Source organism: Epinephelus lanceolatus, chromosome 12, assembly GCF_041903045.1.
Source record: "Epinephelus lanceolatus isolate andai-2023 chromosome 12, ASM4190304v1, whole genome shotgun sequence".
In the NCBI taxonomy this organism is placed as follows: Eukaryota; Metazoa; Chordata; class Actinopteri; order Perciformes; family Serranidae; genus Epinephelus; species Epinephelus lanceolatus.
In genome coordinates, this window is record NC_135745.1 from 6,898,920 (window position 1) to 7,012,634 (window position 113,715).

Sequence of the window (113,715 nt, forward strand, 5' to 3'; positions counted from 1 at the left end):
TTAGAAACATTAAAGGTTTTGTATTGTATCCGGTTTATTATAAATGATCTCCAGTATACTATACTACATTGTATATTAATGCAGGGTTGTAGTTGTAGTATTTTCTGATTTTTTTTAAATGTTTGTTCCCTTTTATGTCATGAATGTCAGCACAGTATTAATGAACTTGATACAAAAGTCAATTAACATCCAACATACTGATGAAGAAAGTTGTGTAACATTCATATTGTGCAGTGAAATGTGTAACTTAATGTTAACATTAACCAGCAAGGCACGGCACTTGTAGAACTAATTAATTGAAAAATGTAGGTAACAACATTTAAAAAATGTCCTTTCCCTTTATTACTTCATCCACCTCTAGTGATGACCAGCAGGAACTGCAACAACACAGCTCTTGCTTTGGTTCAGCCTCCCACCTCTCATCAACCAGCTGTGACTTTGATGATTGTTCCTGACACAAAACACAACCCTAAACATTTTTTCCTTCACATTGTGTCAAATCTGAACTTGAGCTACAGCAAATCCAAAAACATCTATAATCAGCGAGAAAGAGTTTATTTGTCCTTCCAAACTCTCATTATGGCAGAAACATACATCCTCCCCTCAGCTGGAGGAGGAAGTGAGGCTCAATGAATGCCATTATGTTCTCCCTCTCTGAGTGTGTGTGTGTGTGTGTGAGAGAGAGAGAGAGAGAGAGACACAGAGAGAGAGAAAGAGAGAGAGTGAACGGGCAATTGATGCACTGACTCTCAATGTCATGTTTTTACCATTTGTCTCCCTTGGAAACAGAGAGAGAGAGAGAGAGACTTAAAACCCCAGAGCAAACAGGAGGACATCTGGACCTGTCTGTCTTTCTCTCACCTCCTCCCTCCTTTATTCTCCTCTCCTTCTTCAAACTCTCTGTCTTCCTCCTCTCTTCTTCTCCTCCTCCATGCCTTCCTCATTTCTCTCTCCTCTCTTTTTATCACAGTCTCTCTCTCTCTCTCTCTCTCTCTGTCACTCTCTGGGGGCTATCAATCACAGTTGCCGTGACGGCGGCCGGGCTGTAGGTGGTCATGCTGACGGCAGATGGCTCTTTATCGCTGGAGCCCTGGCCTCTCCATGACAACCGCAGAGAGCAGGAAGTGACACATCCAGCCGAGTGGAGAGAGATTCATCTGGACACGAGAGCACACACACACACACACACACACACACACACACACACACATGGAAGAGTAACAGAGATGAAAGGGTGAGGAGAAGAGGGAGTCTTACAGAGCTTCCATTATATGGCAGATTGAGGCTTATTTAACTTAGGGACTGTTCGCTGATTATGAGAGGGGAGGGGGTGGGGCAAAAAGGCAGAGGCATGTCCAATATTTTTGTAAGCACTGCAGACTTATGTTTTTTATTTGGCTTAGGGGAGGGGCATTCATCTTCAAATGGTTGTATTTTTTTTATTTATTCCACTGACAATTTTTGGAAAAAACATGCCAGAGCAGGTTTGGAAGACAGGTTTTCTTTTAGAATCACCAAAATTACACCATTTATCATAGCTAGAAATGGCTTAAAATTGTGATATTTCATGAATATCACTTTATTCTACATGTTTTTATTTATTTATTTATTTGGCCAAAAACAAACCGTTTACACAAGCTAACCAGCATGCACGTCAAGAGTGAAAAACTAAGGCTTTTTAAACTCCAGGGTTTTGTCTTCAACTTATTATTTTCTAACATCAAAGGATAACTTTTAAAAAAAGTTAAAGCAGTTTAATCCTCAGACAGCACTGATGCCATAATCTCCAATAATACCAAGCCTATTTCCAAAGTGTCATTGCTTTCGCAAGTGTGATAGGAAGTGTTGGCTCAACTGTTTTGTTTAAATTCCAGTCACTTATTTTAGAAATTTCCTGTGGCATACACCTCACCGCTCAGTTGCTGATTGCTCAGGTTGGGTCTGAGGCATTGCTTTGGTTTTATTGGTTGGACCAAACAAAACTTCTTCTTTTATTATAATATGGAATTCATATACCCACTGCTCATGTGCTCCACAGGGTTCATTTTCAGGTCCCATCTTAATTTACTTGTATTTGAGTCCTCAGGGGCCCTTGATGGCCGCTATTATTGGCACAACTATAAATCCCCTTAAACCTCCCATAAAGGCACTATAAAGTGCACCACCACTGCCCCAAAACCTCCGTAAGTTGAGCATCTTCTGTTAGGACAGTCAGCTAGCTACCTGTAACTGTCATACATACAACATTAGGTGTAACCTTTAGCACAACTGTCAGGGCCTTCATGACCTTCTTTGCCTGGGCCCCCCAGAATCTAGGAGCTCCACTGCCTGTTACCTGCATACACATGATTCACTGAGCTCTTGAACAAAGCAAGAATTGAACAAAGCACACCTTACTAAAATTCCTAAAGTGTTAAACATTTGTAAAATGACTAAAGATGTGTTGCTTTAAGTTTAACGCCCTGCTTCTATAAACTGTGCATTATCAGTCATTACATTGTTTATTCACATTAATTAAAGAATGACTTAAACATTAAATCAATTAATAGTCAGTATTTATAACTCCAAGTAGCCTATATCTATTGATACCTTACGAAACAACGAGCCTCTGGATACAAACATGTAAAAGGCTCCCCACCAGTCCTACACCCAGACTGAATGAGATTTTGCATCAACGAATCACAAAGAGATGTGAAATGACTACAGAGAGACTACTGCGCCTGTGCCCAGTAGGCTTTTTCAGCAATCTATCCATGATACTGATGAGCTAGACCAGGGATCTGCAACCTTTGTCATTAAAAGAGCCATTATATCAAGGTAAATAGCCTATTAAGTCTAAATTAGCTTATACTTATGGTCTAAATAAGCATTTGTTAATATGTCTTACCACAAGGTGGCCACTGTGCAGGGCACTATTAATAATTATCTGGTACTTAAATTTTGCAGAGCTGGCAGTGAGAGCAAACAAATTTGTCCACGCACTACTACATTCTCTATTTTATTCAATTTACTTTTTCAGATTTGGCATCCATAGCTAACCAGCCATTGCTATCAAGGTTCAGCAACATTTGGATTCATAGAATGAATTTCCATAGAATTCTTTTCTCAAAGGCTCAAGGAGCCACTGGACAGGGGCTAAAGAGCCACATGTGGCTCCGGAGCCACAGGTTGCCTACCCCTGAGCTAGACTCACAAGTCAGTCTTTAGACGCTTTGTTTAACTAAACACTGATGTCTTTCTCCCTGATTTTGTGTTTAGATGGGGGGATACAATTTCAGAGTTTAAAAAAACTCCCTACGTTGCAGAACCAATAGTAAATCTGCAGGGCGGTCCTTCGGTGGCTCGCTGAACTCTTGTGCTTGTAAACATAGTCCGACTGCGTTAAAAGTTTTAAACAAAGTCGCTGTAAGTCCTTCATTTCCACAATCTTGTGGACTGAGCACACGTTTGATGAAACCGAGTTAAATCTCTCGGCATCCATTTTCAAGCTCTCTCTGTGTTTGTTTCCTTGCGGACGAGAAAAGGGGGAGCGCACATTTCCGGGAGGGCGTGTCCTTTTAAAAAATGCAAGAGGCGTTGCTTTGTTGCTGGCCGTTTTCTCCTATGTGTTAAACACACTTTAGAAAGGAGTGTCCCCAGACTATCAGAAGGCGGAGATCTCTGATTGTCTGGTGGCGAGCGACTGATGAGCCAACTACCAGCTTCTTACTCTGGTAGAGTAGGGTACAATGATGGGGGCCAATCATATTTCAGGGAGGGCCTCTGCCACCCCTGGTCACCTCTCTGGCCCTGCTTCCGCTTCATGTATGCCTCACAAACATTCCGCTGTGAATGTCTCAGCAGTTTTTACTGTTCAGGGCCACTCAACTTTTTGTCCATTTATAAAGCTATGTCAGTCTGACTGAAACTGGCTTCAAATGTAAAGCTAGTGGCTAGTCATGCAAGGGGTATCCAAACCTACCAAGTTCCCAAAATGATCACTACACCATGAACTGGTTGCTTGACACTTTCAGAATTTAGTGACAGTTTTGTATACTTTGTATGACAACAAGCGGCATGCAAAATTCTGTAATTGAAGGCCAACGTTACTGTTTTTAAGAGCCTGTGGCACACACAATTTTTTTAAGCTAGCGCAAAGGTAATGGTATCTTGTAAAACTAGACAACCTAAGGCATCCATTGGTACCATTCATGGTAAGGAAGGGGGCTAAATAACACTCAAATTAAGGCTAAATTTTGGCGAGGGAACAACTGGCATGGCGATTTTAACAAGGGGTCTCTTGAACTCTCACCTCAAGATATCTGAATGAAAATGGGTTCTATAGGTACCTAAAAGTTTTGATAAAGTTTTTTTTTCCATAGAAGTGTTTTGTTCCTTACAATCACTGTATTCTTTCAAATGGAAGCTGTGTATAATTAACTTTTTAAGGAAAGGACAACCAGCCTATTTAAAGAGCAATGAATGGATTGTTGTAAAACTCAGATTGTGACCTGCACTAGTATCAGTATTAGTCTATGCACATCAGATACATAGTAATATCAACTGTGTAATAGGAAACCAAAGTATGTGTGTATGTGGTTCTTTACCTCTCCATATTGACATTTGAAGTCAGCGTGTACACTTTGACAGCATAGAAGAATTCCTGAAATTCGGTTGTGGTTTTTAGTTTTGGTGTGCCACCCCAAGAGTTTCAGCCCCATCTGACCAAACTGACAAAACATTTCTGGGGGCGCCACTGCTGTATAATCCTATCCACAGAGAATTATTTATCAGTCAGTGACTGACAGATGATTGCTTTCTTAAAGATCTCATTCATATAACTACAAAGAGGCTGGTTAGTCAGCTAGTTCAGCAGCATTGTGTCTTGTACAGAGTTCTTTAATATGAAGCTTCAAACACTGGCTCCCACATTTCCCATTGTGCAGCTAATAGCATAATGAGAAATGCTGGCTAGATTGATTAGCTTTAGGAGTTCAGTGTAAAATCAGTGTAAAGATGATGAAGTGCCCTTCAATGTGGATTTTTCTGATTTGGTATCTAGATTTGGAGATCTGGATTATCATCAGCATGATGTTCAGTATGTTGGACAATAAGCCTGGATATTCACTAATCGGGGCAAATTCATTACATGTTAGCTGGCAGAACACAGCCTGGCAAGACGTGCAGCAGTGATATAGATGCAGACAGAGCCACGATGCCAGCAGAGCTGCTTCTGACTGAAGAGCCTTCAGAAACAAAGGCAGGCTTTGTCCCAATATATCACTGTTTAACATGGAGTTTGCTCACTTGCTCTGCATATTAAGATAATTTTTTAAACAATATCAGCAACAATCATGAGTGTAAATTCAGGAAACATTGTCTTGCAGTGGCTTTTGACTAACTGAATTCCAACTTGAAAACAACTATATTATGTTATTTGAAATTAATCAAATTAATTCACCTCAGTTTCAGATATCTTATGTAAAATGACATTTATAATAATGTACAGTGTATAACTTGTATCACTGAACTTGTATTTTTGTGGAATATCTGATCTTGTAATTTCTACATTTTTCCAAGGACCTTCAACACACCACCAGAAATCTTTTAAATGAGACAGTTTTTTTTCTAAATTCCTGGAAGGAGAAATGGGGGTAGAAGACAAGACTACATGCTGAGTCGGTGGTTCAGTGTGTGTGTGTGTGTGTGTGTGTGTGTGTGTGTGTGCGTGTGGTATGGGGCGGCTGGTGGATTTCACGTCCCACTTCCTCCAGCAACACGATTAGGCCAGACGTCTGTCACACACACACACTCCACCTCTCTCTACTTTCTGCTAGAGTAAACACACCCTCGCTCACACACATATATATGCGTTACTATTCATGTGAGGACATTCTATTGACTTCCATTCCGTACGTGTTGCCTATTGCTTTTCAAAGGTGTGGTAGTTTAGTGTGATCACCTAATTATGCTATTAACACTGAGACAATCAATGCCTGGACGGGACAGGGTGTACCAACACTTGAGAAGACTGGCAGCCTTTACACTGGAGTTTACATCAGATGCCACTGGGCTACATTTTAATTATGATATTGCTGGTATTGTTACCGCCAAGTAAAACTTGTTAGGTCATGTTTTTCATTTGGGGAAGGCAGTATACACTTTTGTAAGGTGACTGACAACAAAAGTGAATGTTGCCTAATAGGTTTTAAACAAAACTTCACCAAAAATGATCTATCATAGCCACATCGCCAATTAGCAAGCTAGAACGCTAACAACCCAAACTAAGAACAAAATACAGCATGTTCTCAATCCTCCAGATGACTAAGAGCATTTTAGAAATAAACTTTCTCTACACTATATTTTTTACTCTACCAAAGAAGAAATGTAGCTATGAATCTGTGTGATACCTTAAAGGATAGGTTACTCATTCTACAGTACCACCTTGACGTTGCTTTGCTTTGGGTCAACAACTCAATAAAACCATTCAAATTAGTTGAATTTGGTGTGAGATTTCATTTCAGAAACAACCTCTTGTGAACTGTTTTACAGCAGAAAGTGCTAACAGGCAACACGGACAGATGAAAAGCAGCAGCTTCTTTGAGACTCAGAGAAATTTTGGTTTTGATATTAATGTAGTACCACTCTTGTAAGCTATAAACTTCAAGTCATGTTCTCATATCTTTGGTGTTACTGTTTTTTCAATGATTTATATTAATTTTCACAGCAGGTGAATAGTGGATAGTGTGCAACAAGTAACAGTCTCCAGTTTGTGGAGAAAAGAAGAAGTGGCCCCTTTTTAGCGCTGTTAGTAGCATGACTCCACAGAGGGAAATGACAACAGACATCACAGGTGGAGTTTTGATTTGACAGGTGAAGGGTGCAGCGAGCTAGTACAACAAAACATTACCTTTTTTTCCATCATTTTGGTATGACCACCTCATGAAAGGGATGTTTGTAACAAAAATATTTTACACAGCCAAAATTGATTAAATTGATCATTATATATTCATTCACCCCATAAGTAAAAAAGTACAGAAAAAAAACAACAACAACATCTGCCCTGACATCTGTCCTACACCTCAAAGCAATATAAATATAAAATTTGTACTTATTATAAAACAAGAGCCCGGATGCTTTTAAATACAAGGCTATCATTGACAGAAAATTTAAAAGAAAAATTTCACTCCCTCTTGAAAGAAAGTAGATTTTACTTATGGTCATTTTAAATGGAATGCTGGCATCATTAGGGCCATCACACTGATTAACAAACTTTCCAGTAAAACAATAAAAGTGGCACAATTAAGTAAAATGTATCAAGCGAGGAGTAAAGTGCATTTTTCCATGTTAATATGTAACAAAGTAGGCAATGCAAAATAATTGTTTTTATCTCCTCTATACTTTTAGAGATACAGCGAAAATTTCACTTTAGCCTCATTAAACTCCACTGTAATAGATACTGTTACACAGTGTTGGGCAAGTTACTCTCAAAATGTAATGTATTACACATTACTTGCTGCCTTCATTTGTAAGTACTGTAAGTACTTACATACAGTGTAAGTATATGATTGGAAACATACTGGACATGATAATGCACATGATCACTGGCACTACTATAAGGTAGCATAATGAATAAAATGACAAGACACAACAACCTTTGGGGGATATTTTTTTCCGGTGGTGCACTGGCGGAAGTGGTGCAGTGTGAATCAGTGTGGCTAAATGAAAAATGAAAACGATAAACAGTTTTTTTTTTTTGGGTGGTAACATGTTACGTGATATTGTAAATGTAATAATATTACCTGAAATCCTGTATGTTACTGCTAAAAAGTAATATATTACTGTTACAAGTTACTTTTGTAATGCGTTAGCCCCACTGCTGTCACCACTTTTAAAGGTTTTATACAATTTTTTTAAATTATTACTTTTAGTTATTCTCAATCCCATAATCTACAATTTATCACATAAAAACACTGTTCCAACTTCCATACCTTTCCTGGACTTTAAAAAGTGGAGGGGTGTAATACTGCCTTGTGCAGGGTACACGTCCCCTGGGTCCCCTCCTTAAATTACGCCCCTGATGGACAATATCTTAACTATAGGATGGATTACTATGAAACAACATTGAGGGCTCCCAGAGTGTGTATGTTAATGATTTTTAGTGATCTCATGGCTTTTCCTCTAGCACCACCAGCATGTCTTATCCTGAAAAATATCATAACATGTACTGGATGAATTGGTACAAAAATTTTGTACACATAGTCATCATTCCCAGATAATAAATCCTAAGGACTTAGCTGTTCCCGGGCTTTTTCCTCTTGTCCCATGATCAGAGAAAAATATGAATCCGTCCAATACTTTTGTTTATGAAAAGCTTTCTGCAAACTGATGACATTCACCTCAATAAGCAAATGCTCACCTAAGATGTGAACACAGTAAACAGTATACCTGTTTAACATCAGTACATTAGCATGTCATTGTGAGCATGTTAGCATGCTGACATTAGCATTTAACTCAAAGCATCACTGGCATAGTGACATGACAACAATTTCAGGTGGGAGCAAAGTGAAAGGGTGACCACATGACCTGAACCAACCTATGACAAACTGTGGAGGCAGGCATCCTCTGCTTCCTGCACCAAAGCCAGAATATGCAGTGTCTCTTGTCAATCACCAAGTGGGCACAGTCTGTGTTGACTAGTGAATCTTCAACTTTTTTTCCCTCATTATCAGGAGTGTTTTTTTTTAATTCCTGATGGTTCAACGGATGTTACTGCAATTATACTGAAAATATAAAGCAGTCTTTCATAGACTGATTGACAATTACTTGTGAGCTCCTACATAGATACAAACACACTGTTTATATCTACTGTAGGCCTATGTTTACAGACATCCCACCATGCCTTTGAATGCAACTTACATGAGTTTAAGCTAGTAGTGTCATGGTACAAGAAAAGAACAGCCAAAATCACACAATGTTCAATCCGGTCTCTCTCTCCCTCTCTCTCTCTCTCTCTGTGTCTCTCTGTCTCTGTCTTTGTCTCTCTCTCTCACACACACACACACACACACACACACACAGACAGTGGGGTCTGGCTGTCAGTTTGTGTTTTGTCAGCAGCTCCAGTGGGAGAAAGGCCATTTCTGATGGCTGGCTGGAGTGCACGCACACACATACACACACACACACACACACATATACAAGGCCCGGCCTGGCAATTTCCTGTTCTCTTATTTCACCTCAATTTGACCTGAAATGTAAGTTCAGCTCTCTGTTTTCCTCTGTAATGCTGACACATACTGTATACTGTTTTATGACTGCAACATCTACATCTCTAATCAAAACCTTTGCTTTATTCACGCCAGTCTGTTCTCACTGCTGCGGTCCAGTTACACGTAATGACCACTGAGGCCTCTAGGGGCTGCTACCAGGCCTTTAAGACTCCTGTTACATACAAGCATGAATTTACACTCAATATATGAAAATGTTCTCACAGTGATCCATCCATTCAGAACTTAACACAATTAAATATGCTTTAAGGCCTTTAATAAGTAAATATGTTTTAAAAATCCAGTGTGTAGGATCTAGGGAAATATATTGTCAGAAATGGAATATAATAAGGATGTTTTCTTTAGTGTGTAATCACCTGAAAATAAGAATCATTGTGTTTTTGTTACCCTAGAATAAGGTGGTTATATCTACATAGGTAGCATATCCTCGTCTATGGAGATCACCATGTTGCACCACCATATTTCTACAGAAGCCCAGAACAGACAAACCAAGCACTGGCTCTAAAGAGGGTCATATTTCTTCAGTGTTATCAGTTTAAATCACTGGGTGCGGCTGTTTTGGGAGGAGGAGACACATTCAGTTATCAGAGAAAATAGGTGAGCACACATTAGCAGTGGCCCGTCTGTGATGTGCTAAGCAGCATACCAGAAACTCTGATTTGTAACTTGAAATTATTTTATTCAGTGTTTTTACTGTTTTAAGTCACCTGGTCAGTTTGTTTCAGAGAAAAAGAGACCTTTGCCAATAATTCAGCTCCTGGTAAAAACCTCCTGAACAATGAACACTGAAGGAATCCTAACTCGGAGAAGTCTCATCCTCATCGCTAGATGCCATATCTTATAAACTGGATCTTTAAGACATTAGAAGACTTTGGCAGCAAAGGCAAGGATGATGAAAAAACAACTTAATGTAGGCTAAAAGGTAAGTTTCAGATTCTTTCAAAAAATCTCAATGTTTGTAAGAAACACTGAACGTAAACTTGACTTTGTTAAACTCTACGATACCTTTATCTCCAAGTCCTCTTTTTTTTCAGAGATTTAACCACTTCTCCATCTTCAACAGCCAAATTTGCTTAAGTTGCTTTGGAGTGGACCTTGAGTAATAAGATTATTTTCCCGGTTCATTAATTTTCTCATGATTTTACTCCAGTAGACTAAAGACCATTTAAAGTAACAACAGTGAAGCAAGGTGGAAGTTGATAGAATTCCCTGGAGAGGTGATCAAGGTCCCAGTAGTCCCTGTGTGGAATCGAACAAACCAGCCTGCTCAGTGGGACTGCATCTACTGCACACACACAAAACCCCAGTGTGTTCATAGACAGTAAGAATTATCAGTGAGCTGTGGTTTTAGTTGAGCTGGTTGAAAAAAAAAAAGTGCTTGAATGTGACCTCATCCTGGAATCAAATGAAACACAAAGTGTCATCAGAACATTTTCCTACAAACACATGTGAAGACGAGTGAAGCAAATAATGAGATCCAAGCGGAGGTTTGGTTTCCTAGGCGAATATCATGATTCACTTTTATTAAAAGCATCATAGCTACAATTCATCATACATGATGTCTCCAAAAAAACAAAAAAAAAAAACCAAAAAGACAAACACCAAAAAAAGAGGAAGAAAAAAAAAACATTTACATGGTATGTCTGTAAACTTCAAGGCTAGATAAGAATTTTGAGGTAATGCTCTTCAGCTTGCTGGCTAAAAGTAACAAAAAGTCCATTTTCAAGAAAAGTAGCTAAGTAATAAAGGTACCTGATTATTTTAACTCTTTAACACCAGTGCATCAACAGGAACAGAGTGAGACAAAATTGATTGCAGTACTTATTTGTCATCATTTACAGTTTTAGTTTTGTTTTTCTATTCATACGACACTTGTGGTTATTCATATAGTGTGTGTGTGTGAGTGTGTGTGTGAGTGTGTGTGTGTGTGTGTGTGTGTGTGTGTGTTGGGAGAGTGATGTTGGAACATTCAAAAGCTGCCTTGGTTATTGCTGTCTCAGCATTAGAGAGGAGAACGAGGAAGTCGAAGGGGAAGGTGTCTTCCAAACAGCAAAAACTGATCTCTCCCCTCAGTCCCTGTTGGCTCTCTCTGCGTCTGCTGGGCTGGCTGTGATAGCAAATGTTAATATGACCTGGCCACAGTGTGTGTTTGAATGTACTTTCAAATATTTGAACCACTTGCAGCGCTTGATTTATCTCAAATACTTGAACTGGCCTCAGAGATGGAAACAAATCAAGCACCACCTGCCTCTTCAAGTATTTAAAACTTACTCAGCGACCAGAGTTGAACTTCATATAGAAACTTGTGAATTTCCAACTCCGTTGAAAATGCGTCTCAGTCCTGTTTTGGCCAGGCCTGGTGTCAGTGTGTGTGACTAGAGAAACAGTCTTTTTAAGAGAAGGTCACTAGGAAGCAGCACTTGGTCTGAAACTACCGGGATATGAAGGAAAAAAATACAAATTAAAAAACAAAACAAAACAAAAGGATTTTAATGTGGCAGCGACCGGGAAAATCATCCATCTCATGTGCCCCCTTTAAAGAATAAACCTGAAACATCACATCCCTGTGTGGGCCACCGCTCCAAATCCATTCACAGAAACCTCCAAACTGGGACGGCTGGTTTTGGCTGCATGGAGCGGACCAATCAAAAGGCCTGATTGGTAGCAGACCCAGCCCGCCTGCCACTCCTGAGCAAAAACCAGCCGCCTTGGAGAGAGAGAGAGACAGGATTCAGATGTGGCAGTGGAAAGACTCAAGACTGGTATTCAAACAGTGTGGGACTGGGTTAACAGTATTGGTTCAGTGTGCACGCACACAAGCACACACACACACACATACACTCAAAGGAAAACAGCTGCGGGGAGGAGTCCTCCCAGAAACAGTCACATGACAGAGAGGCTTTAGGGGGTTAGTGTGTGTGTAGCGGCATGTGTGTGCAGCTAATGATCAAGTATGTGTCGGAATATGTGTGTTGTGGTAGTCAGTGTGTGAGACTGAGTTTTAGGCCAGTCTGGTTTCGTTTCCCTCCTCAGAGTCTACCTGGTCTGATATGTGAGAACTAAAAATCTGCTCTGAAACAGAACAGCTCAATCAACTCATTACCCACAATTCCTTATGCAGCAGCAGCAGCTTTGTCAGACAGACAGCTGGGTTAGCTGTAATGCTGTATATTTGAGAACTGATGTCAGAAAAATGCTGCTACAACAAACAGTCCAGGCGGAGAGGGAAGCAAAAATAAAAAATAAAGATTTGAGAGCTGAAAGCAGCAATAATAATAATATTAATAGTACTACTGGAACCTTGTGAAGTCCTGTTTGAAGGATTGTGGGAGAGAAAAGTGTGGGTGCACCGTTCACAGTGCACACAGGCCGTCCAGATAGAAAGGAAGAGTCTTTGAAGAGGAGCCGAGCTCTGAGCGAGTGGCTGTGAGGAGTTTCCCTGACTACACTGTCGATCAGAGAGATTTAACTTAACACACACACACACACCTCGTTCTCTCTGACGCATAGTAAATATACCTGGCCAAAAAATAACAAAGAGTGAGAGAAATCATCAACAACAATGTAAAAGGGGGAAAAAACAGGATTCATAATAGTTTGGATGTCTGTGGTGGAGGCGTGTAAACGTGGCGAGGGGGAGGTCAGAGGTGAGGTAATGTCCAAGGCCAGTCAGTTTTGTGTTTCATTTCAGTCACTCTTGTCCTTCTGTGGAGATGCCGCCACCTCCTCCTCCTCCTCTTCTCCCACCCCTCCATCCTCCAGGGCTGAATCCTCGCCTCTTGTCTCCTCCTCCTCTGCTCCCTCCTCCTTGTCCTCAGCCAAGTCCCTCTCTCCTCCTGCCTTCACCTCCTCCTCCTCTCCTGTAGCTTTCGGCCCCCCCTTCTTCTCCTCCTCGTCTCTCGGAGGGTTTGTGGTCACGGCGTTGCTCCCCAGAGCTCCGGCCATGGCGTTCTGCAGCTCGGCCAGGGTGGAGGCGGTGGGGAAGCCGGGCAGGCTGAGCCCCGCTAGGCCTGGAGGTAGGAACATGGAGGGGTATAGGAGGCCAGGGGCCATGGTGGAGAGGAGGAAGGGGTTGAACGCCAGGGAATTGGCTGACATGCCAGCTGCAGCTAACAGGGCTGCGGCATCGCCGTTGATGGATGCCTCAGCCGTCGAATCAGCAGCTGGGACATGAGGAGCTACGGTGACATCACTGACAGATTTCTCCATTTTCTCTGCTGCTCCCTCACCCTCTTTCTCCTTCTTCTTTGCTCCTTCCTCATTACCATCAGCCTCATCCTCGTCATCGTCTCCCACCTCTTCGTAGTCGTCTCCCTCCTCTTTCTCCTCGCTATCTCTCTTTCTCTTCGTCGTTGCTGTCTCATCGCTCTCCCCTCCCTCTCCCTCTGCTGTTCCGTTGGTGTTCTGTGAAGTGGCAGCGATGGAGTTTGATGCGGCAGCGGCGGCGGCTGCAGCCGTTGCCAGGTTACCACCAAACAGCCCGCCTAGGCTGAACATGTTGGGGAGGGCAGCGGCCATGTTGGGCAGGCCTCCCATGCCGGGCAGCATGAGGGGCAGCATGGAGGCAGCGGCAGCACTGGCAGCGGCCTGTTTGGGGTCGGTGGGGTGAGGGAAGGCCATCAGACCAGCGGCCAACTGAAGAGACTGGAGGCTCTGGAGGGACGACAGGTCCATTCCTCCAAACAGACTGTTCAACAGCAGAGGGTTGATTCCTCCTGCAGACACACACGCGCACACACACACACACACACACACACACACACACACACACACACACACACACACACAGGCAGGGTTAAATGAAGCTCGGTAACCCTTAAATCACAAACACTACCTGCTATGAAGTTGAACGGATCCCAGCTTAACGAGTAGTTCCTTAAGAGACCACTTCACTATCACTGATAAACTGACAACCCGTCAGTAAGGGAGGTATTTTGTAAATATTTCACATTGTATTCAATGCAAAACAATATCAGTACAGAGCAACTGATAAACTGTACAATTAACCCAAATAGTGAACACAAAACTGCAGGAATTATTTTCATTATTCTTGATTTTTTTTTTTTTTTTTTTTAGGAACTTCTTATGTGATTGTATTATGTACATGATATAAATTTTAAACAATCATACATACTTAATAGGCTTCTTTTTTGACAAATTCAGTATTTTCTCCTCTGTGGCGCTTGGCCATTGTATTATTAGCTTTTTGGTTGGTACATGTGGATTTGCATGCGTGATAAAGTAGTTGCTTTAGCAGCAGCTTGTACCTGCAGATGAAGCAGCCGTGGCCAGTGATGCCTGGGCAGCCTGGGCTGCTGCTGCTGCCTGGGCGGCGGCAGCTGCCTTGGCGATCTCAGACTTAGGTCGTCGCCCCCGACGACGGACGCCCTCCTCCCTGACTACAGGGCCAGTCAGAAGGCGGTCAAACATGGCTTCAGGGAGGAAACCCTGTGTGGAGGAGGGTTTTAGGTCAGAAAACAACTTCAGTTTCACAAAGGAACACAATGATGCAACTAGTTTCACTTGAAACCCACAATTTCTAAAGACACATGTAATGAAAACAGTAGGTTTGTTCTTGGTTACTAACAGACTGTTTGACGATATCTGTCCAGTCAGGGGCAATAGAATACTCTGGGTTCTCAAGTAACCATCTGGGAAGCTCCTTCATTGGTGGAGCCATGGCCCCGCCCATCTGAGGAAGAGGAAGATGGAATTAATTTATTATGGAAAATCAATTCATGTAGAGACACGCAGTTTTAACACGCAGACACTAACTTTGCAGGACGCTTGTCCTTGGATATGAACTACTGCACAGTTTTTACTTCCAGCTGTTTTAAATGGAGAATCCAGATATGCTTCAGCTTCAGGTCGACTTACCTTGCGTCCATTGCGTCTGTTGACCACAGGCACTCTCTCTTCCCCAGTCAGGGTGTTGATGTCGATCTTATTGGGGTTTCGACAGCGATGGCGCTTCTGTTTGGGCTTAGAAAACTGAGCCAGCAGTAAATCCTCGCTCTTCTGTTGAAGGGAAACAAAAACAGAAAGGAAAGTGTGAATTATTTGTGGTTTAGAAAAAAGACCACTGAAAAAGAAGGCAGCAAGAATAAACAGGAGAAAACTTCGTTAAGGTACGGGTCCATTATTTACTAATTTTTTGAGGTTTTTATATCATTATGCAGCTTCTCAGTAGTGTTCATAATATATTCAAATAAACACATTTAAATTTGATGTACATATATTTTAGCATAAAATTGTTATTTTTCCAAGCCCTTCTAAAAACGTGCCATGTGACCTGACGTAGGTTTCTGCATGATGATGGTACTACATATTAATTCCCTAACTGGTCAAATGAGCCTCTTTGTGATTGAGGCAAGCCTTCTTTGAGAACTGTGTGTTATTGATCTTCCAAACTGACTTCCTGAATTCCTCTTGACCCCCCAACCTACACAGATGTACTGCTGTGGATGCCATGCTTGTTTGGACCAGAAAGTCACACAATAACACAAACTAAATGAGTTAGACAGCAGTAGACCTGCTGCTGTTTTTGTCAAAGGAGTCTGGCTTTGAAGAGAGCGATATAACGGCTTTGGTTCCCTGTTGGAAAGGGCTGTCTGACAGCAATGTAAGGCAGGGAAAATATTACATTGACTATGGATAAATACTTCTACAACCCAACTTCAAAAACCTTTCTGTTATTATTATTGTCAGCGATTCCCACTCTAACCTACATCACCGCTTTTTGCTAATGGCTGAGTAGGTGTTTCTTATTCTAAAAACCCAGAAAAAATGCAGATGGACCAGTCCTTGAAGATATAATCATGCTTAGGCTTTAATGGTTCACACTAACAAAGGACTTAAGGTGAAGAGGAAGAAAACATATTCAAATATATTTATAAAAGAGGATGACGTACTGGTGTGAATCCAGCCATGTCCATGGTGTATGTTGGGTGCTGCCTCAGCCACTCTCCCAGCTCCTTGTTAGAAACTGCTGCCTCTTCCTCCTCCAGATTGCCAGAAGCAAGAGATCTGGCACTAGAGTTCTGCTCTGGGACGGTGAGGGATCTGTGGGCACGGGCAGCATCCTGAACCCCCTCCACACCTGAAGCCTTTGTCCCATCAGCATCATCCTGAAAGTTCAGAAGGGACACATAAAGTGGGGGAGAAGGAAAGACATATTTAGTAAGACAGTCATACTGTCTTGTCTTGTGTTGCAATGCTGGCAACTTTACTGCCTATTAAAAGACACAAACACTCCATACCCCTCCTGCTCTCTTGTTGCTCATGAACAACAGCTCCAGGCCTTCCACATTTTTCCTGCGGCCCCGCCTCCTCCTCATGATGGGCAGGTCGGCCTCCAGCGAGCCATTGGCTCTGTGTCCTGAGGGCGGGGCTTGCTGCAGCAACTCCATCTGCGCTTTGAGGGAGGGGCTTGTCACCAGGGCGCTAGGGAAGCCGGCCAATGAGGGAGAGGCCTTGTGGTGATGGTGTATCCCCTGAACAACAATTCAAATCACTTTTAGTAAAAACACATGACTCTGTTTCTCAGTAAGAACTACTATGACGTTAAGTTTTTGGTAGTTTGGTTAAGCAGTTCCTAATTAAGAATCATAATAAGGAACTAATTGGACTGTGTGTGAGTTTGTGTGAGCACCTTGGTGAGGTCTATAGCCTGGCTTTGGGACTCTGCAGCAGAGTGGCTCTCTCTCAGCTGAGCGACCATCTCCATCAGGTTACGTCTCTTGGCTGCCCTCTCTGCCTCAATCTCGATCTTCCTCCTCCTCCTTCTCCTCTGGCGAGGCACTGACAGGCTCAGAGCGTCCTCCTGCAGCATCAGGTAAACAGTTACACCTGGGTCAGCCTAACAGCAGAAGCTTACCAAGGGGAGCTTGTCATATGGTTGTTACTGGTACTTCAGCAATAGTTACCACAGATGACATTAACACACAGCGCTAACAGGCTGATTCTAGGGTTTAATATAAACAAATATAATTGCCATTAGCCTGAAATGCTAAAACTATCTCACGCTTAAAACTGGCTGCATTTTGAGATGGATGAAAAACTAAGTTGAAAAATTGACATCAAACATCAAATATCTGAGTGTGAGTGTGTGTGTGTGTGTGTGCACAAACACTCACATGAAGCTGGGGTGATAGTGTTTTATCCTCACTCCCACTGTAAGGTGTATGAATGCCGGCCATTGTCAGCTCAGCTAGACTCCGCCTCTGCAGCGGGCTCTCGGTCACAGTGGCTACAGACGCCGCGGTTACCGTGGAGCCATGCCCTGGCAACAGGTTGCTGGGGAAGTCAAAGATGTGGCGTCTGTTGACAGGCCACTTGCCCTTTAGGATGGCCTCGCAGATGTTATCCATCCGGTTGATCATCACTCGATCCTGAGGGGGGTAGAGAATGGAGAGAGGTGATGACGGACTATTCTAGAAAGTGTAGTCCATTCTCAAACAGTTACAGACTTATAGGCCTGTATTAGAGACATACCATCATTCCAAATTTTCCCTGTTTTTAGAAGTATATTTGATCAAGAAGCAGCCATGTTGATGGATACATTTCCACAGCAATAATACCATTAGTACAACACCAGAGTCATATAATACTCATTCTGCTGCTCTGACTTTCTCTTTTAAAACATTGTTTTTATTCAACAACTAATTCCAGTGGAGTCTACTTTGGCCTTTTTCAAATGCTGTTATGCAGCCGTTGATGAAACTTAACTTCCTGCACAGATGTTCCAAATAAACAGCCTCCAAATGGTTCAATCATTTCTCTCTCTCTTTCTGGAGACACTGAATATAGGGTAGTACGTTTGTTTTCATAATGGATAAATCTGAGTTTTAAATTTTCAGTCTATATGTCTTTTTGTTCTCTTGAAAACCAGATTCCACTGAGAAAAACAGCAATTTAACATCGCCTAACACAGGAGCTGCTGGTCTACTGCTGCCTTCCTTAATCAGTTATTTTCAGTTATTGTCTGACTTTGGAGTTTAAAAGGGTTAGTTTGGTTTTACCATAATCACACGACAAGACAAATTAACTGTTTGAGGAGGCTGCAGACCAGCAGCTGTCTAGCACGCTAAAATTACTGTTTTTGTCAGTGGTGGCTTTTACCAGAGCATAGATGAGGAACTGAAGCTGTCAATGGCTCCCCAGTTGGAAAGGGCTGTCTGCAGCAAGGTAGAGCTGTGAAAATATCCTCAGTATAGCATACACTTAAAATGATATTTCTTGTGGGGCAAATTAATGCTTTGCTGCCTGCCCCCTCCACAGCAGTACATCGCTTAGCTTCTGTGGCGGTTCTCCTGCCTGCCTCTCCAAACTGGAGGCATGCTGACAGACATCTACTGTATGCACTACACTGACTATGGATAAATACCTCATACAATCCCACTTTAAAAAAATCAGGCCTTTCTCTTTAATGACTGTTAGAAAAACTGTTACACTAATTAATTCACAAATCGTTAACACTGTGATTTAATTTGAAATACACAGAATTGCTGAGTTTTATTGACAGGCGATTAAGAGCTAACTAAAGGGAAGTAACTGAAATTACTGAATGATAACTGCATGATTAGTACTCAGCTTTTATTAGCGCATGGCTTTTATTGGTCTGACTGCTAACTGAGACTCACCTTAGGCCAGAATGAGAAGGAGTAGGTGCGGTCCTGTAAGGCCTGCAGTGCAGACGTTTCCGGCAGGTCATCGGGGCAGAACCCGTCTCTGGTTTCGTTTTGAGCCGACGTGCTCAGAGACGCGATACTCTCCTCATCAAAGTTCTTCTGCTCTGACGCAGCACTCGCTGTGGAGGGAGGGAAAGTCACGTTGTCGCTCTTAATTAAAAAGGGTTTCCAAATCGTTATCAAGGGATCCGAATTCATTTTATTCTCTTGCCCCTGGAACTTATTAAAACACTGCCAAGTCACGAGGGGAAAGACCAGAAATAGGCCTGTGACCGAGTGTGGTGTCAGCAATGACGGGAGCTGACAACCAGGGCAAATAAACAGGAGGATTATAATAAACCAGAGTACAGTTAAAGTTAGACATGTGAGACATCAATGTTGTGTAAGAGCTGCATTTAGAACTTCACGTCATCGTCTCTCTGATTACCCAAACCTAAAAGTCTAAACATTGTGCTCACTGAGATCAATGACTCTGACCACCTCCAATGCAATAAACTTTTCACTTACCTTCAGCCTGGGAGGATTTCTCTGATTTGTCATCTTCATCCATCCTCTCTTCCTCTTCCTCCTCTGGGCTTTTCTCTGTGTCAGCGGACTTTGGAGATTTAAGAGCCTCTGGGTTCTCCCTCTCCTCTCCATCTTCCTGCTCTGCAGCCTTGTGGTCCAGTTGTGCTTTAGGAGAGGAGTCAGGATGTTCCGTGAGCGCAGTGGTCTTCTCCATCCGCTCCCTGAGAGAGTCAACATTCTTCTTCTCTTCTGTTAAGTCTTTGTCTTGGTCATCTCCTGGCTTGGAATTCGTCTCTTCTTCTCCACTCTGCTCCACTTTCTGCTCCTCCTGCTCCTCTTTTTCTACTTTTGGCTGGGCCTCCTCTTCCTCTTTCTTCACCTCCTTTCTCGGTGAAGCATTGATTTCCTCTTTCCCTTCTCCAACCTCTCCCTCATTTTCCTTCTGTTCATCAGGAGTTTCAGTCTTGGTACATGGAATGTTGCTGGCATCTCCTTTCTCCGTTTCCATTTCCACCTCCATCTTCACCTCCTTCCCTTCTCCCTCCTCCTCTTTAACTGCATTTTTGGCAGCAGCTGCGGCGCTTGCCAGCTCTGCAGAAGTGAGGAGGGGTGCAGGGGTGCTTTCCACTGCACCCATCCCCGCTTTGGTGATCTCTCCTTGAAGTCCAATGCTGACACCGGCCCCTCGCTGGCTTGTAAAGCGCTGGTGGGCATCAAGAAAGGCCAAGGTAGGGTCGTTTAAAATGTGATAATCTGTGCGGCTTACGCCGTGCTTTGAGGCCCCCAGGAGGAGATCCCGGTCGTGGCGGCCACACTCCCACCACTCCGGGAGGTCTGGGGAGGGCTGACAAAGCTTGAGGCGCTCAGAGAGCAGTGGGTGGGGGAGGACCTGCTCTCGAATGCGGCGGAGCAGCTCAATGCGGTACAGGGTGCGAGAGGCACGCTCCTCTGTGATGGGGTCAATGATCAGGGTTGGGTCTGGGAGTTCTGATGAGATAAAGGACAGACCTTTTTAATAAGAAAATCAAGAAATACCATATTAGACTGTTCTTTCCCCCAGTACTCGCAAACAAACTCTGACACTTAAGTTACACAATACATAACAATGAAAAGGCACCTTAACCCCACACAATTTATGTTTCTTCCTACCTGTTTCAGTCTTGACCTGCATCCTACAGACCCGTTTACACATGGCAATGAATGAATAGTAATATTTCTCCAAGCTCTCATCTGTTTTCTTGTCCAGTCGGGCAAAGGCCCTGAACTGTGCCCAGTCAAATTTCTGACGTTGGGTGTCAAAGACAACTCCAAAGGTGGACACTACACGGTAGAAATCAGCCTCCTCACGACGAGTCCATCTAACAGGACAAAAATTAATGAGTTATTGAAAATATATTCTCCATTACAAAAACTAACATATGATTCTGGTATATTTAAAAGCTGTTTTACATCAATATGTATCCATACACAAGAGTTAAAGAAAACTTGTAACTCTGTGACACTGAATGTAACACTACCTTTGTCTTCTCTCCTTGTAGTACATGGCTCCATCAGTCATCAGGGAGCTGGCAGTCATCACTGGTGACGCCTCTGGCATGAACTGCCCACCTTTGGCAAAGTAAGCACCTCCTTTAGCCAGATACGGGCTTCCTTCTGTCATGAACACCCCTGCTCCATCTTGGATGTAAGTCGCCCCTCCTCCTCCTGTATCGGTAACCATGCCGATGGCAGGCAGGAACTCTCTGCGTCGCCGTCTGCGTCCGTCGGGCCGGTTGAGGGCCTCCTGGCGGAGCTGCTCCCTGCGGTTGGAGCGCTGGTAGGCCGTGATGAGGCGACGCAGACGGGCAGTCAAAGCCGAGGCTGCTGGCCAATACAGTCGCTCATTGGAGCCTGAAGCTCCGCCCACAGCAGCACTTTGACCGTTTTCACCTGATTTCGCTATATGAGAGGTGAGAAGACAGAGAGAGTAGCAGAGTGGCCATTACATCACTTGTTCTACATTTGAAGAAGTTGAAGTTTGAATGTTTAACATGTTCATGTGCTCATATGGCAAAAATCCTGTAGATTTCTCACTGAAAAGCCTATAGCAGTCACCAACACAGTGATTTCTACATGAAATACTTCACTAAGGCATTCAAAACCAACAGTTATGTCATCTTATTTTACTTCAGAGTTTTCCATTTTATTATGGTCAACAGTTTTTGTCAAAACAAACTGATTTAAAATGGGCTGGTAAGATTTTGCTTAGGGTTGTACAGGACTATTGTTGTGGATGTTGTGTAAAGAAGACTGCATGGTCACCTTCTCATCTTTTGCCCATAAAAAGCTTACATTATTAAATTATTCTGCTTTGAGAACACCATTTTCCCTCTCCCTCTGTGGGTGAATTTTAAGTGAATATTAAGTGTACCTTCGGCTTCACCTTCCACAGTGTCATCTTTGTCATCCAGTGGTGAGTTGGTGAAGTCATCCATGTCATCTTTAAAAGGCATTCGCAGTGGCTTGTACTCTGGATCCTCATCCTCACTGTAGAGGTTGGGGAAAAGGCAAGGAATTCAAGATTGTAATTTCATGGAAAAACAGTGAGTTAAATTTCACTGATTGATCATTTTCAGTTTTAATATCTGGAGAACTAACAACACAGCAAAGGGGAAAGGAAAATATTAAAAAGAAGGTGGAAAAAACAACACAACAAAGTATGGCTCCCATTTAACTCAAGGAATTTTCAATCAACATCAAGGTTTTTGGGGAAATACAATCACTTATAATAAGCATGTTTCAGAGGAAGTAAAGACAACCAATTTTAAGTTTAAACAAACAGAAAAGGTACATCAGATGCAGAAACATGTAGGCCTACATCTGTTCTCAGTTACATGTTTGGAGATACTGGATTATTTGGCAATTTGCGTTTTTGTTTTAGATCAAAATCATTTCACCCCAAAATCAAAACAATGTAGTTTATCTCTTACCTGTAGTGCTATTCATTAGTCCACATTGTTTTGGTGTGAGTTGCTGAGAGTTAGAGCTACTGGCCGTAGAGATGTCTGCCTTCTCTTCAATATAATGGATAAGGGTGTAAACCACTTGTTTCATCACCATACAATATTATATTAATTCTTTCACAATAGTATTAATTCGTATTAAATTAGCCTATCAGCTAGAAGACGCCCTCTCCTCAAAGCTTAACAAATTATATGTAACATTATTATTTTTCCTTACTCACCCTTGTTTTAAGTCACTGCATCTCCTGACAGAACAGCTCAGCTGAATATCTGCCTGCATGCACATTTTCTCGTCTACTTCTCGCTCACCTAGCACCACTGAGCTAACGTTACAGCTCACCCGAGGAGGACCCCATTAATGTTTACATCTGTCATGAGAACGTGCCTTTCGTCTATGAGTAGATGCACACTTCCTTCTGTGCAATAATATGGTTGAAATGTGTCGTTTGGAAGAAAAAATAGTTTCTACATGAAACTGCTCACAACAAAGTCGGTGGATGATCTTAAGTAACTGGGTCATGATTTCTAGAGAGACATTGCTGTTGAGTTGTTCAAATGTATTTTTACGGTGCTTTGAGCATCACAAGCAGAGTCCCATTCTTGTTCCTATATACTGGAGAGAAGGCAGACATCTCTACAGCCAATATCTCCAACACTCCGCAACCAAAACTATTTAGACTGATAAATAGCACTACAGGTGAGTAGTAAATATAAATATTTTGATTTTGGTGATTTTTGGTGAACTGTCCCTTTTACATATTCTGAGCTGTGTTAAAGCTCACCAAAGGAGTAGGAAGTGAACAATGAAAGGGAAAGAGACTGGAAAAAGGGATTAAAATGTGATATCACAGACAGAGATAGAAGACTCAAAAACAGAGTAAATAATACTAAAGGGAAGGGGGAGTGAAGCCTGCTCTCTTACCCCTCGGCGCCATCTGCCATCATGTCGGTGCCCCTCTGCTCAGCGGCGATAGCCTTGGCGTCCGGCATGCCCACCCTCTCCAAGAAACACAGGGCGGGGTCAGCTCGCATCGAGTTGTACTTCTCATAGCCTGAAGAGAGTTAGAGAAAAAATACAGAGGCTTGAAATCCATCTCTGGAAATGCAGAGGCTACAAAGTGGACTTTAATCAGGAAGGAGTCGATGTAGTTTCAGAAAGACTTAAAAGTTATTGGTCAACAAACGCACAGCTAGACAAACTCTTAGAAAGAAAGGTGGGAAAAAAGTTGTGCTTTCTAGCTCACTCCTAGACAGACATGATGCTACACAGTCCAACACACACTCCTTTTTAACACATGCACACGCGCACACACAGCATCCAATATTAAATGAAGGAGTAGACAAAAACAGCAGCAGAAGGGCAGACCCCAGGAGCCAGCTGCTGACAAGACAGACAGCTCGTGCGTGTGTATCTGTGCATGTACACTTGCCTCCGTTCTGTTTGTGTGTGTGCTTATCCAAGTGAGCCTGCAGGTGCTCATTTGTGTCAGAGAGAGAAAGAGAGAGAGATAGAGAGGGGGAGAGAATGAAAAGGGGAAAAGTGCGTGTCATGGCGTCTGTGAAAGTGAGCTAGTGGGTGTGAGAAACGGTGCCTGTGTGTGTGTTTGTCCGTTAGGGGCATTCAAGCAGAACAGATTAGAATGTGCAGATCCTACTGAGACACACAGTGAAGAAGAGAGAGAGAGAGAGAGAGAGAGAGAGAGAGAGAGAGAGAGAGAGAGAGAGAGAGAGAGTGGGTGGGTGGGGGAATGGGAGGAATGAGAAGAAAATGCAGAGGAGAAGGTGAGATGAGGGGAAAAAAGGACAGAAGGAAGAAATGAGAGTGGAGAGGACAGGAGGAAGGAGAAGAGGAGCGAGGACGACCACCATGACAGAACCACACTGCCACGCTCTCCTTCAACCTTTCCATCATCCCTCCTTCCTTCTCTCTCTCCATCACATTTCAATTAGGAGAGATGTGACGCATTCTCTCTCTCTCTCTCTCTCTCTCTCTCTCTCTCTCTCTCTCTCTCTCTCTCTCTCTCTCTCTCTCTCTCTCTCTCTCTCTCTCACTCACTCACTCACTCACTCACTCACTCACTCACTCACTCACTCACTCACTCACTCACACTCACACACACTTCTGTGCCCGCAGCCAAACGTTAATCATCGGGGCCTTTACAGGCCATCACTTTTCTGTGTGTGTCTGTGTATATGTGATGCATTGTTTTGTGTGCCTGTGTGTGTCTGCATACAAAGCTCACTGTGTGTGGATGTGTGTGTTAGTCCCCCCCCCCCCACCCAAGGGCCTCCCTAGTGAATGAGGATTATGATTAACTATGGGTGAGCCCTTTTGTATTCCTGTATTCTTGTGTGTGTGTATGTGTGTGTGTGTGTGTGTCCTAATTGAATCATAGAGGGTGGCAATGATGGAAAAATTATGACAATTATGCCAAATTAATATGAATGAGGGTCTCCATCCGCAGCGCACAGACACGACACTCGGCCTCATCGGTCTGTCACTGGGAGTCACATTCAGTCACCACCAAAAGGTGGCTCACTTGGAGATTCACGCAACTTCTCCAAATGACAATGCAAATAACCCGGTTACCAGTTAACGGAGAGAACAGATTTTGTTATTTTAACCTTGAAAGTTGCTTTTGTTAATTTTCTTATTTGTAACATTAACACCTGTAACAAACTGCACAGTGGAAACACACACACACACACACACACAAACACACAACTGCAGCTCGCGGTAAAACCAGCCATCAATCACACTCCCGATAGCACACTGAGCCTGCCAGCTGCGTACCGCTATCACCATAGCAACACCAATCAACCAGTGGCAGCAGAAGTGGGTGGGATGTGTTTGTATGTGTGCTCTCACCCGGTTTGAATATGATGTGTGTGTGTGTGTGTGTGTGTGTGTGTGTGTGCTTGCGTGATGCTTACTGGGTTGGAAGCCGCTGGAGTGTGTCTGAAGGTGCTGACATGTTATCTGTGGGTGTGTGATGTTCATTTTGTATTCACCGTGTATGTGCGTTATGGCTGCCGTGTTGGAAGATGTGGATCTGTATGTACGGGAGGCGGGTGAGGATGCCGGTGTGGGTTTCTTACCGTGTTTGAAGACGCCAATGAGTAGGGATTTGTCGGCCTCACTGTCCCACCAGTCAGCTGGGACCTCGGCATGGAACGGCTGGGGGATCCAAATATCGAGCTCACTGTGAAAGAAATAAACATATCATATCACTGGTAATTAAACTAAACTGTGTGTGTTCAATTTGGGCATCAGACTTGTATTTCAGTGCTGAGCGGAGATAAGAACAAAAGGAAGGGCAGAAATTAGATTATGAGCCATTCGTGTTGTAATCAGATTGTAAAAGCTGTCAGCTGCTGAGCAGAGATAAAAACTAATATCCAAAATATGAAAAATTTAGAGCATATGACTTTTAAACATGGAGGTTGCTAAGCCAGTGGCTAGCAGCTAACAGAGCTAACTCTATAAACAGTGCTAAACAATAACAGTGCTGACAGAGCTAACAGTGGTAACCAGGGGGGAACTAGAGAGTGGGTGATACATGCACCAACATGCTAGCACAACCGGACCAGCTTACCACAACAAACCAGAGAGAAACTCATATGACAACACACACGTGACTTCATTCTCTGCTCAGGATGCCACTATGTCTTTACATAAGAAATAGTGGTTTGCTGCTACATTGATGTCCTGATTGTTGCATTCAGAACCTCTGACTGTTAATGTAAAGAGTTATTCAGCTGTAAGTTGTGTTTTGGTCTTATGAGCTGCACCTTCAATATTCACAGTGTCTCCATCTTACAAATAAAATGTGATCACTACACCAAAATATGAGGCATAATTATAAGTAGATAACAGAAGACAGACAGTATTTCTGGTTCTGCAGCATTGATTATGATCCTTTTCTAAGGGGACCTATTATGCTCATTTTGAGTTACATACTTGTATGTAAGGTTTCAACTCGAACATGTTTATGTGCTTTAATGGTTTCCCTCATATAGTGAATTCACCCTCTGTTTGAGAAGGCTCTGTTTAGCACCCGTCTCTTTAAGTCCCCCCCCACGAAAAAGCCCAGTCTACTTTGATTTGTCAGTGCTTCCAGGTCTTCCATATCTCGGCATCTCTGCACCGTCATTGCAGCCGGGGAATAACTGGGACAGAGGATAGCAGCACTTTTTACCGTGGAAAATCACAGAAAACAGCTTTTAAACACAACCTGACATGCTCCATCAGGAATATGATCCAAAACAAGGAAGACGAAATCTACATCAGCAACCAAATTTACTTGTTTCTCTGTGGCATGTCGCCACATGTAGCAGTCTAAACTACACACTTTAAACACTTGCAGTATCATGCCTAGAGCAGATATAAAGATATAAAGAAATCCTGCACACTATGATGTCATACTGTAGCCAGAAGTAGGTAAAATGTTGGAAACGGATGGTTCACGGCGGTAGGAAGCCTGAGGTGTTTGATCACAGGGATTACTTTTACCTCATTATTTGAATCACTGGCCACTTCAATATGAATATCCTTCAAAATATGGAAAAACACAACACCTCTCTATAAACTGTCCATCCTGTGTCAACAATGTTATGTTTGGAATGTTAAATCAGTGGAGTGCTCCTTTAAGTGTACCTATTTATACATTCTGACATTCTGTTTCCATCCCAGCCTGAAATTTAGGAACACAAGAGTAACACTAACATGTTCACAATCATCTCCCCCATGGTCTCATTTATTTACTTTAATTTTATCAAGTTGTTTCATTTTAACTGACAGTTACTTGAGAGCAATATACTGGTGCCACCAACATTCTACCTAAACTTAGACTCTGAGGTGTTGCTCTCAACAATTTCTTTTAAATTACAACCAAAACCAGTTATCTGGTCAACAACAGAATTCTTCATGCATGTAAATGACAAACTGAGAACAGCTATAATGAGCAAGGTTTCTGCAGGGTGGGTTGTATGTTGCAGCACCAAAATAAAATAAAAAAAATAAAAAAGATTCCTCCATTATGGAAAGAAGAAGGTAGAAAATGGTGTTTCCAGCTAGTTATGGAGAGAAAGGGTACAATACACAATGGAAGCAGAAAGACAGAGGGTGACAGGAGGAGAGAAGAAACCGGGGAAACAGTCCCTTATCTCTGCAAACAGCAGCATGCCCGGCCTTGGCAACACACACACATACGCGTGCGCGCCAAGACTGGCATGCTAAATCCCCCTGGCATATGTTGGCACGATGGCACCCCGTATGCTCACGTCTGGCATGCGCTGACACACACACACACACACACCAGGTCTGTCACAGTAGCCATTGAGAGGGAGGGGGGAGGGAGCGGGAGAGATCAACATGAAGTGCACGTGCTCCACATTATAAATGCAATCACATCTGGGTGAAAGGGTGATGAGAGGGGGGATGGGAGATGATGAGAGACTAAAGTGGACTGCAGAGACGAGGAAGAGATGGACAGATGGCAAGAAAGGTGTAGCGAGAGAGAGAAAAAGATGGAGCAAGCAGTGAAGGAGTTGTCAGAAGGAGATGAAGAAAACAGTAGAGTTAACCTTCACATCAACAACCTTGCACTGTAAGGCCTTGTGCCAAATGATAAGTAAAAGCTAGTTAAGATGTGAAAAAACCCAACACACAATACTCCAAATGGGTCAAAACTGCGATAACAAGCTCATTTTCCCCAGATAAAGTAACTGTGGTGTATCTGTCAGAATAGAAAGAACTCTGCCAAAGAGGCCACTAGAACAGACAGAAATACACTCCACTAATAATTCATCACACATTCATATAAATAACCATCTCTCAACTCACTTTCATGATGCATCCAATACATGGAAGCCTTTCCATTCACTGTGAACACCTAGAATGCTGTAAATTACTCTGCTGCCCAGGATGGATGTCCTTTTTGGGTTTGGAATAAATGTTGCCAAATTTATGGACACTTAAAGAAGGTTTGGACAAATTCTTATTAGAAAGTGTTGGATGAGTAAGACTCACAAAGCCAGAGGCAGCCACTTCTCCTGTCCATGCAGACACACTGACTCAGTTAAGTTAGCAATAAAACAGATCACAAACAAGAAAGCTTGGTCTTGTTTTAAGATCTCCAGATGTCTGTGAGAGGAAGTGTGGCTCTGCCAGATTAATTTGTTATAAACAGAACAGGAACTGAATAGTTTGCTTGAAAAGGAAAAGGCTCAGTAACAAAAACACTGAGGAAGCAAAGAAAAAAATGTCAGTCCTCTATAGTGTGGGAGAGTCATAGACCAGGCATGTCCGAAGTCTGGCCCAAGGGCCGATCATGGGCTTCAGACTGATTTTAAAAGCCCCTTAGCTTATTTTTCAGAAAATGCTATGTGTGGCCCACCACACAATATTGATTAATCAAGCAAGGTCACATTGCATTTTTTCCGTTCACCTCATGCTGGCAGGACTATCTTTCGGTTTTTAGACACACAACAAATAGGAACTACACAGGCGGAACTAATGTATTTTCATAAACAGACGACAGACAAGCAAAGGATTGGTTATCTCACAGCAGACATTTCCTGCTAGCTAGCAGACATGGCCACAGCAAAGTAGCGTTAAATAGATGTCAAGGACCGCCACCCCTTTATGAACAGTAAAAAGTGAAAGATGAAACAGTTGTGTTTGTCTCAGAATTTGTACAGATTTTTTTTTTTTTTTAAATAACCCTTATATTGCAGGAAGCAGCTGGCCCACCGGTATCTCCACATCATTCAAAGAAGTCTGGACACCCTGTCACAGACAGGGTGTCCAGACACCCATTGGTTTGTAGACTCCTGTATTGAAGCCTTAAGTTTAGCATTTTGGCTGTGACCATCTTGGATTGTTGGAGCCAGAAGTGACCATATTTGGACAAGAGGATGGATCTAACTCTAAAGCTACCTGCTAGCCTGGTTAGCACAATGCATTTACAACTATGGTTAACTGTGATAATGCTAATGCTAATTTTAGGTAGCAAAAAACAAGCCCAAAACCATGATTACAAAAAACTCAACATCTGACTCCTAAGAGGGTCTTTTTGTCCAACCAATCACTGAACAAGTCCTTTTGGGTGACTTGTCAACAAACAGCACCCACCTCTTACTCAAAGAGGCCCTCCCTTAATTATGCACAACTTTAAGCCTTACTAACATTTAAAAATTCACCCCCATACAATTGTCATGAATGTTGAACTTAGCGATTAGAGACTAAAATCATTTTTTGTAACAGGCCATTAAACATGTTTAATTCTGCTGTAAAGTTGAGGCATTTAAACACAGGAGTCTAGGAGGACTGACTGGCTACTGGAATGAGCATCAACTGATCGTTCAAAGAACTGCAGTTTTTTGCACTTCTGCTTCAGCTTCATTTTCTAGCCCCGGTGGTTGCCGCTTGAAAGAAGATGTGGTTACAGAGACACTAAAATGAAGACACAGAGAGGTTTACTAACCTGGATTCAGCTCCTTCCAGGATGCGTTCGGCCTGGTCACCTATGACTTCTTGGCGCAGATAATACAGCATCCTCACCCTCAGCAACACCCTACAAAACAAAGCAAACTTGGTAAAAACCATTCTTGAGGAGAGCTGTCTGGTCTGACTCTACACAGAAGATTAGCTGGGCTACGACTAAGTTATTTTCATCACGAGTGAATTTAATTAAACAAAATTTTTTTTTTTGTAATCCTTTAAAAATGTCCCCTATAAAACGTCAAAAAAACATTGGAAGGTGCCTTTCAAAATTTCCCAGAGCCCACTGGGTTTGATATGACTAACCAAACAGTTCAAACCCAAAGATAGTGGGGCTAACAATATTTTGATTGAAGATTAATCGATCAGTTGCTGGGTCTATAAGATGTCAGAAAATGGTGATAAATGTGGAGCAGTGTTTCCCAAACAATTAGTGGTTGCAGCTCTAAAGTTCACATTGATATAAAACAGAAAAACAACACATAAGCATTTATTTTGATAATCTAGGACCAGAGAATGTTTTGCTTGAAAATATTTATCAATTAAATATATTGTTGCAGAATTATTTTCTGTTGACTGACTAGCATATAAACTGACTAATTGCTATGGCTCTAAAGATAAAACTGCCCCAGGAAAGTTCCTCTCCCGTAATTCTGACGATCTAATTCCTTAATGTAATATTTTTGTAAATACAAGAATACAGCAAAATATATTTTTCAACTTATTTGTAAAAGTCCCTCATATTGCCTCTGATATCAGATATTTCATTACCAGAGGGAGACCTAATTCTGTTGGAGGACATGCTGTTAAGAATAGAAAGGAGCAGTTTGCCGGCACACTGCGAACAGGATCTTGGATTTTTGATTTCAAACACTTCAGATGGAAATGTCCTGAGGTTTTCTTCTGTTGAACATACTGGTTGCACAAACGACAATTCATTACTGCATCTCTGCATTTTCTACCACTGCTGTCAAATAGATGGCCATCCTCTCTGGATACGAATTACAGATGTTCCTAGTGAGAGTCATCTCCTCCAGTAAAATGAATCACTTCAGTCGTGGCTCGAGAATGAGACTCAGATTTGATCTTCTGACATTGGAAATACTGCTATCTGGGAGATCTGTTTCACTGTAAACATTTGTCACCAGATTTGTCACCAGGATTTAATGCCAATAACGGCGTTTGGAGCAGAAGACAGAGGAGAAGAGGCGGGGGCTGGGGGGAAGGAGATGAGTGGGAGGAGCAGAGAGGAAAAGAATTGAAAGGACAGAGAGCGGTGCTGGTAGGGAGGGAACAGAAAGTTTGGAGAGGCAGTGAAGATGGGGGGAGGGTATAAAGACAGTCACTTGCAACTCATTCTGCGGTGTGTGTGTTCGTGCATCAATGGCATCACAAGTTGCAGTGTGTGTGTGTGGCTGTGTGTGTGTTTGTTGGCAGGCTGTGTGAGCTCATCCATCAATGTGCCAGGCCTGATTAGCCACACAACGCTGTGCTCCAGCCTAGCAGATGGCACCACATAATCACCCCCAAGTGTGTGTATGTGTGTGTGTACGTCTTTCACCCACTTCCAACAGGTCTGCCTGCCTAGCACCTGGCCTGGCACACAGCCAGACACACACATACACACAGACGTACACACACACAAACAAACAAACTTCCCCCTCAAGAAGAAAAAAAATCTTGGAATTGAAGCATATCTCCCTGACAACAGGAGAGAGAGCTGACCACAGAGCAAACGAGCGTGTGTGTGTGTGTGTGTGTGTGTGTGTGTATCTGTGTGGAAGAAGACTGCGAGGCTGGTGCCACGGTTTAAGTAGTGCTGTATGTACGGTTGTGGAGCAAGAATCAAACCATCGCACCTGCCACTTGTATCCAGGTTTTAAAGCTACAGCGCCATTAATTCACATTAGTTTGGTATCCATGAACATTTTACTTTATGTGAATACTTATTTAATTAATAATCATTTTATAAACTGATAATGGCAAACTACATATTCAATATCAATACGCTAGCTACCACGGTGTCTAGTGGAGTGTGTGTGTGTGTGTGTGTGTGTGTGTGTGTGTGAATGACAGAGCCCTACTTGTTACAGTGATGTTTCAGGTGTCTCTTGTAGCTATCCTCTTGCAGTAAGTGGTCAGGATTGCAGCTGGCCAGCCAATCAGCTCGTGGAGTCTGTGGAGGCGGGGCAGGGGGCTTTCCCTTCTTCCCCTTCCTGCCCCGAGGGACTGGGGTAGAGAGACCTGGAGAGAGATGGAGGGGGGCAGAATGAGAAGGTGCTAAGACAATGATCAGGGGCATCTGCAAATGACAACCTGTAAGATGATCAAAAATTTCCACAACATGTTCCAAAACATGGCCAACAGAATCCCTCCCAAAATAAATCCAAAACACTGCTGGGTTCAGTTATCTAACACTGTAATGTAATCAGACAACAGGATGAAGATTCTTACTGCAGCCGTGTATCACAGCCATTGTTTTCTTTAAATAATCAACTCCTTATGCCTAAATATCCTGATACAGTATTTCTCTGATAACCAACAACTAACTATTATCTACTTTCTCACCCACCTATCAGCCTGACAAGGGGAAACTCTAATGTGCACTTTAACATTGTGGGAGAGATATTAATTTACTGGTTCACTATATGACAGATTCTCATAAATTAAGCAGTTAGCTCAGCCATTTTTAGATTTACCATGTTCTGTTATTACAGTGCCCTGTAGTTGTGCTTTGTGATTACATGTGCTAATGCAGTAGAGTGTTTTTAATTTAATCAGGTGTGTGTGTGTGTGTGTGTTACCAGAATGGTTGGTCAGTGTCTTGGTAGTCCCGTCTTCACTTGGGGTAATCAGGTCCCATATGAAGCTCTTGATGTTTTCGTCTCCACGGTAATGAAGCAGGCAGTAGGCCAGGAGCGCTCTGCAGATTGTCTCTACATCGGCCTCCTTCAGGGGGCGCTTGAAGCGACCATGAGCCAGGATGTCACTCCACCTGCCCCAACTAGAGACAGACAAAAAACAAAGGGACAACCCGGTCAGCCTGTTGATATACCCAGCCTATTAAATAAAATATTCAAACAACTAGCAAAGTTGAAGAGAAAAAAAAAGTACCATGTTTTTAAATCAGAGAGAACATAACACTAGTAGGTCACTGGTTTTGGGACTTCATGTCAGTGCTGTACCAAATTATATCAACTGTTATAAGATATTTGCAATAAGTATAACGTAACATATTACACATGATATAATAAATAAATTATACTACCAACAATAATGACACCTTGTAATTAAACATATAACTTATAATTTTCTGCCTGTCTCTCAATCAAAACAATCCCAGAAGGAGTAGTGACGCCATCATTGCATTGTTTCTCCAAAGAAGTATTCATTCAGTGTTCATTGTTTAGGAGGTTTCTACAAGGAGCCAAATAATTTACGGAAATCTCTTCCTCTCCAAAACAAACAGACCAAGTGAATGAAATCAGTAAAAACAATGAATAAGGCAGTTTCACTCTAAAAATCAGTGTTTCTCTGATGCTGTTTGGCATGGCATGGGCTAGAGCCAAGTTGCCACTGACATTTCCTCAGCTTGTTTGTCTGATAACTTAAGATACGTTCAAAAATCCTTTGCCCAGTTAAAATATATAGTAAGAACAACCAAAATCTAAAGCATGTATTGTAACAATGTGGCTTAAAACCGGATAAAAAGTAAATATATGACAGCCTCTTGCAGACACCCACAACCCTGACACATGCGCAAGAGTCCTTAATTAAATGACAGGTTTTTTGGGTCAGAAACATTCAGGACAATGTAAGTACACAACTCAACACGGTATACAACACTGGCCTACTTGTCTAAAGACATTCTGATGTGGAAAAATTACATATTATATCTTTAATGCTATTACACACTGAAAATCTTAGGCTGTCATTTCTATTCTTTTTAAGCTAACAATTGTAATCAATTGGGTGAAAGCTGCTTAAATTAATAAGCATATTCCTGAAAAGGACCCTGGTTACATCCGCTATACTTAGATAAGGATACTGTGAAGTGAAATTTGAATTTCTATACCCAAAAGTTATACATTTTACCAGTGTGTCTACTTAACCATTATGGTTAGCCTAACTAGTTCCACCCAGGCCTCCCTCTGTGTGCATTCATGGATCACAGCCCAATGCTCCACCACCGCCTCAAAAGCGTAAGCCACCCTAAAGGCTGATGCAGTGGACAGCATCCCTCACACTCTCTTGTTCTCAACTAAAAAATTTTCCAGTGCTGCTTCCAGATCTCCACTGAACCATGAGAACCAGTCTTAATCGGAATGATTTTAGACGGGGTAAAATGGTGGATGAGGGCGAGGGAGAGTGAGAGAGAGATGGATGATGGGAAAAGACAACAGAGCAGTGAGCAGAGAGGACAGGCCCAGTCAGACAGTGTGTTTTTGTGTCCTACAGCCTCGGGCCACGAGACTAGACTGTAACAATAACAACGCTGACATCTCACTAGCACCACTGTTCTTTCTTATACACACACACACACACACACACACGCACACACACACACACACACACACACACAGTCACACCAAGTCAGCCATGAAAATGGACGGGCTCACCCAATAATCAGTGTCTGTGGTAAGTGTGTCAGTTGGCCTCTGTGTGTGCAGTGTAATGTTCTTGTATCTGTGACTTTAAAGGCTGTTACACTGTACTAGTGGAGGTCTATGTTAAGATGCTCATGCACACATTCATAGACACTCAAATTAAATATTGTTCTTTACATCCTCAATTGCAATTATATGCGTCATCTACAGGCTTTTATTAGGATAGACAGAATATATTTTAAATCAGGATTTTGGAGGAAAGGGACAAAAACAGGTGCCTGAAAAGTCAAATTTAGTGAACTCTTTGAAAGTAAGTGTGTATGCAAGTGCCATGCTCTCCAAGGTCACTTTGTGTGCACTAGAACGAGCATGCTTCTTGTACACAAGTGTGTATGTGTGCATGGGTGTGTTTAAAGGCGCCTCCGATTACTTGTGTGTTGATGGCCTTGGTTGCAAGCATTTGTCTACTAAATCACTCTATGTGCAGGTCTGCATCCAATAACTCGTGTGCTCTTTTACACACACATTAGCTGAGTATGAACTCAACCCAGCAGCATGAATCCACATCCAAGACCAAACCAGGTTCTCTTCTCCTTTTCTGTTAAATTGTCTCCTTCAGTGAGGGTTTATTCCACCGTAGTCCTTTAATGTTGTACTTTTATTATCCTACCTGCTCTCTGGGGACGTACCTATGCAAATGGTTTAAAGGTTTTGATTCCTTTTGCTTTATTTTCATCATTTTGGAAAACAGGCTTCTTATGATGACTACTGGTACCACACACGTCTTTTATAACTATGACGGTACCTCCAGCAGCCTGGCTCTGTTTGAGGTTAACAATGTCCAACTACCAGCAGCTCCAAAGCTCACTAATCAGCACTTTATGTCATTTGCTTAACCTGTCTAAAACACAAAGTGTTTTGTCGTTATGGTGAGGCCACCAGGTAACGAGACCTGAGTGCAACACGAGTCTGATTTTTTGACAAGCACCATAACGTGCAATACTGCACCCGCCCTGACATCCACACAAATGACCAACTAATTCTACAACCCCACCCGACCTGTCAGCACAGGATCCAAACTTGGGCTGTTCAAATAATTTGGTAAGGCAAAAACTTTTAGTGATCTTTTTGGGACATACATGTGAGACCAAGATATTGTAAAACAAAGATAATATGGGGGGACAAAAAAGAATTACTATTACTATCATTTATTTTAATATATTAATCATTCAACTCAAGCAATCTGACCTGCATGTTCTTTGTTTCAACCAGAACTGAACCTAGAAAAAAAATTAAGACACTTGCTAAGGTATGCCCTGGGTATCCAGCACGATGCAGGACTCTGGTGGAGACTCCAGGAAATCACAGCGACTAGGGCTGGGCAATATGGACAAAAATTAATATCTCTGTTTTTTTCAGGGTGAATGGCGATACACGTTATATATCTCGTTATCTTCTATGAAATGGGCTTCATGTTCAGTTGCAGAAGTATTGAGTGAGTAAATGAGTGAGTGGGGCGGCGCTGTGCAGAGAGTGTGAGAGAGGAAAGATGCACACTGGTGTGTGGTATGCAGGCAACTCGACCCTATATCGATATAAACTTTGTTGTCTAAATTTATATCTTGCTTGAAAACATATTGTACATAGTGGTTATATCGGCCAGTCCTAATAGCGACCAAGAAATACTCTGGCACATAACATGTCATTTGTAGCTTTTGTACAGGTTAAACATAATAAGTATAATGAGTTAATGAGCGAGCTTTGGAGGTGCCGGTAGGTGGATTTCGTTTTATTTGTAAATGTATTACTTCTTTCAATCATATATGTATTGAAAACGAATTGCATTTCATCTCTTCACCACATCATATTGTTTGTAAAATAAAACAAAGGTCTGAATCTAAATGACGTGCTCTTCAAAAACTGATTTCATGCCTCATTTGTAGTCATTTTTGTAAATAAGCCAGTGGTTGACATTGTTCTCCGTCTGTTTTTTTGAGTATGAAACATAAACATGTGACTGACCCGTAGACCAGCAGGTTCTTCTCCACTCTGAAGCACTCAGATCGGGGGTAGCCTTGAGTTTTGTCTTGGGGTCGTCGTGGTTTGGATGAGGGTTTGCTTGGTTCGTCGTCATCACTCTCCAGCTCAGAGAACTCCAGCATCTCGTCCTCTTTGACACTGCTGAAGTGTCGAGTTTGCTTCCTCACCCTTGGTGTGTCAATCACCAATGTGTTCTGGAGACAAAGCCAATGAAAATGTTTAGTCTGTGTTTTATAGCCTAGATATTCTTGCCCTCTTTTTTTTATTATTCACTAAGAACCTGGTTTCAATTACAGATGGCCTGAAATCCATCAACAACAATATGCTAAGCACCTTCTGCTTTCCTCCTGTGAAGTGGCCCATTTGCACATTTCTTGTATACTCTGACTTCTATGACTGGTGTGAACCCTGTGAATACACGGCATCTTCTGTACCAAACCTGATTAATTGGATATTTGGCCCCGTGTTTCATTCCTGATGCTGAGAAAAATTTCTGCCCAGCTCAAACAAACTGGCATTAATTATGTTGTCTAATGAATTACATTTTTGTTCAATTAATTAGATTTTTTCCCTCACAATCCCATTAATATGCACAAACAGGGCAGTAGTTAGCTCCACAATTATCACAGAGCGCTGCAGTCATTTCCATTTTAACATCACACAATAAGAAATCCCAGGGGAGCGGCCCGTATTCACGCTCGCAGAGCTGGATTAAGTGTTCCAGTGGAGAGCCCTCCACAAGAGAGGCAGTGAGGGAGTGGAGAGAAGAAGAAACCAGGAGGGACAAATACACAAATATAAAAAGTGAACAAATATAGAGAGGGAAGGAGAGCAAGAATATGAAGATGCCTGTTAGCAGAGCACTCAATGGGTGTGTAAGAATGTGAGTGAGCTTGCATTTCTGTGTGTGTGTGTGTGTGTGTGTGTGTGTGTGTGTGTGAGCACTAGCCTAAGTGATATCTCTGTACCCTCCAGGCATCTGCGCTCTGTTAAGTGGAGCTAAGCAGCTTACTCTCTCTCGCTCAAACACACACACGAGAGCAGGGAAACATGGGTAATTAAGGAAGAGAGGAGATTCCCAACTGTCAATATTAATCTCTCTCTTTCTCTCTTCTTCTCTCCTGATCTTACCGCCTCTCCCTCCTCCTCCTTGCTTGTAGTGATAGCACTGACTAATTATCACTGCTAGTCCCCTTTCCATAAGGGGACACCACCAAGCATGTATGTGTGCATGGGTGTGTGTGTGAGTGTGTTTAAGACTTTGTACACACCAAAGTATATAGAAGCACACTCTGATCGTTCTCTCTCTCTGTGGCTATGTCATTTGTGTGTGTTCGTGGGTGGGTTTTCAATTCAAGGTACTTGTGTTTACAGTATGTATGTACAGTTTAACATGTGTGTGCTCATGTGTGTAGTACCCGTCCATTGATGGCGTCCAGGTCAAGCTCGGCCTTCTTGGCCCATTTCTGCCAGAAGTCTGGATCCTCCAGAGAAATGTCTGTTCGGTTACCTGCTGCAACAAAACTGGCCTGCAGACAGAGGAAGGCATGTTGGATGATCACACTTGTTCAGAGATTATTTAGATACACATTACAAACGCTACATACAGAGTGTATGAGTAAATGAAAAGATTTTACAACAAAAAAAAAAAGGTTTTGCCAAGGTGTTTTAGACTGAGTTAAGTTTTTACCTTAGCAAAGGTGGAGCCCTTGCCCTCAGACTCTATAGTGATAGTGTGGGTTCGTCTCTGGAGGATTTGGTCGATGTCCTCCTCACAGAATTTTGAGCCTTCGTCTTCCTCGTCCATTAGAGCTCCGTATGCTCCCTTTCTCAGCAGGTCCTCGATCTCCTTCTTGGACAACTGCTGGACCTGGACCACAAACGAAAACATTTTATTCTATGGCAAATATTTGTGAGCAGACAAACACTTAGTCGAAATATTTTAGCTGAATTATCCAATTTGTTTATTTTGTGTCTGTAAGGTATGCTTGCTGATTTGTGGGTTTGGGTGCCCGTCGAGCACTCTCGCACATTTTCAGTTTGTGCATAAAAAAACCTGAGAGGAAACACCACATATTTGAAATATGTGTCAAGATTCTGCAAAAGTTTTACACATGGGAAAGGTGGAAAAGTCAGTGTACTAACAAAAGGTAAATGAACCAAATCCTAATATTTGTATAACAGTGGATGGCTGCAACAAGGAATTCAACCCAGGTCAATGAGGTAAGCTTGCTAGTATACTGTTAATGTCACCAGTTAGCTAACGTTAGACTGTTTGGTGTTGACAGTAATGTTGTGGTACCAAGTCAGCAGCTGACATTTGCATTTACATTGAGTGAGCTGTTGATAACATTACATTAACTGCCCTTGGCAACATGCTGCTCCTCACCCCTTTTATAGCTGCATCTTGTCCAGTGGACACACCAGCTAGCAGGGCCGGTTACAGCTTTTTAGGGGCCCAATGCAAAATCTTGTTTTACCCTCTTATTTCAATCACTCATTAATACACACCAAATGTGTTTCATACTTAATATGCATAAGAGACCAAATGCTATTTTTATAGAAAACAGTCAACAAATTTAACTTAGCTGCATCGTTAAAATCTAAATTAAAACAAACTTTGTTGCAGGTCTCTTTTAAAAAGAAAGTTGGCTGCTGGCCCCATCAAAAGATCACCTGTCCAAACAGCTTTTCTGGTAGAAACCGTGGTTAAAATTTGCACTATTTGGATGGAAACCCAAATATTGTGTGAGTGTGTCCACTATATAAACTAGCCTTCTGACACAAAGTACACTAAGCAGATTTATTTACAGGAAAAATCAATCCAAAGCCATCAATGTAGATATTGAATGTGTGTGTGATGTGTCTCACCCCGCTGTTGGCGTTCTCTCGTCCGCTCATGCTCTGGAGGACGGCCTTGTCGAGGCCCAGCTTTAGACTGGCCTTGTCGAACATCTCCCTCTCGTAGCTGTTCCTAGTGATCAGACGGTAGATCTTCACTGCCTTGGACTGGCCGATACGATGGCACCTGGCCTGGGCCTGGAGGAGGACGCAGTCACAGATTCAGAAACATTGTTCTACAACATATTTTGCTCACTCTTCTGTTCAGTCTGCAGGAGTCTATTCAGCTGGATATGTGAGGTTACAGCAGAGGACTAATGATATGGTCCAGTGAACCAGAGCTAAATGTGGCTGGCAGAGTCATTACATCCAGCCAACAGTCTCAACTCCAAACTTGCCACCCTGAAGCTGGTAGAGACTCAACAACACTCCTGACACTTTTTAGTACAGGGGCCTCAACACGCTGTACCTAATCAAATGTCACATAAGAACTAATGCTATAATCATTACACAACAAAATAACCTCAGGCAGAGCATCGTGTGGTTTGTACCTGCAGGTCATTTTGAGGGTTCCAGTCAGAGTCAAAGATGATGCAAGTGTCTGCTGCAGTCAGGTTGATACCGAGTCCTCCAGCTCTCGTACACAGCAGGAAGACAAAACGGTCAGAGTCAGGTCTGGAGAACCGGTCGATGGCTGCCTGCCGCAGGTTGCCTCGAACTCTGCCGTCTATACGTTCATAAGGATATCTGGACACACAGTCACACAGTGGGAGAAATTATTTTCATTAACATCATGTTGTGAGTATTCTCAGAAAAGTCAACACTGTAATAGAGATGTTCCAACTGATGCATCTTCTCTTTAGCTGATCACATCACTGCAATTTGAAGAGCTGCTTTCTCCCTGTTACTTCCATTTATGTCATATAAATAATTCACGAAGATTAACTTTATAGTTTTGAACCAGGACCTCCCCTATTTCAATAAGGTAGCTTGTAAAAAATAAGGTGTGCCACATTTGGTAGCTCAAGCTGTTATTTCAATGTATCAGATCTAAATTTAATGCACACTGCACATCTGCTACCTTGTATATATGTATTTGTACTGCAGAGTGTCTACAGGTATCACACACTTATATTCTATGCTCTTTAAAACCTTTTAAAGGTAAGTTTTGACCAAATTTAACACTGATTTTGGACAAATCATCCATTTCTTATTCAAGCACAACAGGTAATTATAAGGTTAAGTATATGTGCTCCCATGCAGAGTCAGGTTTTGTGTTGGGTTATGGTTTGTACAGTGGGTTAGGTTAATCTACATTTTGCAGATAGGTAAGTGTAAGCACAAAGTAAAAAGGCAGAATTAGGTGTAAAGATTTCTAACATCAGAAATGAGACATTTTGACAAAAAGAAATTAAAAAAAAAGAAGATAAATTACATAAGATCAAATGCTGGTGGCAATTAAGGCCTAAAAAATCAAATTTAAAGACAAATTAATGCCCTTAAAGGCCTAATATTTATTGAACTGAATTTAAGATATTTCAAGACTTTTTAAGGACCAGCAGACACCTTGTACTGTGTATATGAAGCATCTTTAGCACATTTATTTTGAGATGAATTCAGTTTGATCTTATCTGGTTGTAGATTGACTGTGCACTGGGCAACTGCGTCATTTATCTGATCGGACTCCGTATCAGCAGGTACCCGTTATTAAAGGACTGGGATCGGGGCCAAAAGAACTTGATCAGGACATCTCTACACTGTGCACATCTAAAGGAAATGTTCACTTGTTTCTATTCTTACCGTTTCTGGATGAGGTAGTCCTCCAGGATGTCCAGACAGCGGACCATCTGACTGAACACCAGGACTCTGTGCCCGCCTGCCTTCAGTTTGGGCAGCAGCTTGTCAATGAGCACCAGCTTGCCAGCAGCCTGGATCATGGCTTGGAGGGCCATGTCCGGCATGTCTGCCCTGCCACCATGGGAGTCCCTGAACTCCTCAGCGATCTTCTCTTCCGCTCCTGGACAAAGGAAACAATTTAAATTGATCAGGAAACAGAAAACGATGATTTTGGAACATCAAGTGGAGCAGGGAGGACATTTGTGAACAACTTTAACAATGTAAGTAAACTGCATCAGTTGGCCTAACATTACTAATGATGGCTCGGCAGAGAAGCCAAGCCATCATGTCTTCCTTTGAGAGCAATATGGCTGAATAATAGAAGATTAAAGCACAGGACAAAAGAGAATGCCTGGCAGCAACTGGCAGACAGTTCTAATGTAAAATCACAGAAATCCAGCATCATAAAACTCAATTGGGTTGAATCTTTTCCGTAACTTTCTTCCAGGAACTTTCTGATTGCATCTCAAACAGAGAGCCATTTTAAAATTTAAACCACCTCAAGCGTAAGGCTGAAGTTAATACTGCATCACAGTCTAAATTGGAGTTTAAAGTTTTCCAGCAAAACATAATGGAATATAATCTAGGTTCAGAGTAGAAACTAAGCTGATGTTTAAAAAAGGTTTCAATTTAACCTTTCTTCATTTCATGTGAGTTTTAAACTTTGGTGCAAAATGATTCAAAGTTCAACACTGATTTAATGTGTATTAATACCATTAATGAGGTAGGGGTGGTTGCAGCATTTCCTCAGCTCCATCATGGTGTTGAGGAGGTTGGGGACGCTGGATCCTCCGCCTCCACCTCCTGCTGCACCTCCTTTGGACAGGAATGAGAAATTCTTCTCCAGAATGGCCCGATAGTATTTCTTCTGTATGTTGGTCAGCTCCACCTGGCAACAACAAAGTTGATTCAATTGCATTTTTCTTTTCTGAAACATGACCATTTCCGACACTCACACAACAATGTGGCCAGAATTAAAAAAAATTCTGACAGACACTGCAGATGTGGCTTCAGTGAGCTTTCTTCAGCTTAACTGAAAAGCAGAAGAGGTAAGTGTTTTGAGACATCTACCTCGATGATGGTCTCCTCCTTAGGGGCCAGGTTCTTCTCCACATCCTCCTTCAGTCTTCTTAACATCATGGGTTTCAGAATGCCCTGCAGTTTCTGAACCTGAGACACACAGATGCAATGTTAACACTTCATTCAGTGGGGAAACTATGAAAAGCTGTAACAGATGACAACCCCCCTCTCCTTTTTTCCACAGCATAGATTTCAAGTTCTCTATTTACCTGTTCTTCAGTCTTTAGGTCTCCAAATTCAGTCATAAATGTCTGTTCAGACGGGAATCGCTCAGGCTCCAGGAAGTTGAGTAAGCTGAAGAGCTCCTCCACAGTGTTCTGGAGAGGAGTTCCCGTCAACAGAACTTTGTGCTCCTGGTGGAGAAGAGAGACAAGAAAAAGAAATTAGACTTTCTAAAATGAAAAAGCAGGATGTCTTCACTGCTTTAACCTCCAAAGGGAAGAAGAGAGGGACCATATTACCATGACAGAGGTACTAGGCTAATTTGTCCAACTCTAACTTCTACAAAGTGCTCTCACGTGTCTGTAAGACGTTTATTTACGTCCAACTGATCTCAGCATCCAAAGAACTACAAACACACACTTTAAAATGTATAACATGCTTTCTTAAGCCTTGAGCTTAAGTAGTATTAGTAAGACCATGTGATCGACCTGAAAAGCATGATGTGATATACTGATAACGACCACCAGCCGCTTCCCAACTCCTGTGTTCCTCTTGCCCTGGCCACCACTCACCATGTCCATCATTTTGAGTCCTTCCAGTAGTTTGCAGTTTCGGTTTTTGAGGCGGTGGGCTTCGTCTATCACCACACAGCGCCAAGGCACGCTGCGCAGCTCTGGACAGTCAGTCAGAATCATCTCAAAGGTGGTTATCACCGCGTGGAACCGATACGCTCCCTTTATTATCTTACCCTGAGGAAGAAAGATAAAGAAAAAGAATGAAGGTCAATAAAAGTAATCTGAAATGTCTTTGTCAGTAACTCCTTTATTATCTCACACCGTGGCACTGGGAGGAAAACTGTTTTCACTTTTACACCAAAAGTAAAACGCACTGACCAACCTTGTGCTACAGAACACTGTCCACATGTTTTGTGCCTTTTTCTGTTTATTCAACCCAGGTCCATTACACAACAAAACACCCCCTCAAACTATAAGCCCTCTTAGACATGGTAGAAATGACCCATGTAGACCAGGAGTGTCCCAAGTAGCTGTTGTATGTCTCTTCTGTATGTAGTGAAGCAGGCAGTGCAGGAGAAAAGAACGCGTCGTCCGTTACAACCTTGAGGATTACCTCTGCCTGGATTAGCAAGGACACGGCTACTACAGCTTATTTTCTTTCTACCTTCTTGGCAAAGGTTGCACTGAGAGATGTTAGTAGCATTGTACGATAAGAGCTTACAGTATATATGGCTTACAGCGAGAGGACTGTAAAGAGCTTACATGGCAGAGGAGCACTGTCCATCCCCAGCTGGCTCAAGATTTCCCCTGACCAAAGAGGTGTTCAGATCTGCTGACTGTCTCACACAGCAGCCTCTCATTTCTCCCATCTACTGTAGACTACAGCTATATCATCCTCATTCTAGTTGTTCCTCATTCAGAGCTGGTCAAAGGATGCATCACCAGTGATCCTTCTTTAATGAGAACACTCCAGGTTCTGTTTAGTTTCAGTCTTTTTCTAAATTACATTTTGCAAGCTGCTGTTGGTACAAAGTAGGCTGAGCTACCATCTAGGTGCAGCAATGATTCATCACAATGTGAATGATGGCCAAACAGTGTCCTGAGTCTTTTGATAACAGCAAATTACATTTATGTTATGTAGAGACATGTATTAAGACATCCTGGATAAGACATTTATGAGTTGGCAAATCCTTCAAACACCTTTAAGAAATTTGATATCACTGCTGTTGTTGATCAAGCTAAATCAGACCAGACAGCCTATACAGCTCTGCTCCTGTAGAACTAAGCTAATGTAATGTCTATGACTGTTCTTAGTCACCTGTTTGGCTGGACCACAGCATGCAAGGTCAGCTCTATAAATGCTAAAGGCTGTGTGTACATGAGTGAGAGAGTAAGTTACACCATTGGTTGGAGTGAGTGATGAACGTGTTGCTGAGTGTTGGTGTTTCTTCATTAGCCGTAGCTCTCTGAAATGAACAGGTGGTGACAGAGCAGTGGACGCTGACAGTCCTGTATTACTGTTTTCCTCATTTTCTGTAACCAGTGTGGCATGAAAGCATGCAGGAATTAGCAAGCTTGCTAGCTAAACAGCTAGCCACTACATGAGTAAAATTTAACAATTAAATGCTTCATCCACACACAGTGTAGAAAAGCATATGGCGATCATCAGATGAGTGACAGCAGTAAAAGCACGGTGGGGTTAGTTAACTAACTAGCCAGCCGTGGCCCAAACGGCAGGTTTGGACAGAGGAAAGAGAAGATCCCCTCATCCTTTTGTTTGAGCAACAGCTGTGTCTGTATGACACGAGCCTTAAATTCATGAGTAACGTTATTGAACATTATGTATTACAATGTCGGAGCAGGTGCAGGTGCAGGTGAGGAGAAAGTGGATATAGGACCCTGGAACTGGTGCTACCACCTTAGTAACAACCCTAACTAGAGATCAACTAATCAGTTAGGCCCATTAGACGTTTTACAAACTATCATTATTGGCGGAACTGCTGTGCAGTCTCAACCAGTCACACTGAGACCTACATCACCAACCAGAGCTGAAAAGAGGAGGGTTGTGTTAAATGATCAGTGTGTACAGCTCCAGAGAAAGCAGGTCCCCTCTGCTGTGTGACTGTGTCTAAGGGTACAGTTCCTCATTTTAAAATGTGTTTACATAAAGTTAAACAGCGAGGCAAAATCTGTGACTGGGTGAATGTTGCCATGTCTCCTTTCAAATTAAAAGCCCTCAATGTTACATACATGGCCTAGCCGTATACTAGGTTGTCTTAATACCTCTGGCTATAAAATTGTTTGTCATTTGAAAATAAACATTTTATGATTAATGAGGTTACAGAGCAAACAATCTAACTACTCTTGTCAATCATTTTTACAGCACAGACTGCATAGTGGTAGAAATTAATGACAATGAAATTTTTAATAAATTTTCCAACTTCTAATCTCATGTCATTTGTTACATGCATCTTGTAACATGTGCCAAAAAATGTGTATTTCTAAATCCCCTCTCTTTTCTCTTCCAGTAAAACAAAAAGTTTTTTTTTGTTTGTTTGTCTTACCTGTGTGTCTCTGTAGTACATTTCGTATGCCTGGATGGTCTTGCGGCTGGCCTGGCTGCCGTGATAGACCACCACGTTGAGCTCGGTCCAGGTCCTGAACTCTCTCTCCCAGTTGGGAATGGTAGAGAGCGGAGCGATGACCAGGAATGGCCCCTCAATGCCCTTCATGTACATCTCATAGAGGAATGTAATGGACTGAATGGTCTTTCCGAGACCCATCTCATCAGCCAAGATACAGTTACGTCTGTAGAGGACAAATGATGTGGACAGAGTGAACAGGGGGCTAAAAACAGCTGGAATACATGTAGGAATCTGTATTCTATTTTTCTTCTTCAGAGGCATTCAACTAGCAAAGATCTCAAAGCCTGCATGGCAGATACCACAGACTCCTCCCACTGTGGCCCTGATTTGAAATTCCATGACTTTAACATGACTAAGCAATGTGCATCCATGACCTAAACCATCTTTCCCTTTGGTTTATTAATGCTGCTTTTCCAAAGGGGTGAGGTAGTCTGCTTTCCACTCCAGTGATCTAATGCAAAAAACATGTGTAAGACAAACTGGAAAATTATCTGCCATACTTAAAGACTTGATGGAATTCCTTCAGTTTTTTTCCAGGTCTTAAATACACCTCTGACGCTTCCATGATATTCCAAGAAATCCATGATTAGTATTCCCCCTCAGACAGTAAGATTTGGGGCACATGAAAACACAACAGAAAAATTCACTCAGAATTGAGTTAAACTATAATCTTCTATCTGTGCTGCTGAATGAGGATGTTTGTCTGCAGACTCTTGTGGTTCTATCAGAGCGCACATTTCATGCATGGGTGGCACCAGTGGGAAAACATAAACCACACTATGCTAGAGGGCAACTTAATGTCCACTTAAGGCTATTAAATGAGGTGCTATCACATGTGCAGGCTTGCAGTAGCAGTTAGGGACTAATTCTAATAAAATAAAGTTAATGGTGACTTACGAGTTGTACCAGTTGAAGGTTAGCCAGTTGAGGCCTTCTAGCTGGTATTCCCTGAGTGCGTTGCCGTTCCTGTATTCCCTGGAGCCCTCCAGCTTTTTCCAGTCGGCTGCAGGAGGCCGATCCTGGACGCACATTAGATCATTTGGGGTTATAAACAACACTTAAAAAACAGATCAATGGTGTAAGTATGTGGATTGTTGAAAGACTATTTATGGGTTTAAAGGGACAGTTCACCCAAAAATCAAAAATACATATTTTCCCACTTACCCGTAGTGCTATTTATCAGTCTAGATTGTTTTGGTATGAGTGTTGGAGATATTGGCCGTAGAGATGTCTGCCTTCTCTCCTATATAATGGAACTAGATGGGACTCGGCTTATGGAGCTCAATGCGTCAAGAAAATACATTTTAAAAACTCAACAACAATGTCTTTTTCCTCAAGCAGTTTCATGTAGGAATTATTTTCTTTCTACCGAACTACATCCACTAACTGTATCACTGCACACCACATGATGTAAACATTAGTGCCGTCCTCCTGGGCTGAGCTGTAACATTAGCTACTTCAGTGGTGCAAGGTGAGCTAGCAGTAGATGCACGCTTCCTTCTACGTGGTGATACCATGAACAGGACTGGATTGGTAGAAAAAAAATAGTTCCTACATGAAACTGCTCACAAAAAGGTCTGTGGATTATCTTGAGGAACTGAGTCATAATTCCTGGAAAGGGACATTGCTGCTGATTTTTTTTAAAATGTATTTTTTTGGCAGTTTGAGCACCACAAGCTGAGCATCATCTAGTTCCATTACACTGAGGAGAAGGCATAGCACTACAGGTAAGAGGGGAAAAAAGGTGGATTTGATTTTGAGGTGAACTGTCCCTTTAAACTGTGTTTCACTGCTCTTTAAAGAGTTGAGTAATTGATAGGTTGATTGACAGAAAATTATTCAGCAACTAATTTGATAATCCATTGATTGTTTTTGCTAAAAGGACTGATGCATGATTGAAGGACACTGTTTACTGCAATTCAAGGTAAGCAAGGTCCTTTGAGGGGAAGAAGGGCTCAGAAGAGAGAGCCAAAAGCTACATGTTGTTCCACATACCATATGGATAAACATGGGACTGTGGTTTAGTTTTCAAGGGATCTTGTCATGCATTTAACTGTTGATAAGTTCAAGTATTGACCGACAAAGTTATACAGATTCATCCCTCTCCTAATTGAGATGTTTCTCTGTTAGTCCAACTGAGAATCCCTCCAGCTACACTGCTGGCATGGCTAAAACTATAAATACAAAAAAAATCTAAATGCTGCCTCTGTAGAGCATTTCTAACATGGCCCTTAAGGAGAAACAGTAAGCAGTAGTTAAATAGATGGACACAGGGAGAGAAAGGAGTGATGAGGGAGAGACCACAGCCAGTCAGCTGCTTCTGTTCAGCATTAAACACACTGTTAGTGGTTTGGCCTGGCCACAAGAGCAGGGCGTGTGTGCATGTGTGTGAGTGTGTGAGTGTGTAAGACCACAAGAACGTGGCCCTGTGGAGAGCAGTTAGGGGAGCTGTAAATCTGGAGGAGGAAGGAGCAGGCAACAGGCCAACACACACAAACACACATACGCCTACTGGGAGGAGGGTAGGAGACGTATGGCACCCAACAAGCTCTCACAGGCGCGCACGCGCGCACACACATACACACACACAGCTACTTACCACTCTCTTAGTGTTGGGTGTGCGTGCTGCGATGCGTTCATATTCCTCTATCTTGGACTGGTCGATGTCGGCCTTCAGCTCCCAGGTGGAGTCTTCGTAAGGCAGACTGCACCATTTCACCAAATATAAGGTCACCGTCTGCACAGAAACACACATACACACACACAAACAGGAGGGAGGTTTGGTGAATGTGTGTGTGGGGAGGGAGAGGCTCAAACCCATGAAAGATGACAGGAAGAGATCAAAGCACCTCTCCGTTTTCATCTGTGCTCTCTGAAACGTCCAGGACACGGTCCACCTCCACGTAGTCCGGGTTAAAAGGCTCATCATCCATCTGGAGAGAAAGCAAGTAGAGTTTTACTGTTAGAAGCTAGGAGGCAGTTTTAAAATAGGTTGGCTTACATTGTGTGTTAGGGTGAGACCAGATGATTTCATATTCACAGTGTATGACTGAGGTGGAAAGCTGATGCCTTTTGAGTATTTCCCATGTGGTTTTTAATTTGTGTCCTTTTTCTTTTCCCAGTAAGACAAATGGATTCTGGCACCTGAAAATTCTCAGTCAGGAGGGGTTTTTTTTAACCCTGAACCACCACTATAACTCAACTGGTTTAAGCCTTACGTGTGGTGACATGTAGAGCATGTAGAGCTACTGTTTATTCTGGCATCATGTTGGCTAGGACTTTGGTGATATCCTTATGTAAACAAATATGCATGGAAGTACAATGAGCAATCTTGAGGTCAGCAAAATTATCAAGGTCATGTCCAAATATCGTACAATAAGTCGATAAGGTAATTATGGTGACAGGCCTCGGTCTTACCTCTGTTATGAAGTTGTTGAGCTGTTGCTTGGCCCTAAACCTCTTGACCTTCTGGTGTATTCTCTTGTCCTTCTCCAGCTCCTCCAGGTCTGCCCAGCGACAGTGGAGGTACGAACTGAGACACAGGAGAAACAAAGCGATTCATATCACTCCTACTGAAGCCAGGCAGTAACAAGAGTGCATGTTGCAAATATAACACTCAACACTGGTGATCACTCTTTACTGGTTGCACACATATTTGCAAGTTGTGTGGTCAAATGTGTGCATGCAGCTTAAATCTCATTTGCATTTTCTTTTGCTGTCCAAACTGCAATCTGAATGGAGTCTGGAGAGATACATGAACGGCGTGCCAGCTGAATAAATGACTGCTTTGACATAAGCTGCATAAAAAAATACCAAAATGTTTTAAGCAATATGATCGAATGTGACTGTACTACTACTACTTTTATGTTATTGATGCAAGAGTGGATCTGAAGAAGAAATGGCTAAGTCACCGCACCATAAAACACAGTGAATAAGGCTTTCAGGTAGAATATACTGAGCTTTTCACACCTATGGATGCCATGGACACCCTGGTGTGTATGTGTGTTGAAAATATGTCTGAAAAAGAGCAATCCCTGCTGTAAAAGAAAAAAGAGGTAGACGTGGAAAAAATGGCTTGTTACTCACAAGCCCTTGAACTTGACATAGAATTCCTCCACCTCCACTTCCTCCCCCGACTCCAGCTGAACAGAAAAAAAGGGTAATAATCAGCCAATATAGCAACTGCATGGTGAAAGAGCAGAAGTGGCTCGTCATTGTTATACAACATGTGGTTAAGTGGCATAGAAGGAGCCTGCATAACACACCATCACACTGATGTCAGTCAACACTGAATCTCACTCTGCTTGACATCGTCACACTGGGGGAAAGTATTGTTTCATTCATATCTTGTCAGTCTCTCAGACATTCACTGTTTTGGATAACACATAAAGGCCAAATGTGAATGAAGCTTAAAGAGAAGTAGAATTTTGGGAAGGAAATGTGAACAATTTCAACATCAAATCTAGACACAGATTAATAGCCAAAGGAAATGATTTCTCAGAATATGTGGCAAACAACAAACACAAACATCTAACACTGAAAGATGAAGCAGCTCTTTGTTTTTTCTGTTTATACAGGATGGGTGTGAAAGGGAAATACCAAAACAGTGGTTCTTTCAAGCGCGGTGTCCACTTCCATTCACCATTACTACTGTAAAACACACACACACACACACACACACACACACACACACACACATACGCGTGCACACCCCCCCTCCACCATGCTACTACTACTGTAATGCCATGAATCATCAATCACACACACACCCTGCCTGAGGAAACGCTAGCTTGGCGTCTGGCGTAGCTAGCATTGTGGTTTTGGCTGTGTGCCAAGCCCGAGGTCAACTCTGAATGGAGCTGTGAGTGTGTGTGCATGTGTGTGTGTGTGTGTTTGTGCGTGTAGGTGGGGGGTAACCCGTTGGCAGCTGGCTAGCAAAGAAAAGTTGGCTGGTGACTATATGTGCGTGTATTGGCTCAGGGATGAGCTTTCTTTAGACGAGCCGTCTAAAACAAAGCCGGGTAGATGCACACACACAAATACACACGCAATCAGATACACACAGAGCTCCAAGCGCACACACACGCTGAAATACAAGAACTCTTGTCTCCGCTTACCAAATGAATACACGCTGTCTGAGCTGTATGTGTGTGTGTGTGTGTGTGTGTGTGTGTGTGTGTAATCTGCTTAGGCCAGCTGTGGAGCGGCTAATCAGATGACGTAAACTATGACTTGGGCCAGTGTGTCCATGTGTGCATGTCTCTGTGTATTGTGTCTGTGTGTGTCACTGTTGCAGCTCACCTGTTTCTTGGTGATGCGTTTGCCCATGATCTTCTCCACAACTGGCCCCTCGGCCTCGGCCACATCCTGGAAACACACAGAGGATCTGAAGAGTTGGAGCTGTCGTGCATGTTTTAATACAGCTGTTGATACAGAATCCCTCTGACAAGTCTGAAACACACTGCTTTTATAACAGCTAAGGCTCAGTAACAACTGACACACACAGTTTCTTCAGGTGACAATGCAGATGTAAAGGGCCATCCTTCATTATCTACCATTTTTGTACATGCAGCTATGTTTCTTGACTACAAAGAAAGAAGTTTTTACACAGTTTTACAGTTCTACCATTATTGGGTGGTGCTTAACAAAGCAACATGCTGGTATTTATGGCTAGTATCAGTTGAACTTTTTTTTTTTACTTTACTAGACTGAGATGGCTGTTCATGTTTTAGACGTATAGACTGGCATGTTACCTGGGGAAAGCCCTCCTCGGAGAGGTGAAAAGGAGCTCTTAATCAAGATGTTCTACTAAGAACATTTAAAAGTTATATTCTACACATTAAAATTTAAATAAGCTACTATATAAATTTAATAGGGATGCACCGAAATGAAAATTTGTGGCCGAAGCCAAAGCCGAATAATATTAAGCGCTTGGCTGAATACAGAGTACCAAATACCGAATATCGTTGTTTAGTTTTTCATTAGTTTTTGCAGATGAACCCCCTCCGGATTAGTGTTGTCACGGTACCAATATTGGGACCCACTGTACGATACCAATGAAAATATCATGGTTCTGAGTAGTATCACGATACCACAGCGAAAATGAGGCAGATGTGCCTTTTGTCATTTATAAAAAGATAAATCACTTTTCTATAATACATCAATGATATTTCAATGGAATAAATTACTTATTGACTTATTTATACTTCAAAAACAGCATCAATAAGTGATTAACATAGGGGGATCAAAATAAAATAAATAAATAAAATAAGAATCAACCAGCCACCCTCCTCCCCTGACAAGTCCCTTCATAAGTAAAGAACAGTCCCTAAAGTGTGGTGAGGTTTGTGGGTCGTGAACAGCTCGTTTCTCCTCTGACACGTCACATACCTGTGTTTGGCTGGCTCGGCTGTTCAGGTACTTCTGGGCAGTCATGACACCAAGAAGAGGATATTATTGGAGCCGACTACTCCATCGCTGGTAAGCCGATGGCCACCGTAATTGACAGGAATACATTACTGTCTGTGTCTGTGACCCCCGTTCAACCCACAACTGGTGGGATTCGCCTTTCGTTTCTGCTGGTGGTTGAAATCTGTAGGCTGCTCGCACAGCGTGCTGAATGATTTAAGCCTATTTTGCTTGCTCAAAACTATTTTTCGTTGCAAACGCGAGTGCGGTGACGGACGGATCGCCACACTGCCGACATGTCACGCTGTTTGATTGTGTTATCAAAACACGCCACTATTATTCGGCCTTGCTTTTAACTTATTCCACCGAATACCGAATGTGTGTTTTCTTGCAATATTCGGCCGAATATATTCGGTTACCTAATATTAAAATAATTTAACAGTTCAATATTTTGAGAAATACACTGATTCTTTTTCATTCTGAGAGTTTTTATGTTTTCCTTTCATTCATTGAAACTATAAACAAAAGTTCTCAAATGTTCATTATCGTCTAAACACAAGGTCATACAAGAACTTTGCCTAAATAAAATACTACTTTTAAAAAGTACATTCGCTGCCAGCTTCAGGTACTTGGTTGGTACCAAGAAAGCACTAATTTAATGATCTAATCAATAAGGGTTTAAAAAAGGTGCAAACAGAAAACAATGAATTCAGTGTCTGATGCTGTCGGGCTCACTGATGTACTTCAATTCCCACAATGGTGAAATATAACCACATATAGTTTAATAAAAAGCCCTCAGTATGAGTGTTGGGCAAAATCTGAAAATCTGGTATAAACTGTGCAACTGCTCCCTGTATACATGATCATGTCATTCAACTCTGCCATGTTAAGATTTTTAAATGTCAGACTCTGACCATATACTCATTATAATACAAACCAATAAGGGAGACCCAAGTTGTACCTGTTGTTGCGATGACGATGATGGGGACCTGGGTGCTGGTGAGTCGTCTCCGCTGTCATCTTCCTCTGAGATCCTGAACTCAAGATCCTCTGTGTACCTCTTCCTCTTCACCTGACGACTGGAGCGACGCTTCTGTTGGACAGAGGAAGTGACATCAGCTGGCATCAGCTGGAGTTTTGTGACCCTCCCAGCTCAGTAACTGGTAACTGACTTGTTACCATGCTCCTCTCACTTAATTCATTAAAATTAATGGTAAAGCAAAGACAATGCCCCTCCAAAAAAGGACGATGTGGCAACAGACAAAAAACACCATACTGTATATTACACTATATCAAATCAGAGATGGAGAGAGAAAACTACAGGGCTGTGTGTGCTTATCATTCACCATGCTGTCCTCCTCTAACAAACAGACTTCATTTTCATTATTCATTATTCTGTTCCATATGGTCCGGCATGTTATCCATATTGACTTCACCCAATTTGTTGGGCTCAAAACGCTGCCAAAAAATAAGGATGTGTAAAGAACTACTGAAGTGAACAGACTAAAGAGGACATACTGTTGCTGAGGTGCTCTCCTGTTTGAAGGAGAGCCACGACTCTTTATGCAGCTAATAGCCAGATGCTACTCTGTTTACATGGCCCACATAATTACATTTGCACATAAAAAAATTGATCTGTTTGAGGAGGGATACAGTGGAGTTCTGCTTGTTCCTTTGAAGAGCACCTTCCATAGCAAACAGGGAAAAAATGGATTTTACATTTTATTTGAAATACAAGTACAAAAAATGTGTATGCAGCAGCTGAGAAGTTGCTGACAGTGCATCATGTGAATTTGGCAGGGGGGCCTGTCTGCTTGGTCTGTCAACAAGGCTGGTTTACAACACAAACAGTAGATGTCAACTGGCTCAGCGCCTTCTATCTCTACAGGCTGTGACACAGGGATGTGCAAAGGTTTCACGGCCTCCCATTTTTTTTTGCTGGGTTTCCTGGAACCACACAGCAATCCAATATTAACTGGTCCTTTGAATACTTTGTGGAGTTTTTATAGGCGCCTGGAAAGTTGAAACAAGCTTCAAAACTGCTGCATTCCGCGTATACATCTCCCACCTGTACGCCATCATCATCGTCATCTTCAGGAGCTGAGGGGGGTGCAGATTTCACCTCCACGTCGTCGCTGACGGACGGCTCTCTCTTCCTCTTGGAATCCTTCTTAGCAGCGCTAGCCCCACCCTCAGACTCGACCTTCTTACTGCTGAGGAAAGAGAAGAAAAAAACTTTTCATTCACTAAAGAACAAACAACTGGCTAAAAACAACAAAAGATCATTCCTCAAAGTGTTACCTCTTCTACGGGCTACAAGGCATTGGAGTGTGTGTGTGTGTGTGTGTGTGTGTCTGTCTGTCTGTCTGTCCCAGGGCGGTCGCCATGTTTGATTTACCCATTTAGAAATCATTAGTGTGCCTCAGGCTCTGGCACACAGGGGGTTAATATGATGAAAGACTGCAAGGAGGTGGGGGAGCAAGATAGAGAGATACAGGCACAGAGAGGAGGAGAAAGGGGGGCCCAGAGAGAGAGACATGGGGAGAGGGGGAAAGAGAGAGAGACACAGGGAGGGAGGGAGGGGAAGAGAGAGAGACACGGGGAGGGAGGGAAAGAGAGAGACAGGCAGACAGAGAGAGGGACAGAGGAGAGAGAGAGGCCCCAGAAAGAGGAGGGGGGAGGGGTTGAAAGGCCCCCAGGCTTCCTCTAATCTCTGGCATGGAAAGCAAGGGGAGCTGGCTCCATCTGCGAGTGAGTGTGCATACACACCACAGAGGAAGGCGAGAGGACACTCAGCACCACTCTTATGTCTCTCACACAGTACTCAGTTACTTCAGACATAATGCTGCAAAGGCAACTTACAAAATACTGGTTTTCTAATACCAACACACAGTTGTATACCAAAGCCATAATTAGGGTTAGGACATTTATTTGCATTCAAATCCAGGATGGAATCTACTTATGGAATCTGGATCCTTTCAAATCCACTTATAAAATCTATTTAGGTTTAGCTTTCAGCATTTTCAAGTAACTCAACCCGTAGTTACAATCTGAAAATGAGAAGAGTAGTAGGATGAAATGTTGATCCAACATATACCACAATAAGAAAAGTGTAGCTTGCTAACTTTTATACGCCTTATTTTTGGCTGCTTCTTTCTCCAAATACTGAACTAATACGAATTCACAACTACTGAGTTGATAAAATTTAAATCTCAAATAGGGAGTGCTGCCCTGGGTCAAGAAACTAGGTGCTGGTGATCGTAAAAAATCAGATGCTCTCCAAGGATATAAGAAGTAGTTGTGTAAGGATAACAAACAATGACTGTCCAGCGTACGTAATGTAGATGTCCATGGTATAGGCTGAAAGGCATCAGAAGAACTGTGATTGTGAATAAAAAATCCTTTATTGAGACAGGGTGGTGGATGGTGAATAGTAAGACCAGAGGACAAGGTGGGACTGTAACTGAAAGTAACACAAATATAAGGTGGTCAAGGCTATAGAAAAAAGATTCAGTCGTTGCTAAGCAAATACGGGAGCATTACGGGAGCATTATCCGTTGCTGGAGGAATTAGACCTGGCTATAAAGTATTGGCTTTATATGACGCGAACCAGTCCTGAAGCGAACGTGGGTGTCTTCGTCATCATCTGTTTCCACCCTTCCGGACTAAGGGCGCATTAACACCAGCTTAGTCCAAGAGACTTGGTTTAATTGGGCAGGGAATGCAAAAAAATTTCACACCTTCATTTGGTTTGGTTCACTTTCACACTGCACTTTTTAAAGTGGACTAAACCACCTGCATAAACCTCGCGCAGTTACAACAGCTGCTTGTTTGGGGGCTGTATTGCCCGAAACGACCACTGATCAGGAAGAACAAAACCATGAGGAAGAAAAAAACCGGGCTCATCAATTGGCCAGGACCGAAAATGGAAATACATTGTGGGTAGCCACAATCAACTGCGATATATAGTCCTCTTACCATGTATTTATAAGCGCATGTACCTCCTCATTACTTCACATTTGCCCACGAGACATTTTCCAACTTCTTTTTTTTTTTTTACATCTGCTTCACCTGGTTCCCGCTGTTGGCTTTGTTTTATTTCTACCCAAAATGCACTGCACTCTACTTCACTTCCTCTCTTTGGTTCACTTCCTGTCTTCGGTCTGCTGGATAGTCCGTTTGCATTTCCCACTGTAAGTGATCCGCACCAGGGTTTGCTTGTTTGGTCTGCACCAGAGTTTGAATGAGCGTTCAGACCACTCCAAATGAACCGAACTATCCTTGGAAGCAGACCAGGGTTTGTTTAAAGCGAACCAAAAAGCACCAGTGTGAATGCGTCCTAAAATGCAGCCCCAGAGTTTTCAAACTAAAACGTGGTCAGCAGTGTTTTTTAAGGTACGGTTCCAAAACGCTTGAGTAGTGTGGACGCTCGCCATAAATGTAGCAATAGCTATGCATCTGAAACACGAAAACATATTAATGGGGATGTAGCCTGAAACTTTTATATTTGTTATAACATTGAAAACATGAAAAAACCCTGAACCAAATCCTTAGCTGAAGTTATGGAAAGCCCCAGGTTGTGCATTGTCATTCAGTGGTGAGAGTGGGGTTACATAGCAATGTTCACTTTTCTTCAAACAATTTTTAGTCAATCTCATGCTGGCTTGCAGAGGAGCACATTAACAAGACAACATTTAAGTTTCAAATCGGCCTTTGATTCCCTATGAGTTACTTGTGGAATTAACATTGATTAGCTACAGCTATAATTTGATGAGGAGGTTTGTCACTTCAACAGGCCAAAACGCTGGCCATCACTGTACAAAAATAAAAGGAGAAGCCTGCCACCTGACTATCTTCTGCACTGGCCTTTGCTAATGACAAAAAAGCGAGAAGAGATAAAAGGTTTCATAACAGATTTGTTAGCATTGGAGCTTTGCAAATCCGGTATATTGCAAACCTGGAACCGGATCCATAATGGAACACACTATCTCAACCCAACTGTACTCTTTAGTTAAAACACTGCAGTTTTACCAACATACAGTTATACATTTAGGTCATGAGGACATGATGATTGGCTCCTCTAACGTACTATAAAATACAAGGCACAGAATGTACAAGAGTGTGTGTGCTGTGTCTTTCATAGTCTGAGCCTTGTGTTGCCTCTGCGCCCATGTTGCCCTCTGCAGTACTGTATGCCTGGATCTCTCTATCCTACTCTGTGCCTCTCTCTCACCCTCTCTCTCCTACTCTGTGCCTCTCTCTCTCTCTCTCTCCCTCTCCCTCTCCCTCTCCCTCCCTCCCTCCCCCTCTGTCCCTGGGGCCCTTCTCCTTTCATCCTCACGCCAAAAGCAATCACCATCTCCGTGGTAACGGCTGGTCATGTGACCTGCACCTGTTCCTCTGGCTGGTCGCCACACGCTGGAGCCATCTGGCCACACACATACACGCACACATGCACACACACACTTCTCCACTTGGCTGCCTTCTCCCCTCTCTTCCTCCTAGTGTCTTCATGGCCTCACTCCTCTCCTAGAGCCCTTCATCACCTCCACAACTCTTCCTGCTCTGTCCGTCTCTTCAGTCCTCTTCGTCTGCTGCTTCAACTATACAACTCTCATCTCATTTACTTTATTAGTATTTTTTTTGTCAAATTAAGTTGTCCCAAAATGCTTTAGCTGTTTGAATAAATCAACTTGTACCACAATAAACTCCTAACAAGTTCACTGCACCTCATCAAAATACTGTCAAAACACTGCTTCTGTGTAGTGGTATCATATTATTCTACTCATTATGACAGAGGCAGCAAATACTTCCAAATTTTTGGGGAAAAAAATGAGTATTTTGGAACATACTGAATGTACGGCTGGACAAGAAGTTTAGTGGGGTTCCTTTTCTGCTGTGTTAGTTCTTGGAATAATAAATTAAAGTGTATTGTTATCACTGTACGCCTTGAAACTACACCTGACACTAGTCTAGAGTGGATGAGTAACTAGAGCAAGGTATTACTTATTTCATAATAACATGTACCAAATGACAGTTTGACAATGCGTCAATGTGGGAGGTGCTGCTCGCAGTGATGAACCTATAGATAATTATCACTTTAATTCTGAAGCTCCTCTCGGCCGTACTCAGCTTTATACCCTTTTTCGCCAAAAAAGGTCGATTAACTCCTTTTTAACTGCCAGCAGACCAGAGCCATGTAACCAAGTATGCCTTTGATGGTGCCGTTCTTTTTTTCTTTTTTTTTATTTATTTTTTTTTACACTGGTGTGTAAACTTAAGATGTTCACACACATCAGACAACAGGTTAGTAGACAGTTAAACTGTGGAGGCTAGTGAATATATTTCGGTAGTTACTTCTTTTTTAAATGTCTTAGTAAGAACCAATTTAGAATGGTGTTTGAGCACTGTTTGGGCAGAGATAGATGGAATTTGTGGCATCGGGGCATCAAATTAGCACATCCACTTTGGTGTCATGTTTCCATCACTGCTTATCAGAGCTGATTGAAGCTAGAGCCAACGAATAACATGACTACTGCAGAGTAATTTGTCCCGGGAATGATGCCAATTGTAACCTTTCCCACTAAAGACAAAAGCCAGATGTTAGTGTTTTAGTGGGTTTATTCTCCAGTGGGAAAGGGGCTTTGTAGAGAGATTCAGCTCACTGTGCAGTAACTTCGTCTATATGTTTAGCAGACTATCTAGCAAATATAGTGGAGCATTTAGCAAAGCCAGATATTTCCCTCAGGAGTTGGTAGAGACCAAAACCACAGAGTATATACTGGACTTGTATTCATCAAGTGGCCAAACAGGACTAACAGTGAAAGATAATGTTGCTCCATGCTGAATGTGTAAAAAAATAACCTTGCCAGCAAGTTCGCCATTTCAACTTAAAAGGTGATGATGTCAGAGGTTGGACTGAACTGTGTGTATGACTGTTTTAATGAGACACAATAAGCCTAATAAACAGTATATCACTACAGCTTTCACTACTGTTGATGTGGGGAGCAGCCATCATGGATATTGAGGTCAGTTCCTCTGACTTTTCAAGTCGGAAATCCGACTTCAGGGGACGTTCCAGTTGAAATCAAGTTGAACTCTGAAATTCGACTTCCAGTGCAAATGGAACACACTACTATAGCCTGGCACTCACACATGGTGACCAGCTGTGGTGCACTGTGTGTGTTTCTGTGTGTAAGTGTGTGTGTGTGTGTGTGTGTGTGTGTGTGTGTGTGTGTGTGTGTGTGTGTGTGGGGGGGGGGGGGGGGGGGAGGGGGGGGGGGGGGTTGAGATGCTGCTTTCAGATCGGGGGAGGGTGGATAAAGGAAAGACAGGAAGCAGAGCAGCGGGGTAAAATATGGGGAGAGAGAGGAGAAGAAGTGAAGAGGAAGACACACACACACAAAAAAAACGGGGAAGGGTGGAGTGTAAAGGACACCTGCTGCCGTGATGAGTCATACCAATGAACCCCAGTGCACACACTCGACCCATGGCAACAAAAACCAACACCAGTGGCCAGAAGGCAAACACACACATGCACACACTTCTGTGTTCAAAAAAGTGCTGTATTTGCACACACGTCTGCAGACACGCACAAAGCAAGGTGCCTGCATGCATGTCTGACTTGTTTGTGTGTACTGCAAACAAATCACCCCTACACACACACACACACACACACACACACACACACACACACACTGAGGGAAGGGTGTGGCAGCTGAGAGCTAGGTTATTTATAGATGTACTTCCTCTGAGAGAGGTAGACAGAGAGAGAGGTGAGAGCATGAGTGAGAGAGCAAAAGGAAAAGAGGGATGGGGAGAGAAAGCAAGGTCAAAGGAGAGGAGTGAGCTGACTGGACTAGTAAACCACATGATTCTCTGTAACACACCACACACACACACACACACACACACACACACACACACACACACACACACACACACACCTTCCTAGACAGCTGAAACTAATAGTGCTGAATACATCCGAGGTTTCCATTTGCTGTCTCTTTATTATTATCAAGTTTGTCTGTACAAACTATTGTTGCCATACATGATAACACATATTTAAAAAGGTGCTGTATGCGACATTTAGAGCATTAATATGTAAAGATATATTGGAGTAATGACATCCTGGGCAGAGAATGAATTTGCGCTTCCTCAGTGTGCGTTGTAATCCCAGCTTCTGTTGTAGGTAGTCCGGCTGCACATGCACAGAAGTCCCTGTGTCTGCATCCCACTGGCTAGCTTATTTGCCCCTGTACTGCATTTGGTGGTTACCACTGATACGCCATTCCAGACCAACAGTGACAGTAAGGTTATTGTCACTGAGTAACAGCACCCACTATCCAGTCCCCACCTTTGGGCAACCAAAGCAGGTCCGGAGGGGAGTTAAAACTCGTTTTACTTTATGGTAATGAGCTCCTGCAAGTCTTCCTTGCTATTTCTGTTTTCATTGACCAAACATAACTTTCTGAGTCCAACTATGAGCTTTTTGACTGGACAACAGCAAGCAGCAACTACTCTGCTTTCAAGCCAGTAGTCCGCTTTGCGGCTCCTTTAAATTGACAAGCACGATTGAACATTCAACCAAAGCTGCCACAAATATTTTTGACAATCACGCTTCTTGGGCGTCCGCAAGAGACTTTGCCTCTTTGAAAGCTTCTGGTTTGAACGTACAGTTATCCCTTTATACAGAGAGATCACGGTACAGGGCCACTGCGAAGTCCCTTCATTATGCCACGTTTTCATTTTTACACAGTAGTAAACAACAGCGATAACATGTCGCTCCAGTGAGTGATGTTAGACTGCATGTCGGCACGCTGGAAGCAAAAGAGGTGTGACTGGCATGACATGTAACACAACAGCACTGGCTTCTAGTGCGACAAACACACATTAGCAGCACTTACTAACCAATAACAATGGCATAACATAGCAATAACAATCATTTACCATCTACATAGCAGCTGATCTTATCCTCTGCTCTGAGGGCAAGGAGCTCCCAGACCTCCTTGTTTTTCCAATTTGTGGACATTTTTGGTGGCTGTCCTTTTTCTTTGAGTTAGCTGTTATTTGCTAACAGCTACTTTCTAAATACTTTCTAAAGACATAACACATAGTCAAAACATCACCCCTGGGCCACCCGTGATCCCATCGTGCCATATGTCCCATTTATAAAGACATCACTTCAGCACTGTTACTACCTCCACTGCTAGCTTAAAGGTGAGACAACTCTGCCCACCCATTCTGCAAATGTACCTTTTATACAGAACTATTAGGTCTTGTAACAGTGAAATTCCCATCTTGAAGAGGCATTATAAAAAGGGGCTATAAATATGCTCTGAAATGTGGCACACAGCCCCTTTCAGCCTTTGAACCCATGAAAACTTACACTGTATCTGTGCTGGAATCAATGAAACATAATCTCTTGTGATAGCAGTATCTCCCAGTGTCGATTACAAACATGAATCCATAAATCAGGTTAGAAGAAATCATAAAAATATACATTCTAACTTCATATTTTGCCTCAATTGTCAATATCAATGCCAACACCAACTTTCGACTTGATGGTACAATAACTTACTCTGAAAGTGCCTAGCCAATATGACGTGACTCTAAGTAACAATGCCACAAACTTGTAAATAAAAGGAAGTGAAACCTGAAGAACAGCCTGTGCTCAGATGGTTAACAGTACAGCCCAACACCCTGGTTACAACAATCCAGTAAAAGCTTCAATCTGCCCTGTAGTGTTCATACATAAATGCAAATATACTGAGCAGAAAAAAAACCCATCATATCACAGTATGGGCCACATGAAAAACTGGAGCTTTGGGGCTTAATTCTCCACCCACTGGTGGAAATCTCACACAAATCCCCCAAAAATGCAATGGAACATATGTGCTAATGGCCCCTGAAGAGGATTTTCTCTGTACAAGTGAGAAGTTCCTTTTAGAGCTTTAACACATTTAAAGTCAAGCATGTATTCTGCACCTCTGATGCCAAAAAAGTTGGGACGTTGTGTAAAACATAAATAAAAACAGAATACAAAGATCTGTAAATTCTTTCTGACCTATGTTTAACTGGTTAATCATTAAGACAAGATATCTTATGTTCAAACTGATAACTGCTGTGTTACATCACCTTTTCTTTCAACAGCACTCAGTAAGTGTTTGGGAACTGAGGACACTAAATACTGAAGTTTTGAAAATTAAATTTCTTTCTGAAGATTCACAAATGGGCAACCCTCAAATCTATAAGATTTAAAGCACCCTGAAGCTGGCATAGCAAACACAGGCTTCTCCTGGAATTAAATACATTTCAGTTTGTGTGATATATATATATATATATATAAATAATTTTTATTTTATTTTTTTATTTTTGCATGAAATGTTACAAATACTTTATCTGTGTAGTTTTATTAACTTAATACTAATGTCTGGTCTACATTGCATGTGGATAGCTGCATAGCAAAAGTGTGTAATGGACAAAAATTAACCTGTTGAATACTTTTTTCCCCCACTGTATGCTGAAAAGGATTTCCGAGTCATTGCTTCTGTTTTTTATTTATGCTCCACACAGCCCCTAAACTTTGCAATAAGTCAGAAAGGGTAAACAGGAACCATTCTTCTGAAGGAAAATGACCCAAAATCAAGGCAACAGCCAGCTGCATAAAAAAATTTTAAAGCCTTGAAATCATATGTCACTAAAAACAAAAACTTACAGTTACAGACCTACAGACGTACGGCCTGACTTTCCTATGAGGGGTGAACCATGACTAAAGAGTTTGAACTTCAAGCTAAACTTTATTGAAAAATATGGAAACTTTATGTGCATATGGGCAAAAGACAACATGGTACATCAGAAGAAAAAACACCACAATTCTCAGCCCTTGGCATAATTGAGAAAGACAGACAGACAGAAAGGAAGAGGGAGGATGGGGAGGGCGGTGGTGAGGAAAAGATGAAAGGATACGCTCCTCTCCAGCAGGAAGAGGTGGGATTGGAGGGAGGAGAAAGGAGAAGAAAGAATAAAAGAGAAGATAGTTGGGTGATTGCAGCAGTCCACCATTTTAGAGTAGCAGTGAATGGCCGGCAGCCATTATTATGCTAAATTAACCTGGGAGCTCCAGGCCGCCACTCAAGATGGAGGAAAGCCTGACAACAGATAAGAGCTAGTTTACTAACACACTCACATGAGGGGCTGAGAATGGACTCCCCCACCCCCACATTTCCTCTGCCCTCACACATGCGCATGCACACACACACAAACACACACACACACACACACACACTCATAGTTGTGGCTGTGGAGTGGTCAGCGGCACGGCCTTCATTATAATTAGACGCCATTTTCTGCCACAAAGATTACCAGCAACCCCTCCCCCAACACATGCATGCACACACACATAACACGCCTGTCCCCTCACTGCTGCACACACACTCCCCCTATTCCCCGCCTCTGACTCTTTTCCAGTGGGCGATGCATGCATACGCAAACACACACACACACACCTCCCCCAGCGCTGACCCCTGCCTACTGCTTTGGCCCTCCCTCATCCTTGGGATAAAAGGGGCCGAGAGGAAAGAGAGAGGGAGGGGAGAGAGACTGAAGGCTGGGACACGGAGAAAGGGAGAGAGATGGGGGCTGCCTGACACATTCCTCAGTCCGATCAAGTTTCCACCTTCTCAATGAAACCACATCTGACTCTCTCATACACTAACACTTTCAACTCTCTTTGCCTCTTTCTATCCCTCACTCTGATCTGACAGAGAGCATCCATGTCAAGAGGGATCACACACTGTAATAAAAGAGAAGGACTGGGATAAATGTTGCCCAAAGAAGTGAGAAGAAAGACATGATAAAGCCAGAGAGGAAGAGTGAGAAAAGGCCGTGATAAGACCTGTGTAAACAAAGTGAACCAAAGCTGATATCGACACACACTGATAAGTGCCAGAAATTTGATCTAGCTAATCTATATCCTGCTCAGGAAGTTTAAATTCAACTGATCACACTCTTTGCACGGTCACATGCTTGGTATGGAAAATAAGCAAAAATGGCTACATGGAGGAGAGGGTGTTGCGCAGCCAAAATCTGACAGGATAAAGCTAGCAATCTGTATTTTTCTTGTCATCAACAAATCCCATAAAAAGACAAAAACCAACAATGTGAATCCAAAGCCTGATACATCTTATTCCTCTGTGCCACTGGGCTCCATTGTTGTCCAAAAACTATTACAAACACATCATCACTGTTGCCCACTTGGCTGCTGTTTAGTAAAAGTTACACAGTCTCACTTAATGCCTCCTTAGTGCCATGTACAGAAACTAACACAGAAAATTGGGAATTACATGTCACAGTGCAGGACACACAGGTCATCTCCAGGTTGTAAAGATGTGTGCAACAACACTGCAGCAATGAGCCTGTAGAAGCAGGGATCGAACAGTACACAGTAGTCCTGGCTTGGTATGAGTTTGGTACAATGAAAAAATGCACAAATGCATAAGTATATATTTTCATTTATTTTGAACATACGATAGTGCAAGTGTTAAAGCCAGGTGATGCTCTTGCTTGCTCATGTGCTGTTTTGAGTTTGAGTGGTTTTATCTATGTGACTGGAAACATGGGGTTGATTGGGCGCAGACCTGGAGAGATTTGAACAATTTCTGGTTTTGATGTCGTTACTCAAAAAGCCTTTTGAACTTTTTGGATGCAATTGTTATGTAGGTATCTTGTATCTACAGTACAGGCCAAAAGTTTGGACACACCTTCTCATTCAATGCATTTTCTTTATTTTCATGACTATTTACATTGTAGATTCTCACTGAAGGCATCAAAACTATGAATGAACACATGTGGAGTTATGTACTTAACAAAAAAAGGTGAAATAACTGAAAACATGTTTTATATTCTAGTTTCTTCAAAATAGCCACCCTTTGCTCTGATTACTGCTTTGCACACTCTTGGCATTCTCTCCATGAGCTTCAAGAGGTAGTCACCTGAAATGGTTTTCCAACAGTCTTGAAGGAGTTCCCAGAGGTGTTTAGCACTTGTTGGCCCCTTTGCCTTCACTCTGCGGTCCAGCTCACCCCAAACCATCTCGATTGGGTTCAGGTCCGGTGACTGTGGAGGCCAGGTCATCTGCCGCAGCACTCCATCACTCTCCTTCTTGGTCAAATAGCCCTTACACAGCCTGGAGGTGTGTTTGGGGTCGTTGTCCTGTTGAAAAATAAATGATCGTCCAACTAAACGCAAACCGGATGGGATGGCATGTCGCTGCAGGATGCTGTGGTAGCCATGCTGGTTCAGTGTGCCTTCAATTTTGAATGAATCCCCAACAGTGTCACCAGCAAAACACCCCCACACCATCACACCTCCTCCTCCATGCTTCACAGTAGGAACCAGGCATGTGGAATCCATCCGTTCACCTTTTCTGCGTCTCACAAAGACACGGCGGTTGGAACCAAAGATCTCAAATTTGGACTCATCAGACCAAAGCACAGATTTCATTGGTCTAATGTCCATTCCTTGTGTTTCTTGGCCCAAACAAATCTCTTCTGCTTGTTGCCTCTCCTTAGCAGTGGTTTCCTAGCAGCTATTTGACCATGAAGGCCTGATTGGCGCAGTCTCCTCTTAACAGTTGTTCTAGAGATGGGTCTGCTGCTAGAACTCTGTGTGGCATTCATCTGGTCTCTGATCTGAGCTGCTGTTAACTTGCGATTTCTGAGGCTGGTGACTCGGATGAACTTATCCTCAGAAGCAGAGGTGACTCTTGGTCTTCCTTTCCTGGGTCGGTCCTCATGTGTGCCAGTTTCATTGTAGCGCTTGATGGTTTTTGCGACTCCACTTGGGGACACATTTAAAGTTTTTGCAATTTTCCGGACTGACTGACCTTCATTTCTTAAAGTAATGACGGCCACTCGTTTTTCTTTAGTTAGCTGATTGGTTCTTGCCATAATATGAATTTTAACAGTTGTCCAATAGGGCTGTCGGCTGTGTATTAACCTGACTTCTGCACAACACAACTGATGGTCCCAACCCCATTGATAAAGCAAGAAATTCCACTAATTAACCCTGATAAGGCACACCTGTGAAGTGGAAACCATTTCAGGTGACTACCGCTTGAAGCTCATCGAGAGAATGCCAAGAGTGTGCAAAGTAGTAATCAGAGCAAAGGGTGGCTATTTTGAAGAAACTAGAATATAAAACATGTTTTCAGTTATTTCACCTTTTTTTGTTAAGTACATAACTCCACATGTGTTCATTCATAGTTTTGATGCCTTCAGTGAGAATCTACAATGTAAATAGTCATGAAAATAAAGAAAACGCATTGAATGAGAAGGTGTGTCCAAACTTTTGGCCTGTACTGTATATTCTACTTGTTAACAGCTATCAATTGTTTTTACAGTGTTAGAGTCACAACATTGATTTAAAAAACACAAGATGTCAAAAGTTACATCTGTCCCCACGTGCAGGAGTGGTAATAACAGCAAATGGGATTTGGGAAGCATTTTATCAAACATAATTTGACATCCACAACTGTGAACAAATGTGTGTCTAAAGCCCTTCTCATGTCAGCGGACACAATACATTTTTTCTGGCGGCGCAAAATAAAACATTTTTCAGCACTGCTGCTGGAAAAAATACTAGGGCAAACACTGTTATCACCCCGCTGATCAGCATATCTGGGTGATGCTGCTGAATGTGAGTTAGCGGTTTCCAGTCACAGACCCTACAATGGTGGAGCAACGCCGACACACATCCTCGTCTTAAACACAACTCTCTTTTTTGACCAGGAACCCGCAGGTGGGTCCTCCAGTTTCTTTGTTTCATTTGCGCACGCCAGAGTGTGACTGACTCGCACTATGATCTGCCTGAGTGCTAACATTAGCGTGTGTTGCAACACTAAATGGCTAAACTTGTGCTTGTTAACCTAGGGTCCACATCACACACATCAATCTACATTATGTGCATTCTGCATTTGGCTGCATGCACTGAACCTCCGTACTGTGACAGTTCGATACAAATACATCAAAAGATACTAAGCAGCAAAGATGAACAAAACTACATAATGAAAAACAAAAGTTTCTCTCTTTTATAATGAAAAAAGCTGCACATGTCATGTTTGAGTGATTTATTATGTATAATTATGTTTTCTGTTCTTAAAAAAAATGGCATTTCCAGTGGGTTACAGACAAAGTGCTGACCGAATAAGACTGAACAGCAAAACTGATTCGATACTAGGGTTAACCCTGTTGATCAGTATCTACAGAAGAAAATGTGATTGATCCTCAGATCTGTCTGTCTGTCTAGAAGTCCATACTCCACGCTTCACTTGGCCCTGTGATCACAAAGTCTCTCACACGCACACACACGCTGTGGCAGTCGGGTGTTTCACAGCTCAGAGGTTGTGACCCCTTCAGTTCCCCCTGGTCGGTCACATGAGTGATGGCTATAGTGTGTGTGTGTGTGTCTCTCTTTGTGTACGTGCATGTGTTTATGTATATGCAGCCTCCTCTAGAAGTCTTTCAGTGAATAGACTGCACCACATAGTAATGTGTACAATTTCTTCTGAATATTCAGAGTAAGGGAAATTCAGTGTCAACAAAACATTAATTCTAACATTAAAGTCTAGTAAATAACCTGAAATGGTACAGAGATAAACTACCAGAGGCTAAAAAAGTTAAAGTTACAAAAAAACTGAAAAATAATGGCAATTTCAGAGTTATATAAAGTCCAATTTGAGGTTACAAGTAATGGGTTAACAACTTACAACTGTTTTGCAGTGATGAAGTAAATTAATTTTTCAAAGTTGATGCAAACAACTCCTACAGGTGTCCCAACATTTGTCAATTACCCACAACCCCTCTCTGTATAAAAGTAGTGTTGGAGCAGACTGTGTTAACTACACCCTCTGAAGCATAATTTGGACAATAATGCACTGCAGGAAGTGGTATATTGCTATTACAATGGCAAAAGCATAATTAACAAAAGAAAGACAGACCTTTTACACCCTGAAAAGTGTAGGTCTTTCCTTTGGAGAACTTCTTAAAAAAAGGCCCAGGTGTCAGGAGTAGTTTTCCACACCATCCAGAGGGACTTGAAAAATGTAGGAGACTCTGACCAGAAGAGGTCTGACAGACCTAAAGCCTCAACGGAATCAGAGGACAACTTTCTGAGAGTAAACAGCTGCTCACAGGACGACAGCTTAACGCTGGTCAAATTAGGGACGGCTCAGTTTCAACTATGAGGAGAAAACTTCTAGCTGCAGATTTGGAAAGCAGTTGGCAGTAAAAAAAAAAAAACTCTGCTAAGAGGTTGAAATAAGACAGGGCCATGAAGCACTGCCAGTGGGCACTTTTGATGAGTGTCACTCAACACAAATCTTAGAGCCACGCAATGTTTTCAATTGCAAAGGTTTCTCCATGGCCACCAGACCCTTTCGTCAGGCCGGCTTGTTTAGGCAAATTATACCATCCTGATCAGAGTGTATATACAAATATATGTATATACACATTCTTCTGACAGCTGTTTGTTTTGTATCTATATTTTTGCTGCTCTGTATCCTTTCGCATTTTGATGGAGGGATTTGATGAAATCAGTGAGTGAGTGAGTGAGTAAGTTATTCTAAACTTACTGCTGCTCACACAATAGGAGCACAAGAAAGGAGGTGGCCAGTATGTCCACTGAACCAAACAAGGGAGCTTTAGGGTGAATATGTTTTGGTCCAACCAATTTGGGACATGGCCGAGGAGATGCAACGTCGGTATTCTCTCATGTTTGCCAACTATTTTGATGATCTGGTCAACCAGATCCTGCCCAATGTTGGTCACGCTGGGACACACAAACTCTAGTAGATGTGTCAGAGAGGCTTGCCATGACTACCTAATCACATTGCATGACAAAATATGATGGTGTCCGCAACATTTCTGTAGAGCCACACTTTCCAAACCTGAACTAAATGGGCTACCACAGCATATGGCTGAGTTATGCAGTACCCTCTGGTCGACGGCTGGTTGGTCAGTGGTTCATCCTACAGCAACATAATGAACCAAAACATACGTCCACGCTTTGTCAGAACTACCTCAGAAGAAAAGAACAAGACAGCAGTCTAAAAATCATGCATCACTGTCTCCATGGTTAAACCACAGTTTGTTGTTAGGGGTTGAACTGGACAGGAGGGGGAAAGCAAAGCAATCTACAAGTGCAATGGGAAACCTTTGCAACATTGTTGGGAAGAACTTTTCAAACACTATTTGATCTTTTTGTAGAAAGAATTGTGTTCAGCTGTTATCTGCAAATGGTGGCTACTTTCCTTAGTAAAAAAATTGAATAAATCATGTTTCACAAAATGTTTCCATGATTTATCTTTTCATCTCCCATTGTTTATTTGCTCTATGCTTTTATTTCAGAGGAACAACAAAAACTGGAAAAATGGAAGTGTTCTTTGACCCATAGTGTATTTGCATCTGCTGGTATGGACAGGTTGTGGGCCTCTTGTTTGACCAATTCCTGTTTCATATAGTAAGTTTATGTGGAAAGCATCACACTTCAACCTAGTAGTTAATGGTGCTAATCATGAACTACTTTAGGACATTTCCCTGGCAGCTTACACGCATGCACACACATGCATACACAGTGACTAATGTAATGCTGTTCCTACCTGGTTTTCTTGGGGGTCTTGTTCTTGGGCGTGGAGCTCTTGGGTTTCTTCTCCTTGGGCTCCTTGGGCTCTTTGGGGGTCTTGGGTGTTTTGGGTGTCTTCGGGGTCTTGGGCTCCTTGCCCTCCTTGCCCTCTGCCTTCTCCTTTGGTTTCTTTTTTCGCTTTTTCTTCTCCTCCACCACTGGTGAACTTCCCTCTACATTTCCTGTGCCAGTAACCTGTTCACCCGCATCACTTCCTGTTCCGGGAAATTCTGACTTCAAGGTTTCCTCTCCTCCAGCTCCTTCTCTTGCTGCCTTCTTCCCTCCCTCTTCTTCCTCTCCATCCACTACTTTAGCTTTCTTCTTCCTTTTCTTTTTTGGCTTGGTCTCCTGGTCGCTGGGCTGCTCTGTGCTGATAGGCTGGCCGGGGGCACCGGCGCCAACTGTCGGCCTGTCAGGAACCATCATTGAGGCATCGCCTGACAGGTCGGTGGGGGAATGCTGGGGGGTGGAGGAGAAAGTTATCAGTTAATTTGCGTTTTTCAGCAACTTTATGCTTAAATACATAAGATTCTTTTTTTTAGAAAAAAACAAGACAGTAAAATTCAAATAAACCAAGTTCAGTCATCTTCCCCACGAATACACACAGCAGTAGTCACATGGCCTCAGCAGAGAAACTTCTCACAACATTTGTGAACAAAAGCTGGAAACCAGTGTGTATGGCCACTTGCCAGATGTGGTCAGTGCTGGTTAAGCTGCAGTGCAGAAAGCATGAGAGTAAACTGGCTGTTTTCTGTATTTCTAGTGCTACCACAGTGTTTAGAAGAAATTAGGTATATTTAGTTAGCTTTTTAATATAAATGTCAAACAACAGCATCCAACAACCAGCTTCTCGAATGTGAGGACTGGCCAGACAAAATGTGGCTTAATTTCACACTGGGCTGCGGGAAGTTGTGATTGGGATTTTACCATTTTATGACTTTTCATTGACTAAATGGTCCAGGGTGTACAATTTAGGAGTATATATTGGCAGAAATAAAACATAATTTATTTTTTAAGTGTATCATTTTTTGAATTTTTTATAATTTAAGTGAATATATTTGTTACGTTAGAATGAGATGTTTATGTCTATATAGACAGCATGTCCTCGTCCATGGAAATGCCATTTTACACCATCACGTTTCTACAGTACCAAACACTGGCTCTAGATAGATACATAGATCAGCCACTACAGTTTGCAGCCCCTTCACACCGAGAGCATCAGAAAAACACAGATTTTTTTAACATGGAACTCCTTTATTCGGGTTTTTAACCATTTTAAATCACCTGGTCCGTTTGTTATGGAGAGGAAGAGACCTCTGTGAATAATTCAGCTCCCAATAAAAAACCTCTTGAACCTCTGAATTGTAAGTTAGCAGAGAAAAAGATAAACACATATTTGCAGGTACTGGGCTAGTAGCCCAGACATGCCAAACAACATAGAGGAGACACTGATTTGAAACGTGAAACAGCTTTTTCAGAGTTGTTACCAGTCTAAATCACCTGGTCTGTTTGTTTTAGAGAGGAAGACACCTCTGCAGATAATTTGGCTCCTGAACAATGAGGACAGAGGGAATTCTAAGCAGGAGAAGTTTCAGCTGGTCACATTCTGCAATCCTCACCACTTGATGCCATCAAACCCCCCTAACTCTTACACACTGAGCCTTTAATGATTGATTAATTGTTAAAATGATCAAAATAATTTATCAATAAAAAATAATTATTATTCTATGACAAGAAAACTACAAATTGGGGCTGCAATTAACTGTTATTTTATTATCAATTAACAAGGCAGTTATTTGCATCTATAAAATGTCAGAGATGTCTTGTTTTGTCCAAACAAGAGTCCAAAATCCCAAAATATTCTATTTACTGCCACAGAAGACCAAGAAAACCAACCAGTATTTGAAGTGGAGAAGCTGGAAACTGAACATTTTTGGAATTTTGCTTAAAAAAATGACGCAATAACCAAACTTAAAGTTTAATTTTCTTTCAACTGCTAAATTTATAGTCATCAATATATAGTCATAGTATCAAATATGGATCAGTCTGATCTGATCATGTGCCAGGAAATGTGTCTGCTGATGTTCTGCGTCAACACCAGCCGTGCCAGCCTGTCAAGTCAATACTGCTATATTTTCTGCAGGGTGGGGGTTGAATGTGTCAGTAATGGCGGACTACAGAGCAGAGGGGAGGAGAGGGGATCCATCCATCCATCCATCCATCCGCGCACATGGCTGCAACCTCCTCCCTCTCCTTCCTCCTTGCTTCTTGACTCCCTGTTGCTACAGTCCCCCCCCATCTCCTCCTCCAGCCGGCTAACCTTTGTAAACAAACGGGCTGAGACTTTGCTCTCCTGCAGACTAAATCCTCTCTCCTTTCTCCTTTTCTCCCTCCATCTTCCCCTCATTGCTCCCAAGTAAGCTTTCTGTGACAGGCAACTGGTTACCAGCTGTTGGGAGCCTCTCCAGCTGCCTCTCCTCCCTCACCCTCTCTTCCATCCCTCCCTCCCTTCCTCCCTCTTTCTCTCTCTCCAGCTGCTCAGGGTCCCAGTAGCAGATGGGAAATCAGGCATCATGACACGAATAAATTATCTCCATACTTCAAAAAGGCGCAGCGAGGGAGTATGCGTGAGAGTGTGTGTGTGTGTGTGTGTGTGTGTGTGTGTGTGTGTCATAGGAGTATGCCTTTGAGAGTGTGCGCATGTGCATGTGTAACACACGTGCACTTCGGTGTGTGTCAAAGAGGTGTGTGTGAGCATCAGCAAGTTTACAGCAAAATGCCACGGCAGCAGCTCCCCTCTGTGTGTACACACACACACACACACACACACACACACACACACACACACACACACACTTAGCATAGCTTGGTTGTGTTCACGTGGAAGAGGAAAGAGTTGGGGTGCTTTCACTGAAAAGTCCACTTCCATCAGGAGAATGCTAATGTATACACACACACACACACACACACACACACACACACACACACACACACACACACACACACACACACACACACACACACTTCACACCAAACTGCTGCAAGGTCAGGCATCACACAAAACCTCTGCACACATGCACACAAACACCTGCTGACACACACGTAAACCGAGCCATTTAGACACACAAATAGGGGGGAGGAGAAGGAGAGGGGGGAGATAACTAGGGGGAGAGAGAGGGAAATAGAGAGACAATCGCAGAGAGAAAGAGTGAGAGAGATGGGGGGGAATGCAGTGCCAAGAGATAAATCTGTCCTCCTGCCAAGCTTCCCAGATAATCAATCACACGAATGACAAAGGAGACACACACAGTGTATACACAAACAATCACACACACACACACACACACACACACACACACACACACGAGTCCTGCGTCAGGTTTGGCGTTCTGCAGGGTGAATTTAGCTCGCTGGTATACTGGTTTAAATCCATCACTTCTCTCCATTGAAACACCATTAGAATCCACTTCCAAAACAGGTTCTAATAATATCACCAATAACTGAATTTATGTAAAAAGATCCATAAAGACCTCAATGAATCACTCACACCAACAGAATGACTGCAGGGCTAATGTAACAGACTCAGAGGAGATAAAGGGGGTTGAGTTTCATCTCTCGCAGGACAGAGGGGAGGTTGGAGGAGAGAGTGTGAGGAGGAAGGTAAGTGAGGAGGGGTGAGGAGGGGTGAGGAGGGGTGAGGAGGATGCTGGAGGAGGGTGGGACAGCTTGAGGAAGAGTGCGATGAGGGGTTACATCTACCAGGCAGAAACACTTAAGACTCCCAAAGGACGGAGTGAAAGGAAATACAGTACCCATCATTCAGCTTCTCCCCTTACCCTCACTCCATCCATCCATCCATCCATCCATCCATCCATGGCCAGGCGATATGGCTTGTAAATAATAGAGATTTTTTTAAGCTATTGCGTAATATACGATATTTGTCTCGAAAACCACATTTTCTCTAAAATAACATACCGTAAATTCCCTATAGGTTCTCACAGGACAGTGCTATTACAAACATATGATGATCTTATTGAATATGATGCATTGCTGTAGGTTAAACGAGACAAAAGAAGTTAAAATTAGCAAAACCATAAATATCTACAGCAGTAAAATACAACAAAAACACCATATATAATAATAAAACACTTACAGGGAACATTTTCATCCACAATGACTACTTAAAGTAAATTTTGCTGTAATACTTAGATACTTGTACTTAGTGAGGTTTAGACTGCAGAAGTTTTACTTGTAGTGAGTATTGCCAAAGTGGGGTTGTAGTACCTTTGATCAAGTAATGAACATGATAGTGTTGCGCTGTATACCAAAATGTACGTACTTTTTCAATACTTTTTAATTAAAAAGGGAATTTGGTATTAGAAATTCCCAGTGTTTGGTGCTTGTTGGTCAAATGTGTCATGATCAGGGGATATGCAGCTGTGCATTCATCCCCGAAGCCTCAGCTTCAATTGAGAGAGAAAAGCAATGTCTCACCATGTCTGCCACTGACAAAAAACAGCATGTCATCTTCAGAAAAAATACCTCCATGTCCTGTGCTTGTTAACTAAATGGGCCACTGAAGTCTACTGTGGGACTACTTTGCTTACAGAGCCGATGCTAATGGCAAACCCACTGACATAACAAAGCCAGTATGCAAAAGACGCTATAGAACCGTGACGTGCAAGAGAGGAAAAACTTCAAACCTCACCAAGTACCCCAATGACACAGAGACCTCTCTAAGGAGTACAAAAGGTGGAATAAAAAACAGGTCAGTGAATAAGATAGCTGGCTAGTTAGCTGGTAGGAAGGTGATAAGCTGCTAAATTATATGACACGTAGCATATCAATTGGGTCAGTTCTGAAATAACAAGTGTGGTGCAAACATGGTACTTCAACGTAATTACGCCTGACTTTCCCCATAATGGCTGCAGGAAGTTGTTCATTGCACATTTCTATAGATCAATCTAAAATAAAAACCATAATAGCTAGAAAGCTAAGGCTGCCTTCCTTGTCATTGTGTTGTATGCTTGTAATGATGTCACTGAGCAACGTTACGTGTGGTGCAAAACCATGCTGCGCCGTCTGAAGAATGAATGATAAATGCCTTTTCACTCTGCTCATAAAAATGGGCTTATTTCAAAAACTAAATAATGGACATACATGAAAAACCATGTCCAATTTTTTTTTCTACCTCCAGGTCAGCATACCCACGGCCTCACTGCACTTGTGTGTTACTGGCCGAGCCTGCCCCTTTAAAGGAGGTGGCCTTGTGAGTGTGTGAAAGAGTCTTGCAGGTTTGTTGTCAAAGTCTTTCCAGGTGTTGAGATAAGTACCAGCACATGGCTACAGCCACATAAATCTTCATGCAGTGAGGGGTAGTAAGGTTACTTTAACCAGCCATTAAGTGTGTAGATAAGCTCAGGTTGCAGAATACTAGTTAGTGAAAGGCTGCATGTTGTGATTGCTGCCACAGAAAAGAAATAAAAAGCTCCTGTTAACATAATGTTACTACGGCTGTCTTTTCTTACTCTTCAAAGATGGTCCAGACTGTGAAAAGCTAGTTAGCTGCAAGCAGATATGAGTCAGGCTCAAGTCAATTAAAAATAGCCTCAAACCGGAGGTCTCTAAAATAGGGTTTCATATTATTTAAGTAAACCATATGTGTCAAAAGAAGTGGTTGATATATTCTGATTCTCTTGGTAAAAAAAGAAGTAAAACACAGGATTATTCTGTGTAGCCATGCATAAGTTGAAAGTTAACTCATCACTATACTGCCAGCAAATGCTTTGCAATGTAAGATGGACTTCCTCCCCTGCATGAAATCATTTTTGCACAGCAATTACATTTTGCTGTATCACTACTGTTCTTTGTGAAGCTTGGCTAAACATTGGAGCACTAGCTTTGGTCACTCAGTCAGATGGACGCTGAACTGGCAACGAACACAAAACTGCAGTAAACAACACTTTCAGGAGTCTATAAAACTGAAAATGTTCTTGAAAGTTCAGAACAGTCTGGCTCTTACACATTACAGATTGATATCTCTTACTTCCGGGTACCAATCAGGATTTAGCATTTAAATTAGAACCTGATGACAAATGTTGCACTACTTGGTCACCATAGCCCTATTTACCCAAAGATTGCATTTCAGGGCCACTACAAAGTCCCTTCTTTATGCCTCCTCTGCATTTTTACGCAGAACCAAACGACGGCATCATACTGCTCCAGTGTGTGATTTAAACACAGCATCATTGAAGTAAAAGAGGTAAAAGGTGAGACAGGCGTGACATGTAGCAAGTGTTGGCCTCTAATGTTACATATAACATATGCATCGGCAGTGCTTTATAAATAATAACAATGACATTAACATGACAACAACTATCATTTAGCATCCTGTTATATGGCAGCTGATCTCGTGCACTGCTCGGAGGGTAAGGGGCTCCCAGATTTAATTGTTTTCCTAAATTGTGTACATTTTCGGTCGCTGTTTTTCTTCAAGTTAGCTGCTAACTGCTTCTCTCTGCCTTTTTAATCTCTCGCGGTGGGCCGCAAGCATAACACAGTCAAAACGCACACCATATTGCCCGTGATCCCGTCCTGCACCCACATAGTTCTTATAGAGCTGTTGAGCTTACGCTTTAATTTTAACACTATTAAATAAAATAATACCTTTATATGCATTTATGGTTATACATCTAAAATGTTAATAAATACTTAGGTTTGAAGCATAGTTTTTACAGGCTTTAAAAACTAAAGACATCTATTTCTTCATTTTCTTCACCTCTCTGCTGCCTGACAAGTGCTTCATAGTTGCCCCTTTAGCTACACATAATTAGCCATTTAATATGAAGTTTTACTTTGAGTTTCAAATCAATTCATAAAATAAATTCTAAACACCCTTGTCTTAAGTCTGAGAATGTAACCATTCATTTGTGCAGATAGCTGATGCACATTTGAAAGCTCAGATATCTTACATGATATAACACTAAAGTGTGATGCCAAGAATCAATGTCTTGTCTCTCAATGATAAAATATCTGATCATTCAGTGTGCACTAGGGCTGCCACTAACGATTATTTTCATTGTCGACTAATCTGTCGATTATTTCTTCGATTAGTCAACTCATCATTTCATCGAAAAATGTGTTAAAATGTTGAAAAATGTCTGTCTGTCTCTCCCAAACCCCAAAATTACGTCATCTAATGTCTTGTTTCATACTCACGCCAAAGGGTTTTAGTTCACTGTCACGGGAGAGTGTGTAAAGCTGCCAATATCTGAACGTAAGAAGCTGCAGTAAGAGTATTTTGGGGTACTTTTATAGTACTTTTCTATGAAAAATGACTCAAACCGATTAGTCGACTACTAAAATGGTCACCGATTATTTTAATAGTCGATTAGTCATCGATTAGTCGACTAATCGTGGCAGCCCTAGTGTGCACAGAAGGAAGCACCTCCTCTCTGTTCAGACACTGCAGCAGCAGTTGCATGTTTCAGCTCTTCAAATAGGTGAGGTGGGTTTGAAATAAAAATCACTCAACCACTAAACCAGAGATGAATCAGCTTACAGGGCACTAGCTTGGCAAGGTGACCACGCCGGTGCTCGTATTATCTGTCCTCAAAGGATGATTAAGTGTGCCGTCTTTTCAGGACAAGGATGCAGCCAAACTGATCTGCCGTGGCTCTCCATAGGTTATTTTTCACTTCATTTACCATCAGGTATCCATTGTTCTGACAGGACTGATGACATGGCCATCTCAGCAACAGTTCTATATATCTGTTCTGATGAACAACTGGGCTAAACTTTACAAAAAGAGAGCCTGAGAGGAGAAACGAGGCAAACAAGTCACACAAATATGTTAAATATGTTAAGATACATTCGTATGGAATATGTTTCTGTTACAGCACACAGCTAACATGAATTCCTGATGTAATGTCTTAGAGAACTTTCAAGTCAACCAGTGAACAAAAATTTTACATTTGTTGAAATCCAAACAAACAAGAAGAGTCGAATAAACATTAGAGGAGCATTTCCTAGAAGCTGCGGCAAGCTGGATGGTATAGCAGCTCGCTGACAGCATGCATGAGCGGGGGGAGGGGCAAGACAGGCATGTTATATGTCAACTAAAGTGCTGCACGCAACACAGTGTGTGCATGTGTGCGTGTGTGTGTGAGATGTAGAATAAAGGTCACAGCACAGCTCTCTGCCAGAGCTGTGACCTTGAGCTGCTGATGAAGGCACACGTGTGTCTGTGTGTGCGTGTGGGGTAGTGTGCGTGCATGTGTAATAACCATGCTTAGCGAACAGATGGAGCTTAGAGTACCAGACATACAGTCATTATGACTGACTGACCAGCTTGGTGTGTATGTGGCTCTTTCTAACAAGTGCATCATGAGGCACAGAACTCCCTTCCTGTGACACACACACACACACACACACACACACACACACACACCCCAAGTACTCCTCTAGCTAGGCTATCCTATTTCTCCAGGCACATTTGCCATCCCATTCCAGACCACACTATCCCAAGCCACACTGTGTGTGTGTGTGTGTGTGTGTGTGTGTGTGTGTGTGTAATGACAGGGGCTGCCGGGCCTGCAGCTAGAGTCGGGTTAGGGGCGGCACATGCAGCTCGCCCAAGCGCGGTGCGGGGCTCACCAGTCAACCTGGCATCTAGGTCAGGAGTGCTGGATGAATTAAGAGTGACGGCTGAAATGTCAACCACAAAACGCAGCGGCGCAGGCTCGGAGGTGGGGTGGGGGAGTAGTAAGCGAGGAGTAGTGTGAACAAGAATAGAAGGGAAAAAAGAGGACTAGATCTGTGTGTGTGCGTGTGTGTGTGTGTGGCCACAGGGCTGCCATTGTGTGTGAATGGGTCAGTGGAGAAAGGGGGCTTTGAGCAACAAAACAAGCTAATGGAAGCTGAGGGCATGTGACGCGGGTAACAGCGACAGTGCACGCTCACACAAACACAAACATGGAGGTTGCCATTGAGAACTGCTAACCTCTTCCCAACAGCCCTCCCCGCCTCCTTGTCTCCTTTGCTAGAGATCCTGGACTCCCTCTCTTGAGATCTTTGCCTGTTTTCCCACTTCTCTCCTCTTCCCCTCCCCCAATCTCTTAATCACCCCCCCTTTCCCAAGCTTTTTTTCCCCTCCATACTGTCTCCCTCTTTTCCAAATCGTCTGTCTCTCTGCACATCCGGCTACACAACATTAACTTAGAGATGACACCCCTGAAATGGATAAGACAAACACTGAGACAGACAGACAGACAGACAGGCAGACAGGCAGAGAGGGAGAGCGGAAAGAGAGGAGACGGGGAGGAGGGAGACAGGAAGGGAGGTTTCCTCTATAGAGGAGGGGGAGATGTGGGAGCAAGAGGGAGGAGAGATTATGCTGGTGGCGCCTCTGTGTGTGTGCACACGTATGTGTGTTGTGCACGTCTCAGGATATGCAGCTCACAGGAAACAAACAGCTGCAAAAATCCATTTCCCCACACACACGCGGAAACACAACCACACACAGGGCCGACAGCAGAAGACACAAAAGGTAAAAAACACACACCGATATGAACACACAACCCCACTGAACCAGCGCCCAATGCACCGCTGTGTTCTCAAATGTCATGTACACACACATTTATGCACACACACACACGCCGCACACTTCCCTTACACTCCAAACACACACATTCCCCCACCCACATGAAAAATAAACACTCACATGAAATACACCCACACATGAAAACAAATGCAGAGTCTTGATCTCTCTCATACTCACACATAGCGACGCTACCACATCAAAGTGCCTGTCTGACGGAGACTCACCTGTACGTGAGGCACTTTCTGTGGGGTGAGAGGGGGTGAGGAGAGCGGGTGGGAGGCAGGAGGCGGAGGTGCCCATGGGTGGGAGGCTTGGTTGGGGGGAGGTGGCGTGCTCTGCAGGTGGTGGGGTTGGGTGGGCATGTGTGCGTGCTGCGCCTGAGCATTCTGGGCAGGTGGTGCCAAGCCCTGGTTTGGGGCCGGAACTCCGTGTTGGCCCTGGAAACCCATGGGAGCGGGCTGCAGGGGCTGCCCGCTTCGAGAGGCCTGCTGCTGGGCCTGGAGAAGACGCTGGTCTCCCCCCTGGCTGACTGGAGCTTCAAGAGGCCCTGGGAGCAGAGACAGGGAGAGGCATCACTGACTGTATGGATGTATGATTCAACATGTTTTAGCTCCTGTCCATCACCAAGACACTGAAATAGAGCCAATACTTCCCTTTTCTTTTTTCACTACTAAACCATCATAAAACATTTGTTAAAAAAAAACAGTAACAAACACATTAGGTGGCTTTGAAAACAAAGAGCTAAACAGAGTGGCTGATATTATGTGTAAAATAAATGAACACTACTGGCTCACAGACCATATCAAGTAACTAAATTACTTCAATAATTCCCATTGTGTAAATGCAGGATTTAAGCGCATTAGTAACTACATGATTGACCCCTGGTTGAACTGTAGTCTAGTTGTGATTTGGCAACTGGAGGGTTGCTGCTACAACATCTACAGTGTGCACCATCGCCTGACTGTCATCTGACCTCTGATATATCTAGGGATTGTGTGTATTTTATGAGGAAGAGACATGTAAAACAACTAAAGCTTTTTCTTCTTCAAATATGTGTAATGTTCACAAATGTACTTTTACTCTGTCCTCATTTCAACTGTTACGAATATGTAGCACAAACAGTGTAAAGACTGAATCACACCAGGAGTGACATATTGGCGTTAGTTTAAAACCATCTGTGTAATCCTAAGTAACTCTAACAGCTCTGTTTCATACGTACACACTGCATGCAGGGTATAAAACAGCAAATGTCAAGAAAACTCTTTATATTTCTCAATTTTTCAGTTTGCACAACTTATTTGCTCTGTTTTAATAGTGTAAGTGATTGGATTGAATGGGTGCCAATAAAGTGACTAATCAAAAACCTGGATGACTGAGAATCTTCACCGACGACTAATAAAAAGCAACATATGACTGTTGTGTGCTTACCTTGCTGTTGCTGGAGCTGAGGCCTATTTGGCCCCATTTGTGGTCCACGCTGCGGCCCCATGCCTGGATATATTTGCCCTGGGTTGGGGGGCATGTTGTGGGGCTGCTGGTGTTGGGGGTGTGGGGCAGACAGGGGCATTTGGGGAGTTCTCTGTGGATGGGCCATAGCATTGGGTGGTGACTGCAGGGCTGTGTACCCTGTAACCTCTGGGGCTCCGGCTAGTCCTGCGCTAGGAGGTCTGCCTTGCTGCGGAGGAGGTGTTGGGGTTCCCAAAACCCTCATGGGGGACATCGATGAGGGGGAGGGGTAAGATCCCTGAGCTGGGGGGGCAAGGTGGGACTGGGGCTGGTTTTGGGGTTGGGGCAAATTCTGGGGGTGTTGGGGATGCATAGGCTGGCTCTGCTGCCCGGCCTGCTGCTGCATCGGGGCAGAGTGGGTCTGATGGGGCTGGGGTTGGTGAGCTGGTCCAGGGGGGTATCGCTGCCCCTGCTGGCCAGCTGCTGGGCCTGATCCCTGGTTAAACCTCTGCCCAAGCTGCCCTGGTCCCATGGCCTGGCTGGTGTTAGCACTGACGTTGGCATTAGCACCCTGGCCCATCCCAGGCCCCATGGCTCCATACTGGGCCTGATAACCAGGGTACTGGCTACCCCCAAACCCCCCCATACCCTGTTGGTGCTGGTGGGGGTGTGGAGGCTGTCTGGAGGGGGAGTGTGGGTATCGGGGTGTGTGGCCCATGTTGGTATAGCCCTGGGGTTGTGACTGGGGCTGGGGGTGTCTCATCTGGGGGCCCCCCATTCCAACATGTCCCAGGTAGTGAGATGGGTCCTGAGCAGGAGGGGGCGCCATGCTCTGTGAAGGGTAGTGTTGGTTCATGCGAGCTGCACTTGGTGTAGGCGGGCCTTGCATCCCACCATAGTTGCCTTGAGACATCTGGTAGCCTCCCATCTGGTTGGGTCCACCCCCTGGTTGTGTCGGAGGCTGTTGATAAGCTGATCTGCTCTGCTGCTGCTGCTGCTGCTGGGGCTGCTGCTGGCCCCAAACTCCACCCCCACCTCCTCCTCCTCCTCCTCCCCCGGCATCACCCGGGTACCCATGGTGGGGGTTGCTAGAGTTAGCTGGGTTATTATGGTAGTGGGAAGCCATGCCATTCATGGCCGTGTTCACGTTTGGTGGCCCCTGGCTGGGACCATTCTGGGCCATCATTCGTCCTCCGGGGGCGCCAGGTTGATCGTAGCCTGTGTAGGGGCCGTGGTCATACATTTGTCCTAATTTAGGCTGCCCCGGGCCGGGCCCCGCACCGTGGATCATCCCCTGGTGGTAACCCCTGTTTCCCTGGTGCTCATGGTTCAGAGAGGGATTAGTCTGCTGGGCTAAAGGGTTGGACTGGGCAGGGGTCGGTTGCTGAGGGAAGCAGTCTCCTAAACCATCTAATCCATCTGAGAAGAGCCCTGCATCGTCCCCAAATAAACTCAACATCCCTGGGTCCGCCATGGCTGGGTGGGGGGCCCACAGATGGAGGGGACTGGATGGAGGGAGGTGTGTTGTGCAGTGAGGAGCTAATCAGCTAGCTGCTAATTTGAAGCTTGCTACTCCATGGTCCTAATTAAGGTTCCTGTAGAGACAGACAGAGGGAGGGGGAGATAAAGAACCGAAGAGAGAAGAGGGAGGGGAGCAAGAAAGACAAAAATGAAATTAGTGCATGAGACCAAAAGGTGTGCTGTGTGCCTCAAATGAAGTGCTGTTCTGAAAGCTGGACTGTGTTAAATGTAGTTAGAAAGCTTCTTGATGACTAACTTTCTGCAATTATCCAGGTCTGTTTAAAAAGACATATTGACAAACAGGTTCATTATATAACTTCTGCCACCAATGATTTGAAACATGCAGCCTTGTACTATTAATTTGAGAGTATCTTGTCTTTAACCTTTCTTGTGTGAATAAGGGGTTGATAACATAATTGCTGTGAATTTGTTACAGTAATATGATGGCTCAAAATATATAATATAGCAACATGCCAAGTTTGCCCACTGCTATTCTGTTTGAGCAAAGACATTGCTTTATCGATACTGGCGTGCACAATGGCACAAGTCGACACTGAAGTACAACACTGTTTTGTTGACATACATGGATGTCGATGAATCTCAGCTCACTGGTGGTGATGTTTGAATGGTGATATTGTGCTTTCATACAGGTTGTTAATAAACCAAAGCAAAAGCTAGCAGCTTCAACTGCATTAACATTAGGGGTCATGAGTTAAATAGCAAACTTACATTGTTAAAAGTGACTGACAGTTTATCATCATTAACGTATCTAGGAATACAAAGCCATAGCACACTAATTCTGTCATAGCTACAAAAAAAAAAAAAAAGAATTCGCTGGATGAGAGAAGCAGCTGCTGCAGAGGAACTTTTTGACCCAGAGCAACGAAAGGTTAAGTTTCACTTTCACTGCGCCTGACATTCTGTTGCTCCGTCTGTTCCCAGAGAACGCTCTGCATTTTTAGAGTTTGGAGCAATGAATAACCAAACGATATATATATATTCCAACAACGCAGCTCCAAAGACAGAAAATAAAAACATGGCGGGCAGATGTTAAATGAATGTCTGGGAAACCCTGAGTCTGCTGTTAAATACCAAAGGACGAAGAAGTATGTCTATCAGCACGAAGAACAACAACAATGTGGAATAAGGTGACAAGTGCAGCGACATTTTTAGGGATTAATAATACAATTTAAATTAAATCTGATTTAAATGTTTTTAATGAAGGGGTGTATGTTTAAGTACATGGGCTCTGTGGTTTAATTTTTTGTTTTTTTTTACTGCAGTATTTAACTGGGTATTGAGAATCACAAAGTTTCCCTGATATTTGTATCGAATAAAAAGTTTAGAAAAAAAAGTTCACAAGTTTGTGGTTATGCTCAGTAGTAAGCACAAATAAATCCTGTAGACCCCCCTACACGCAAGCCCCTTTTACACTGCCAGATTTTCCTCCAATGTTGGGCCGTTTTGCCGGCAAGTTGGGAGCGTTTAGACACAGAGCCGGACTGACAAGTTGATCTGAGGTGCCCAATTTTCCGCCTTGTAGGGTAGTCATATTGGTGGAACTTTTTTGGTTTAAAAAGACCGCGGCAGCCTTCCGCAACGGGAGGGGCTGTTGATGACTTGAGGGAGGAGCTGTTGATGATGCCGCGCATGCGACCCACTGACGGTGGATAAACAGGAAACAGCTGATGGCAGGAATTAGCGAGCAGCTAGTAACAAGAGGGAAACGCAAACCTGATAGACACTCAGACACTGTAAAGATGAGCACCTGGGGAGACAAAGAATTGCACGCCCTCCTTGCCCTCGCAAATGAAGAGGCCATTAACCGTCAAATGACGGGGACGTTGAAGAACGGGCCGACTTATGAGAGAATCGTTGAAGGACTGACCAGCCGCGGCTTCCCTCCCATGTCACTGTTTACGTCACACGCTGAGCAACACGTTTTGTTACTTGCTCACGCCCCCCATTGCCCCGAAAAAGGCACATTCTGTATAAACAAAAGTAGGTAGGCGGCATTTTGCCGAACTCCCTGATTTTGTTTTTATACTGCCAATGCTGAAAAAAGACTGATCGGGCTTTCCTGAAAATTTGCACAATTCCTATCCAGGCGTTGCGCTAGACTTTTTCGTCGCCGGTCATTTTGACATAAAAATCCGGTCATAATCTATTTTTACCGGTCATTTTAATTTCGTTTTTAAATGATAATAAGGATATTCAAAGACATTTAGTTTTCATTCGTTCGTTTTTAATAAATCCAACAAGCAAGTTATAAAGTGTGCATTAATAAGGACATGAACGAAAAGATGAACAGACATCCACACACCCGTGCCATTAGGCTTCGCCCTGGACACACCGGATGGCACTAACGCGTCCGGTGTGTCCAGGGCGTTATGTAGTTATGCCTGTAGGCTCGGTGACACAAAATTAAAATTGTAATGAAGTGATTAGGGTATTGAAAAATGTGTTCGGTTATGCACTGTTTTTTTAAATTATAAACACGGTATTTTCTCCTCACGTTCCACAGTGCATGCTGTACGATCTGCTCTATCCAGCTTGACAGAAGCGCTCGCGGCTCGCATGAAAAATAGACCAGACGCCGAACTGAAGTGCTGCCTCCACCTCCGTCACACAGGCCGCTCTGCTCAGTGGCCTGTGTGGACAGTCAGATAGGTTAACATTGGTACCGATTGAAAACTGCCTCCGCTGCTGGGCGCTGCGCTTCGGTTCAGCGTCCGGTGTGTCCAGGGCGTTATGTCAACAACGCTACATGAAGCAGATGAATGACTTTTTCTCTGCAGTGTGAAAACACTAGTGGGCAGGGGTGGTAATTGCAAGCGGTCAAAATGACCGACGGCCTTCAGATTTTGCGGTCATTGTTGTAAAAAAACGGTCAATGACCGAGAATATCTGGTTAACGCAACCCCTGTTCCTATCTAAAAAGGGCTACAGACACACACACGATCACCACCAGTACAGGCCTTGATTAAAAAAAAAAAAAAAAAAAAAATCTCAATTCATACTGCAATATTGGCCAGGAAATCGAGATTTTCGTCTCCCCACAGCCCTGAGCACTCTCTAAATGGTGCATCATACAGACTCATTTGTTGCCACATTTACAAGCAGCCTCATTACCTGCTGAGCAGAGGTGCACCGGATTAACTTGCATGTTTAGCAAGTTAATCAGTTGTAACCACCCCAGAAAAAAAACATTCACTCATTGAAAAAAAAAATCCTTTCACATCCACACACCCCGAAACACACACACACACACACACACACACACACACACACACACACTTTATTTTAGCACTGCCCCCAAAACCTCCCCCACCTCAATTTTACTACCAAACAAAAGAACTTCTTTCTTTTCAAACACACACTCAGAGTCATTGAGTGTGTGTGTGTATGTGTGTGTGTGTGTGTGTGTGTGTGTGTGTGTGTGTATGTATTAGAACAAAAGGGCCTAGCAGATGCAACTCTGTTTGAACAGCAGCAGCTGCCATCCAGCCAGCCAGAAACCAGCCAACCAGCAGGCCAGAGAGCTTTTCCCTACACCAGCCAGTCTGTAGCAACTCGGTCAGCAAGCCATTCAGCTGGCTAACTAACCAGTCAGTCTCGACAGATGTGTGAAGAGTTAGCAACCTGCTACTTTTAGCCTCTGTGTTTCTGTTGATCTACCTGAGTAAAAGGAAAATAAGCACATGTACAGCAAGTCTACTTCACTTAAAATAAACTTGTTATACGAGTGTGTAAAAATCTGAAACATTGAGGACTCCAGGGGTGAGTATACATAACCAACATCTGAGTGACGACATGCAGTCTGCATGAGTGATAGGGTGGAGGTAGGTGGATCTAAGCACGAATGAACAAGTGTGTGTAGGCCTTATATCTGAGCCCAGGACGCGGGAGAAGGTGGAGGAGGTTTGCCTCTTGCCTCTTAACTGCGAAAAAAAAAAGCCAATAAAAAAAACCCAACAACACCCAAGTCAACTTTTGCCGCTACAGAGTTCCCCTCCCCCCTTTCACCTAATTTCTTTCCTCCTCCACTCTCCACTCCTCCCTCCCACTAATTTTCCTCATCCACTTATCGGTTCATTACAGAGCCCGGCAGGTATCAGGGGTAAAACGTTTAATTATTTCTTCAAGTGAAATAGTGTGCAAAAATTACTCATTTTCTTTTTTCTAATAAATAATTTGTAGAATTAAATAACTAAATTGTGCCCCAAAATCACTTAAGTAATAACTTGCGTTATTGTAGCAGCAGGAACTGAAGTTACAGGTTGTTGTGGTTGGGCGGCTCAGTTCAAGAGGGGCACCTGAAGTGTTAGTGGCAGGCTGTGTTTGAGTGCACAGCCAGCTAAGGCCTATCACAGCTTGCATTAGGCAAGAGGTGGGGTATATCCTTGCTAGTCCATCACAGAGCTATTAGTATCTCACTGTGATATTAACTATTTGGTAATTACAACAATAATTGTGGATTGTGGATTCTGTATGGCTGTGTGGCAGCATTGTTAGTGCTGGTGCACTTCACATAAACCCGTCTGCTTCCTGTCACAAGGCAGATGTTTTCTCTTCAGCTTTACTCAACAGGATAAAAATGTTGGAACTGATTTGTCCACCAGCTTTTCATTCCTTCCACCATCTGCTATTGCCAGAAACTCAGAAAGCTTTAGCTTTAAAATCTACCTTGCTCTCTGAAGTGATCCTGGAGACAAAAACGTGTGAGTACACAAGAATTTTCCACCATTTGTCTCATTTGTAAAGACTACAGAAAAACAAAGTTGAACTGATATTCTTAGATCTATCAAGCAGACACTGAGCAGAGGATTATTTCTGAATGGACATAAAATAATTCAACATTTGAGGTAACAAATAACCAGCCAAAGACCAAAGAATTTCTCTGCCAGTAGAAGTCTCTAGTAGCCACAATGTCCCCCAATGAGTATCTATAAAAGTTGCTTTGCTGTATATCCATTAAAATACCATTCACAGTTGAGTTTTTGGGCGGCAACAAAGAATACCCATTCAGAAAGTAGCAATCCAATAGTCACCATTAGCATGACAAAGACTACAGTAAAACAGACTTCCTTCAGCCCTTTGGGCCTTCTGTTGGGAGCATCCACTCCTGTTGTGTAAATAGCAATTAACAAGCCTTTTCCTCCATGTCTCTCTGAACCATAAACAAGCCACCGACACACAGACAGGAAGACAGGTGCTGCCTAACTCTTTACTATATTATAGTCAGCAACAGGCAAGGGCATGCACAGATACATAAGTCAGTACACTTCGTTGTTATTCTTGAAGTCTCAACAGTGGTACTCAGGCACAGCTGTCTGTTTAAGCAGTGATTCTATCTATGCATGTAATGTGGTATAACCACTGTGTGCTAATCGCTCAGTTGCTAACATAGCATGGAAGTCAGATAGACCAACATCACTATTCACCACGGTGGCTGGTGGGCTGCTGTGGTAGTCTGTGTTTCCAGTGTAGGGTTGCAGCGGTGTATCAATCTCAAGGTATACTGTGATATGAAAATTGATGGTTATCATACTGTGGACATTTGCGTATCCATGATATCGTTATTTTCAAAGGAAGACTTTACACATACTTCATTAAAAAGTGGTTTCAGGTTTCATTTAAGATACTAAATATAAAACTAACACCATCATTTTCATTCCTTTAAGGGTCATTCTGACTGATATTCTGTAATAGCGTGATACAGTGAAACCACAGTATTTTCTGAGATGGTTACTGCACCATGAAAATTTCACATCGTTGCAACCCTATTCCAGTGTTAAGGCCCTGACACACCAAGCAGACAGTCGGTCAAACTTAGGCCATCGGTGAGCATGTGTCACCCTTGTTAGTGTGGTGTGTCCCACACTTTTGACAGAACAGAAATAAAACCCATTTAGTTCTTTTCACATATCAACATCCACATCCAACATATATAAAAAAAAAACAATTTGTGTGTGTATATATATATATATATATATATATATATATATATATGTGTGTGTGTATATAAAAAAAAAAGACTAAGCATTCTGTCAATTCTTAGTCGGATGACAGACGCTATAATTCTAAACTGAAAGTGTCTGCTTCGTACAGCCACAGCAGCAGAGGCGCAGCACAGAGCTCTGTGCAGACCTTATGCACGAGGCACCATTCATGGACCAGTGCTACCATAGTGACTATGACCTAAATGCTAAGGAGACTAAGAGGAGTCATTCTCAGGCGGAGAGCACACCCAGTGAGAGAAGAGGGAGATGAAGAGGAGGAGGGAGCTGCCGCAGAGCCCAACAGAAAAAAACTTTGGCAAGTTTATTAAAAAGCAGGTGCTGCCACAGCCACACCAACTGTTCCTGTTCCGTTTTGTTCAAAGTGAGGGGAAGATCTAACATTAAAGATCAAAGTAAGCACTCAAATATTGAGCGTCATCGATGCATCTTTTAAAACGTCTGGTGTTATCAGTAACACCATTGTCATGAGAACATTTTCTCACTGCATCCCTAGAAACTCGTTGACTCAAGAGCCAGAGCTACAAACACATTAATTCGCATGGAACAATATCTATTAAGTTAGTAATTGGTTCAATCACCACTTAAACCACTAATTGGTTCTGATCAAATCATCCTTGATGATTTCTCAACAACTTCTACAAATGATGAGACTGTTACCAACTTGACTAACTGTGCAGAGCTAAAGGGGAAAGTGACGAACACTACTGTAATCTGTATGTATGAGAGCGCTTTGGATTACAGATACTTTTATTTCCCCACAACTGAGAGTGAAAATAGTAGTGGTATAACAATTCTGATTGTGACTGAAAGTTATTATCTTTACCAAAAGTAGTTCATCTGAAAGGTTATAACCCTCGCATGGGCTATATGTGCACTAATAATTGGAGAAAATACTGGCCGCATCATGTCCATCTTCTCATTACTTCTGACCTGATACAGTCTGACAAGTGTGAAATTCAGACGCGCTTAAGTTAAGATATGACTTGTTTTCATCGGTTAAGTCTGTATAAAACGAAGTAAACACCTATAGAAGCTCTTCACTTGGCCACACTTTTGAACACGAGTTCCAGCATGCCACATAGTAAACACTATGTGCTGGGCCAATTTCCAGTTTTGCCAGTCCAGGTGTGTGTTTACATGATGTAAAAAAAAAAGTGCATATTTAATGAATTCTGTGTGGACAGAGCGCTCCAATGCTACGTAATGTGACGTGATAGTCAGATGCTGCATGGTTGTTACAATTCAGCTGCTGAGTCAAGTGCGTCACCTAATGGTATAGCTTGGTACACTGTTCCGATATTTAGCTTAAGATCAAACTGGTTTGAAAATGACGTGACCCTAGTAAATACTACAGATGTGCATTGACACACGCATACCTAGCAGGGGTGTAATGGTACAACAGTCTGTACTGATATATCAATTTAATGATCACTGATTCAATATCAATGCAAAGTGAAAACATGGATATGCATCGTCATCTTTAAGATAACCCTTTATCCTTAAATTCCCATCGCACGTCGATTTCTATCTAAGCACACCTACTTCCTAAACATTCAAACAGTGGTAGCAGCCTCGCACACTTTAGACTGTGTTCAGCTGCACAGACTAAGACATTAATGATATTTAATGATATTGTCTCATGTCGATCAGACACCTGAATCGAATTGAAATGGTATCGTGGCAGACCTTCTGATATCAGCAAATACTGAAAGGTTGTCCAAAGAATCAATATAGTATCGTATTCCAGTTTAAATTAGGGATGCATGGTATTAGATTTTTTGCAGATATTTGATAGATATATCCACTTTTTCTCCACCTCATTTTAGTGATCATCAAGTCTCTCCTGTAGTAGAATTAACATCATATCATGCATGCATACTCTTATCGTGATGGCCCAAACAGCAGATGGAGACATGAAATATAATGCTTTTCAACTTATTTTACATTAATTCACTGTGCAAAATAAGTAAAAACATGTTGGGCAACTCTGATAGTTCATTTTAAAGCCAATATTGTCCGATATCGATAACGCACCAATAATATCATGCATCCCTAATTTAAAACCCTAATACCTAGCAATGTTGTAAGAAATATACCAAGTTAAAACTCTGTGTTCAGGAGTCAAAGAGCAGATTATTCATTATTAACAACCCTCTTATCCCCCTTTAAACCCTAACCATTAACGAAACATTTCATTTTTACCATCCATTTTTTTAATTGACTCACCTAACTGCCACCACAAAAGCAGCACTTCGGCTGTTTTCATTAGAGAACCTGTGCTCACAGTGGTGAAATAGCAGCACTGTGGAGTTACATCACTTCCTGTGCATTTCAATCACTACAGCAAGAAAAAAAAAGTTTCCGCATGTGACCGTGTGCGTGTGTGGCAGGTGAGAGTAATTGAGTGTAATTTCACATCCTTTGCAGCAAGTTACTACGAAGGCAACTGATTTCCTGTCAGCTCAGTCTGAAGCACACTACATTAGAGCGTGAACACTACAATACAGAATAAATGTAGCTGTATAAGCACTTGCTGGCTACTCTGTGTGTGTGTGTGTGTGTGTTTGTGTGTGTGTGTTTGTGTGTGTGTGTGAGAGAGAGAGAGAGAGAGAGAGAGAGAGAGAGAGAGAGAGAGAGAGAGAGAGAGAGAGAGAGAGAAAGCTTGCATTTGTGTGTGCAGCAGCCTTGGCGCTTTCATCGGATCACAGCTTTAGTTAAAAGTAGGCAGGCAAAAGATTCTTTCCTCTACTTGTCCTCCTCATATTTTGTCCGGCCTAAAGAAATGAGCCTCCCACAAGATAACACGTGTCTGCACCCTGGACAGAGCCGGACACATTTCCTCTGCATGTCACCTCTCTCCTCTTGCCCATTTCATCATCTCGCCCTCTCTCTCCAGTGTTATTGTTCATCCCTCCATTCCTGAGTGAAAACTCCTTCAGTCTAAGAGTCATTGAATAGACGAGCCTTCTGTTCTCCCCGACTTTGTTTTATATAACTTTCTGTACCACTTCCTCTGCCATTTCAGCCCGAGCTTGAACTCTCGTCTCTTTCTCATAGTAAGCAAACACACACACACACGTACAGTTTGGCATTGAGGCCCAGCTGTCACTGCAGAAGGAATTAGGTGAACGGTCAGTGTGCCGCTTTAGACGCCAAATCTCATCAAAGGATGATGCATTTAGCCCACCGCACACCCCTCCCTCTGCCATAACACACGTGGTGACAAGTCCAGAGGAGGAAAAACCTAGATTTTGACCTAGTGCTGTGCTGTCCCCCATCACCTGGGAATATAAGGTGCTGGCCAATCACGTATGTAAGCTTACATACCAGGTACTGTTCACATCATAATCAACAAGATAAGGGAGCAGAGCATTCCTGCCTTCATAACTTTCCCCAAGTTGAAAAAAAAAACTTCCTCAAAAGGAGCATAAAACTGCTGTGCTGTGTCTTAACATCTGATAAGCTTCACACTGGACTTAGTGGCTCATATTTAATTTTCTCATTGGTACCTGTAGCAACACACCCACAGCAACACAGCCCCATCAGTGTGTACATCTTATCATTATTGCCATTTAGTATGCACTCAAAAGCCCCTTTTACCACCGGGAGATTTTAAAAGCAGCTAGAAGCAGTTAGCAGCTAACTCAAAGAAGAGGAGCAGAGGCCGAAAATGCCCACAACTGAGGACAGAACGAGGTCCAGGAGTACCTAACCCTCAAGCAGAGGACAATATCAGCTGCCATGTCACAGAGACAGTAAAGGTTAATATTTAGAAAAAGCTGCCTGATGTGTACGTTATGTCACACTAGATACCAACACTGTTGTGTTGAACGTCAAGCCCATCACGGCTCTTTTGCTTCCAGCATGCTGACTAAACTCACACACTGGGGCGGCACTGTGTCTGCAATATTTGGTTCTGCGTAATAAATGGTTTTGTTGCGGAAGTATTGCGAGACCTGTTTGTAAAAAGGGGCTATAGACACAGTGACGTGAATCACAAGTATTAAAAAGCCTGTTGCTTTCCTCTTTTTGTGAGGAAATACTGTCCATCACAATGCACATGCTGTCAATGATGTGTATGTTATCACACAACTTCACAACCAATAAAGAGTGTTATGACAGTTTCAGTACAGAAGCACAGAAATGCTGCTCATTTTGGGTAGCATTTTTAAGCAACTATTTTGATAACTGATTAACCATTTAGTTTCTTTAAGCAAAAATGTATAAAATTCACTGGTTAATGTTTATCGAGTATGAATATTGTCTAGTTTTCTTAGAGGTCTGTTGTGAAACTTTAATATATATTGATTCCTATCCTATCAGGTCAGACAAAGAAAAAAAACAAGCATCTGAAAATGAATGTATCAACTCTGGCTTTGTGAAATTGTGAATCCTCAGTTTTTATTGGTTCTCTTTTCTGACATTGTATGGACCAAATGAAAAATCAACAAGTAAATAATCAACAGATTAATTGCTAGAATTACTGTTGGTTGCAGCCCTTCACCACAGCATCACTACTAATCCACCTGCCTCTTTCACCTTCAGTGTGGGCTACAATACCAGAGGGTAACATAGGTATGTGTTTAATCAGCAGCACTGCAGGCCCTCATGCGTCTGTCCTACAGCCTTGTAGAGAAAGAAAACACATAGTAACACAACTGAGAAGTTTTGTTCACTTTTGTGGTTTCACAAGACCACACTGATGTTAATCAGTGTACCTAGAGGTGACAGCCTGTACGTACTACGAACAGCACAGGGCAGTTTAAAGGGACATGATGACTTGATAAAGAAAAATCAACTGACTCAATCATCCCTGTGAGAAAGACATTCCTGCTCTCCATTATTAGTGGTGAACCAACACCACTTTTTCAGAAGTGATTCCCAGCACATCATTAAATGGATCGCTCAACGCTGACTAACAATCTAAGTACATATTAGTCATTCATGCTGTCGTCAGGAAATGAAAACTCCACATCAGTTACAGCATATTTCTATAACAGACAATCCCTCACATGTAATGGTACTATAAGGTCGTCATAAATAATGGTGCCAGAGACTCTTTGTCAGCAAACTGAAATTATTACATTTGATGGAAAATAATTGTAACAGTATTCATAACAAGGGGGGAAAGCACCACGTATCGGATTGTTTATCTAAAGCAGATTCATTTGCAGATTAGTGTTTCAAGACGCACTGCAATATCAGAGTTCGGTGAATCTGTCCATGTTTAGATAAATCTCAAAAGTAACCCTGAATAAAATGTCATGACAGTCAATGCTGGAGGAATTAATCATATTGCTTAACAAAAAGAAACCACTAAGACAGAAGGGTAACAACAAAAGGCATTTTCATTTTAGATTGATTTGCTGATTATTTTCTCAATCGTTTGGTCTATAAAGCAGGTGACATCTAAAAATGCCTTGTGTTGTTAGACCAACAGCCCAAATACCAAAAGAATTGCATTTGCTATATCAAAATATCATAAAAAGCAACACATTCTTACAATGAAGTAGCTGGAACCATCAAATGATTTGAATTTTTGATTGAAAAATGGCTAACAATTAATCCACCTTCACTGTAGTTACAGACTTCATTTCCATTATTTGACTAATTGTTGCAGCTCTAATAAAGAGCAACAATGTAGACAGTGCTGCTATGATGCAGCTCTGGGCAGTATATCTACATCAAGTCATGTAATCTGCTAACTTAGGTTGGTATTGGTAATTACTGAGAAAGGAAACAGAAACACTGCTGAGATGGTTTCAGAATGGGATGGAAGAGGCATTTCCTTTGCTGTTTTGTGTTGAAACCCCAAGCAAACCATGTTTCAAAATCAAACTTGAGATACCATATCAGGACTTTGACCTTGAGGTGGCCTATTATCCAGTTTAGACAAAGTGAGAAGAAATATGAAAAGCCTCTCTGCCAGGGGCAGTCACGTGAGCCTCTGAGTCAAACAACATAATTAACAGCTCCACAAGTTCCACCTCACCTGAAACCAGAAGTGATCACTGAGTGGCTCTAACACGTATAGTTTTAGCCGACTTGATAAATGAACTGACGATCACCAGCTAGGGCTCAGGAATTCACACCGACTGTGCAGCTCTGTCAAACCGCAATTATGGAGGCCATCCGTTCAGCCGAGCCCAAACCACAGAACATGACTGCCAACTTAGTGCAACTGAATGGCCTCTGGCAGTCAGCGGTATTACACAGTCATTCGCTGTAGTGCATCAGAGAGGGGGGCCTTCATTTAACAGAAACCCAAACAGGAACTCGAATGAAAACACTGCCATCAATGCCAAGTCCCATCAAAAAGTTGATCTCATGTTTTAACATACAGAAACCCTAACTTACACATAGATGTATGTTCAAAGTATAGGGAAGTGGATCACAGTACTGTGCTGTTTATCATCTACTTGTACTAATATATTCGTTGTTGGGCTGGGGGATATGGACAACATCAAATATCACAATTTTTTGACCAAATACCTTGATATCAGTATTGTAGCAACAAATACTGAAGAGTTTTAATAATAGATAATCATCAGTAATGTGGCTATAATGACTAAGTAGGTAAAGGTAAATAATAAAACAGCTAGAACAGACTGGTAAGTTAGAAACTTACATCACTTATGTCATCAATTATGTCACTACTGTAATGCAGCCTTTAAAACCAAGAAAAGACAACATTTTGAGACACTGCCATGCCCCAATTTATTGGCTATTTAATACTGTGAAATGGCTGTAAGTTGCAGATCCCAGTGTCAAAAGTTTCCACGTTTTCACTCCAACCAATCCCTACATCAGGTGATGTAACCGTTGTTTCCAGTCTGAGTCAAGGTGTGTTAGTCAGTGACGTCAGCTGGTGTAAACTTTGGTTGGTATGAAAACCTGCAGGTGCTCGGCCCTCAATGACACACCTCTCCTGTTTCCTGTATATAAATGTTTGAAAGTCTTTGTTAGTTGTATATTTTTCACCCTGAGGAATCTAGTGAACAATTTGCATGTGATTGCCCCCCTCAAAGTTCTAAGTACTAGGAAAAACCCATTCCTAATGTCTTTCATCAATAAAACTTTTTGCAAAACAAGGAAATTTGCAGATTTTATTTGTTCTAACTAGTTTGATACATCATGCTTGATCAAACAGCCCCAAATCCCTGTGTGTATGCAGTGTTAGTCTGGGGTGAAGGAAGGAAGAAGGAAGAGAGATTAGCCAACAGTGGCTCAATGCAGTCCTGTCTGTGCTGTTGAAAGTTTGGCAGCTAAACTGTCTGTAGCCTCCAGGCTTTACTACAGGAAATCTCTGCCATGTCAACAACACCATTTTTCCACTGAGACACAGACAGACAGACAGACAGACACAGACAAACAAAACAGAGACAGAGAAACAAACTACACTGAAAGCTTAGCAGCCCCAGCCTAACTAGACACCTGAAGAAGTGAGGGATCTCCCTCTTCCTCTGGAGAACACGTGTGCACCCACCCACCTCCCATTACTGCTAGGATCTAAGCCGCTATAATTTATACCTTTGTTCCCAAATGGAGGACAGCACGCAGGAGCTGGCTAGCTGTGTGTGTAATTACGCTCAAGTGAGGGGATGCAGGGCCGTGTGTTTGGGGCTGGGATTTGAGGCCCGGAAGGAAGGAAGAGAGAAGAGGAGGAGGAGAGGAGGGGGGGATCGAGAAAGCAAGAGAAGAAAGAGAGAAGCAGTGAAGCTAGAGAAAATCTGGTTATTTTACGCACGGCTGCTTCGTTAATGGACAGAGTGTGTGTGTGTGCGCAGTGTGCATGTCGGTGTGTGTGTGTGTGTGTGTGTGTCTCGGGGAGGAGGTGGGCGGCGGGGGTGGGTCAGCAGGAAAGGGCTGTGTTTATCCAATCTGTTCCCTGCCTTTACCATGTGGTAGGAAAAACCACTGGCCGGCTCCCAGTCTGATCCCAGAGGACTCGGAGGCTGAGAGACAGGCACAGGAGAGGAGGAGAGAGATTGAGAGAGAGAGAGAAGTAGGCCACAGGGGGTGGCCAAGGAACCTGCTAGTGGAAGAGTGTGTGTATGTGTGTGTGAATGCATGTGCTCACTGAAGGAACCTGTTATGGGGTCTCTGAAACTGACTCCGTCTAGTCTTTGAAAATCACTTGCATCTGTGAGTGGATTAAAAAGGTGAGAGATGCAGGTGTGTATGTGATGGTGACATTGAGGGAAGTACAACATGTTGAAGAGACTAAATAAATGACAATGTCTGCTATTGTGCTAACTCTCTGCATTCTTTTTACATAGAAATCCTTTTAAAATTGCGCATCTTGTCATACACCTTTCAGATTCAACGTCAAAAGACAAACTACACCAGTTAAGATTTTAGCACAACAGCATGGATATTCATATTGTCCCATGCTGGATGTCAAACAGTATTGGAGCTGTTCCTTTTGAAGGGGTTCGATGTGGAGGTAATCCTATTCCACATTCTCTTGGTGCTACAACTCTGTTATAATAAAAGCTACCTAGACAAGGATGTGTGGTGGTCATGATGAGGTGAGCAGTGTCTGTTGAAAGTGAAAAGCTCTCAGTAAACGGTGCAAATCTGAAAAACTCATGGGCTCTAACAGTTACAACACTGCTGTTAATCTATTGAAGATCACACTTTTACAACTACAGCAAATAAGTGGAGGTGACCTCTACAGAGACTGGCCCACAAGAACTGCCTGCAAATATTTTAACTTAAGTCAAGTCACTACACATGGGGATTTAAAGCATCACAAACCGAGTCTAGATTCTCCCCCTGGACTTGTGAACAGTCGCATTCGATGGAGAGCAAGGATTTATTGCCATTCAAATTGCTGTGAAATGCTTTGGAGAAAATACACTGTTTTAGTTGTGATAAGCGGACTGGTTTGCTCCACGCATTGACTAAATACGTCACTAGATATATATGGCCTGTATTTATGATCACTTGGAAAGGGCTGATGCAAATTATGAAAGACACACAAGACCCACTGGCTCACATTCTGATAGGTCTTCATACAGTGTAGGTCAAGCTTGATTTAAGACTTTGTCTTTTTTTTTTTAATGCAAATCAGAATGAAAATTATGACCAACTTTGCAATAGCCAAAACTGAATGGAAAAACACAACTCGACATCAGTTACTTAGGGTTAGGGACAACTTTGTCCATATGATGCGTAAAGGAACAGCTCAGGGAAAATACCTCACATTTGATGGCACGTTTTCATGGCAATATTGTGTTTCTCACTTTGCATGTGGGAGTCTGCTGCCTGGATTCCTATTGTGCCAAGTTTGAAAACCTTTTAACTTAAAATACACGAGCATCCTATGTACTGGTTTCTGTCATGCCATTACATTTTGGCAAAATAGCTATTTTTGTTGAATTCTTTTTTAAAAGTTGTCACCAATTTTGTTTTACGCCAAAAAACCATGAATCATGAAATCCTACATCCCGTGCCTTGGCATTTTTAAGACTTTTTTAAGATTGGTTTCAGACATTTTAATATCAATTTAGTGCCTGTTTTTAGATTAATTATTTCAATGCCTTTTAACACTTTAAGCATCTGTTGGAATGAGTTAAATATACAGCATGAGTCAGACTGATGCCTCTTTAACAGATCTGTGAAGCTTCATTTTTTGCTGCACTTTGGATCCAAGCATTCACTGCCTGTAATTGGTTTCATCACCAGTTGAAAACCTACAAAACCCTAAATACTGATTCTTTACAGTATTTTTACAAACACAAGTTTTGATTTTTTAACCAAGAACAGACACTTCTGCCGTGAGCCTGAAATAACTGCCTCATCTGAGGACCAGCTGTACGTCCAAACTTCATACAAGATACGTGTTCAACCTATGTTTGGACATTTATGAGACTGCTTTAGAATCCAACCCACATTCAGCTCACATCACCTGGAAGGTCATGATGCCAGGTCAGATGACATACACTGACCCTTTCAGGATGACAACCAATGATGCTCTAACTCTCACGCATGTGTCTGATTGGCCAGACTATTATAACTGGACCACAGCTTCTACTTCTACCAGAGCCTCTCCCTTCAGTCTGCATGGCTCACTGGCAGCAACTAGCGACATCAGACCTATGTGTCCTATTCATTTAAAAGACCATATCCCGCTGGATTTTTACATGCTTGTTTTTGTGTGAATATTCCAATCCTCATGTTTGAATTTTGTTTGGAAAGTCAATGCGGAGGGTGTAAACCTGAATGAAAATCTGAAATCAAAGTGCTGCAGGTGAGGGGGAAATTGTTGCTCAAGGATGCAAATAAGTTATCTCAGTGGCACACTGCCACTGTAATGGGCTTTGGGGAATCCCCTGCAACTCCTGTCAAACTTTTAAAGCAGTAGACTTTTCAAAAACTACAGGATTCGTCACTACCTGGGAGTCTCTTCAGCTTGTTCAAAAAACCACCAGTGGTTTTTGGGCTTTTGTGAGATTTGTCATCCCTGCGCAGTCAACGTATGATGAAGCTTCGGAAACATTTCTGAGCAACAACATCACAGGCAGGACTTTTCTAGATTTTCTAGATATACAAAATATGAATAAGGTATGAGTTTCCAAAGAAAGGTTTTTCATCATGCATTTCCCACAATGGTGAAGACACTAAACTATTCCTTTATGCAAGACTAAACAGGAAGGCACACACACACACACACACACACACACACAGACACAGTGTATAGAGCAGTGCTACCCCCACACCTCCCTAATCAATCAGTGCTATTGACATGCCCTTTTAGACCAATGGGACAGGCAGGTCTGGACCGTGTCCCCAGAGATTGGCCGGTTCCCCTCCCTGCCCCACCTGCCTGCCTGCTAACAACCAATTAACTTCTAGAGTCCTTCCTATAAAGCTGTGGGGTAACTTCTCCCCTGGGACACACACACACCCCTTTCCAGAGTCAATGCGCTCTACAGGATCAAAAGTGCTTCCGCTGTGGGTTTGAATCCAGCTCAGAATCTCCTAAGCACTTTTTTCTTTTTACAGCTTGAGCCGAGTAACATTTTTCAGCAGGATGAAACCCGGCTGCTGGCGTTTTGGGTCATTTTAGTGCTATAAATAATGACCAACATTAGCTACCAATAATGGATACAACAAGCAACAGTGTCATTTAGGAGGAGGTGTAATGGGAATATGTTTGCTAGAGAGATACATACATCTTCTCTTGCATGAGGTTAACATTATTTTTTTATACGTCTCTCCCCTCGCTGACCTTGCATCCATCTCCATCTTCCTAACTGGATGTTGATTCCACAAGCAAGCAGCACTTAACCTTTCATCAGCCATGTGAATCACTCTCGGAGAGAAATGGTGATAGAAAATGAGGAGAGGTGGAAGGATGCGTGGATGCCACAACAGTGCCATTAAACCACAGCATGCGCCGGGAAGCTGATGAGATTTTTGTTGCGCCACTTTTCAGCGAAGGGATTCATCAGCAGCTGATGACACAAAACTCCCACATATCTCCAGTGGAGAGTCTCGGGTTTTAGCTTTGCTTGTTTGTTTCCCAGCAGCAGTGAGGTTGGATGGTGTATGAGGGCTGAAGGATGAAGAGGAAAAACAGGATGTGCCACGCATCAACACTGGGAGAGGTCAAGGATAGATTAAAAGGCACGCACACATATGGGTCAGAGATGTACTTGACAGGCCGTCTCCTCTATCACACATACGGCCCACACACAAACACTTGAGAGCTGTATTAACGCCAGCCTCTCTTCTAGGCACAGCACTTGGTCCAGAAGGCCCTCGCTGCAGGAAGAGGATGGGGGGATGGGGGAGGCGAGTGCGGAGGAGGAGGGGGCAGAGGGAGAGACAGGTGAGAGGGAGGGATGAGAGAGAGCGAGAGAGACAGCGATGACACTCAGTTTTGAATGTCACCACGGTGCTAAAGACCCCCGCTAACCTTTTGGCTGGAAATGAGAGGACTGGAAGGAGGGAGGGAGGGGGTGGGGGGGCAGTAGGCAGGGAAAGATGGAGAGAGAGAGAGAGAGAGAGAGAGAGAGAGAGAGAGAGAGAGGTGGAAAGGGTGAGAATGAAGAGTAGAAAGAAGAGGAGGGAGCTCATGCATGGGTAGAGAGGGAGTGGGTGGGTGGAGGTGGAGCGATAGATGGCAAGATGAAAGAGATGGAGACAAACAACAGCACCACTTCTCATGTCTGCTAACAGGGCTGCCATCCATGACACATGATGATAGGAGACAAAATGGCCACCCTAACAAACACCAGTACTCTGGCTCAGATACCCAACACCAGGTTTTCAACACTAAACTGTCCAACAGGAGCAGGGCAGCATCAGGTGCCACCAACCCTAAACAGAGAACATCGTGTCTGTTCAATACGGGCCTTTATGTCGGGTAGCAAGTGTCATCCACCAGCAAAATACATATTAAAATTTCTCCTTGGTGATGGTGAGGGAATGTTTTTGTGATAACTTTTAATTCAGACATCTCACCAGAAAAATAACTGCAGTGTGGTAAAGTTTGTAAAACCTGCATTGACCTCATAAATATAATGCAACAATTCCTGCAAAGTACGCAAATTTAAAGTATCCCCCTCAGAGCATTTTCCACCAGCCGTTTGAGATTTTCCCAAGAATTTGCTGCCACTACTTTCTAATCAAATAAAAAAGTCATGCCATCTACTGTCGGCCAAAAAACAGCTGCTTGCTGTGCTTCTTCTAGCTATGCTGATACCTTCAGCCCCAATTCTAAAAAGAAACACCTATGGAATAAAGATAATTAAGTTGCAGTGAGCACTACGCTAAGGCGTCTTTTATCAATGTTCAGCTACAGTTTCTCTTTAGGAATGTCTGCCATCTGTAACTCAAAATAAAAACATATATTGCATGTTTCTTTTCACAGTCATGAAATGAGGGGCGCATCTTCTTAATAATGAAGGGCAAATGTCCCTGTTTCCCCCCAGGAATCTACACATTTGTTGGACAATGTTGAAAGGTTTTAGTAATTCACTTAAAAATGACTGTAAAAGTAAAGCAGGAGGATAAAAGTGTCATTTTGAGGAGTTTCTGATTTCCTGACATCGGCAGGGGAAATTCCACCCTTGGTGGTGGGATTTCATCACTTGTCAAATACCCAATTCTACTGTTTAGTTAAACTATAGTACTTTTAGGTGCTACGGTTTTAATCCATTTGTTGGGCCATTATTGCAATTATTGTGCATGATTGTTCACAGTCAATTCGACAGTGACAAGGGTATCTTAGCAATCACCCCTTTATGAAGTTGTCCTTCTCCTCACACAAGTATTCTTGAATATAAGGCCATGAGTTTAATAAATAAAGTCAACTGCCTTACCTCACATTACGCAGTGGGGAAAAAAATACAGTAGAGTTGCAAAATTTGCACAAAAAACACAATTTGCTCCAGCTAGAGCTGCAACTAATGATTTTTTCAGTGTTGATTAATCTGTCGATTATTTCCTCAATTTATCGATTAGTTGTTTCGTGTATAACATGTCAGAAAATGGTAAAAACATCAGTGTGTCCCTAGGCCCAAGATGATGTCCTCAAATGTTCTGTTTTGCCCACAAGCCTAAGATATTCAGTTTTCTATCACATAGGAATAAAGAAATCTGAAAGTATTTGCATTGAAGAAGAGGGAATCAGAGAATTTGGACTTTTCTCAAAAACTACTCAAAGCAATTGTTAACAATGAATCCCATACTTTGTTGCAGCTCTAATTCCTGCTTAATGTTGCAAATTCATTTCGTTTATAGATCAACTTCAGCACCTAAATTAACCAGGTATGTAAGTGGGTGCTAATGCTTCAAAAGTTCTACATGAGAATCACAAAAAGTCACATTGCAAGTGAAAATGTGCTTTTAATATGAACTTCCTCTCAGCCTCTAGAGACAAAAAATCTCAATACCCACCACAGGGCCACAGCTTCTCTTTAGATAAATCCAGGTTTATATAAAAAACGTTCTATGAACTAATAGTTTAATATGTGAAAGGGTAATCTCATCCAGTTTTGAGAGAAATTAGGAAGAAACAGAGAGAATAATCTCCAAAACTGGTAAAAGCCTGATGAGTTACTCTATTCAAGTAGTAAAAGATCACCAAGGGACATAGGTGGACAACACACAGCAATGAAATGGGATAGACAAGGACAGGAACAATGGCCATTTTGACAAGCAGAGTACAACAACATCAGTGTTGTCAGCTACAAGTTATAGTGCTCTCTAGATGCCAATGGGGGCACCACGGACTCCTCATTCTCCCTTAATCGAATACGCACACGTCTTTTGCCGTTGGCATCTCCTCATGCGGCCCTTTTTCCTACACTTTTATATGATTAGCTATCTTGCTCTGGGATATCCTGAACCAGTATGAAAACAGTGCGTGTTGGTTAAAAGGTCAATGGAAGATTGCACATTATGGGTGGCAATGTTCGGATAACCAAAGCTGCTCGCACTAATGATTCATAGGTCAAAATAACAGAGCAGCTTATTCAAAAATGTGACACATTGATGAACACCTGTTCTAAACAAAGTGTCTTTCATTCTGCAAAAAGTGACTGAATCAATAAACAAGGCCATTGCATACAGTGACATCATGGTTAAACCTTTATGGTCATTGAAAATGTTAGTTTGAATGTATCGAGATAAGATAATGGGGGTATACATGTGGAAAAGGAGCACCACGGCATGGATATTAGACTGGAAATTGAATAGCATCACTCTGTGAAATCTCAATTAACTGGTAAATCTTAATGTTGTGTTTCGTAGGATATGAGTCACTTTGCTTTATGTGGTGTATCCCCATATCTTACCCCTAGTGTAAGCTGAAAGGGATTTCCCTGACTGTGAGGCCATGACAGAGACATTGGACGGAAAATGGGAAATGAGAAACCTCTGCCTGACAAAAATGACATATTTTGGGCTTAATGGTATGGAGCACACAGGATATTTAAAAGGGGGCAAGATAAAGCATCAGACAGTTAAATCTAACAACACGTTACACCCAAACAAAAAAGTGTCTGTTCCAGTAACTATTAAGCAACATTTAGATTTTGGGACACAATGCTTCCAACAGTTTCAAATGTTGATGCCTATAATATTTTGCACTAATTTTCCTCCATGCTCTCTGACTGTGAATAATGCCTATGTGTCTGGGTTTCTTTTTTCAAACTCAAGGTCTACAAGCCAAAGTTAAGCCTATCCAACTCCAAGGACAACTTTAAGAAAATACACCTTTTTTTTTTTAAACGTTTGAATGAAAAACAGTGTCCACTCCTAAAAAGAATAAAAAATATCCCTAATCTGCCTGAATGTAGCCATTTAAAATTAAAATATATCAAATATTAAATATAAAACTGGGATCTGAGATGTCATTACATGCAGATCAAACAGGAGGAAATCTAACTTTGTGTCCCATCTTCCAGCTTAGTCCAGACAAACTGCCTCTCTAACAAACCCAGGCAGCCTTGTGGCTGAAAGGGGGAACAGTGCCTCAACTTTACCCACAAGAAAAGACAGAGAGAGACAAACGGGAGAGAGGCCAAATAGTGCTGAACATCTGTTGTGTGCTGTGTGTGTATGTGTGTGTGTGTGGTCGGGGCCTCTTATCTCTCCCTCTGTGGCCCACTAAACATGACTAGCTGCCATCTTGGCTCAAAGACACAAGGTGGTGGGGGTAGCAGCTCCTGACTCTATGGCAGACAGGAGGAGGAAAAAAAACGAAGCAGCACATGTACACTGAATGTGAGACTGTGAATAAAACCACCGTGCGAGGAGAAAATACTAAAGTGTGCGTGTTTTCAGGATACAACGCTTAGTTTTTTCTTTTTTTCCCCAGAATGAGCGCAGCCAAAGTTGCGTGAGAGCGGCAGGGTGACCATTATGCAAGTTGACCGATTACAGAACACATAATGGAGAAAGAGGGCAGGATAGCACAGGAAACACACGCAATAAAGTCGGACTAATGAAAGAAAAAACGCAACCGTTTATGTACCCTGTTAAGATGTGCCGTTGTAACAAACGAGGAGTAAATGGGAACAGGCAGGTGTTCGGAGCTGCGTTTTCACCCGTCCACACAATGTAACAAGTGTAGCCGTAAGGTTACCAAACTTAGGTCACCGGATACATTGTAACATTACAAACAAGCTCTCATAACAAAAGCAAAAACGCGGAAAGGACGTAGCGTTACTTTGCCTTTTAACCTCGGCAAAAAGTGAAGCGAAAGATGCGTAAAGTTAATTTCCTTGCCCAAGAGCTATGCTTCGACCGATAACCGCCCCGAGCAGGTTACTAGCTAGCTCGGGGGGGCTAATAAGTGGTCTTCGCCCGTACACAATGGGGATGAGAACTGGCTAGCAGGCTAGCAGAACTTCGGTGTCCTAGCGCTGGGCTAACCTCCAGCGGCTAGCACGGCTAATTAGCCTATCAGCGGTGTTTCGCACGTCGTTCCGGACCAGGGAACGCTTCGCTCATCTCGGTTTTTATTCAAGTGAAACACTTTCCTCACTACTCCAAGGCTGTACGCAAGGACGAGTGTGTTTTTCCGTGCCTTTAAATTGGTTTTGGTAATGCAAAACGTGGTAAAAACAACGTGAAAAACACGATTGTATGGAATGACCGCCTGGCCTCACTGCCCCCCACCCCCCCTCTCTCCTCCACTGCTCTGTCCCTTCCGTCCAATAAAACTAGCGACTACTACGGACACTTTACACTGTCCTCTTTCAGTAAAAACACAAGTATTCCGTTGAAATACAACTATCATTTATAGTTTTGTGTAGAAACATTTTACTTTAACTCCGGCGAAGCGTTTTTGGCAATATATGCCAAGTATTCTCCGCTGGGAATCTCACTCAGAGAGCTCCGCTCATTCAGTCGGCCAGTGACTCACCTCTACGCTCGAGCCACCTCGTGTCTCCTAGAAGCTTCAACACAATTAGCTAACCGGGCTAACACTTACACTTTAAAACTGAATTAAGTCAAAATGTCACATTACAAAATTCAACAAGTTGTCGAAGGGACGGACTCAGAAACAGAGAGGCTCCGTGTTGTGCCGGAGATTTTTCTTTCCACTTTTCAACTAACTACGGGACTGTTGTGCGTGTGTGTGAGCGATGCAGCGGGTGGCAAAGCTAAACTTGCTATTGTTAGCATGTCGGCATGGCAGCTACATGGACCTTCAATGACTTTCTGCTGAAATGAGAATATAAAACAGCAGCTAAATAAACCAGCAGAATTGGACATAAGCTTTCCAGTGAGTTAGCACTGAATGAAATGCCCATCGGGCTGAAACCCAACTCGCACGGCAGATTAGAGTCCGATTGCGTTTAAAAAGTATGGAAACTTACTATTAATAAAGAATATAAAGGGTTTTAATTCATAATCTGTGAGTATTACAAAACCCTCACACTCGCACTGAATTCTGCTCGACACAATTTAAAATGCACTCATTCAAAAGGGGCATTTAGCTTACCCAACAAGCTCGGTCACTTCGGGCTTTTTATCAAATCAACTCCTCGTTAGTAGGGTTTGTATCTCCGCTTGCTTGAAAAAAAAATCCACCGTGGTCCTTTTTCGTTTGAAATATAAATAAACAGAAGAAAAAAGTTCAAGTTTGTTATTCATGAAATATTTCTCCGGCGTGTCTCGCATGTGCGACCTCGCCGACTAGTGTGCGTTGCTCTTCTCTCCTTTGTGTTAATTTCACTCAAATCGAGTTTAATCCGATCGATCCCTCGGCTGGTCGCGCTCCCGAGTCCTCCCCTCCAGACACTCGCTCACCTTCCTCGGCCAGGGGGGGCGCGCTCCCGACAACCTCTCATAGAGATAAACAGGCGGCGTGCGCGGTCACTGACCCCGCCGTGCCCGTGTGACGCGCTCTGTGAGTTCTCAATGTGGGGACTGTAAATGAATAAATAAATTATATGTATAGATTTATATATTTAAGCAACATGGGCGTCAGTTGGGCTATGATTTGTGTTTACAACTGTGAGTCCAGATTATAATTTTTGGTTTATTTTTAATTTGTTTTAATAGAAAAATAGTAGTAACACAATAGAAGCCAGGAACCTGTTAAGAACCAATATTGAGAGAGCACTGTTCTTGGCCAGGGACAATGGTGTGGTGACACATGTTGAAATGAATCATGATGACCAAGTTATAAAACCATCTCTTTCACTTATTTAATATTTAGATAAATAAATAAATGAATAAATAAACAATGTTGGATGTGGGTTTGGGTCTGAGCTTGATACGTTTTATTTCTCATATATTTTGCTACCTGTGATTCGTACATCCCTTTTGGTGTCTGGTATGTATGTATGTTGTGTGTATGTGTGTATTAGGACATGGTCATCCATTGTTTAAGAGTTTGTTCCTGGAAAGCAAGGTTACATTATTTTTGGATTTAAAAGTTTATGTTGTGAGTGGAATGACTGCAGTAAGACCAAAGGAGATCTGTGAACTCTTTCAGGGACCCTGTGACCACTGGGTCAAACTGTCTTCATTGCCATGATTGTGCAAACAGGAAAAGTGTCAAACAACAGGAACAGGAAACTTCGTCTGAATGTTTGTGTGCTTATTATAACTGACATGAGTACAAAGTCTGTATTGTGAAAAAAGTTGGGATAGGCCCATTTCTTTATTTTATCTGTATATCATGAATGCATAATATTGAAAAATCTATAATTATATACAATGCATCTAGCATTGAAACTAAACCTGATGAATGCTAAGCTGGATGGATTGGTGGATCATTTAGAGCAGAGAATGTTCTTGTCATGTCAACAAAACAGTCTGTTTAACCTGTTTTGTTTTTGCAATAATTAAAGGACAGGTTCACATTTGCGCACGTGTGTGTAAAGGTTGTCTTAAAATGAAACTTAACAAATTCTGCACATCAAAGTCTATTTACAGGTGTTGTGGAGTTCTACTGGATATATGGAGAAAGTTGTATAAAGCCTTTTGTGTCTCCAGAGGGAACTGTACAAAATCTGATTAATGTCCTCCAGTGATGTCACTTAAGTCAGTGTCAGCTGTGGCTGAAGACTACAAGTTTGAAAATGAAAACAATCTGTTGGTGTGGAGTTGGAAAGAAGGGAAGTTACCAGACCTTCCACTGTAGCCTGTTCCTCATCTCTGCTAGAGGCTTCGGGCTAGATAATGTGCAGCAGGGATGATGTTTATTTGTAGGCCAGCCCGGAAAGTAGCATCACCCTGTTCTCTAGACAAAAAGCTAATCAGATGTTTTCATTGTATTTGGGATCATTGCAAAGAATAAGCTTTGTGGCAAACAACAGTTCATGATACTTACATGTTTTGTTCAGCAAGATAACCACGGCAAGTGTGGTTCGGCAAGACAAAATTCTGAGTCTCATATAGTCACTTGTTAGTAAGCACCTTTTTTAAGACACTTTAAAGCTTCAAAATTCACAAGTGGGATATTAACTTATGTATTATATCTGATATTTACTGACGTATTTTATGTTGTAGAACAAAACAGGCAAATCTCTTAAACCTGTGTCAACTACAAACATTATTTCAAGCATCTATCCAAAAACCCATTAAAAAACCCATTGACCTCAAGACATGGGAACCAGAGGAGCTGAAATCCAAACTCATTTCCAGGTTTTAGGACTCACTCCTGCAGCACTTTACTAGCCCTTACTACGATAACACACCCTGATCTCTACAGTCATGTGAATCAAGTTGAGTTACACTGTGAGTAATGTAGGTGCCGGGTTTTGACAAGTAGGGGAGAGTGGGGTGGTTTGGGACAGTGCCTTTTCAGCAAGCTAGAAAGCAACTATGCATATTATGCCAATCTCTTTTTATTCATAGTTTTGAAATTTACGGCATGCAATAACTTTTTGGCATTTATTTGTTTGTTTATTTGTTTTTGTTTTTCTTCCACCATACTGTTCTTAGTTATGCCACAAAAAAGCATACTGTTGGAAAGCTGATTTTGTGGCCTATCCAGTAATGCTAAGTGTTAGCTCTGTGAATTTTTGTGGGTAGCTTGCACAAGAGTCCAAAGTGTGTCTGTTATCCCTGGGTCGGTTGGGACAATTACTCACAGTGGATTGGGACAGTATTGTTAGAAGTTTCTACCTTGCTACAAATCAACAAAAAGTAGACAAAACAAGACAAAGGCTTTTCCTAATTGAATAAGAGCCGCTGTGAAGTCACTGAGTGAATGTTTACTCAAGTGGCACCCAGTCAGAAAGCCTTTTTTGCCCCCTTCAAAAACCCATGCGCTGCATAGGGGAATTGCGACATTCCAGGGGGCATGAAAGACAGTTTCCTTCCAACAGTAGATAATATTATCATCATAGCTTATAAATGCATCCTGGAGCTTTTAGTTATCAGCGGTTTTTTTAAGTTTAAATTATTTTTTTTTAGAACAAGGTGTCCCAACTTACCTTAGACTGTCCCAATAGGGAAAACACACCACTTGTAGGCTTACATTTAATAAAATTGTGGCCTTTCACATTTGGGTTGGGCTATAAAAAATTGATAAATTGTAAGCAGTACCTGTATCAGTACAGAGATCAAATTGTTTTCGTTACTGTTCAAGTAATCTATGAATAATGGAAGGTTATTTTATGTAGAAACAAATGTGTTCCAACTGACCCCGCTCTCCCCCACAAGCTCTGTTTGAATTTTATGGTGATTGTTTGTTAAATCAGTTTGTACAGATGTTATGATGAAATGATAATGTATATGATGGGCCAGCAGTAATGCCAGTGTCCCGGGTGTGATTAGTAATTTGCTTGTCCAGACAATCCGGTTTTCATAAGAGAGGCCTATATACTGTATAGATAAGTTAAAACCTAAAAACCTTGAACTAGAAATGACATTCCAGTATATTCTCTTAGCTAAGGACCATGCCAGTGTTTCTGCATTTTGTTAGCCATTTACTACAAACGGTGCACATTCTATATTTCTTCCAGAGATTTTTGAACATATTTCCCTCTCGTTCAGACAGCCCCTGGTTTCACTTCATTTCTGTATGTTTTGAAAATCAACATGCAGAGACTTGAAATTTGCCTGAGTTAGGTAATCCATCACTGTGAACATTGTGTCTGCTTTTATTATATTCAAAGTTGTGTTATCATAGCGTGATTATAAAGTTGAAAGTGCAGATGTGAAAAGTTTAGACTGCATTACAAAAAGCTTTATCTGTCTGTAGAGCTACTTGCAGGCAGATCATTTATCATTTTCCCTCATACACTGTATATACCCAGACATGCAGTAACATATAGCATACCCTTTGATATACTGTAACTGCTACCACAGTGGAAGGGCTGTTTTTCATGGAAGAAAACATTTATTTTAAGTGTTTTGCACGTACATTAGATCGCAGTTTTGCAGAATTATGATGTTTACTTTTCAGCTATTCAGTCTCTTGTTTATGTATGCAGTCACATATTCATTTCTAACAACCATCTCCTGTTTGTCTGTGTCAACTATAACATGGACTTCATGCAACTGAACTCTGGGCAGAAATAAAACTCTTCCAGGAAACTAGTTTACAACATTCCCTTTTGGTACCCAGTGATGGAGAGTAACAAAGTTAAGCAGCACTTGTACTTTACTTGAGTATTTTTACCTTATGAAACTACATACATAAAAGTTCAGTGGGAAATACTTCACTTCTCTGCACTGATAATGATTGCTACTTGCTACCTTACGGATAAAGATTATATAAAACATTCTGCATGTTGAGTACTTTTATTTTTGATACTTTAAAAGCAAGTTTCTGATCATACTTATAGCCCATACCTTACATAAGTAGCTCTTTGTATATGAGACCTACTTGCAGTGGAGCATTTTTACATTGTTGTTTTGCTACTTTTAGTTTATCATTCTATTTTTCACTGAGTACTTCTCCCACCACTGTTGGACCACATTTTCACTCCTGCAGTGTGCTTAACTGTGTACTCAACCTCCACATATGTGAATACAGACTGCTGTAATTGCAAACCTTTGTGCTGAAACGCCAAGTCAATGTTTGTCTCAAGCTGGATCAGAACTGTGTAGGACCATTCGAAATAAAGACAGAGCTGATATTTATAGAAGGTAAACAACAATTGGCATAACACAGGGATGGCGATAAACACCTGTATGAAGAAAAGACTAATAGATTACAGTAATGCTAGCAGCTCAGTGAGGCTCTTCTCACACACAGCTGTGCTTTAAGCTAAACATTAATGCCAGCATGCTGTCATGAAGCTAACATGCTTTCAATGACAATGCCAACATGCTGATGCTAAGCAGGAAATCTTAACCCTGTGATCACCATCTTATTTCAGCATTTTAGCATGCTAACATTTGCAAATTAGCACTAAACACAAAGCATGGCTGAGCCCGATGTCAAGACTTGTGCAGGCTTATAGTGATAAATGTGTTTGAAGAATTAAAATTATGACCCTATGATTGCACTGGGTGAAAAGTTGTTAAGGTTCATCCTGAGGGGAACATGCATGTCTGTAGCACAGTTCAGGCAATCCCTTCAATAGTTGTTGAGATATTTCACTTAAAACAACAAATGCCAACCTCATGGTAGTGCTAAAAGTCAGAGGATCAGCAATGTCTGTAGGATTCATCCTCTGTAGACCATGGCTGTCTGTACAATATGTTCCAATTCATTTAGTAGAGAAGTGAAAATACTGGTGGCACTAAATTCATAAAGATTCATACTCTGGGGATCATGAATGTCTATACAAAGTTACATGCAAATCCATAGTTGAGATATTACAGTCTGGAGGATGAGCACGAGCCAATGTAAACTTAAAAAGCAAAGCTATGTCAGAGATGATTTGGCTCTGTGGGTGTTAATAGTCGGTGAGATGAAAAAAATGTAACTGTTTTTACGTGTTAACATACCGGTTCTTTTGGAATTTTTTTCACTTTGCACTATTTAACAACTGCATTGTGAAAAAAGTAATATGAAAGACAATTTTCAAAATGAAATGTTTGTGTGCAGAAGACTATGGACTGCACTAAACCAACAATGTGTGATATGATGAATGGAAAAAAATTCTCCAACTTCTTAAAGTTTCAAAACCGTCCTCACAAGGTCCTTGCTTCCTGCTTATCAAACTTATAATCCCAAACAAATGACAAGGTCAAAGAATTTCTCTTTGCTTGTGGGGGAAAGTTTAGCTGTATTGAATCTTAGTTAGTAGCCTAAAAGCCAGCGTGTAGTCCAGCTGTTTGTTCCAAGTTCTGAAGCCGTACACAATGTCAGACGAAACGGGCTGTAACTCACTGCAGCCACAGTGGAGCTGCTCTTTCTGTGCACATTCAATCATAAAACTAACAAATGGGTCACGTGTATATTTTACCTTTGGCCTCAGGAGCTATTAAATATGATATACTCAGATGTTATGTTTGGTTAGTCATTGCCAGTACATCACAGTTAAACACTATACTGCTTAAACATACTTACTGTAATTCTTAAGGTGTGGTCTGTATGTTTTTTCTTCTTCGTTAGTGCTGATCTGGGGTCTGCAGTCAGCAGCATTCAGGCAGGAGGATTTCTTTGTATTTCATAGTCTTATTAAGTGTGTTAGTAAGCGATACATCACAGTACTTAGTTGCATAACTTTGCATCCGGTCTCATCTTTACCTTAATAAGACTGTTTTTTAGCTTAGTTCATTTTTATACTTTGTCTCCCATTTGTATTAAAAGTTTAGGGGTTTGTAAGTGGCAACAGTATTATTCATATGATCATAGATGCTCAAAATTTATTAACAGGACAGAACTGTCCATAAGTTCCAAAGCAGAGGATCAAGGCTCTTGTGTGCCATGTTATTTATTTTGGACAACACTGATACTCTTTATTTGTATTGGTAATTTATTGTAGCTGCAATGGTGTTGAAAAAAAAAATCAAGGGTAATTGTATCATGATAATACACAACCATAATGGGACTTCTTCAACTGAAAGTAGAAAAACTTTCCTGGGGAGCTAGTTTTTACAGCAGAAATATGCAGTCTCTGTTGACAGTGAGGTCTAACTGGAGTAACTGGGGCACAGTTTCTGGAAACATATGCTACAGTTGATTTTTCAAAATGTAATTTTCCAATGCTGTGGGCACCACAAATTCATTTCCATTCACCACCATAGGCCGTTTTCACAGCAGACATTTTGACATGAGATAGGAGGAAAACACCAGTTGTAATTTGTGATATTAATAAGGGCTGCACTCTGTTTAGCTTTACTAGTGTTAGAACCCTGCCACTGTGCATGCTGGCTTGTTGACATGGCTTAATGCTACACTAAAAGCAACGGATCCATCATTAAGGTTATTAATTACACCTGTGCTTTTCCTGTCATGAGGTATCAGATACAGATATCTCAAGACATGGACAGCAAATTTTAAACTACCATGGTAAGATATTACTAGAAGAAAGTAGGAAAAAAATGAGTGAACTCACCCCTTACATCCATAGGTAGCAATTGTGTTCAGGTGATTGAATTGGTCTTATGACCTGAAACCTACAAGTTTTATTGATGTGAAGGAGCAATGTAATTCCCAACTACTGCGGCAGAGCTGAGACTGTATTAAGTCATTCGGAAGAAAAACTTCTGGGTTGCCAGTTTCCGAAAACTTGACAACACTGATATTTATCCTCCTCCAGTAGTGGCTGGTAAATCATCTGCAGTTATAGTTGTTAAATCATTACTGAAGGATACTTACCAAATCCACCAACTCTGCAGATGTAAATATTAATATGTTGTTAGAAAATGAATTGTGTTCCAGTTGCTCCGCAGGTTTTAGTCACGTTCGTCGTGTGGATCCACAGATGGTAATGCTGGTCTGTCAGTCAGTCCATCACCTTATCAGACTGAAATATCTCAACCAATATTGAATGGATTGTATTGACAACTACTGGATGGTATGCCATGGAATTTGGTACAAACATTTAGCATCATTATCAGGTTAATGTTTTTACTTATCTGGTTCCTACTTAAGTTATTGCAAAACTAGTGACATTACCATCATCCTCATCTCTCTTTGTTTAGCTCTAATTGGTAAATGTTTGCACTAAAAAGTTAAACTAAGATGGTAAACATGACCTGCTGACATCTGCATGTGGACATTGTCATTGTGAGCATGTTAGCATGCTTCTGTTAGCATGTAACTCAGCAAGAACAGCCTCACGGGGCTGCTGTATGGCTGTGGAATATGTTTCATTTCCAGAACTTCAGTGGTTAAACAGTTTGTTGGAGGTGTTTTCCTGATGGACAAAGAGCTAGCTAAAAAGCATATATTTTGC

General features: G+C 42.3%; 1 protein-coding gene across 2 annotated transcripts; it reads right to left on the reverse strand.

The window, feature by feature from the left end:
• Window positions 1-10,757: 10,757 nt before the first annotated feature.
• chd7 (chromodomain helicase DNA binding protein 7) lies at window positions 10,758-106,221 on the reverse strand. 2 transcript variants are annotated; one of them, XM_033651020.2, is made up of 41 exons: window positions 105,903-106,221; window positions 80,874-82,486; window positions 79,670-79,992; window positions 69,822-70,303; window positions 54,234-54,375; window positions 53,127-53,258; window positions 51,059-51,124; window positions 49,844-49,899; window positions 49,175-49,289; window positions 48,607-48,690; window positions 48,357-48,494; window positions 46,655-46,776; window positions 45,677-45,920; window positions 43,170-43,346; window positions 42,645-42,788; window positions 42,427-42,525; window positions 42,070-42,244; window positions 41,260-41,476; window positions 40,011-40,206; window positions 39,490-39,657; window positions 38,309-38,488; window positions 38,037-38,147; window positions 36,601-36,812; window positions 32,776-32,975; window positions 32,056-32,215; window positions 29,955-30,044; window positions 25,567-25,670; window positions 23,390-23,519; window positions 21,876-21,991; window positions 20,983-21,403; window positions 20,615-20,823; window positions 19,466-20,452; window positions 18,911-19,077; window positions 17,405-17,659; window positions 16,921-17,091; window positions 16,529-16,762; window positions 16,181-16,396; window positions 15,147-15,287; window positions 14,857-14,961; window positions 14,537-14,717; window positions 10,758-13,984 (listed from the first exon to the last, which is right to left on the reverse strand). In XM_033651020.2, the coding sequence occupies exons 2-41, from the start codon at window positions 82,363-82,365 to the stop codon at window positions 12,957-12,959; spliced, it is 9,990 nt and encodes a 3,329-aa protein (XP_033506911.2). In that variant the 5' UTR covers window positions 82,366-82,486; window positions 105,903-106,221; the 3' UTR covers window positions 10,758-12,956. The 2 variants fall into 2 exon arrangements, with proteins under 2 accessions (XP_033506911.2, XP_033506910.2); XM_033651019.2 differs by having other exon boundaries at window positions 54,234-54,378.
• Window positions 106,222-113,715: the final 7,494 nt, after the last annotated feature.

What these genes read in the sequence shown, in the direction of transcription:
- chd7 (XM_033651019.2), bottom strand. Translation starts at nt 82,365, where the DNA reads ATGGCGGACCCAGGGATGTTGAGTTTATTTGGGGACGATGCAGGGCTC. An exon ending in CACCCAACACTAAGAGAGTG is followed by an intron (nt 46,777 to 48,356) that starts GTAAGTAGCTGT and finishes ATGTGCGTCCAG; the next exon opens with GATCGGCCTCCTGCAGCCGA. An exon ending in ACCTTCAACTGGTACAACTC is followed by an intron (nt 45,921 to 46,654) that starts GTAAGTCACCAT and finishes TGTCCTCTACAG; the next exon opens with ACGTAACTGTATCTTGGCTG.